Consider the following 137,077-nt stretch of genomic DNA (forward strand, 5'->3'; position numbering starts at 1 on the left):
GACGCCAGTACAAGAGGCCTGCAGACAGGTCCTCACCTCCCGAGCCAAGAAAGGCCTGGTCTTGAGAGCTCTCTCCTGCAGAGCAAAGGTGACGGAAGAGCTGTGTGGAGGGAGCCTTGCTGTTCCTGGGCAGTGTGGGAAACCCAGCTGTAAACGTGAAGCCAGCGGCTGTGGCCCCTGAAAACTGACTTCCCAGGTAGCATTTCCCAGCCCAATGTGACTTTCAGGTTGAAGTTGGCCGAGCAGGCTGTCTTCCTTGGAGGGAGGAAAGGCAGCCCCAGAGGTTGGGTTTTTAGGCCTCCGTTGCCCAGCAAGTGTGGGGCTCTGCAGACGCCAGTACAAGAGTCCTGCAAACAGGTCCTAACTTCCCGAGACAAGAAAGGCCTAGTTTCGCGATCTCTCGCCTGCAGAGCTAACGTGACGGAACAGCTGTGTGGAGGGAATCTTGATGTTCTAGGCAGTGTGGGAGCCCTAGGCATACACGTGCACCCAGCCGCCATTGCCCCTGAAAACGTACTCCCAACTAGCACTTCCCAGCCCGATGTGACTTTCAGCCAGAAGGGGGCCGGGCAGGCTCTCTTCCTTGGAGGGAGGAAAGGCAGCCCCAGAGAATGGGTTTTCATGCCTCCCGCGTGCAGGCAACGTGTGGCTGTTGAGACGCCCGACGCATAGTGCTGCGAGCAAGGCCTCATTTCCCGAGACAACAAAGGCCTAGTCTGGCGAGCTCTCTGCTGCCGAGCAAACGTGACGGAAGGGCTGGGTGGAGGGAGCCTTGCCGTTCCCGGGCAGTGTGGGAGGCCTAGCTGTCAACGTGCAGCCAGCGGCCAGGGCCCCTGAAAACTGACTTCCCAGGTAGCGCTTCTCAGCCCAATGAGACTTTCAGCTTGAAGGCAGCCGAGCAGGCTGTCTTCCATGCAGGGAGGAAAGGCAGCCCCAGAGATTGCGTTTTTCGGCCTCCCTCGCACAGCAAGTGTGGGGCTATGCAGACGCCAGTACAAGAGGCCTGCAAAAAGGTCCTCACTTCCCGAGCCAAGAAGGGCCTTGTTTCAAGAGCTCTCGCCTGAAAAGCTAACGTGACGGAACAGCTGTGTGGAGGGAACCTTGATGTTCTAGGCAGTGTGGGAGCCCTAGGCATACACGTGCACCCAGCCGCCATTGCCCCTGAAAACGTACTTCCCAACTAGCACTTCCCAGCCCGATGTGACTTTCAGCCAGAAGGGGGCCGGGCAGGCTGTCTTCCTTGGAGGGAGGAAAGGCAGCCCCAGAGAATGGGTTTTCAGGCCTCCCGTGCGCAGGCAACGTGAGGCTCTTGAGACGCCCGACCATAGTGCTTCGAGCAGGGCCTCACTTCCCGAGTCAAGAAAGGCCTATTCTCGTGAGCTCGCTCCTGCAGAGCAAACCTGATGGAAGAGCTGCGTGGAGGGAGCCTTAATGTTCCCAGGCAAAGTCAGCCCCAGAGATTGGGTTTTTCAGCCTCCCTCTCACAGCAAGTGTGGGGCTAGGCAGACGCCAGTACAAGAGGCCTGCAAACAGGTCCTCACTTCCCGAGCCAAGAAGGGCCTAGTTTCAAGAGCTCACGCCTGCAGAGCTAACGTGACGGAAGGGCTGTGTGGAGGGAGCCTTGATGTTCCCGGGCAGTGTGGGAGGCCTAGCTGTCAACGTGCAGCCAGCTGCCATGGACGCTGGAAACTGACTTCCCAGGCAGCACTTCCCAGCCCAATGTGACTTTGAGGTTGAAGGCGGCCGAGCAGGCTGTCTTCCTTGGAGGGAAGAAAGGCAGCCCCAGAGATTGGGTTTTTCGGCCTCCCTCGCACAGCAAGTGTGGGGCTATGCAGACGCCAGTACAAGAGGCCTGCAAACAGGTCCCCACTTCCCGAGCCAAGAAGGGCCTAGTTTCAAGAGCTCTCGCCTGAAAAGCTAACGTGACGGAACAGCTGTGTGGAGGGAACCTTGATGTTCTAGGCAGTGTGGGAGCCCTAGGCATACACGTGCACCCAGCCGCCATTGCCCCTGAAAACTTACTTCCCAACTAGCACTTCCCAGCCCGATGTGACTTTCAGCCAGAAGGGGGCCGGGCAGGCTGTCTTCCTTGGAGGGAGGAAAGGCAGCCCCAGAGAATGGGTTTTCAGGCCTCCCGTGCGCAGGCAACGTGAGGCTCTTGAGACGCCCGACCATAGTGCTGCGAGCAGGGCCTCACTTCCCGAGTCAAGAAAGGCCTATTCTCGTGAGCTCGCTCCTGCAGAGCAAACCTGATGGAAGAGCTGCGTGGAGGGAGCCTTAATGTTCCCAGGCAAAGTCAGCCCCAGAGATTGGGTTTTTCAGCCTCCCTCTCACAGCAAGTGTGGGGCTAGGCAGACGCCAGTACAAGAGGCCTGCAAACAGGTCCTCACTTCCCGAGCCAAGAAGGGCCTAGTTTCAAGAGCTCACGCCTGCAGAGCTAACGTGACGGAAGTGCTGTGTGGAGGGAGCCTTGATGTTCCCGGGCAGTGTGGGAGGCCTAGCTGTCAAAGTGCAGCCAGCTGCCATGGACCCTGGAAACTGACTTCCCAGGCAGCACCTCCCAGCCCAATGTGACTTTGAGGTTGAAGTTGGCCGAGCAGGCTGTCTTCCTTGGAGGGAAGAAAGGCAGCCCCAGAGATTGGGTTTTTCGGCCTCCCTCGCACAGCAAGTGTGGGGCTATGCAGACGCCAGTACAAGAGGCCTGCAAAAAGGTCCTCACTTCCCGAGCCATGAAGGGCCTAGTTTCAAGAGCTCTCGCCTGCAGAGCTAACGTAATGGAAGAGCTGTGCGGAGGGAACCTTGATGTTCTAGGCAGTGTGTGAGCCCTAGGCATACACGTACACCCAGCGGCCATTGCCCCTGAAAACGGACTTCCCAACTAGCACTTCCCAGCCCGATGAGACTTTCACCCAGAAGGCGGCCGAGCAGGCTGTCTTTCTTGGAGGGAGGAAAGGCAGCCCCAGAGAATGGGTTTTCAGGCCTCCCGTGCGCAGGCAACGTGGGGCTCTTGAGACGCCCGACCATAGTGCTGCGAGCAGGGCCTCACTTCCCGAGTCAAGAAAGGCCTATTCTCGTGAGCTCTCTCCTGCAGAGCAAACCTGACGGAAGAGCTGTGTGGAGGCAGCCTTAATGTTCCCAGGCAAAGTCAGCCCCAGAGATTGGGTTTTTCGGCCTCCCTCGCACAGCAAGTGTGGGGCTAGGCAGACGCCAGTACAAGAGGCCTGCAAACAGGTCCTCACTTCCCGAGCCAAGAGAGGCCTAGCTTTGCGAGCTCTCTGCTGCAGAGCTAACATGACGTAAGAGCTGTGCAGAGGGAACCTTGAGGTTCTGGGCAGTGTGGGAGCCCTAGGCATACACGGGCACCCAACGTCCATTGCCGATGAAAACTGACGTCGCAACTAGCACTTCCCAGCCCGATGTGACTTTGAGGTTGAAGGCGGTCGAGCAGGCTGTCTTCCTTGGAGGGAGGAAAGGCAGACCCAGAGATTGCGTTTTTAGGCCTCCCTCGCACAGCAAGTGTGGGGCTCTGCAGACGCCAGTACAAGAGGCCTGCAGACAGGTCCTCACCTCCCGAGCCAGGAAAGGCCTAGTCATGAGAGCTCTCTCCTGCAGAGTAAACGTGACGGAAGGGCTGTGTGGAGGGAGCCTTGATGTTCCCGGGCAGTGTGGGAGGCCTAGCTGTCAACGTGCAGCCAGCTGCCATGGACCCTGGAAACTGACTTCCCAGGCAGCACTTCCCAGCCCAATGTGACTTTGAGGTTGAAGGCGGCCGAGCAGGCTGTCTTCCTTGGAGGGAAGAAAGGCAGCCCCAGAGATTGGGTTTTTCGGCCTCCCTCGCACAGCAAGTGCGGGGCTATGCAGACGCCAGTACAAGAGGCCTGCAAACAGGTCCTCACTTCCCGAGCCAAGAAGGGCCTAGTTTCAAGAGCTCTCGCCTGCAGAGGTAACGTGACGGAACAGCTGTGTTGAGGGAACCTTGATGTTCTAGGCAGTGTGGGCGCCCTAGGCATACACGTGCACCCAGCGGCCATTGCCCCTGAAAACGGACTTCCCAACTAGCACTTCCCAGCCCGATGAGACTTTCAGCCAGAAGGCAGCCGAGCAGGCTGTCTTCCTTGGAGGGAGGAAAGGCAGCCCCAGAGATTGCGTTTTTAGGCCTCCCTCGCACAGCAAGTGTGGGGCTCTGCAGACGCCAGTACAAGAGGCCTGCAGACAGGTCCTCACCTCCCGAGCCAAGAAAGGCCTGGTCTTGAGAGCTCTCTCCTGCAGAGCAAAGGTGACGGAAGAGCTGTGTGGAGGGAGCCTTGCTGTTCCTGGGCAGTGTGGGAAGCCCAGCTGTAAACGTGAAGCCAGCGGCTGTGGCCCCTGAAAACTGACTTCCCAGGTAGCATTTCCCAGCCCAATGTGACTTTCAGGTTGAAGTTGGCCGAGCAGGCTGTCTTCCTTGGAGGGAGGAAAGGCAGCCCCAGAGGTTGGGTTTTTAGGCCTCCGTTGCCCAGCAAGTGTGGGGCTCTGCAGACGCCAGTACAAGAGTCCTGCAAACAGGTCCTAACTTCCCGAGACAAGAAAGGCCTAGTTTCGCGAGCTCTCGCCTGCAGAGCTAACGTGACGGAACAGCTGGGTGGAGGGAACCTTGATGTTCTAGGCAGTGTGGGAGCCCTAGGCATACACGTGCACCCAGCCGCCATTGCCCCTGAAAACGTACTCCCAACTAGCACTTCCCAGCCCGATGTGACTTTCAGCCAGAAGGGGGCCGGGCAGGCTCTCTTCCTTGGAGGGAGGAAAGGCAGCCCCAGAGAATGGGTTTTCATGCCTCCCGCGTGCAGGCAACGTGTGGCTGTTGAGACGCCCGACGCATAGTGCTGCGAGCAAGGCCTCATTTCCCGAGACAACAAAGGCCTAGTCTGGCGAGCTCTCTGCTGCCGAGCAAACGTGACGGAAGGGCTGGGTGGAGGGAGCCTTGCCGTTCCCGGGCAGTGTGGGAGGCCTAGCTGTCAACGTGCAGCCAGCGGCCAGGGCCCCTGAAAACTGACTTCCCAGGTAGCGCTTCTCAGCCCAATGAGACTTTCAGCTTGAAGGCAGCCGAGCAGGCTGTCTTCCTTGCAGGGAGGAAAGGCAGCCCCAGAGATTGCGTTTTTAGGCCTCCCTCGCACAGCAAGTGTGGGGCTCTGCAGACGCCAGTACCAGAGGCCTGCAGACAGGTCCTCACCTCCCGAGCCTGGAAAGGCCTAGTCATGAGAGCTCTCTCCTGCAGAGTAAACGTGACGGAAGAGCTGTGTAGAGGGAGCCTTAATGTTCCCGGGCAAAGGCAGCCCCAGAGATTGGGTTTTTCGGTCTCCCTCGCACAGCAAGTGTGGGGCTATGCAGACGCCAGTACAAGAGGCCTGCAAACAGGTCCTCACTTCCCGAGCCAAGAAGGGCCTAGTTTCAAGAGCTCACGCCTGCAGAGCTAACGTGACGGAAGGGCTGTGTGGAGGGAGCCTTGATGTTCCCGGGCAGTGTGGGAGGCCTAGCTGTCAACGTGCAGCCAGCTGCCATGGACGCTGGAAACTGACTTCCCAGGCAGCACTTCCCAGCCCAATGTGACTTTGAGGTTGAAGGCGGCCGAGCAGGCTGTCTTCCTTGGAGGGAAGAAAGGCAGCCCCAGAGATTGGGTTTTTCGGCCTCCCTCGCACAGCAAGTGTGGGGCTATGCAGACGCCAGTACAAGAGGCCTGCAAACAGGTCCTCACTTCCCGAGCCAAGAAGGGCCTAGTTTCAAGAGCTCTCGCCTGAAAAGCTAACGTGACGGAACAGCTGTGTGGAGGGAACCTTGATGTTCTAGGCAGTGTGGGAGCCCTAGGCATACACGTGCACCCAGCCGCCATTGCCCCTGAAAACGTACTTCCCAACTAGCACTTCCCAGCCCGATGTGACTTTCAGCCAGAAGGGGGCCGGGCAGGCTGTCTTCCTTGGAGGGAGGAAAGGCAGCCCCAGAGAATGGGTTTTCAGGCCTCCCGTGCGCAGGCAACGTGAGGCTCTTGAGACGCCCGACCATAGTGCTTCGAGCAGGGCCTCACTTCCCGAGTCAAGAAAGGCCTATTCTCGTGAGCTCGCTCCTGCAGAGCAAACCTGATGCAAGAGCTGCGTGGAGGGAGCCTTAATGTTCCCAGGCAAAGTCAGCCCCAGAGATTGGGTTTTTCAGCCTCCCTCTCACAGCAAGTGTGGGGCTAGGCAGACGCCAGTACAAGAGGCCTGCAAACAGGTCCTCACTTCCCGAGCCAAGAAGGGCCTAGTTTCAAGAGCTCACGCCTGCAGAGCTAACGTGACGGAAGTGCTGTGTGGAGGGAGCCTTGATGTTCCCGGGCAGTGTGGGAGGCCTAGCTGTCAAAGTGCAGCCAGCTGCCATGGACCCTGGAAACTGACTTCCCAGGCAGCACCTCCCAGCCCAATGTGACTTTGAGGTTGAAGTTGGCCGAGCAGGCTGTCTTCCTTGGAGGGAAGAAAGGCAGCCCCAGAGATTGGGTTTTTCGGCCTCCCTCGCACAGCAAGTGTGGGGCTATGCAGACGCCAGTACAAGAGGCCTGCAAAAAGGTCCTCACTTCCCGAGCCATGAAGGGCCTAGTTTCAAGAGCTCTCGCCTGCAGAGCTAACGTAATGGAAGAGCTGTGCGGAGGGAACCTTGATGTTCTAGGCAGTGTGTGAGCCCTAGGCATACACGTACACCCAGCGGCCATTGCCCCTGAAAACGGACTTCCCAACTAGCACTTCCCAGCCCGATGAGACTTTCACCCAGAAGGCGGCCGAGCAGGCTGTCTTTCTTGGAGGGAGGAAAGGCAGCCCCAGAGAATGGGTTTTCAGGCCTCCCGTGCGCAGGCAACGTGGGGCTCTTGAGACGCCCGACCATAGTGCTGCGAGCAGGGCCTCACTTCCCGAGTCAAGAAAGGCCTATTCTCGTGAGCTCTCTCCTGCAGAGCAAACCTGACGGAAGAGCTGTGTGGAGGCAGCCTTAATGTTCCCAGGCAAAGTCAGCCCCAGAGATTGGGTTTTTCGGCCTCCCTCGCACAGCAAGTGTGGGGCTAGGCAGACGCCAGTACAAGAGGCCTGCAAACAGGTCCTCACTTCCCGAGCCAAGAGAGGCCTAGCTTTGCGAGCTCTCTGCTGCAGAGCTAACATGACGTAAGAGCTGTGCAGAGGGAACCTTGAGGTTCTGGGCAGTGTGGGAGCCCTAGGCATACACGGGCACCCAACGTCCATTGCCGATGAAAACTGACGTCGCAACTAGCACTTCCCAGCCCGATGTGACTTTGAGGTTGAAGGCGGTCGAGCAGGCTGTCTTCCTTGGAGGGAGGAAAGGCAGACCCAGAGATTGCGTTTTTAGGCCTCCCTCGCACAGCAAGTGTGGGGCTCTGCAGACGCCAGTACAAGAGGCCTGCAGACAGGTCCTCACCTCCCGAGCCAGGAAAGGCCTAGTCATGAGAGCTCTCTCCTGCAGAGTAAACGTGACGGAAGGGCTGTGTGGAGGGAGCCTTGATGTTCCCGGGCAGTGTGGGAGGCCTAGCTGTCAACGTGCAGCCAGCTGCCATGGACCCTGGAAACTGACTTCCCAGGCAGCACTTCCCAGCCCAATGTGACTTTGAGGTTGAAGGCGGCCGAGCAGGCTGTCTTCCTTGGAGGGAAGAAAGGCAGCCCCAGAGATTGGGTTTTTCGGCCTCCCTCGCACAGCAAGTGCGGGGCTATGCAGACGCCAGTACAAGAGGCCTGCAAACAGGTCCTCACTTCCCGAGCCAAGAAGGGCCTAGTTTCAAGAGCTCTCGCCTGCAGAGGTAACGTGACGGAACAGCTGTGTTGAGGGAACCTTGATGTTCTAGGCAGTGTGGGCGCCCTAGGCATACACGTGCACCCAGCGGCCATTGCCCCTGAAAACGGACTTCCCAACTAGCACTTCCCAGCCCGATGAGACTTTCAGCCAGAAGGCAGCCGAGCAGGCTGTCTTCCTTGGAGGGAGGAAAGGCAGCCCCAGAGATTGCGTTTTTAGGCCTCCCTCGCACAGCAAGTGTGGGGCTCTGCAGACGCCAGTACAAGAGGCCTGCAGACAGGTCCTCACCTCCCGAGCCAAGAAAGGCCTGGTCTTGAGAGCTCTCTCCTGCAGAGCAAAGGTGACGCAAGAGCTGTGTGGAGGGAGCCTTGCTGTTCCTGGGCAGTGTGGGAAACCCAGCTGTAAACGTGAAGCCAGCGGCTGTGGCCCCTGAAAACTGACTTCCCAGGTAGCATTTCCCAGCCCAATGTGACTTTCAGGTTGAAGTTGGCCGAGCAGGCTGTCTTCCTTGGAGGGAGGAAAGGCAGCCCCAGAGGTTGGGTTTTTAGGCCTCCGTTGCCCAGCAAGTGTGGGGCTCTGCAGACGCCAGTACAAGAGTCCTGCAAACAGGTCCTAACTTCCCGAGACAAGAAAGGCCTAGTTTCGCGAGCTCTCGCCTGCAGAGCTAACGTGACGGAACAGCTGTGTGGAGGGAATCTTGATGTTCTAGGCAGTGTGGGAGCCCTAGGCATACACGTGCACCCAGCCGCCATTGCCCCTGAAAACGTACTCCCAACTAGCACTTCCCAGCCCGATGTGACTTTCAGCCAGAAGGGGGCCGGGCAGGCTCTCTTCCTTGGAGGGAGGAAAGGCAGCCCCAGAGAATGGGTTTTCATGCCTCCCGCGTGCAGGCAACGTGTGGCTGTTGAGACGCCCGACGCATAGTGCTGCGAGCAAGGCCTCATTTCCCGAGACAACAAAGGCCTAGTCTGGCGAGCTCTCTGCTGCCGAGCAAACGTGACGGAAGGGCTGGGTGGAGGGAGCCTTGCCGTTCCCGGGCAGTGTGGGAGGCCTAGCTGTCAACGTGCAGCCAGCGGCCAGGGCCCGTGAAAACTGACTTCCCAGGTAGCGCTTCTCAGCCCAATGAGACTTTCAGCTTGAAGGCAGCCGAGCAGGCTGTCTTCCATGCAGGGAGGAAAGGCAGCCCCAGAGATTGCGTTTTTCGGCCTCCCTCGCACAGCAAGTGTGGGGCTATGCAGACGCCAGTACAAGAGGCCTGCAAAAAGGTCCTCACTTCCCGAGCCAAGAAGGGCCTTGTTTCAAGAGCTCTCGCCTGAAAAGCTAACGTGACGGAACAGCTGTGTGGAGGGAACCTTGATGTTCTAGGCAGTGTGGGAGCCCTAGGCATACACGTGCACCCAGCCGCCATTGCCCCTGAAAACGTACTTCCCAACTAGCACTTCCCAGCCCGATGTGACTTTCAGCCAGAAGGGGGCCGGGCAGGCTGTCTTCCTTGGAGGGAGGAAAGGCAGCCCCAGAGAATGGGTTTTCAGGCCTCCCGTGCGCAGGCAACGTGAGGCTCTTGAGACGCCCGACCATAGTGCTTCGAGCAGGGCCTCACTTCCCGAGTCAAGAAAGGCCTATTCTCGTGAGCTCGCTCCTGCAGAGCAAACCTGATGGAAGAGCTGCGTGGAGGGAGCCTTAATGTTCCCAGGCAAAGTCAGCCCCAGAGATTGGGTTTTTCAGCCTCCCTCTCACAGCAAGTGTGGGGCTAGGCAGACGCCAGTACAAGAGGCCTGCAAACAGGTCCTCACTTCCCGAGCCAAGAAGGGCCTAGTTTCAAGAGCTCACGCCTGCAGAGCTAACGTGACGGAAGGGCTGTGTGGAGGGAGCCTTGATGTTCCCGGGCAGTGTGGGAGGCCTAGCTGTCAACGTGCAGCCAGCTGCCATGGACGCTGGAAACTGACTTCCCAGGCAGCACTTCCCAGCCCAATGTGACTTTGAGGTTGAAGGCGGCCGAGCAGGCTGTCTTCCTTGGAGGGAAGAAAGGCAGCCCCAGAGATTGGGTTTTTCGGCCTCCCTCGCACAGCAAGTGTGGGGCTATGCAGACGCCAGTACAAGAGGCCTGCAAACAGGTCCTCACTTCCCGAGCCAAGAAGGGCCTAGTTTCAAGAGCTCTCGCCTGAAAAGCTAACGTGACGGAACAGCTGTGTGGAGGGAACCTTGATGTTCTAGGCAGTGTGGGAGCCCTAGGCATACACGTGCACCCAGCCGCCATTGCCCCTGAAAACGTACTTCCCAACTAGCACTTCCCAGCCCGATGTGACTTTCAGCCAGAAGGGGGCCGGGCAGGCTGTCTTCCTTGGAGGGAGGAAAGGCAGCCCCAGAGAATGGGTTTTCAGGCCTCCCGTGCGCAGGCAACGTGAGGCTCTTGAGACGCCCGACCATAGTGCTTCGAGCAGGGCCTCACTTCCCGAGTCAAGAAAGGCCTATTCTCGTGAGCTCGCTCCTGCAGAGCAAACCTGATGGAAGAGCTGCGTGGAGGGAGCCTTAATGTTCCCAGGCAAAGTCAGCCCCAGAGATTGGGTTTTTCAGCCTCCCTCTCACAGCAAGTGTGGGGCTAGGCAGACGCCAGTACAAGAGGCCTGCAAACAGGTCCTCACTTCCCGAGCCAAGAAGGGCCTAGTTTCAAGAGCTCACGCCTGCAGAGCTAACGTGACGGAAGTGCTGTGTGGAGGGAGCCTTGATGTTCCCGGGCAGTGTGGGAGGCCTAGCTGTCAAAGTGCAGCCAGCTGCCATGGACCCTGGAAACTGACTTCCCAGGCAGCACCTCCCAGCCCAATGTGACTTTGAGGTTGAAGTTGGCCGAGCAGGCTGTCTTCCTTGGAGGGAAGAAAGGCAGCCCCAGAGATTGGGTTTTTCGGCCTCCCTCGCACAGCAAGTGTGGGGCTATGCAGACGCCAGTACAAGAGGCCTGCAAAAAGGTCCTCACTTCCCGAGCCATGAAGGGCCTAGTTTCAAGAGCTCTCGCCTGCAGAGCTAACGTAATGGAAGAGCTGTGCGGAGGGAACCTTGATGTTCTAGGCAGTGTGTGAGCCCTAGGCATACACGTACACCCAGCGGCCATTGCCCCTGAAAACGGACTTCCCAACTAGCACTTCCCAGCCCGATGAGACTTTCACCCAGAAGGCGGCCGAGCAGGCTGTCTTTCTTGGAGGGAGGAAAGGCAGCCCCAGAGAATGGGTTTTCAGGCCTCCCGTGCGCAGGCAACGTGGGGCTCTTGAGACGCCCGACCATAGTGCTGCGAGCAGGGCCTCACTTCCCGAGTCAAGAAAGGCCTATTCTCGTGAGCTCTCTCCTGCAGAGCAAACCTGACGGAAGAGCTGTGTGGAGGCAGCCTTAATGTTCCCAGGCAAAGTCAGCCCCAGAGATTGGGTTTTTCGGCCTCCCTCGCACAGCAAGTGTGGGGCTAGGCAGACGCCAGTACAAGAGGCCTGCAAACAGGTCCTCACTTCCCGAGCCAAGAGAGGCCTAGCTTTGCGAGCTCTCTGCTGCAGAGCTAACATGACGTAAGAGCTGTGCAGAGGGAACCTTGAGGTTCTGGGCAGTGTGGGAGCCCTAGGCATACACGGGCACCCAACGTCCATTGCCGATGAAAACTGAGGTCGCAACTAGCACTTCCCAGCCCGATGTGACTTTGAGGTTGAAGGCGGTCGAGCAGGCTGTCTTCCTTGGAGGGAGGAAAGGCAGACCCAGAGATTGCGTTTTTAGGCCTCCCTCGCACAGCAAGTGTGGGGCTCTGCAGACGCCAGTACAAGAGGCCTGCAGACAGGTCCTCACCTCCCGAGCCAGGAAAGGCCTAGTCATGAGAGCTCTCTCCTGCAGAGTAAACGTGACGGAAGGGCTGTGTGGAGGGAGCCTTGATGTTCCCGGGCAGTGTGGGAGGCCTAGCTGTCAACGTGCAGCCAGCTGCCATGGACCCTGGAAACTGACTTCCCAGGCAGCACTTCCCAGCCCAATGTGACTTTGAGGTTGAAGGCGGCCGAGCAGGCTGTCTTCCTTGGAGGGAAGAAAGGCAGCCCCAGAGATTGGGTTTTTCGGCCTCCCTCGCACAGCAAGTGCGGGGCTATGCAGACGCCAGTACAAGAGGCCTGCAAACAGGTCCTCACTTCCCGAGCCAAGAAGGGCCTAGTTTCAAGAGCTCTCGCCTGCAGAGGTAACGTGACGGAACAGCTGTGTTGAGGGAACCTTGATGTTCTAGGCAGTGTGGGCGCCCTAGGCATACACGTGCACCCAGCGGCCATTGCCCCTGAAAACGGACTTCCCAACTAGCACTTCCCAGCCCGATGAGACTTTCAGCCAGAAGGCAGCCGAGCAGGCTGTCTTCCTTGGAGGGAGGAAAGGCAGCCCCAGAGATTGCGTTTTTAGGCCTCCCTCGCACAGCAAGTGTGGGGCTCTGCAGACGCCAGTACAAGAGGCCTGCAGACAGGTCCTCACCTCCCGAGCCAAGAAAGGCCTGGTCTTGAGAGCTCTCTCCTGCAGAGCAAAGGTGACGGAAGAGCTGTGTGGAGGGAGCCTTGCTGTTCCTGGGCAGTGTGGGAAGCCCAGCTGTAAACGTGAAGCCAGCGGCTGTGGCCCCTGAAAACTGACTTCCCAGGTAGCATTTCCCAGCCCAATGTGACTTTCAGGTTGAAGTTGGCCGAGCAGGCTGTCTTCCTTGGAGGGAGGAAAGGCAGCCCCAGAGGTTGGGTTTTTAGGCCTCCGTTGCCCAGCAAGTGTGGGGCTCTGCAGACGCCAGTACAAGAGTCCTGCAAACAGGTCCTAACTTCCCGAGACAAGAAAGGCCTAGTTTCGCGAGCTCTCGCCTGCAGAGCTAACGTGACGGAACAGCTGTGTGGAGGGAACCTTGATGTTCTAGGCAGTGTGGGAGCCCTAGGCATACACGTGCACCCAGCCGCCATTGCCCCTGAAAACGTACTCCCAACTAGCACTTCCCAGCCCGATGTGACTTTCAGCCAGAAGGGGGCCGGGCAGGCTCTCTTCCTTGGAGGGAGGAAAGGCAGCCCCAGAGAATGGGTTTTCATGCCTCCCGCGTGCAGGCAACGTGTGGCTGTTGAGACGCCCGACGCATAGTGCTGCGAGCAAGGCCTCATTTCCCGAGACAACAAAGGCCTAGTCTGGCGAGCTCTCTGCTGCCGAGCAAACGTGACGGAAGGGCTGGGTGGAGGGAGCCTTGCCGTTCCCGGGCAGTGTGGGAGGCCTAGCTGTCAACGTGCAGCCAGCGGCCAGGGCCCCTGAAAACTGACTTCCCAGGTAGCGCTTCTCAGCCCAATGAGACTTTCAGCTTGAAGGCAGCCGAGCAGGCTGTCTTCCTTGCAGGGAGGAAAGGCAGCCCCAGAGATTGCGTTTTTAGGCCTCCCTCGCACAGCAAGTGTGGGGCTCTGCAGACGCCAGTACCAGAGGCCTGCAGACAGGTCCTCACCTCCCGAGCCTGGAAAGGCCTAGTCATGAGAGCTCTCTCCTGCAGAGTAAACGTGACGGAAGAGCTGTGTAGAGGGAGCCTTAATGTTCCCGGGCAAAGGCAGCCCCAGAGATTGGGTTTTTCGGTCTCCCTCGCACAGCAAGTGTGGGGCTATGCAGACGCCAGTACAAGAGGCCTGCAAACAGGTCCTCACTTCCCGAGCCAAGAAGGGCCTAGTTTCAAGAGCTCACGCCTGCAGAGCTAACGTGACGGAAGGGCTGTGTGGAGGGAGCCTTGATGTTCCCGGGCAGTGTGGGAGGCCTAGCTGTCAACGTGCAGCCAGCTGCCATGGACGCTGGAAACTGACTTCCCAGGCAGCACTTCCCAGCCCAATGTGACTTTGAGGTTGAAGGCGGCCGAGCAGGCTGTCTTCCTTGGAGGGAAGAAAGGCAGCCCCAGAGATTGGGTTTTTCGGCCTCCCTCGCACAGCAAGTGTGGGGCTATGCAGACGCCAGTACAAGAGGCCTGCAAACAGGTCCTCACTTCCCGAGCCAAGAAGGGCCTAGTTTCAAGAGCTCTCGCCTGAAAAGCTAACGTGACGGAACAGCTGTGTGGAGGGAACCTTGATGTTCTAGGCAGTGTGGGAGCCCTAGGCATACACGTGCACCCAGCCGCCATTGCCCCTGAAAACGTACTTCCCAACTAGCACTTCCCAGCCCGATGTGACTTTCAGCCAGAAGGGGGCCGGGCAGGCTGTCTTCCTTGGAGGGAGGAAAGGCAGCCCCAGAGAATGGGTTTTCAGGCCTCCCGTGCGCAGGCAACGTGAGGCTCTTGAGACGCCCGACCATAGTGCTTCGAGCAGGGCCTCACTTCCCGAGTCAAGAAAGGCCTATTCTCGTGAGCTCGCTCCTGCAGAGCAAACCTGATGCAAGAGCTGCGTGGAGGGAGCCTTAATGTTCCCAGGCAAAGTCAGCCCCAGAGATTGGGTTTTTCAGCCTCCCTCTCACAGCAAGTGTGGGGCTAGGCAGACGCCAGTACAAGAGGCCTGCAAACAGGTCCTCACTTCCCGAGCCAAGAAGGGCCTAGTTTCAAGAGCTCACGCCTGCAGAGCTAACGTGACGGAAGTGCTGTGTGGAGGGAGCCTTGATGTTCCCGGGCAGTGTGGGAGGCCTAGCTGTCAAAGTGCAGCCAGCTGCCATGGACCCTGGAAACTGACTTCCCAGGCAGCACCTCCCAGCCCAATGTGACTTTGAGGTTGAAGTTGGCCGAGCAGGCTGTCTTCCTTGGAGGGAAGAAAGGCAGCCCCAGAGATTGGGTTTTTCGGCCTCCCTCGCACAGCAAGTGTGGGGCTATGCAGACGCCAGTACAAGAGGCCTGCAAAAAGGTCCTCACTTCCCGAGCCATGAAGGGCCTAGTTTCAAGAGCTCTCGCCTGCAGAGCTAACGTAATGGAAGAGCTGTGCGGAGGGAACCTTGATGTTCTAGGCAGTGTGTGAGCCCTAGGCATACACGTACACCCAGCGGCCATTGCCCCTGAAAACGGACTTCCCAACTAGCACTTCCCAGCCCGATGAGACTTTCACCCAGAAGGCGGCCGAGCAGGCTGTCTTTCTTGGAGGGAGGAAAGGCAGCCCCAGAGAATGGGTTTTCAGGCCTCCCGTGCGCAGGCAACGTGGGGCTCTTGAGACGCCCGACCATAGTGCTGCGAGCAGGGCCTCACTTCCCGAGTCAAGAAAGGCCTATTCTCGTGAGCTCTCTCCTGCAGAGCAAACCTGACGGAAGAGCTGTGTGGAGGCAGCCTTAATGTTCCCAGGCAAAGTCAGCCCCAGAGATTGGGTTTTTCGGCCTCCCTCGCACAGCAAGTGTGGGGCTAGGCAGACGCCAGTACAAGAGGCCTGCAAACAGGTCCTCACTTCCCGAGCCAAGAGAGGCCTAGCTTTGCGAGCTCTCTGCTGCAGAGCTAACATGACGTAAGAGCTGTGCAGAGGGAACCTTGAGGTTCTGGGCAGTGTGGGAGCCCTAGGCATACACGGGCACCCAACGTCCATTGCCGATGAAAACTGACGTCGCAACTAGCACTTCCCAGCCCGATGTGACTTTGAGGTTGAAGGCGGTCGAGCAGGCTGTCTTCCTTGGAGGGAGGAAAGGCAGACCCAGAGATTGCGTTTTTAGGCCTCCCTCGCACAGCAAGTGTGGGGCTCTGCAGACGCCAGTACAAGAGGCCTGCAGACAGGTCCTCACCTCCCGAGCCAGGAAAGGCCTAGTCATGAGAGCTCTCTCCTGCAGAGTAAACGTGACGGAAGGGCTGTGTGGAGGGAGCCTTGATGTTCCCGGGCAGTGTGGGAGGCCTAGCTGTCAACGTGCAGCCAGCTGCCATGGACCCTGGAAACTGACTTCCCAGGCAGCACTTCCCAGCCCAATGTGACTTTGAGGTTGAAGGCGGCCGAGCAGGCTGTCTTCCTTGGAGGGAAGAAAGGCAGCCCCAGAGATTGGGTTTTTCGGCCTCCCTCGCACAGCAAGTGCGGGGCTATGCAGACGCCAGTACAAGAGGCCTGCAAACAGGTCCTCACTTCCCGAGCCAAGAAGGGCCTAGTTTCAAGAGCTCTCGCCTGCAGAGGTAACGTGACGGAACAGCTGTGTTGAGGGAACCTTGATGTTCTAGGCAGTGTGGGCGCCCTAGGCATACACGTGCACCCAGCGGCCATTGCCCCTGAAAACGGACTTCCCAACTAGCACTTCCCAGCCCGATGAGACTTTCAGCCAGAAGGCAGCCGAGCAGGCTGTCTTCCTTGGAGGGAGGAAAGGCAGCCCCAGAGATTGCGTTTTTAGGCCTCCCTCGCACAGCAAGTGTGGGGCTCTGCAGACGCCAGTACAAGAGGCCTGCAGACAGGTCCTCACCTCCCGAGCCAAGAAAGGCCTGGTCTTGAGAGCTCTCTCCTGCAGAGCAAAGGTGACGCAAGAGCTGTGTGGAGGGAGCCTTGCTGTTCCTGGGCAGTGTGGGAAACCCAGCTGTAAACGTGAAGCCAGCGGCTGTGGCCCCTGAAAACTGACTTCCCAGGTAGCATTTCCCAGCCCAATGTGACTTTCAGGTTGAAGTTGGCCGAGCAGGCTGTCTTCCTTGGAGGGAGGAAAGGCAGCCCCAGAGGTTGGGTTTTTAGGCCTCCGTTGCCCAGCAAGTGTGGGGCTCTGCAGACGCCAGTACAAGAGTCCTGCAAACAGGTCCTAACTTCCCGAGACAAGAAAGGCCTAGTTTCGCGAGCTCTCGCCTGCAGAGCTAACGTGACGGAACAGCTGTGTGGAGGGAATCTTGATGTTCTAGGCAGTGTGGGAGCCCTAGGCATACACGTGCACCCAGCCGCCATTGCCCCTGAAAACGTACTCCCAACTAGCACTTCCCAGCCCGATGTGACTTTCAGCCAGAAGGGGGCCGGGCAGGCTCTCTTCCTTGGAGGGAGGAAAGGCAGCCCCAGAGAATGGGTTTTCATGCCTCCCGCGTGCAGGCAACGTGTGGCTGTTGAGACGCCCGACGCATAGTGCTGCGAGCAAGGCCTCATTTCCCGAGACAACAAAGGCCTAGTCTGGCGAGCTCTCTGCTGCCGAGCAAACGTGACGGAAGGGCTGGGTGGAGGGAGCCTTGCCGTTCCCGGGCAGTGTGGGAGGCCTAGCTGTCAACGTGCAGCCAGCGGCCAGGGCCCGTGAAAACTGACTTCCCAGGTAGCGCTTCTCAGCCCAATGAGACTTTCAGCTTGAAGGCAGCCGAGCAGGCTGTCTTCCATGCAGGGAGGAAAGGCAGCCCCAGAGATTGCGTTTTTCGGCCTCCCTCGCACAGCAAGTGTGGGGCTATGCAGACGCCAGTACAAGAGGCCTGCAAAAAGGTCCTCACTTCCCGAGCCAAGAAGGGCCTTGTTTCAAGAGCTCTCGCCTGAAAAGCTAACGTGACGGAACAGCTGTGTGGAGGGAACCTTGATGTTCTAGGCAGTGTGGGAGCCCTAGGCATACACGTGCACCCAGCCGCCATTGCCCCTGAAAACGTACTTCCCAACTAGCACTTCCCAGCCCGATGTGACTTTCAGCCAGAAGGGGGCCGGGCAGGCTGTCTTCCTTGGAGGGAGGAAAGGCAGCCCCAGAGAATGGGTTTTCAGGCCTCCCGTGCGCAGGCAACGTGAGGCTCTTGAGACGCCCGACCATAGTGCTTCGAGCAGGGCCTCACTTCCCGAGTCAAGAAAGGCCTATTCTCGTGAGCTCGCTCCTGCAGAGCAAACCTGATGGAAGAGCTGCGTGGAGGGAGCCTTAATGTTCCCAGGCAAAGTCAGCCCCAGAGATTGGGTTTTTCAGCCTCCCTCTCACAGCAAGTGTGGGGCTAGGCAGACGCCAGTACAAGAGGCCTGCAAACAGGTCCTCACTTCCCGAGCCAAGAAGGGCCTAGTTTCAAGAGCTCACGCCTGCAGAGCTAACGTGACGGAAGGGCTGTGTGGAGGGAGCCTTGATGTTCCCGGGCAGTGTGGGAGGCCTAGCTGTCAACGTGCAGCCAGCTGCCATGGACGCTGGAAACTGACTTCCCAGGCAGCACTTCCCAGCCCAATGTGACTTTGAGGTTGAAGGCGGCCGAGCAGGCTGTCTTCCTTGGAGGGAAGAAAGGCAGCCCCAGAGATTGGGTTTTTCGGCCTCCCTCGCACAGCAAGTGTGGGGCTATGCAGACGCCAGTACAAGAGGCCTGCAAACAGGTCCTCACTTCCCGAGCCAAGAAGGGCCTAGTTTCAAGAGCTCTCGCCTGAAAAGCTAACGTGACGGAACAGCTGTGTGGAGGGAACCTTGATGTTCTAGGCAGTGTGGGAGCCCTAGGCATACACGTGCACCCAGCCGCCATTGCCCCTGAAAACGTACTTCCCAACTAGCACTTCCCAGCCCGATGTGACTTTCAGCCAGAAGGGGGCCGGGCAGGCTGTCTTCCTTGGAGGGAGGAAAGGCAGCCCCAGAGAATGGGTTTTCAGGCCTCCCGTGCGCAGGCAACGTGAGGCTCTTGAGACGCCCGACCATAGTGCTTCGAGCAGGGCCTCACTTCCCGAGTCAAGAAAGGCCTATTCTCGTGAGCTCGCTCCTGCAGAGCAAACCTGATGGAAGAGCTGCGTGGAGGGAGCCTTAATGTTCCCAGGCAAAGTCAGCCCCAGAGATTGGGTTTTTCAGCCTCCCTCTCACAGCAAGTGTGGGGCTAGGCAGACGCCAGTACAAGAGGCCTGCAAACAGGTCCTCACTTCCCGAGCCAAGAAGGGCCTAGTTTCAAGAGCTCACGCCTGCAGAGCTAACGTGACGGAAGTGCTGTGTGGAGGGAGCCTTGATGTTCCCGGGCAGTGTGGGAGGCCTAGCTGTCAAAGTGCAGCCAGCTGCCATGGACCCTGGAAACTGACTTCCCAGGCAGCACCTCCCAGCCCAATGTGACTTTGAGGTTGAAGTTGGCCGAGCAGGCTGTCTTCCTTGGAGGGAAGAAAGGCAGCCCCAGAGATTGGGTTTTTCGGCCTCCCTCGCACAGCAAGTGTGGGGCTATGCAGACGCCAGTACAAGAGGCCTGCAAAAAGGTCCTCACTTCCCGAGCCATGAAGGGCCTAGTTTCAAGAGCTCTCGCCTGCAGAGCTAACGTAATGGAAGAGCTGTGCGGAGGGAACCTTGATGTTCTAGGCAGTGTGTGAGCCCTAGGCATACACGTACACCCAGCGGCCATTGCCCCTGAAAACGGACTTCCCAACTAGCACTTCCCAGCCCGATGAGACTTTCACCCAGAAGGCGGCCGAGCAGGCTGTCTTTCTTGGAGGGAGGAAAGGCAGCCCCAGAGAATGGGTTTTCAGGCCTCCCGTGCGCAGGCAACGTGGGGCTCTTGAGACGCCCGACCATAGTGCTGCGAGCAGGGCCTCACTTCCCGAGTCAAGAAAGGCCTATTCTCGTGAGCTCTCTCCTGCAGAGCAAACCTGACGGAAGAGCTGTGTGGAGGCAGCCTTAATGTTCCCAGGCAAAGTCAGCCCCAGAGATTGGGTTTTTCGGCCTCCCTCGCACAGCAAGTGTGGGGCTAGGCAGACGCCAGTACAAGAGGCCTGCAAACAGGTCCTCACTTCCCGAGCCAAGAGAGGCCTAGCTTTGCGAGCTCTCTGCTGCAGAGCTAACATGACGTAAGAGCTGTGCAGAGGGAACCTTGAGGTTCTGGGCAGTGTGGGAGCCCTAGGCATACACGGGCACCCAACGTCCATTGCCGATGAAAACTGACGTCGCAACTAGCACTTCCCAGCCCGATGTGACTTTGAGGTTGAAGGCGGTCGAGCAGGCTGTCTTCCTTGGAGGGAGGAAAGGCAGACCCAGAGATTGCGTTTTTAGGCCTCCCTCGCACAGCAAGTGTGGGGCTCTGCAGACGCCAGTACAAGAGGCCTGCAGACAGGTCCTCACCTCCCGAGCCAGGAAAGGCCTAGTCATGAGAGCTCTCTCCTGCAGAGTAAACGTGACGGAAGGGCTGTGTGGAGGGAGCCTTGATGTTCCCGGGCAGTGTGGGAGGCCTAGCTGTCAACGTGCAGCCAGCTGCCATGGACCCTGGAAACTGACTTCCCAGGCAGCACTTCCCAGCCCAATGTGACTTTGAGGTTGAAGGCGGCCGAGCAGGCTGTCTTCCTTGGAGGGAAGAAAGGCAGCCCCAGAGATTGGGTTTTTCGGCCTCCCTCGCACAGCAAGTGCGGGGCTATGCAGACGCCAGTACAAGAGGCCTGCAAACAGGTCCTCACTTCCCGAGCCAAGAAGGGCCTAGTTTCAAGAGCTCTCGCCTGCAGAGGTAACGTGACGGAACAGCTGTGTTGAGGGAACCTTGATGTTCTAGGCAGTGTGGGCGCCCTAGGCATACACGTGCACCCAGCGGCCATTGCCCCTGAAAACGGACTTCCCAACTAGCACTTCCCAGCCCGATGAGACTTTCAGCCAGAAGGCAGCCGAGCAGGCTGTCTTCCTTGGAGGGAGGAAAGGCAGCCCCAGAGATTGCGTTTTTAGGCCTCCCTCGCACAGCAAGTGTGGGGCTCTGCAGACGCCAGTACAAGAGGCCTGCAGACAGGTCCTCACCTCCCGAGCCAAGAAAGGCCTGGTCTTGAGAGCTCTCTCCTGCAGAGCAAAGGTGACGGAAGAGCTGTGTGGAGGGAGCCTTGCTGTTCCTGGGCAGTGTGGGAAGCCCAGCTGTAAACGTGAAGCCAGCGGCTGTGGCCCCTGAAAACTGACTTCCCAGGTAGCATTTCCCAGCCCAATGTGACTTTCAGGTTGAAGTTGGCCGAGCAGGCTGTCTTCCTTGGAGGGAGGAAAGGCAGCCCCAGAGGTTGGGTTTTTAGGCCTCCGTTGCCCAGCAAGTGTGGGGCTCTGCAGACGCCAGTACAAGAGTCCTGCAAACAGGTCCTAACTTCCCGAGACAAGAAAGGCCTAGTTTCGCGAGCTCTCGCCTGCAGAGCTAACGTGACGGAACAGCTGTGTGGAGGGAACCTTGATGTTCTAGGCAGTGTGGGAGCCCTAGGCATACACGTGCACCCAGCCGCCATTGCCCCTGAAAACGTACTCCCAACTAGCACTTCCCAGCCCGATGTGACTTTCAGCCAGAAGGGGGCCGGGCAGGCTCTCTTCCTTGGAGGGAGGAACGGCAGCCCCAGAGAATGGGTTTTCATGCCTCCCGCGTGCAGGCAACGTGTGGCTGTTGAGACGCCCGACGCATAGTGCTGCGAGCAAGGCCTCATTTCCCGAGACAACAAAGGCCTAGTCTGGCGAGCTCTCTGCTGCCGAGCAAACGTGACGGAAGGGCTGGGTGGAGGGAGCCTTGCTGTTCCCGGGCAGTGTGGGAGGCCTAGCTGTCAACGTGCAGCCAGCGGCCAGGGCCCCTGAAAACTGACTTCCCAGGTAGCGCTTCTCAGCCCAATGAGACTTTCAGCTTGAAGGCAGCCGAGCAGGCTGTCTTCCTTGCAGGGAGGAAAGGCAGCCCCAGAGATTGCGTTTTTAGGCCTCCCTCGCACAGCAAGTGTGGGGCTCTGCAGACGCCAGTACCAGAGGCCTGCAGACAGGTCCTCACCTCCCGAGCCAGGAAAGGCCTAGTCATGAGAGCTCTCTCCTGCAGAGTAAACGTGACGGAAGAGCTGTGTAGAGGGAGCCTTAATGTTCCCGGGCAAAGGCAGCCCCAGAGATTGGGTTTTTCGGTCTCCCTCGCACAGCAAGTGTGGGGCTATGCAGACGCCAGTACAAGAGGCCTGCAAACAGGTCCTCACTTCCCGAGCCAAGAAGGGCCTAGTTTCAAGAGCTCTCGCCTGAAAAGCTAACGTGACGGAACAGCTGTGTGGAGGGAACCTTGATGTTCTAGGCAGTGTGGGAGCCCTAGGCATACACGTGCACCCAGCCGCCATTGCCCCTGAAAACGTACTTCCCAACTAGCACTTCCCAGCCCGATGTGACTTTCAGCCAGAAGGGGGCCGGGCAGGCTGTCTTCCTTGGAGGGAGGAAAGGCAGCCCCAGAGAATGGGTTTTCAGGCCTCCCGTGCGCAGGCAACGTGAGGCTCTTGAGACGCCCGACCATAGTGCTTCGAGCAGGGCCTCACTTCCCGAGTCAAGAAAGGCCTATTCTCGTGAGCTCGCTCCTGCAGAGCAAACCTGATGGAAGAGCTGCGTGGAGGGAGCCTTAATGTTCCCAGGCAAAGTCAGCCCCAGAGATTGGGTTTTTCAGCCTCCCTCTCACAGCAAGTGTGGGGCTAGGCAGACGCCAGTACAAGAGGCCTGCAAACAGGTCCTCACTTCCCGAGCCAAGAAGGGCCTAGTTTCAAGAGCTCACGCCTGCAGAGCTAACGTGACGGAAGGGCTGTGTGGAGGGAGCCTTGATGTTCCCGGGCAGTGTGGGAGGCCTAGCTGTCAACGTGCAGCCAGCTGCCATGGACGCTGGAAACTGACTTCCCAGGCAGCACTTCCCAGCCCAATGTGACTTTGAGGTTGAAGGCGGCCGAGCAGGCTGTCTTCCTTGGAGGGAAGAAAGGCAGCCCCAGAGATTGGGTTTTTCGGCCTCCCTCGCACAGCAAGTGTGGGGCTATGCAGACGCCAGTACAAGAGGCCTGCAAACAGGTCCTCACTTCCCGAGCCAAGAAGGGCCTAGTTTCAAGAGCTCTCGCCTGAAAAGCTAACGTGACGGAACAGCTGTGTGGAGGGAACCTTGATGTTCTAGGCAGTGTGGGAGCCCTAGGCATACACGTGCACCCAGCCGCCATTGCCCCTGAAAACGTACTTCCCAACTAGCACTTCCCAGCCCGATGTGACTTTCAGCCAGAAGGGGGCCGGGCAGGCTGTCTTCCTTGGAGGGAGGAAAGGCAGCCCCAGAGAATGGGTTTTCAGGCCTCCCGTGCGCAGGCAACGTGAGGCTCTTGAGACGCCCGACCATAGTGCTTCGAGCAGGGCCTCACTTCCCGAGTCAAGAAAGGCCTATTCTCGTGAGCTCGCTCCTGCACAGCAAACCTGATGGAAGAGCTGCGTGGAGGGAGCCTTAATGTTCCCAGGCAAAGTCAGCCCCAGAGATTGGGTTTTTCAGCCTCCCTCTCACAGCAAGTGTGGGGCTAGGCAGACGCCAGTACAAGAGGCCTGCAAACAGGTCCTCACTTCCCGAGCCAAGAAGGGCCTAGTTTCAAGAGCTCACGCCTGCAGAGCTAACGTGACGGAAGTGCTGTGTGGAGGGAGCCTTGATGTTCCCGGGCAGTGTGGGAGGCCTAGCTGTCAAAGTGCAGCCAGCTGCCATGGACCCTGGAAACTGACTTCCCAGGCAGCACCTCCCAGCCCAATGTGACTTTGAGGTTGAAGTTGGCCGAGCAGGCTGTCTTCCTTGGAGGGAAGAAAGGCAGCCCCAGAGATTGGGTTTTTCGGCCTCCCTCGCACAGCAAGTGTGGGGCTATGCAGACGCCAGTACAAGAGGCCTGCAAAAAGGTCCTCACTTCCCGAGCCATGAAGGGCCTAGTTTCAAGAGCTCTCGCCTGCAGAGCTAACGTAATGGAAGAGCTGTGCGGAGGGAACCTTGATGTTCTAGGCAGTGTGTGAGCCCTAGGCATACACGTACACCCAGCGGCCATTGCCCCTGAAAACGGACTTCCCAACTAGCACTTCCCAGCCCGATGAGACTTTCACCCAGAAGGCGGCCGAGCAGGCTGTCTTTCTTGGAGGGAGGAAAGGCAGCCCCAGAGAATGGGTTTTCAGGCCTCCCGTGCGCAGGCAACGTGGGGCTCTTGAGACGCCCGACCATAGTGCTGCGAGCAGGGCCTCACTTCCCGAGTCAAGAAAGGCCTATTCTCGTGAGCTCTCTCCTGCAGAGCAAACCTGACGGAAGAGCTGTGTGGAGGCAGCCTTAATGTTCCCAGGCAAAGTCAGCCCCAGAGATTGGGTTTTTCGGCCTCCCTCGCACAGCAAGTGTGGGGCTAGGCAGACGCCAGTACAAGAGGCCTGCAAACAGGTCCTCACTTCCCGAGCCAAGAAGGGCCTAGTTTCAAGAGCTCACGCCTGCAGAGCTAACGTGACGGAAGTGCTGTGTGGAGGGAGCCTTGATGTTCCCGGGCAGTGTGGGAGGCCTAGCTGTCAAAGTGCAGCCAGCTGCCATGGACCCTGGAAACTGACTTCCCAGGCAGCACCTCCCAGCCCAATGTGACTTTGAGGTTGAAGTTGGCCGAGCAGGCTGTCTTCCTTGGAGGGAAGAAAGGCAGCCCCAGAGATTGGGTTTTTCGGCCTCCCTCGCACAGCAAGTGTGGGGCTATGCAGACGCCAGTACAAGAGGCCTGCAAAAAGGTCCTCACTTCCCGAGCCATGAAGGGCCTAGTTTCAAGAGCTCTCGCCTGCAGAGCTAACGTAATGGAAGAGCTGTGCGGAGGGAACCTTGATGTTCTAGGCAGTGTGTGAGCCCTAGGCATACACGTACACCCAGCGGCCATTGCCCCTGAAAACGGACTTCCCAACTAGCACTTCCCAGCCCGATGAGACTTTCACCCAGAAGGCGGCCGAGCAGGCTGTCTTTCTTGGAGGGAGGAAAGGCAGCCCCAGAGAATGGGTTTTCAGGCCTCCCGTGCGCAGGCAACGTGGGGCTCTTGAGACGCCCGACCATAGTGCTGCGAGCAGGGCCTCACTTCCCGAGTCAAGAAAGGCCTATTCTCGTGAGCTCTCTCCTGCAGAGCAAACCTGACGGAAGAGCTGTGTGGAGGCAGCCTTAATGTTCCCAGGCAAAGTCAGCCCCAGAGATTGGGTTTTTCGGCCTCCCTCGCACAGCAAGTGTGGGGCTAGGCAGACGCCAGTACAAGAGGCCTGCAAACAGGTCCTCACTTCCCGAGCCAAGAGAGGCCTAGCTTTGCGAGCTCTCTGCTGCAGAGCTAACATGACGTAAGAGCTGTGCAGAGGGAACCTTGAGGTTCTGGGCAGTGTGGGAGCCCTAGGCATACACGGGCACCCAACGTCCATTGCCGATGAAAACTGACGTCGCAACTAGCACTTCCCAGCCCGATGTGACTTTGAGGTTGAAGGCGGTCGAGCAGGCTGTCTTCCTTGGAGGGAGGAAAGGCAGACCCAGAGATTGCGTTTTTAGGCCTCCCTCGCACAGCAAGTGTGGGGCTCTGCAGACGCCAGTACAAGAGGCCTGCAGACAGGTCCTCACCTCCCGAGCCAGGAAAGGCCTAGTCATGAGAGCTCTCTCCTGCAGAGTAAACGTGACGGAAGGGCTGTGTGGAGGGAGCCTTGATGTTCCCGGGCAGTGTGGGAGGCCTAGCTGTCAACGTGCAGCCAGCTGCCATGGACCCTGGAAACTGACTTCCCAGGCAGCACTTCCCAGCCCAATGTGACTTTGAGGTTGAAGGCGGCCGAGCAGGCTGTCTTCCTTGGAGGGAAGAAAGGCAGCCCCAGAGATTGGGTTTTTCGGCCTCCCTCGCACAGCAAGTGCGGGGCTATGCAGACGCCAGTACAAGAGGCCTGCAAACAGGTCCTCACTTCCCGAGCCAAGAAGGGCCTAGTTTCAAGAGCTCTCGCCTGCAGAGGTAACGTGACGGAACAGCTGTGTTGAGGGAACCTTGATGTTCTAGGCAGTGTGGGCGCCCTAGGCATACACGTGCACCCAGCGGCCATTGCCCCTGAAAACGGACTTCCCAACTAGCACTTCCCAGCCCGATGAGACTTTCAGCCAGAAGGCAGCCGAGCAGGCTGTCTTCCTTGGAGGGAGGAAAGGCAGCCCCAGAGATTGCGTTTTTAGGCCTCCCTCGCACAGCAAGTGTGGGGCTCTGCAGACGCCAGTACAAGAGGCCTGCAGACAGGTCCTCACCTCCCGAGCCAAGAAAGGCCTGGTCTTGAGAGCTCTCTCCTGCAGAGCAAAGGTGACGGAAGAGCTGTGTGGAGGGAGCCTTGCTGTTCCTGGGCAGTGTGGGAAGCCCAGCTGTAAACGTGAAGCCAGCGGCTGTGGCCCCTGAAAACTGACTTCCCAGGTAGCATTTCCCAGCCCAATGTGACTTTCAGGTTGAAGTTGGCCGAGCAGGCTGTCTTCCTTGGAGGGAGGAAAGGCAGCCCCAGAGGTTGGGTTTTTAGGCCTCCGTTGCCCAGCAAGTGTGGGGCTCTGCAGACGCCAGTACAAGAGTCCTGCAAACAGGTCCTAACTTCCCGAGACAAGAAAGGCCTAGTTTCGCGAGCTCTCGCCTGCAGAGCTAACGTGACGGAACAGCTGTGTGGAGGGAACCTTGATGTTCTAGGCAGTGTGGGAGCCCTAGGCATACACGTGCACCCAGCCGCCATTGCCCCTGAAAACGTACTCCCAACTAGCACTTCCCAGCCCGATGTGACTTTCAGCCAGAAGGGGGCCGGGCAGGCTCTCTTCCTTGGAGGGAGGAAAGGCAGCCCCAGAGAATGGGTTTTCATGCCTCCCGCGTGCAGGCAACGTGTGGCTGTTGAGACGCCCGACGCATAGTGCTGCGAGCAAGGCCTCATTTCCCGAGACAACAAAGGCCTAGTCTGGCGAGCTCTCTGCTGCCGAGCAAACGTGACGGAAGGGCTGGGTGGAGGGAGCCTTGCTGTTCCCGGGCAGTGTGGGAGGCCTAGCTGTCAACGTGCAGCCAGCGGCCAGGGCCCCTGAAAACTGACTTCCCAGGTAGCGCTTCTCAGCCCAATGAGACTTTCAGCTTGAAGGCAGCCGAGCAGGCTGTCTTCCTTGCAGGGAGGAAAGGCAGCCCCAGAGATTGCGTTTTTAGGCCTCCCTCGCACAGCAAGTGTGGGGCTCTGCAGACGCCAGTACCAGAGGCCTGCAGACAGGTCCTCACCTCCCGAGCCAGGAAAGGCCTAGTCATGAGAGCTCTCTCCTGCAGAGTAAACGTGACGGAAGAGCTGTGTAGAGGGAGCCTTAATGTTCCCGGGCAAAGGCAGCCCCAGAGATTGGGTTTTTCGGTCTCCCTCGCACAGCAAGTGTGGGGCTATGCAGACGCCAGTACAAGAGGCCTGCAAACAGGTCCTCACTTCCCGAGCCAAGAAGGGCCTAGTTTCAAGAGCTCACGCCTGCAGAGCTAACGTGACGGAAGGGCTGTGTGGAGGGAGCCTTGATGTTCCCGGGCAGTGTGGGAGGCCTAGCTGTCAACGTGCAGCCAGCTGCCATGGACGCTGGAAACTGACTTCCCAGGCAGCACTTCCCAGCCCAATGTGACTTTGAAGTTGAAGGCGGCCGAGCAGGCTGTCTTCCTTGGAGGGAAGAAAGGCAGCCCCAGAGATTGGGTTTTTCGGCCTCCCTCGCACAGCAAGTGTGGGGCTATGCAGACGCCAGTACAAGAGGCCTGCAAACAGGTCCTCACTTCCCGAGCCAAGAAGGGCCTAGTTTCAAGAGCTCTCGCCTGAAAAGCTAACGTGACGGAACAGCTGTGTGGAGGGAACCTTGATGTTCTAGGCAGTGTGGGAGCCCTAGGCATACACCTGCACCCAGCCGCCATTGCCCCTGAAAACGTACTTCCCAACTAGCACTTCCCAGCCCGATGTGACTTTCAGCCAGAAGGGGGCCGGGCAGGCTGTCTTCCTTGGAGGGAGGAAAGGCAGCCCCAGAGAATGGGTTTTCAGGCCTCCCGTGCGCAGGCAACGTGAGGCTCTTGAGACGCCCGACCATAGTGCTTCGAGCAGGGCCTCACTTCCCGAGTCAAGAAAGGCCTATTCTCGTGAGCTCTCTCCTGCAGAGCAAACCTGATGGAAGAGCTGCGTGGAGGGAGCCTTAATGTTCCCAGGCAAAGTCAGCCCCAGAGATTGGGTTTTTCAGCCTCCCTCTCACAGCAAGTGTGGGGCTAGGCAGACGCCAGTACAAGAGGCCTGCAAACAGGTCCTCACTTCCCGAGCCAAGAAGGGCCTAGTTTCAAGAGCTCACGCCTGCAGAGCTAACGTGACGGAAGTGCTGTGTGGAGGGAGCCTTGATGTTCCCGGGCAGTGTGGGAGGCCTAGCTGTCAAAGTGCAGCCAGCTGCCATGGACCCTGGAAACTGACTTCCCAGGCAGCACCTCCCAGCCCAATGTGACTTTGAGGTTGAAGTTGGCCGAGCAGGCTGTCTTCCTTGGAGGGAAGAAAGGCAGCCCCAGAGATTGGGTTTTTCGGCCTCCCTCGCACAGCAAGTGTGGGGCTATGCAGACGCCAGTACAAGAGGCCTGCAAAAAGGTCCTCACTTCCCGAGCCATGAAGGGCCTAGTTTCAAGAGCTCTCGCCTGCAGAGCTAACGTAATGGAAGAGCTGTGCGGAGGGAACCTTGATGTTCTAGGCAGTGTGTGAGCCCTAGGCATACACGTACACCCAGCGGCCATTGCCCCTGAAAACGGACTTCCCAACTAGCACTTCCCAGCCCGATGAGACTTTCACCCAGAAGGCGGCCGAGCAGGCTGTCTTTCTTGGAGGGAGGAAAGGCAGCCCCAGAGAATGGGTTTTCAGGCCTCCCGTGCGCAGGCAACGTGGGGCTCTTGAGACGCCCGACCATAGTGCTGCGAGCAGGGCCTCACTTCCCGAGTCAAGAAAGGCCTATTCTCGTGAGCTCTCTCCTGCAGAGCAAACCTGACGGAAGAGCTGTGTGGAGGCAGCCTTAATGTTCCCAGGCAAAGTCAGCCCCAGAGATTGGGTTTTTCGGCCTCCCTCGCACAGCAAGTGTGGGGCTAGGCAGACGCCAGTACAAGAGGCCTGCAAACAGGTCCTCACTTCCCGAGCCAAGAGAGGCCTAGCTTTGCGAGCTCTCTGCTGCAGAGCTAACATGACGTAAGAGCTGTGCAGAGGGAACCTTGAGGTTCTGGGCAGTGTGGGAGCCCTAGGCATACACGGGCACCCAACGTCCATTGCCGATGAAAACTGACGTCGCAACTAGCACTTCCCAGCCCGATGTGACTTTGAGGTTGAAGGCGGTCGAGCAGGCTGTCTTCCTTGGAGGGAGGAAAGGCAGACCCAGAGATTGCGTTTTTAGGCCTCCCTCGCACAGCAAGTGTGGGGCTCTGCAGACGCCAGTACAAGAGGCCTGCAGACAGGTCCTCACCTCCCGAGCCAGGAAAGGCCTAGTCATGAGAGCTCTCTCCTGCAGAGTAAACGTGACGGAACGGCTGTGTGGAGGGAGCCTTGATGTTCCCGGGCAGTGTGGGAGGCCTAGCTGTCAACGTGCAGCCAGCTGCCATGGACCCTGGAAACTGACTTCCCAGGCAGCACTTCCCAGCCCAATGTGACTTTGAGGTTGAAGGCGGCCGAGCAGGCTGTCTTCCTTGGAGGGAAGAAAGGCAGCCCCAGAGATTGGGTTTTTCGGCCTCCCTCGCACAGCAAGTGCGGGGCTATGCAGACGCCAGTACAAGAGGCCTGCAAACAGGTCCTCACTTCCCGAGCCAAGAAGGGCCTAGTTTCAAGAGCTCTCGCCTGCAGAGGTAACGTGACGGAACAGCTGTGTTGAGGGAACCTTGATGTTCTAGGCAGTGTGGGCGCCCTAGGCATACACGTGCACCCAGCGGCCATTGCCCCTGAAAACGGACTTCCCAACTAGCACTTCCCAGCCCGATGAGACTTTCAGCCAGAAGGCAGCCGAGCAGGCTGTCTTCCTTGGAGGGAGGAAAGGCAGCCCCAGAGATTGCGTTTTTAGGCCTCCCTCGCACAGCAAGTGTGGGGCTCTGCAGACGCCAGTACAAGAGGCCTGCAGACAGGTCCTCACCTCCCGAGCCAAGAAAGGCCTGGTCTTGAGAGCTCTCTCCTGCAGAGCAAAGGTGACGCAAGAGCTGTGTGGAGGGAGCCTTGCTGTTCCTGGGCAGTGTGGGAAGCCCAGCTGTAAACGTGAAGCCAGCGGCTGTGGCCCCTGAAAACTGACTTCCCAGGTAGCATTTCCCAGCCCAATGTGACTTTCAGGTTGAAGTTGGCCGAGCAGGCTGTCTTCCTTGGAGGGAGGAAAGGCAGCCCCAGAGGTTGGGTTTTTAGGCCTCCGTTGCCCAGCAAGTGTGGGGCTCTGCAGACGCCAGTACAAGAGTCCTGCAAACAGGTCCTAACTTCCCGAGACAAGAAAGGCCTAGTTTCGCGAGCTCTCGCCTGCAGAGCTAACGTGACGGAACAGCTGTGTGGAGGGAACCTTGATGTTCTAGGCAGTGTGGGAGCCCTAGGCATACACGTGCACCCAGCCGCCATTGCCCCTGAAAACGTACTCCCAACTAGCACTTCCCAGCCCGATGTGACTTTCAGCCAGAAGGGGGCCGGGCAGGCTCTCTTCCTTGGAGGGAGGAAAGGCAGCCCCAGAGAATGGGTTTTCATGCCTCCCGCGTGCAGGCAACGTGTGGCTGTTGAGACGCCCGACGCATAGTGCTGCGAGCAAGGCCTCATTTCCCGAGACAACAAAGGCCTAGTCTGGCGAGCTCTCTGCTGCCGAGCAAACGTGACGGAAGGGCTGGGTGGAGGGAGCCTTGCCGTTCCCGGGCAGTGTGGGAGGCCTAGCTGTCAACGTGCAGCCAGCGGCCAGGGCCCCTGAAAACTGACTTCCCAGGTAGCGCTTCTCAGCCCAATGAGACTTTCAGCTTGAAGGCAGCCGAGCAGGCTGTCTTCCTTGCAGGGAGGAAAGGCAGCCCCAGAGATTGCGTTTTTAGGCCTCCCTCGCACAGCAAGTGTGGGGCTCTGCAGACGCCAGTACCAGAGGCCTGCAGACAGGTCCTCACCTCCCGAGCCAGGAAAGGCCTAGTCATGAGAGCTCTCTCCTGCAGAGTAAACGTGACGGAAGAGCTGTGTAGAGGGAGCCTTAATGTTCCCGGGCAAAGGCAGCCCCAGAGATTGGGTTTTTCGGTCTCCCTCGCACAGCAAGTGTGGGGCTATGCAGACGCCAGTACAAGAGGCCTGCAAACAGGTCCTCACTTCCCGAGCCAAGAAGGGCCTAGTTTCAAGAGCTCACGCCTGCAGAGCTAACGTGACGGAAGGGCTGTGTGGAGGGAGCCTTGATGTTCCCGGGCAGTGTGGGAGGCCTAGCTGTCAACGTGCAGCCAGCTGCCATGGACGCTGGAAACTGACTTCCCAGGCAGCACTTCCCAGCCCAATGTGACTTTGAGGTTGAAGGCGGCCGAGCAGGCTGTCTTCCTTGGAGGGAAGAAAGGCAGCCCCAGAGATTGGGTTTTTCGGCCTCCCTCGCACAGCAAGTGTGGGGCTATGCAGACACCAGTACAAGAGGCCTGCAAACAGGTCCTCACTTCCCGAGCCAAGAAGGGCCTAGTTTCAAGAGCTCTCGCCTGAAAAGCTAACGTGACGGAACAGCTGTGTGGAGGGAACCTTGATGTTCTAGGCAGTGTGGGAGCCCTAGGCATACACGTGCACCCAGCCGCCATTGCCCCTGAAAACGTACTTCCCAACTAGCACTTCCCAGCCCGATGTGACTTTCAGCCAGAAGGGGGCCGGGCAGGCTGTCTTCCTTGGAGGGAGGAAAGGCAGCCCCAGAGAATGGGTTTTCAGGCCTCCCGTGCGCAGGCAACGTGAGGCTCTTGAGACGCCCGACCATAGTGCTTCGAGCAGGGCCTCACTTCCCGAGTCAAGAAAGGCCTATTCTCGTGAGCTCGCTCCTGCAGAGCAAACCTGATGCAAGAGCTGCGTGGAGGGAGCCTTAATGTTCCCAGGCAAAGTCAGCCCCAGAGATTGGGTTTTTCAGCCTCCCTCTCACAGCAAGTGTGGGGCTAGGCAGACGCCAGTACAAGAGGCCTGCAAACAGGTCCTCACTTCCCGAGCCAAGAAGGGCCTAGTTTCAAGAGCTCACGCCTGCAGAGCTAACGTGACGGAAGTGCTGTGTGGAGGGAGCCTTGATGTTCCCGGGCAGTGTGGGAGGCCTAGCTGTCAAAGTGCAGCCAGCTGCCATGGACCCTGGAAACTGACTTCCCAGGCAGCACCTCCCAGCCCAATGTGACTTTGAGGTTGAAGTTGGCCGAGCAGGCTGTCTTCCTTGGAGGGAAGAAAGGCAGCCCCAGAGATTGGGTTTTTCGGCCTCCCTCGCACAGCAAGTGTGGGGCTATGCAGACGCCAGTACAAGAGGCCTGCAAAAAGGTCCTCACTTCCCGAGCCATGAAGGGCCTAGTTTCAAGAGCTCTCGCCTGCAGAGCTAACGTAATGGAAGAGCTGTGCGGAGGGAACCTTGATGTTCTAGGCAGTGTGTGAGCCCTAGGCATACACGTACACCCAGCGGCCATTGCCCCTGAAAACGGACTTCCCAACTAGCACTTCCCAGCCCGATGAGACTTTCACCCAGAAGGCGGCCGAGCAGGCTGTCTTTCTTGGAGGGAGGAAAGGCAGCCCCAGAGAATGGGTTTTCAGGCCTCCCGTGCGCAGGCAACGTGGGGCTCTTGAGACGCCCGACCATAGTGCTGCGAGCAGGGCCTCACTTCCCGAGTCAAGAAAGGCCTATTCTCGTGAGCTCTCTCCTGCAGAGCAAACCTGACGGAAGAGCTGTGTGGAGGCAGCCTTAATGTTCCCAGGCAAAGTCAGCCCCAGAGATTGGGTTTTTCGGCCTCCCTCGCACAGCAAGTGTGGGGCTAGGCAGACGCCAGTACAAGAGGCCTGCAAACAGGTCCTCACTTCCCGAGCCAAGAGAGGCCTAGCTTTGCGAGCTCTCTGCTGCAGAGCTAACATGACGTAAGAGCTGTGCAGAGGGAACCTTGAGGTTCTGGGCAGTGTGGGAGCCCTAGGCATACACGGGCACCCAACGTCCATTGCCGATGAAAACTGACGTCGCAACTAGCACTTCCCAGCCCGATGTGACTTTGAGGTTGAAGGCGGTCGAGCAGGCTGTCTTCCTTGGAGGGAGGAAAGGCAGACCCAGAGATTGCGTTTTTAGGCCTCCCTCGCACAGCAAGTGTGGGGCTCTGCAGACGCCAGTACAAGAGGCCTGCAGACAGGTCCTCACCTCCCGAGCCAGGAAAGGCCTAGTCATGAGAGCTCTCTCCTGCAGAGTAAACGTGACGGAAGGGCTGTGTGGAGGGAGCCTTGATGTTCCCGGGCAGTGTGGGAGGCCTAGCTGTCAACGTGCAGCCAGCTGCCATGGACCCTGGAAACTGACTTCCCAGGCAGCACTTCCCAGCCCAATGTGACTTTGAGGTTGAAGGCGGCCGAGCAGGCTGTCTTCCTTGGAGGGAAGAAAGGCAGCCCCAGAGATTGGGTTTTTCGGCCTCCCTCGCACAGCAAGTGCGGGGCTATGCAGACGCCAGTACAAGAGGCCTGCAAACAGGTCCTCACTTCCCGAGCCAAGAAGGGCCTAGTTTCAAGAGCTCTCGCCTGCAGAGGTAACGTGACGGAACAGCTGTGTTGAGGGAACCTTGATGTTCTAGGCAGTGTGGGCGCCCTAGGCATACACGTGCACCCAGCGGCCATTGCCCCTGAAAACGGACTTCCCAACTAGCACTTCCCAGCCCGATGAGACTTTCAGCCAGAAGGCAGCCGAGCAGGCTGTCTTCCTTGGAGGGAGGAAAGGCAGCCCCAGAGATTGCGTTTTTAGGCCTCCCTCGCACAGCAAGTGTGGGGCTCTGCAGACGCCAGTACAAGAGGCCTGCAGACAGGTCCTCACCTCCCGAGCCAAGAAAGGCCTGGTCTTGAGAGCTCTCTTCTGCAGAGCAAAGGTGACGGAAGAGCTGTGTGGAGGGAGCCTTGCTGTTCCTGGGCAGTGTGGGAAGCCCAGCTGTAAACGTGAAGCCAGCGGCTGTGGCCCCTGAAAACTGACTTCCCAGGTAGCATTTCCCAGCCCAATGTGACTTTCAGGTTGAAGTTGGCCGAGCAGGCTGTCTTCCTTGGAGGGAGGAAAGGCAGCCCCAGAGGTTGGGTTTTTAGGCCTCCGTTGCCCAGCAAGTGTGGGGCTCTGCAGACGCCAGTACAAGAGTCCTGCAAACAGGTCCTAACTTCCCGAGACAAGAAAGGCCTAGTTTCGCGAGCTCTCGCCTGCAGAGCTAACGTGACGGAACAGCTGGGTGGAGGGAACCTTGATGTTCTAGGCAGTGTGGGAGCCCTAGGCATACACGTGCACCCAGCCGCCATTGCCCCTGAAAACGTACTCCCAACTAGCACTTCCCAGCCCGATGTGACTTTCAGCCAGAAGGGGGCCGGGCAGGCTCTCTTCCTTGGAGGGAGGAAAGGCAGCCCCAGAGAATGGGTTTTCATGCCTCCCGCGTGCAGGCAACGTGTGGCTGTTGAGACGCCCGACGCATAGTGCTGCGAGCAAGGCCTCATTTCCCGAGACAACAAAGGCCTAGTCTGGCGAGCTCTCTGCTGCCGAGCAAACGTGACGGAAGGGCTGGGTGGAGGGAGCCTTGCTGTTCCCGGGCAGTGTGGGAGGCCTAGCTGTCAACGTGCAGCCAGCGGCCAGGGCCCCTGAAAACTGACTTCCCAGGTAGCGCTTCTCAGCCCAATGAGACTTTCAGCTTGAAGGCAGCCGAGCAGGCTGTCTTCCTTGCAGGGAGGAAAGGCAGCCCCAGAGATTGCGTTTTTAGGCCTCCCTCGCACAGCAAGTGTGGGGCTCTGCAGACGCCAGTACCAGAGGCCTGCAGACAGGTCCTCACCTCCCGAGCCAGGAAAGGCCTAGTCATGAGAGCTTTCTCCTGCAGAGTAAACGTGACGGAAGAGCTGTGTAGAGGGAGCCTTAATGTTCCCGGGCAAAGGCAGCCCCAGAGATTGGGTTTTTCGGTCTCCCTCGCACAGCAAGTGTGGGGCTATGCAGACGCCAGTACAAGAGGCCTGCAAACAGGTCCTCACTTCCCGAGCCAAGAAGGGCCTAGTTTCAAGAGCTCACGCCTGCAGAGCTAACGTGACGGAAGGGCTGTGTGGAGGGAGCCTTGATGTTCCCGGGCAGTGTGGGAGGCCTAGCTGTCAACGTGCAGCCAGCTGCCATGGACGCTGGAAACTGACTTCCCAGGCAGCACTTCCCAGCCCAATGTGACTTTGAGGTTGAAGGCGGCCGAGCAGGCTGTCTTCCTTGGAGGGAAGAAAGGTAGCCCCAGAGATTGGGTTTTTCGGCCTCCCTCGCACAGCAAGTGTGGGGCTATGCAGACGCCAGTACAAGAGGCCTGCAAACAGGTCCTCACTTCCCGAGCCAAGAAGGGCCTAGTTTCAAGAGCTCTCGCCTGAAAAGCTAACGTGACGGAACAGCTGTGTGGAGGGAACCTTGATGTTCTAGGCAGTGTGGGAGCCCTAGGCATACACGTGCACCCAGCCGCCATTGCCCCTGAAAACGTACTTCCCAACTAGCACTTCCCAGCCCGATGTGACTTTCAGCCAGAAGGGGGCCGGGCAGGCTGTCTTCCTTGGAGGGAGGAAAGGCAGCCCCAGAGAATGGGTTTTCAGGCCTCCCGTGCGCAGGCAACGTGAGGCTCTTGAGACGCCCGACCATAGTGCTTCGAGCAGGGCCTCACTTCCCGAGTCAAGAAAGGCCTATTCTCGTGAGCTCGCTCCTGCAGAGCAAACCTGATGGAAGAGCTGCGTGGAGGGAGCCTTAATGTTCCCAGGCAAAGTCAGCCCCAGAGATTGGGTTTTTCAGCCTCCCTCTCACAGCAAGTGTGGGGCTAGGCAGACGCCAGTACAAGAGGCCTGCAAACAGGTCCTCACTTCCCGAGCCAAGAAGGGCCTAGTTTCAAGAGCTCACGCCTGCAGAGCTAACGTGACGGAAGTGCTGTGTGGAGGGAGCCTTGATGTTCCCGGGCAGTGTGGGAGGCCTAGCTGTCAAAGTGCAGCCAGCTGCCATGGACCCTGGAAACTGACTTCCCAGGCAGCACCTCCCAGCCCAATGTGACTTTGAGGTTGAAGTTGGCCGAGCAGGCTGTCTTCCTTGGAGGGAAGAAAGGCAGCCCCAGAGATTGGGTTTTTCGGCCTCCCTCGCACAGCAAGTGTGGGGCTATGCAGACGCCAGTACAAGAGGCCTGCAAAAAGGTCCTCACTTCCCGAGCCATGAAGGGCCTAGTTTCAAGAGCTCTCGCCTGCAGAGCTAACGTAATGGAAGAGCTGTGCGGAGGGAACCTTGATGTTCTAGGCAGTGTGTGAGCCCTAGGCATACACGTACACCCAGCGGCCATTGCCCCTGAAAACGGACTTCCCAACTAGCACTTCCCAGCCCGATGAGACTTTCACCCAGAAGGCGGCCGAGCAGGCTGTCTTTCTTGGAGGGAGGAAAGGCAGCCCCAGAGAATGGGTTTTCAGGCCTCCCGTGCGCAGGCAACGTGGGGCTCTTGAGACGCCCGACCATAGTGCTGCGAGCAGGGCCTCACTTCCCGAGTCAAGAAAGGCCTATTCTCGTGAGCTCTCTCCTGCAGAGCAAACCTGACGGAAGAGCTGTGTGGAGGCAGCCTTAATGTTCCCAGGCAAAGTCAGCCCCAGAGATTGGGTTTTTCGGCCTCCCTCGCACAGCAAGTGTGGGGCTAGGCAGACGCCAGTACAAGAGGCCTGCAAACAGGTCCTCACTTCCCGAGCCAAGAGAGGCCTAGCTTTGCGAGCTCTCTGCTGCAGAGCTAACATGACGTAAGAGCTGTGCAGAGGGAACCTTGAGGTTCTGGGCAGTGTGGGAGCCCTAGGCATACACGGGCACCCAACGTCCATTGCCGATGAAAACTGAGGTCGCAACTAGCACTTCCCAGCCCGATGTGACTTTGAGGTTGAAGGCGGTCGAGCAGGCTGTCTTCCTTGGAGGGAGGAAAGGCAGACCCAGAGATTGCGTTTTTAGGCCTCCCTCGCACAGCAAGTGTGGGGCTCTGCAGACGCCAGTACAAGAGGCCTGCAGACAGGTCCTCACCTCCCGAGCCAGGAAAGGCCTAGTCATGAGAGCTCTCTCCTGCAGAGTAAACGTGACGGAAGGGCTGTGTGGAGGGAGCCTTGATGTTCCCGGGCAGTGTGGGAGGCCTAGCTGTCAACGTGCAGCCAGCTGCCATGGACCCTGGAAACTGACTTCCCAGGCAGCACTTCCCAGCCCAATGTGACTTTGAGGTTGAAGGCGGCCGAGCAGGCTGTCTTCCTTGGAGGGAAGAAAGGCAGCCCCAGAGATTGGGTTTTTCGGCCTCCCTCGCACAGCAAGTGCGGGGCTATGCAGACGCCAGTACAAGAGGCCTGCAAACAGGTCCTCACTTCCCGAGCCAAGAAGGGCCTAGTTTCAAGAGCTCTCGCCTGCAGAGGTAACGTGACGGAACAGCTGTGTTGAGGGAACCTTGATGTTCTAGGCAGTGTGGGCGCCCTAGGCATACACGTGCACCCAGCGGCCATTGCCCCTGAAAACGGACTTCCCAACTAGCACTTCCCAGCCCGATGAGACTTTCAGCCAGAAGGCAGCCGAGCAGGCTGTCTTCCTTGGAGGGAGGAAAGGCAGCCCCAGAGATTGCGTTTTTAGGCCTCCCTCGCACAGCAAGTGTGGGGCTCTGCAGACGCCAGTACAAGAGGCCTGCAGACAGGTCCTCACCTCCCGAGCCAAGAAAGGCCTGGTCTTGAGAGCTCTCTCCTGCAGAGCAAAGGTGACGCAAGAGCTGTGTGGAGGGAGCCTTGCTGTTCCTGGGCAGTGTGGGAAGCCCAGCTGTAAACGTGAAGCCAGCGGCTGTGGCCCCTGAAAACTGACTTCCCAGGTAGCATTTCCCAGCCCAATGTGACTTTCAGGTTGAAGTTGGCCGAGCAGGCTGTCTTCCTTGGAGGGAGGAAAGGCAGCCCCAGAGGTTGGGTTTTTAGGCCTCCGTTGCCCAGCAAGTGTGGGGCTCTGCAGACGCCAGTACAAGAGTCCTGCAAACAGGTCCTAACTTCCCGAGACAAGAAAGGCCTAGTTTCGCGAGCTCTCGCCTGCAGAGCTAACGTGACGGAACAGCTGTGTGGAGGGAACCTTGATGTTCTAGGCAGTGTGGGAGCCCTAGGCATACACGTGCACCCAGCCGCCATTGCCCCTGAAAACGTACTCCCAACTAGCACTTCCCAGCCCGATGTGACTTTCAGCCAGAAGGGGGCCGGGCAGGCTCTCTTCCTTGGAGGGAGGAAAGGCAGCCCCAGAGAATGGGTTTTCAGGCCTCCCGCGTGCAGGCAACGTGTGGCTGTTGAGACGCCCGACGCATAGTGCTGCGAGCAAGGCCTCATTTCCCGAGACAACAAAGGCCTAGTCTGGCGAGCTCTCTGCTGCCGAGCAAACGTGACGGAAGGGCTGGGTGGAGGGAGCCTTGCTGTTCCCGGGCAGTGTGGGAGGCCTAGCTGTCAACGTGCAGCCAGCGGCCAGGGCCCCTGAAAACTGACTTCCCAGGTAGCGCTTCTCAGCCCAATGAGACTTTCAGCTTGAAGGCAGCCGAGCAGGCTGTCTTCCTTGCAGGGAGGAAAGGCAGCCCCAGAGATTGCGTTTTTAGGCCTCCCTCGCACAGCAAGTGTGGGGCTCTGCAGACGCCAGTACCAGAGGCCTGCAGACAGGTCCTCACCTCCCGAGCCTGGAAAGGCCTAGTCATGAGAGCTCTCTCCTGCAGAGTAAACGTGACGGAAGAGCTGGGTAGAGGGAGCCTTAATGTTCCCGGGCAAAGGCAGCCCCAGAGATTGGGTTTTTCGGTCTCCCTCGCACAGCAAGTGTGGGGCTAGGCAGACGCCAGTACAAGAGGCCTGCAAACAGGTCCTCACTTCCCGAGCCAAGAAGGGCCTAGTTTCAAGAGCTCACGCCTGCAGAGCTAACGTGACGGAAGGGCTGTGTGGAGGGAGCCTTGATGTTCCCGGGCAGTGTGGGAGGCCTAGCTGTCAACGTGCAGCCAGCTGCCATGGACCCTGGAAACTGACTTCCCAGGCAGCACCTCCCAGCCCAATGTGACTTTGAGGTTGAAGTTGGCCGAGCAGGCTGTCTTCCTTGGAGGGAAGAAAGGCAGCCCCAGAGATTGGGTTTTTCGGCCTCCCTCGCACAGCAAGTGTGGGGCTATGCAGACGCCAGTACAAGAGGCCTGCAAAAAGGTCCTCACTTCCCGAGCCATGAAGGGCCTAGTTTCAAGAGCTCTCGCCTGCAGAGCTAACGTAATGGAAGAGCTGTGCGGAGGGAACCTTGATGTTCTAGGCAGTGTGTGAGCCCTAGGCATACACGTACACCCAGCGGCCATTGCCCCTGAAAACGGACTTCCCAACTAGCACTTCCCAGCCCGATGAGACTTTCACCCAGAAGGCGGCCGAGCAGGCTGTCTTTCTTGGAGGGAGGAAAGGCAGCCCCAGAGAATGGGTTTTCAGGCCTCCCGTGCGCAGGCAACGTGGGGCTCTTGAGACGCCCGACCATAGTGCTGCGAGCAGGGCCTCACTTCCCGAGTCAAGAAAGGCCTATTCTCGTGAGCTCTCTCCTGCAGAGCAAACCTGACGGAAGAGCTGTGTGGAGGCAGCCTTAATGTTCCCAGGCAAAGTCAGCCCCAGAGATTGGGTTTTTCGGCCTCCCTCGCACAGCAAGTGTGGGGCTAGGCAGACGCCAGTACAAGAGGCCTGCAAACAGGTCCTCACTTCCCGAGCCAAGAGAGGCCTAGCTTTGCGAGCTCTCTGCTGCAGAGCTAACATGACGTAAGAGCTGTGCAGAGGGAACCTTGAGGTTCTGGGCAGTGTGGGAGCCCTAGGCATACACGGGCACCCAACGTCCATTGCCGATGAAAACTGAGGTCGCAACTAGCACTTCCCAGCCCGATGTGACTTTGAGGTTGAAGGCGGTCGAGCAGGCTGTCTTCCTTGGAGGGAGGAAAGGCAGACCCAGAGATTGCGTTTTTAGGCCTCCCTCGCACAGCAAGTGTGGGGCTCTGCAGACGCCAGTACAAGAGGCCTGCAGACAGGTCCTCACCTCCCGAGCCAGGAAAGGCCTAGTCATGAGAGCTCTCTCCTGCAGAGTAAACGTGACGGAACGGCTGTGTGGAGGGAGCCTTGATGTTCCCGGGCAGTGTGGGAGGCCTAGCTGTCAACGTGCAGCCAGCTGCCATGGACCCTGGAAACTGACTTCCCAGGCAGCACTTCCCAGCCCAATGTGACTTTGAGGTTGAAGGCGGCCGAGCAGGCTGTCTTCCTTGGAGGGAAGAAAGGCAGCCCCAGAGATTGGGTTTTTCGGCCTCCCTCGCACAGCAAGTGCGGGGCTATGCAGACGCCAGTACAAGAGGCCTGCAAACAGGTCCTCACTTCCCGAGCCAAGAAGGGCCTAGTTTCAAGAGCTCTCGCCTGCAGAGGTAACGTGACGGAACAGCTGTGTTGAGGGAACCTTGATGTTCTAGGCAGTGTGGGCGCCCTAGGCATACACGTGCACCCAGCGGCCATTGCCCCTGAAAACGGACTTCCCAACTAGCACTTCCCAGCCCGATGAGACTTTCAGCCAGAAGGCAGCCGAGCAGGCTGTCTTCCTTGGAGGGAGGAAAGGCAGCCCCAGAGATTGCGTTTTTAGGCCTCCCTCGCACAGCAAGTGTGGGGCTCTGCAGACGCCAGTACAAGAGGCCTGCAGACAGGTCCTCACCTCCCGAGCCAAGAAAGGCCTGGTCTTGAGAGCTCTCTCCTGCAGAGCAAAGGTGACGCAAGAGCTGTGTGGAGGGAGCCTTGCTGTTCCTGGGCAGTGTGGGAAGCCCAGCTGTAAACGTGAAGCCAGCGGCTGTGGCCCCTGAAAACTGACTTCCCAGGTAGCATTTCCCAGCCCAATGTGACTTTCAGGTTGAAGTTGGCCGAGCAGGCTGTCTTCCTTGGAGGGAGGAAAGGCAGCCCCAGAGGTTGGGTTTTTAGGCCTCCGTTGCCCAGCAAGTGTGGGGCTCTGCAGACGCCAGTACAAGAGTCCTGCAAACAGGTCCTAACTTCCCGAGACAAGAAAGGCCTAGTTTCGCGAGCTCTCGCCTGCAGAGCTAACGTGACGGAACAGCTGTGTGGAGGGAACCTTGATGTTCTAGGCAGTGTGGGAGCCCTAGGCATACACGTGCACCCAGCCGCCATTGCCCCTGAAAACGTACTCCCAACTAGCACTTCCCAGCCCGATGTGACTTTCAGCCAGAAGGGGGCCGGGCAGGCTCTCTTCCTTGGAGGGAGGAAAGGCAGCCCCAGAGAATGGGTTTTCAGGCCTCCCGCGTGCAGGCAACGTGTGGCTGTTGAGACGCCCGACGCATAGTGCTGCGAGCAAGGCCTCATTTCCCGAGACAACAAAGGCCTAGTCTGGCGAGCTCTCTGCTGCCGAGCAAACGTGACGGAAGGGCTGGGTGGAGGGAGCCTTGCTGTTCCCGGGCAGTGTGGGAGGCCTAGCTGTCAACGTGCAGCCAGCGGCCAGGGCCCCTGAAAACTGACTTCCCAGGTAGCGCTTCTCAGCCCAATGAGACTTTCAGCTTGAAGGCAGCCGAGCAGGCTGTCTTCCTTGCAGGGAGGAAAGGCAGCCCCAGAGATTGCGTTTTTAGGCCTCCCTCGCACAGCAAGTGTGGGGCTCTGCAGACGCCAGTACCAGAGGCCTGCAGACAGGTCCTCACCTCCCGAGCCAGGAAAGGCCTAGTCATGAGAGCTCTCTCCTGCAGAGTAAACGTGACGGAAGAGCTGTGTAGAGGGAGCCTTAATGTTCCCGGGCAAAGGCAGCCCCAGAGATTGGGTTTTTCGGTCTCCCTCGCACAGCAAGTGTGGGGCTATGCAGACGCCAGTACAAGAGGCCTGCAAACAGGTCCTCACTTCCCGAGCCAAGAAGGGCCTAGTTTCAAGAGCTCACGCCTGCAGAGCTAACGTGACGGAAGGGCTGTGTGGAGGGAGCCTTGATGTTCCCGGGCAGTGTGGGAGGCCTAGCTGTCAACGTGCAGCCAGCTGCCATGGACGCTGGAAACTGACTTCCCAGGCAGCACTTCCCAGCCCAATGTGACTTTGAGGTTGAAGGCGGCCGAGCAGGCTGTCTTCCTTGGAGGGAAGAAAGGCAGCCCCAGAGATTGGGTTTTTCGGCCTCCCTCGCACAGCAAGTGTGGGGCTATGCAGACGCCAGTACAAGAGGCCTGCAAACAGGTCCTCACTTCCCGAGCCAAGAAGGGCCTAGTTTCAAGAGCTCTCGCCTGAAAAGCTAACGTGACGGAACAGCTGTGTGGAGGGAACCTTGATGTTCTAGGCAGTGTGGGAGCCCTAGGCATACACCTGCACCCAGCCGCCATTGCCCCTGAAAACGTACTTCCCAACTAGCACTTCCCAGCCCGATGTGACTTTCAGCCAGAAGGGGGCCGGGCGGGCTGTCTTCCTTGGAGGGAGGAAAGGCAGCCCCAGAGAATGGGTTTTCAGGCCTCCCGTGCGCAGGCAACGTGAGGCTCTTGAGACGCCCGACCATAGTGCTTCGAGCAGGGCCTCACTTCCCGAGTCAAGAAAGGCCTATTCTCGTGAGCTCTCTCCTGCAGAGCAAACCTGATGGAAGAGCTGCGTGGAGGGAGCCTTAATGTTCCCAGGCAAAGTCAGCCCCAGAGATTGGGTTTTTCAGCCTCCCTCTCACAGCAAGTGTGGGGCTAGGCAGACGCCAGTACAAGAGGCCTGCAAACAGGTCCTCACTTCCCGAGCCAAGAAGGGCCTAGTTTCAAGAGCTCACGCCTGCAGAGCTAACGTGACGGAAGTGCTGTGTGGAGGGAGCCTTGATGTTCCCGGGCAGTGTGGGAGGCCTAGCTGTCAAAGTGCAGCCAGCTGCCATGGACCCTGGAAACTGACTTCCCAGGCAGCACCTCCCAGCCCAATGTGACTTTGAGGTTGAAGTTGGCCGAGCAGGCTGTCTTCCTTGGAGGGAAGAAAGGCAGCCCCAGAGATTGGGTTTTTCGGCCTCCCTCGCACAGCAAGTGTGGGGCTATGCAGACGCCAGTACAAGAGGCCTGCAAAAAGGTCCTCACTTCCCGAGCCATGAAGGGCCTAGTTTCAAGAGCTCTCGCCTGCAGAGCTAACGTAATGGAAGAGCTGTGCGGAGGGAACCTTGATGTTCTAGGCAGTGTGTGAGCCCTAGGCATACACGTACACCCAGCGGCCATTGCCCCTGAAAACGGACTTCCCAACTAGCACTTCCCAGCCCGATGAGACTTTCACCCAGAAGGCGGCCGAGCAGGCTGTCTTTCTTGGAGGGAGGAAAGGCAGCCCCAGAGAATGGGTTTTCAGGCCTCCCGTGCGCAGGCAACGTGGGGCTCTTGAGACGCCCGACCATAGTGCTGCGAGCAGGGCCTCACTTCCCGAGTCAAGAAAGGCCTATTCTCGTGAGCTCTCTCCTGCAGAGCAAACCTGACGGAAGAGCTGTGTGGAGGCAGCCTTAATGTTCCCAGGCAAAGTCAGCCCCAGAGATTGGGTTTTTCGGCCTCCCTCGCACAGCAAGTGTGGGGCTAGGCAGACGCCAGTACAAGAGGCCTGCAAACAGGTCCTCACTTCCCGAGCCAAGAGAGGCCTAGCTTTGCGAGCTCTCTGCTGCAGAGCTAACATGACGTAAGAGCTGTGCAGAGGGAACCTTGAGGTTCTGGGCAGTGTGGGAGCCCTAGGCATACACGGGCACCCAACGTCCATTGCCGATGAAAACTGACGTCGCAACTAGCACTTCCCAGCCCGATGTGACTTTGAGGTTGAAGGCGGTCGAGCAGGCTGTCTTCCTTGGAGGGAGGAAAGGCAGACCCAGAGATTGCGTTTTTAGGCCTCCCTCGCACAGCAAGTGTGGGGCTCTGCAGACGCCAGTACAAGAGGCCTGCAGACAGGTCCTCACCTCCCGAGCCAGGAAAGGCCTAGTCATGAGAGCTCTCTCCTGCAGAGTAAACGTGACGGAAGGGCTGTGTGGAGGGAGCCTTGATGTTCCCGGGCAGTGTGGGAGGCCTAGCTGTCAACGTGCAGCCAGCTGCCATGGACCCTGGAAACTGACTTCCCAGGCAGCACTTCCCAGCCCAATGTGACTTTGAGGTTGAAGGCGGCCGAGCAGGCTGTCTTCCTTGGAGGGAAGAAAGGCAGCCCCAGAGATTGGGTTTTTCGGCCTCCCTCGCACAGCAAGTGCGGGGCTATGCAGACGCCAGTACAAGAGGCCTGCAAACAGGTCCTCACTTCCCGAGCCAAGAAGGGCCTAGTTTCAAGAGCTCTCGCCTGCAGAGGTAACGTGACGGAACAGCTGTGTTGAGGGAACCTTGATGTTCTAGGCAGTGTGGGCGCCCTAGGCATACACGTGCACCCAGCGGCCATTGCCCCTGAAAACGGACTTCCCAACTAGCACTTCCCAGCCCGATGAGACTTTCAGCCAGAAGGCAGCCGAGCAGGCTGTCTTCCTTGGAGGGAGGAAAGGCAGCCCCAGAGATTGCGTTTTTAGGCCTCCCTCGCACAGCAAGTGTGGGGCTCTGCAGACGCCAGTACAAGAGGCCTGCAGACAGGTCCTCACCTCCCGAGCCAAGAAAGGCCTGGTCTTGAGAGCTCTCTCCTGCAGAGCAAAGGTGACGCAAGAGCTGTGTGGAGGGAGCCTTGCTGTTCCTGGGCAGTGTGGGAAGCCCAGCTGTAAACGTGAAGCCAGTGGCTGTGGCCCCTGAAAACTGACTTCCCAGGTAGCATTTCCCAGCCCAATGTGACTTTCAGGTTGAAGTTGGCCGAGCAGGCTGTCTTCCTTGGAGGGAGGAAAGGCAGCCCCAGAGGTTGGGTTTTTAGGCCTCCGTTGCCCAGCAAGTGTGGGGCTCTGCAGACGCCAGTACAAGAGTCCTGCAAACAGGTCCTAACTTCCCGAGACAAGAAAGGCCTAGTTTCGCGAGCTCTCACCTGCAGAGCTAACGTGACGGAACAGCTGTGTGGAGGGAACCTTGATGTTCTAGGCAGTGTGGGAGCCCTAGGCATACACGTGCACCCAGCCGCCATTGCCCCTGAAAACGTACTCCCAACTAGCACTTCCCAGCCCGATGTGACTTTCAGCCAGAAGGGGGCCGGGCAGGCTCTCTTCCTTGGAGGGAGGAAAGGCAGCCCCAGAGAATGGGTTTTCAGGCCTCCCGCGTGCAGGCAACGTGTGGCTGTTGAGACGCCCGACGCATAGTGCTGCGAGCAAGGCCTCATTTCCCGAGACAACAAAGGCCTAGTCTGGCGAGCTCTCTGCTGCCGAGCAAACGTGACGGAAGGGCTGGGTGGAGGGAGCCTTGCTGTTCCCGGGCAGTGTGGGAGGCCTAGCTGTCAACGTGCAGCCAGCGGCCAGGGCCCCTGAAAACTGACTTCCCAGGTAGCGCTTCTCAGCCCAATGAGACTTTCAGCTTGAAGGCAGCCGAGCAGGCTGTCTTCCTTGCAGGGAGGAAAGGCAGCCCCAGAGATTGCGTTTTTAGGCCTCCCTCGCACAGCAAGTGTGGGGCTCTGCAGACGCCAGTACCAGAGGCCTGCAGACAGGTCCTCACCTCCCGAGCCTGGAAAGGCCTAGTCATGAGAGCTCTCTCCTGCAGAGTAAACGTGACGGAAGAGCTGGGTAGAGGGAGCCTTAATGTTCCCGGGCAAAGGCAGCCCCAGAGATTGGGTTTTTCGGTCTCCCTCGCACAGCAAGTGTGGGGCTAGGCAGACGCCAGTACAAGAGGCCTGCAAACAGGTCCTCACTTCCCGAGCCAAGAAGGGCCTAGTTTCAAGAGCTCACGCCTGCAGAGCTAACGTGACGGAAGTGCTGTGTGGAGGGAGCCTTGATGTTCCCGGGCAGTGTGGGAGGCCTAGCTGTCAAAGTGCAGCCAGCTTCCATGGACCCTGGAAACTGACTTCCCAGGCAGCACCTCCCAGCCCAATGTGACTTTGAGGTTGAAGGCGGCCGAGCAGGCTGTCTTCCTTGGAGGGAAGAAAGGCAGCCCCAGAGATTGGGTTTTTCGGCCTCCCTCGCACAGCAAGTGTGGGGCTATGCAGACGCCAGTACAAGAGGCCTGCAAAAAGGTCCTCACTTCCCGAGCCATGAAGGGCCTAGTTTCAAGAGCTCTCGCCTGCAGAGCTAACGTAATGGAAGAGCTGTGCGGAGGGAACCTTGATGTTCTAGGCAGTGTGTGAGCCCTAGGCATACACGTACACCCAGCGGCCATTGCCCCTGAAAACGGACTTCCCAACTAGCACTTCCCAGCCCGATGAGACTTTCACCCAGAAGGCGGCCGAGCAGGCTGTCTTTCTTGGAGGGAGGAAAGGCAGCCCCAGAGAATGGGTTTTCAGGCCTCCCGTGCGCAGGCAACGTGGGGCTCTTGAGACGCCCGACCATAGTGCTGCGAGCAGGGCCTCACTTCCCGAGTCAAGAAAGGCCTATTCTCGTGAGCTCTCTCCTGCAGAGCAAACCTGACGGAAGAGCTGTGTGGAGGCAGCCTTAATGTTCCCAGGCAAAGTCAGCCCCAGAGATTGGGTTTTTCGGCCTCCCTCGCACAGCAAGTGTGGGGCTAGGCAGACGCCAGTACAAGAGGCCTGCAAACAGGTCCTCACTTCCCGAGCCAAGAGAGGCCTAGCTTTGCGAGCTCTCTGCTGCAGAGCTAACATGACGTAAGAGCTGTGCAGAGGGAACCTTGAGGTTCTGGGCAGTGTGGGAGCCCTAGGCATACACGGGCACCCAACGTCCATTGCCGATGAAAACTGACGTCGCAACTAGCACTTCCCAGCCCGATGTGACTTTGAGGTTGAAGGCGGTCGAGCAGGCTGTCTTCCTTGGAGGGAGGAAAGGCAGACCCAGAGATTGCGTTTTTAGGCCTCCCTCGCACAGCAAGTGTGGGGCTCTGCAGACGCCAGTACAAGAGGCCTGCAGACAGGTCCTCACCTCCCGAGCCAGGAAAGGCCTAGTCATGAGAGCTCTCTCCTGCAGAGTAAACGTGACGGAAGGGCTGTGTGGAGGGAGCCTTGATGTTCCCGGGCAGTGTGGGAGGCCTAGCTGTCAACGTGCAGCCAGCTGCCATGGACCCTGGAAACTGACTTCCCAGGCAGCACTTCCCAGCCCAATGTGACTTTGAGGTTGAAGGCGGCCGAGCAGGCTGTCTTCCTTGGAGGGAAGAAAGGCAGCCCCAGAGATTGGGTTTTTCGGCCTCCCTCGCACAGCAAGTGCGGGGCTATGCAGACGCCAGTACAAGAGGCCTGCAAACAGGTCCTCACTTCCCGAGCCAAGAAGGGCCTAGTTTCAAGAGCTCTCGCCTGCAGAGGTAACGTGACGGAACAGCTGTGTTGAGGGAACCTTGATGTTCTAGGCAGTGTGGGCGCCCTAGGCATACACGTGCACCCAGCGGCCATTGCCCCTGAAAACGGACTTCCCAACTAGCACTTCCCAGCCCGATGAGACTTTCAGCCAGAAGGCAGCCGAGCAGGCTGTCTTCCTTGGAGGGAGGAAAGGCAGCCCCAGAGATTGCGTTTTTAGGCCTCCCTCGCACAGCAAGTGTGGGGCTCTGCAGACGCCAGTACAAGAGGCCTGCAGACAGGTCCTCACCTCCCGAGCCAAGAAAGGCCTGGTCTTGAGAGCTCTCTCCTGCAGAGCAAAGGTGACGCAAGAGCTGTGTGGAGGGAGCCTTGCTGTTCCTGGGCAGTGTGGGAAGCCCAGCTGTAAACGTGAAGCCAGCGGCTGTGGCCCCTGAAAACTGACTTCCCAGGTAGCATTTCCCAGCCCAATGTGACTTTCAGGTTGAAGTTGGCCGAGCAGGCTGTCTTCCTTGGAGGGAGGAAAGGCAGCCCCAGAGGTTGGGTTTTTAGGCCTCCGTTGCCCAGCAAGTGTGGGGCTCTGCAGACGCCAGTACAAGAGTCCTGCAAACAGGTCCTAACTTCCCGAGACAAGAAAGGCCTAGTTTCGCGAGCTCTCGCCTGCAGAGCTAACGTGACGGAACAGCTGTGTGGAGGGAACCTTGATGTTCTAGGCAGTGTGGGAGCCCTAGGCATACACGTGCACCCAGCCGCCATTGCCCCTGAAAACGTACTCCCAACTAGCACTTCCCAGCCCGATGTGACTTTCAGCCAGAAGGGGGCCGGGCAGGCTCTCTTCCGTGGAGGGAGGAAAGGCAGCCCCAGAGAATGGGTTTTCATGCCTCCCGCGTGCAGGCAACGTGTGGCTGTTGAGACGCCCGACGCATAGTGCTGCGAGCAAGGCCTCATTTCCCGAGACAACAAAGGCCTAGTCTGGCGAGCTCTCTGCTGCCGAGCAAACGTGACGGAAGGGCTGGGTGGAGGGAGCCTTGCTGTTCCCGGGCAGTGTGGGAGGCCTAGCTGTCAACGTGCAGCCAGCGGCCAGGGCCCCTGAAAACTGACTTCCCAGGTAGCGCTTCTCAGCCCAATGAGACTTTCAGCTTGAAGGCAGCCGAGCAGGCTGTCTTCCTTGCAGGGAGGAAAGGCAGCCCCAGAGATTGCGTTTTTAGGCCTCCCTCGCACAGCAAGTGTGGGGCTCTGCAGACGCCAGTACCAGAGGCCTGCAGACAGGTCCTCACCTCCCGAGCCAGGAAAGGCCTAGTCATGAGAGCTCTCTCCTGCAGAGTAAACGTGACGGAAGAGCTGTGTAGAGGGAGCCTTAATGTTCCCGGGCAAAGGCAGCCCCAGAGATTGGGTTTTTCGGTCTCCCTCGCACAGCAAGTGTGGGGCTATGCAGACGCCAGTACAAGAGGCCTGCAAACAGGTCCTCACTTCCCGAGCCAAGAAGGGCCTAGTTTCAAGAGCTCACGCCTGCAGAGCTAACGTGACGGAAGGGCTGTGTGGAGGGAGCCTTGATGTTCCCGGGCAGTGTGGGAGGCCTAGCTGTCAACGTGCAGCCAGCTGCCATGGACGCTGGAAACTGACTTCCCAGGCAGCACTTCCCAGCCCAATGTGACTTTGAGGTTGAAGGCGGCCGAGCAGGCTGTCTTCCTTGGAGGGAAGAAAGGCAGCCCCAGAGATTGGGTTTTTCGGCCTCCCTCGCACAGCAAGTGTGGGGCTATGCAGACGCCAGTACAAGAGGCCTGCAAACAGGTCCTCACTTCCCGAGCCAAGAAGGGCCTAGTTTCAAGAGCTCTCGCCTGAAAAGCTAACGTGACGGAACAGCTGTGTGGAGGGAACCTTGATGTTCTAGGCAGTGTGGGAGCCCTAGGCATACACCTGCACCCAGCCGCCATTGCCCCTGAAAACGTACTTCCCAACTAGCACTTCCCAGCCCGATGTGACTTTCAGCCAGAAGGGGGCCGGGCAGGCTGTCTTCCTTGGAGGGAGGAAAGGCAGCCCCAGAGAATGGGTTTTCAGGCCTCCCGTGCGCAGGCAACGTGAGGCTCTTGAGACGCCCGACCATAGTGCTTCGAGCAGGGCCTCACTTCCCGAGTCAAGAAAGGCCTATTCTCGTGAGCTCTCTCCTGCAGAGCAAACCTGATGGAAGAGCTGCGTGGAGGGAGCCTTAATGTTCCCAGGCAAAGTCAGCCCCAGAGATTGGGTTTTTCAGCCTCCCTCTCACAGCAAGTGTGGGGCTAGGCAGACGCCAGTACAAGAGGCCTGCAAACAGGTCCTCACTTCCCGAGCCAAGAAGGGCCTAGTTTCAAGAGCTCACGCCTGCAGAGCTAACGTGACGGAAGTGCTGTGTGGAGGGAGCCTTGATGTTCCCGGGCAGTGTGGGAGGCCTAGCTGTCAAAGTGCAGCCAGCTGCCATGGACCCTGGAAACTGACTTCCCAGGCAGCACCTCCCAGCCCAATGTGACTTTGAGGTTGAAGTTGGCCGAGCAGGCTGTCTTCCTTGGAGGGAAGAAAGGCAGCCCCAGAGATTGGGTTTTTCGGCCTCCCTCGCACAGCAAGTGTGGGGCTATGCAGACGCCAGTACAAGAGGCCTGCAAAAAGGTCCTCACTTCCCGAGCCATGAAGGGCCTAGTTTCAAGAGCTCTCGCCTGCAGAGCTAACGTAATGGAAGAGCTGTGCGGAGGGAACCTTGATGTTCTAGGCAGTGTGTGAGCCCTAGGCATACACGTACACCCAGCGGCCATTGCCCCTGAAAACGGACTTCCCAACTAGCACTTCCCAGCCCGATGAGACTTTCACCCAGAAGGCGGCCGAGCAGGCTGTCTTTCTTGGAGGGAGGAAAGGCAGCCCCAGAGAATGGGTTTTCAGGCCTCCCGTGCGCAGGCAACGTGGGGCTCTTGAGACGCCCGACCATAGTGCTGCGAGCAGGGCCTCACTTCCCGAGTCAAGAAAGGCCTATTCTCGTGAGCTCTCTCCTGCAGAGCAAACCTGACGGAAGAGCTGTGTGGAGGCAGCCTTAATGTTCCCAGGCAAAGTCAGCCCCAGAGATTGGGTTTTTCGGCCTCCCTCGCACAGCAAGTGTGGGGCTAGGCAGACGCCAGTACAAGAGGCCTGCAAACAGGTCCTCACTTCCCGAGCCAAGAGAGGCCTAGCTTTGCGAGCTCTCTGCTGCAGAGCTAACATGACGTAAGAGCTGTGCAGAGGGAACCTTGAGGTTCTGGGCAGTGTGGGAGCCCTAGGCATACACGGGCACCCAACGTCCATTGCCGATGAAAACTGACGTCGCAACTAGCACTTCCCAGCCCGATGTGACTTTGAGGTTGAAGGCGGTCGAGCAGGCTGTCTTCCTTGGAGGGAGGAAAGGCAGACCCAGAGATTGCGTTTTTAGGCCTCCCTCGCACAGCAAGTGTGGGGCTCTGCAGACGCCAGTACAAGAGGCCTGCAGACAGGTCCTCACCTCCCGAGCCAGGAAAGGCCTAGTCATGAGAGCTCTCTCCTGCAGAGTAAACGTGACGGAACGGCTGTGTGGAGGGAGCCTTGATGTTCCCGGGCAGTGTGGGAGGCCTAGCTGTCAACGTGCAGCCAGCTGCCATGGACCCTGGAAACTGACTTCCCAGGCAGCACTTCCCAGCCCAATGTGACTTTGAGGTTGAAGGCGGCCGAGCAGGCTGTCTTCCTTGGAGGGAAGAAAGGCAGCCCCAGAGATTGGGTTTTTCGGCCTCCCTCGCACAGCAAGTGCGGGGCTATGCAGACGCCAGTACAAGAGGCCTGCAAACAGGTCCTCACTTCCCGAGCCAAGAAGGGCCTAGTTTCAAGAGCTCTCGCCTGCAGAGGTAACGTGACGGAACAGCTGTGTTGAGGGAACCTTGATGTTCTAGGCAGTGTGGGCGCCCTAGGCATACACGTGCACCCAGCGGCCATTGCCCCTGAAAACGGACTTCCCAACTAGCACTTCCCAGCCCGATGAGACTTTCAGCCAGAAGGCAGCCGAGCAGGCTGTCTTCCTTGGAGGGAGGAAAGGCAGCCCCAGAGATTGCGTTTTTAGGCCTCCCTCGCACAGCAAGTGTGGGGCTCTGCAGACGCCAGTACAAGAGGCCTGCAGACAGGTCCTCACCTCCCGAGCCAAGAAAGGCCTGGTCTTGAGAGCTCTCTCCTGCAGAGCAAAGGTGACGCAAGAGCTGTGTGGAGGGAGCCTTGCTGTTCCTGGGCAGTGTGGGAAGCCCAGCTGTAAACGTGAAGCCAGCGGCTGTGGCCCCTGAAAACTGACTTCCCAGGTAGCATTTCCCAGCCCAATGTGACTTTCAGGTTGAAGTTGGCCGAGCAGGCTGTCTTCCTTGGAGGGAGGAAAGGCAGCCCCAGAGGTTGGGTTTTTAGGCCTCCGTTGCCCAGCAAGTGTGGGGCTCTGCAGACGCCAGTACAAGAGTCCTGCAAACAGGTCCTAACTTCCCGAGACAAGAAAGGCCTAGTTTCGCGAGCTCTCGCCTGCAGAGCTAACGTGACGGAACAGCTGTGTGGAGGGAACCTTGATGTTCTAGGCAGTGTGGGAGCCCTAGGCATACACGTGCACCCAGCCGCCATTGCCCCTGAAAACGTACTCCCAACTAGCACTTCCCAGCCCGATGTGACTTTCAGCCAGAAGGGGGCCGGGCAGGCTCTCTTCCGTGGAGGGAGGAAAGGCAGCCCCAGAGAATGGGTTTTCATGCCTCCCGCGTGCAGGCAACGTGTGGCTGTTGAGACGCCCGACGCATAGTGCTGCGAGCAAGGCCTCATTTCCCGAGACAACAAAGGCCTAGTCTGGCGAGCTCTCTGCTGCCGAGCAAACGTGACGGAAGGGCTGGGTGGAGGGAGCCTTGCTGTTCCCGGGCAGTGTGGGAGGCCTAGCTGTCAACGTGCAGCCAGCGGCCAGGGCCCCTGAAAACTGACTTCCCAGGTAGCGCTTCTCAGCCCAATGAGACTTTCAGCTTGAAGGCAGCCGAGCAGGCTGTCTTCCTTGCAGGGAGGAAAGGCAGCCCCAGAGATTGCGTTTTTAGGCCTCCCTCGCACAGCAAGTGTGGGGCTCTGCAGACGCCAGTACCAGAGGCCTGCAGACAGGTCCTCACCTCCCGAGCCAGGAAAGGCCTAGTCATGAGAGCTCTCTCCTGCAGAGTAAACGTGACGGAAGAGCTGTGTAGAGGGAGCCTTAATGTTCCCGGGCAAAGGCAGCCCCAGAGATTGGGTTTTTCGGTCTCCCTCGCACAGCAAGTGTGGGGCTATGCAGACGCCAGTACAAGAGGCCTGCAAACAGGTCCTCACTTCCCGAGCCAAGAAGGGCCTAGTTTCAAGAGCTCACGCCTGCAGAGCTAACGTGACGGAAGGGCTGTGTGGAGGGAGCCTTGATGTTCCCGGGCAGTGTGGGAGGCCTAGCTGTCAACGTGCAGCCAGCTGCCATGGACGCTGGAAACTGACTTCCCAGGCAGCACTTCCCAGCCCAATGTGACTTTGAGGTTGAAGGCGGCCGAGCAGGCTGTCTTCCTTGGAGGGAAGAAAGGCAGCCCCAGAGATTGGGTTTTTCGGCCTCCCTCGCACAGCAAGTGTGGGGCTATGCAGACGCCAGTACAAGAGGCCTGCAAACAGGTCCTCACTTCCCGAGCCAAGAAGGGCCTAGTTTCAAGAGCTCTCGCCTGAAAAGCTAACGTGACGGAACAGCTGTGTGGAGGGAACCTTGATGTTCTAGGCAGTGTGGGAGCCCTAGGCATACACCTGCACCCAGCCGCCATTGCCCCTGAAAACGTACTTCCCAACTAGCACTTCCCAGCCCGATGTGACTTTCAGCCAGAAGGGGGCCGGGCAGGCTGTCTTCCTTGGAGGGAGGAAAGGCAGCCCCAGAGAATGGGTTTTCAGGCCTCCCGTGCGCAGGCAACGTGAGGCTCTTGAGACGCCCGACCATAGTGCTTCGAGCAGGGCCTCACTTCCCGAGTCAAGAAAGGCCTATTCTCGTGAGCTCTCTCCTGCAGAGCAAACCTGATGGAAGAGCTGCGTGGAGGGAGCCTTAATGTTCCCAGGCAAAGTCAGCCCCAGAGATTGGGTTTTTCAGCCTCCCTCTCACAGCAAGTGTGGGGCTAGGCAGACGCCAGTACAAGAGGCCTGCAAACAGGTCCTCACTTCCCGAGCCAAGAAGGGCCTAGTTTCAAGAGCTCACGCCTGCAGAGCTAACGTGACGGAAGTGCTGTGTGGAGGGAGCCTTGATGTTCCCGGGCAGTGTGGGAGGCCTAGCTGTCAAAGTGCAGCCAGCTGCCATGGACCCTGGAAACTGACTTCCCAGGCAGCACCTCCCAGCCCAATGTGACTTTGAGGTTGAAGTTGGCCGAGCAGGCTGTCTTCCTTGGAGGGAAGAAAGGCAGCCCCAGAGATTGGGTTTTTCGGCCTCCCTCGCACAGCAAGTGTGGGGCTATGCAGACGCCAGTACAAGAGGCCTGCAAAAAGGTCCTCACTTCCCGAGCCATGAAGGGCCTAGTTTCAAGAGCTCTCGCCTGCAGAGCTAACGTAATGGAAGAGCTGTGCGGAGGGAACCTTGATGTTCTAGGCAGTGTGTGAGCCCTAGGCATACACGTACACCCAGCGGCCATTGCCCCTGAAAACGGACTTCCCAACTAGCACTTCCCAGCCCGATGAGACTTTCACCCAGAAGGCGGCCGAGCAGGCTGTCTTTCTTGGAGGGAGGAAAGGCAGCCCCAGAGAATGGGTTTTCAGGCCTCCCGTGCGCAGGCAACGTGGGGCTCTTGAGACGCCCGACCATAGTGCTGCGAGCAGGGCCTCACTTCCCGAGTCAAGAAAGGCCTATTCTCGTGAGCTCTCTCCTGCAGAGCAAACCTGACGGAAGAGCTGTGTGGAGGCAGCCTTAATGTTCCCAGGCAAAGTCAGCCCCAGAGATTGGGTTTTTCGGCCTCCCTCGCACAGCAAGTGTGGGGCTAGGCAGACGCCAGTACAAGAGGCCTGCAAACAGGTCCTCACTTCCCGAGCCAAGAGAGGCCTAGCTTTGCGAGCTCTCTGCTGCAGAGCTAACATGACGTAAGAGCTGTGCAGAGGGAACCTTGAGGTTCTGGGCAGTGTGGGAGCCCTAGGCATACACGGGCACCCAACGTCCATTGCCGATGAAAACTGACGTCGCAACTAGCACTTCCCAGCCCGATGTGACTTTGAGGTTGAAGGCGGTCGAGCAGGCTGTCTTCCTTGGAGGGAGGAAAGGCAGACCCAGAGATTGCGTTTTTAGGCCTCCCTCGCACAGCAAGTGTGGGGCTCTGCAGACGCCAGTACAAGAGGCCTGCAGACAGGTCCTCACCTCCCGAGCCAGGAAAGGCCTAGTCATGAGAGCTCTCTCCTGCAGAGTAAACGTGACGGAACGGCTGTGTGGAGGGAGCCTTGATGTTCCCGGGCAGTGTGGGAGGCCTAGCTGTCAACGTGCAGCCAGCTGCCATGGACCCTGGAAACTGACTTCCCAGGCAGCACTTCCCAGCCCAATGTGACTTTGAGGTTGAAGGCGGCCGAGCAGGCTGTCTTCCTTGGAGGGAAGAAAGGCAGCCCCAGAGATTGGGTTTTTCGGCCTCCCTCGCACAGCAAGTGCGGGGCTATGCAGACGCCAGTACAAGAGGCCTGCAAACAGGTCCTCACTTCCCGAGCCAAGAAGGGCCTAGTTTCAAGAGCTCTCGCCTGCAGAGGTAACGTGACGGAACAGCTGTGTTGAGGGAACCTTGATGTTCTAGGCAGTGTGGGCGCCCTAGGCATACACGTGCACCCAGCGGCCATTGCCCCTGAAAACGGACTTCCCAACTAGCACTTCCCAGCCCGATGAGACTTTCAGCCAGAAGGCAGCCGAGCAGGCTGTCTTCCTTGGAGGGAGGAAAGGCAGCCCCAGAGATTGCGTTTTTAGGCCTCCCTCGCACAGCAAGTGTGGGGCTCTGCAGACGCCAGTACAAGAGGCCTGCAGACAGGTCCTCACCTCCCGAGCCAAGAAAGGCCTGGTCTTGAGAGCTCTCTCCTGCAGAGCAAAGGTGACGCAAGAGCTGTGTGGAGGGAGCCTTGCTGTTCCTGGGCAGTGTGGGAAGCCCAGCTGTAAACGTGAAGCCAGCGGCTGTGGCCCCTGAAAACTGACTTCCCAGGTAGCATTTCCCAGCCCAATGTGACTTTCAGGTTGAAGTTGGCCGAGCAGGCTGTCTTCCTTGGAGGGAGGAAAGGCAGCCCCAGAGGTTGGGTTTTTAGGCCTCCGTTGCCCAGCAAGTGTGGGGCTCTGCAGACGCCAGTACAAGAGTCCTGCAAACAGGTCCTAACTTCCCGAGACAAGAAAGGCCTAGTTTCGCGAGCTCTCGCCTGCAGAGCTAACGTGACGGAACAGCTGTGTGGAGGGAACCTTGATGTTCTAGGCAGTGTGGGAGCCCTAGGCATACACGTGCACCCAGCCGCCATTGCCCCTGAAAACGTACTCCCAACTAGCACTTCCCAGCCCGATGTGACTTTCAGCCAGAAGGGGGCCGGGCAGGCTCTCTTCCTTGGAGGGAGGAAAGGCAGCCCCAGAGAATGGGTTTTCATGCCTCCCGCGTGCAGGCAACGTGTGGCTGTTGAGACGCCCGACGCATAGTGCTGCGAGCAAGGCCTCATTTCCCGAGACAACAAAGGCCTAGTCTGGCGAGCTCTCTGCTGCCGAGCAAACGTGACGGAAGGGCTGGGTGGAGGGAGCCTTGCTGTTCCCGGGCAGTGTGGGAGGCCTAGCTGTCAACGTGCAGCCAGCGGCCAGGGCCCCTGAAAACTGACTTCCCAGGTAGCGCTTCTCAGCCCAATGAGACTTTCAGCTTGAAGGCAGCCGAGCAGGCTGTCTTCCTTGCAGGGAGGAAAGGCAGCCCCAGAGATTGCGTTTTTAGGCCTCCCTCGCACAGCAAGTGTGGGGCTCTGCAGACGCCAGTACCAGAGGCCTGCAGACAGGTCCTCACCTCCCGAGCCAGGAAAGGCCTAGTCATGAGAGCTCTCTCCTGCAGAGTAAACGTGACGGAAGAGCTGTGTAGAGGGAGCCTTAATGTTCCCGGGCAAAGGCAGCCCCAGAGATTGGGTTTTTCGGTCTCCCTCGCACAGCAAGTGTGGGGCTATGCAGACGCCAGTACAAGAGGCCTGCAAACAGGTCCTCACTTCCCGAGCCAAGAAGGGCCTAGTTTCAAGAGCTCACGCCTGCAGAGCTAACGTGACGGAAGGGCTGTGTGGAGGGAGCCTTGATGTTCCCGGGCAGTGTGGGAGGCCTAGCTGTCAACGTGCAGCCAGCTGCCATGGACGCTGGAAACTGACTTCCCAGGCAGCACTTCCCAGCCCAATGTGACTTTGAGGTTGAAGGCGGCCGAGCAGGCTGTCTTCCTTGGAGGGAAGAAAGGCAGCCCCAGAGATTGGGTTTTTCGGCCTCCCTCGCACAGCAAGTGTGGGGCTATGCAGACGCCAGTACAAGAGGCCTGCAAACAGGTCCTCACTTCCCGAGCCAAGAAGGGCCTAGTTTCAAGAGCTCTCGCCTGAAAAGCTAACGTGACGGAACAGCTGTGTGGAGGGAACCTTGATGTTCTAGGCAGTGTGGGAGCCCTAGGCATACACGTGCACCCAGCCGCCATTGCCCCTGAAAACGTACTTCCCAACTAGCACTTCCCAGCCCGATGTGACTTTCAGCTAGAAGGGGGCCGGGCAGGCTGTCTTCCTTGGAGGGAGGAAAGGCAGCCCCAGAGAATGGTTTTTCAGGCCTCCCGTGCGCAGGCAACGTGAGGCTCTTGAGACGCCCGACCATAGTGCTTCGAGCAGGGCCTCACTTCCCGAGTCAAGAAAGGCCTATTCTCGTGAGCTCTCTCCTGCAGAGCAAACCTGATGGAAGAGCTGCGTGGAGGGAGCCTTAATGTTCCCAGGCAAAGTCAGCCCCAGAGATTGGGTTTTTCAGCCTCCCTCTCACAGCAAGTGTGGGGCTAGGCAGACGCCAGTACAAGAGGCCTGCAAACAGGTCCTCACTTCCCGAGCCAAGAAGGGCCTAGTTTCAAGAGCTCACGCCTGCAGAGCTAACGTGACGGAAGTGCTGTGTGGAGGGAGCCTTGATGTTCCCGGGCAGTGTGGGAGGCCTAGCTGTCAAAGTGCAGCCAGCTGCCATGGACCCTGGAAACTGACTTCCCAGGCAGCACCTCCCAGCCCAATGTGACTTTGAGGTTGAAGTTGGCCGAGCAGGCTGTCTTCCTTGGAGGGAAGAAAGGCAGCCCCAGAGATTGGGTTTTTCGGCCTCCCTCGCACAGCAAGTGTGGGGCTATGCAGACGCCAGTACAAGAGGCCTGCAAAAAGGTCCTCACTTCCCGAGCCATGAAGGGCCTAGTTTCAAGAGCTCTCGCCTGCAGAGCTAACGTAATGGAAGAGCTGTGCGGAGGGAACCTTGATGTTCTAGGCAGTGTGTGAGCCCTAGGCATACACGTACACCCAGCGGCCATTGCCCCTGAAAACGGACTTCCCAACTAGCACTTCCCAGCCCGATGAGACTTTCACCCAGAAGGCGGCCGAGCAGGCTGTCTTTCTTGGAGGGAGGAAAGGCAGCCCCAGAGAATGGGTTTTCAGGCCTCCCGTGCGCAGGCAACGTGGGGCTCTTGAGACGCCCGACCATAGTGCTGCGAGCAGGGCCTCACTTCCCGAGTCAAGAAAGGCCTATTCTCGTGAGCTCTCTCCTGCAGAGCAAACCTGACGGAAGAGCTGTGTGGAGGCAGCCTTAATGTTCCCAGGCAAAGTCAGCCCCAGAGATTGGGTTTTTCGGCCTCCCTCGCACAGCAAGTGTGGGGCTAGGCAGACGCCAGTACAAGAGGCCTGCAAACAGGTCCTCACTTCCCGAGCCAAGAGAGGCCTAGCTTTGCGAGCTCTCTGCTGCAGAGCTAACATGACGTAAGAGCTGTGCAGAGGGAACCTTGAGGTTCTGGGCAGTGTGGGAGCCCTAGGCATACACGGGCACCCAACGTCCATTGCCGATGAAAACTGACGTCGCAACTAGCACTTCCCAGCCCGATGTGACTTTGAGGTTGAAGGCGGTCGAGCAGGCTGTCTTCCTTGGAGGGAGGAAAGGCAGACCCAGAGATTGCGTTTTTAGGCCTCCCTCGCACAGCAAGTGTGGGGCTCTGCAGACGCCAGTACAAGAGGCCTGCAGACAGGTCCTCACCTCCCGAGCCAGGAAAGGCCTAGTCATGAGAGCTCTCTCCTGCAGAGTAAACGTGACGGAAGGGCTGTGTGGAGGGAGCCTTGATGTTCCCGGGCAGTGTGGGAGGCCTAGCTGTCAACGTGCAGCCAGCTGCCATGGACCCTGGAAACTGACTTCCCAGGCAGCACTTCCCAGCCCAATGTGACTTTGAGGTTGAAGGCGGCCGAGCAGGCTGTCTTCCTTGGAGGGAAGAAAGGCAGCCCCAGAGATTGGGTTTTTCGGCCTCCCTCGCACAGCAAGTGCGGGGCTATGCAGACGCCAGTACAAGAGGCCTGCAAACAGGTCCTCACTTCCCGAGCCAAGAAGGGCCTAGTTTCAAGAGCTCTCGCCTGCAGAGGTAACGTGACGGAACAGCTGTGTTGAGGGAACCTTGATGTTCTAGGCAGTGTGGGCGCCCTAGGCATACACGTGCACCCAGCGGCCATTGCCCCTGAAAACGGACTTCCCAACTAGCACTTCCCAGCCCGATGAGACTTTCAGCCAGAAGGCAGCCGAGCAGGCTGTCTTCCTTGGAGGGAGGAAAGGCAGCCCCAGAGATTGCGTTTTTAGGCCTCCCTCGCACAGCAAGTGTGGGGCTCTGCAGACGCCAGTACAAGAGGCCTGCAGACAGGTCCTCACCTCCCGAGCCAAGAAAGGCCTGGTCTTGAGAGCTCTCTCCTGCAGAGCAAAGGTGACGCAAGAGCTGTGTGGAGGGAGCCTTGCTGTTCCTGGGCAGTGTGGGAAGCCCAGCTGTAAACGTGAAGCCAGCGGCTGTGGCCCCTGAAAACTGACTTCCCAGGTAGCATTTCCCAGCCCAATGTGACTTTCAGGTTGAAGTTGGCCGAGCAGGCTGTCTTCCTTGGAGGGAGGAAAGGCAGCCCCAGAGGTTGGGTTTTTAGGCCTCCGTTGCCCAGCAAGTGTGGGGCTCTGCAGACGCCAGTACAAGAGTCCTGCAAACAGGTCCTAACTTCCCGAGACAAGAAAGGCCTAGTTTCGCGAGCTCTCGCCTGCAGAGCTAACGTGACGGAACAGCTGTGTGGAGGGAACCTTGATGTTCTAGGCAGTGTGGGAGCCCTAGGCATACACGTGCACCCAGCCGCCATTGCCCCTGAAAACGTACTCCCAACTAGCACTTCCCAGCCCGATGTGACTTTCAGCCAGAAGGGGGCCGGGCAGGCTCTCTTCCTTGGAGGGAGGAAAGGCAGCCCCAGAGAATGGGTTTTCATGCCTCCCGCGTGCAGGCAACGTGTGGCTGTTGAGACGCCCGACGCATAGTGCTGCGAGCAAGGCCTCATTTCCCGAGACAACAAAGGCCTAGTCTGGCGAGCTCTCTGCTGCCGAGCAAACGTGACGGAAGGGCTGGGTGGAGGGAGCCTTGCTGTTCCCGGGCAGTGTGGGAGGCCTAGCTGTCAACGTGCAGCCAGCGGCCAGGGCCCCTGAAAACTGACTTCCCAGGTAGCGCTTCTCAGCCCAATGAGACTTTCAGCTTGAAGGCAGCCGAGCAGGCTGTCTTCCTTGCAGGGAGGAAAGGCAGCCCCAGAGATTGCGTTTTTAGGCCTCCCTCGCACAGCAAGTGTGGGGCTCTGCAGACGCCAGTACCAGAGGCCTGCAGACAGGTCCTCACCTCCCGAGCCAGGAAAGGCCTAGTCATGAGAGCTCTCTCCTGCAGAGTAAACGTGACGGAAGAGCTGTGTAGAGGGAGCCTTAATGTTCCCGGGCAAAGGCAGCCCCAGAGATTGGGTTTTTCGGTCTCCCTCGCACAGCAAGTGTGGGGCTATGCAGACGCCAGTACAAGAGGCCTGCAAACAGGTCCTCACTTCCCGAGCCAAGAAGGGCCTAGTTTCAAGAGCTCACGCCTGCAGAGCTAACGTGACGGAAGGGCTGTGTGGAGGGAGCCTTGATGTTCCCGGGCAGTGTGGGAGGCCTAGCTGTCAACGTGCAGCCAGCTGCCATGGACGCTGGAAACTGACTTCCCAGGCAGCACTTCCCAGCCCAATGTGACTTTGAGGTTGAAGGCGGCCGAGCAGGCTGTCTTCCTTGGAGGGAAGAAAGGCAGCCCCAGAGATTGGGTTTTTCGGCCTCCCTCGCACAGCAAGTGTGGGGCTATGCAGACGCCAGTACAAGAGGCCTGCAAACAGGTCCTCACTTCCCGAGCCAAGAAGGGCCTAGTTTCAAGAGCTCTCGCCTGAAAAGCTAACGTGACGGAACAGCTGTGTGGAGGGAACCTTGATGTTCTAGGCAGTGTGGGAGCCCTAGGCATACACCTGCACCCAGCCGCCATTGCCCCTGAAAACGTACTTCCCAACTAGCACTTCCCAGCCCGATGTGACTTTCAGCCAGAAGGGGGCCGGGCAGGCTGTCTTCCTTGGAGGGAGGAAAGGCAGCCCCAGAGAATGGGTTTTCAGGCCTCCCGTGCGCAGGCAACGTGAGGCTCTTGAGACGCCCGACCATAGTGCTTCGAGCAGGGCCTCACTTCCCGAGTCAAGAAAGGCCTATTCTCGTGAGCTCTCTCCTGCAGAGCAAACCTGATGGAAGAGCTGCGTGGAGGGAGCCTTAATGTTCCCAGGCAAAGTCAGCCCCAGAGATTGGGTTTTTCAGCCTCCCTCTCACAGCAAGTGTGGGGCTAGGCAGACGCCAGTACAAGAGGCCTGCAAACAGGTCCTCACTTCCCGAGCCAAGAAGGGCCTAGTTTCAAGAGCTCACGCCTGCAGAGCTAACGTGACGGAAGTGCTGTGTGGAGGGAGCCTTGATGTTCCCGGGCAGTGTGGGAGGCCTAGCTGTCAAAGTGCAGCCAGCTGCCATGGACCCTGGAAACTGACTTCCCAGGCAGCACCTCCCAGCCCAATGTGACTTTGAGGTTGAAGTTGGCCGAGCAGGCTGTCTTCCTTGGAGGGAAGAAAGGCAGCCCCAGAGATTGGGTTTTTCGGCCTCCCTCGCACAGCAAGTGTGGGGCTATGCAGACGCCAGTACAAGAGGCCTGCAAAAAGGTCCTCACTTCCCGAGCCATGAAGGGCCTAGTTTCAAGAGCTCTCGCCTGCAGAGCTAACGTAATGGAAGAGCTGTGCGGAGGGAACCTTGATGTTCTAGGCAGTGTGTGAGCCCTAGGCATACACGTACACCCAGCGGCCATTGCCCCTGAAAACGGACTTCCCAACTAGCACTTCCCAGCCCGATGAGACTTTCACCCAGAAGGCGGCCGAGCAGGCTGTCTTTCTTGGAGGGAGGAAAGGCAGCCCCAGAGAATGGGTTTTCAGGCCTCCCGTGCGCAGGCAACGTGGGGCTCTTGAGACGCCCGACCATAGTGCTGCGAGCAGGGCCTCACTTCCCGAGTCAAGAAAGGCCTATTCTCGTGAGCTCTCTCCTGCAGAGCAAACCTGACGGAAGAGCTGTGTGGAGGCAGCCTTAATGTTCCCAGGCAAAGTCAGCCCCAGAGATTGGGTTTTTCGGCCTCCCTCGCACAGCAAGTGTGGGGCTAGGCAGACGCCAGTACAAGAGGCCTGCAAACAGGTCCTCACTTCCCGAGCCAAGAGAGGCCTAGCTTTGCGAGCTCTCTGCTGCAGAGCTAACATGACGTAAGAGCTGTGCAGAGGGAACCTTGAGGTTCTGGGCAGTGTGGGAGCCCTAGGCATACACGGGCACCCAACGTCCATTGCCGATGAAAACTGACGTCGCAACTAGCACTTCCCAGCCCGATGTGACTTTGAGGTTGAAGGCGGTCGAGCAGGCTGTCTTCCTTGGAGGGAGGAAAGGCAGACCCAGAGATTGCGTTTTTAGGCCTCCCTCGCACAGCAAGTGTGGGGCTCTGCAGACGCCAGTACAAGAGGCCTGCAGACAGGTCCTCACCTCCCGAGCCAGGAAAGGCCTAGTCATGAGAGCTCTCTCCTGCAGAGTAAACGTGACGGAAGGGCTGTGTGGAGGGAGCCTTGATGTTCCCGGGCAGTGTGGGAGGCCTAGCTGTCAACGTGCAGCCAGCTGCCATGGACCCTGGAAACTGACTTCCCAGGCAGCACTTCCCAGCCCAATGTGACTTTGAGGTTGAAGGCGGCCGAGCAGGCTGTCTTCCTTGGAGGGAAGAAAGGCAGCCCCAGAGATTGGGTTTTTCGGCCTCCCTCGCACAGCAAGTGCGGGGCTATGCAGACGCCAGTACAAGAGGCCTGCAAACAGGTCCTCACTTCCCGAGCCAAGAAGGGCCTAGTTTCAAGAGCTCTCGCCTGCAGAGGTAACGTGACGGAACAGCTGTGTTGAGGGAACCTTGATGTTCTAGGCAGTGTGGGCGCCCTAGGCATACACGTGCACCCAGCGGCCATTGCCCCTGAAAACGGACTTCCCAACTAGCACTTCCCAGCCCGATGAGACTTTCAGCCAGAAGGCAGCCGAGCAGGCTGTCTTCCTTGGAGGGAGGAAAGGCAGCCCCAGAGATTGCGTTTTTAGGCCTCCCTCGCACAGCAAGTGTGGGGCTCTGCAGACGCCAGTACAAGAGGCCTGCAGACAGGTCCTCACCTCCCGAGCCAAGAAAGGCCTGGTCTTGAGAGCTCTCTCCTGCAGAGCAAAGGTGACGCAAGAGCTGTGTGGAGGGAGCCTTGCTGTTCCTGGGCAGTGTGGGAAGCCCAGCTGTAAACGTGAAGCCAGCGGCTGTGGCCCCTGAAAACTGACTTCCCAGGTAGCATTTCCCAGCCCAATGTGACTTTCAGGTTGAAGTTGGCCGAGCAGGCTGTCTTCCTTGGAGGGAGGAAAGGCAGCCCCAGAGGTTGGGTTTTTAGGCCTCCGTTGCCCAGCAAGTGTGGGGCTCTGCAGACGCCAGTACAAGAGTCCTGCAAACAGGTCCTAACTTCCCGAGACAAGAAAGGCCTAGTTTCGCGAGCTCTCGCCTGCAGAGCTAACGTGACGGAACAGCTGTGTGGAGGGAACCTTGATGTTCTAGGCAGTGTGGGAGCCCTAGGCATACACGTGCACCCAGCCGCCATTGCCCCTGAAAACGTACTCCCAACTAGCACTTCCCAGCCCGATGTGACTTTCAGCCAGAAGGGGGCCGGGCAGGCTCTCTTCCTTGGAGGGAGGAAAGGCAGCCCCAGAGAATGGGTTTTCATGCCTCCCGCGTGCAGGCAACGTGTGGCTGTTGAGACGCCCGACGCATAGTGCTGCGAGCAAGGCCTCATTTCCCGAGACAACAAAGGCCTAGTCTGGCGAGCTCTCTGCTGCCGAGCAAACGTGACGGAAGGGCTGGGTGGAGGGAGCCTTGCTGTTCCCGGGCAGTGTGGGAGGCCTAGCTGTCAACGTGCAGCCAGCGGCCAGGGCCCCTGAAAACTGACTTCCCAGGTAGCGCTTCTCAGCCCAATGAGACTTTCAGCTTGAAGGCAGCCGAGCAGGCTGTCTTCCTTGCAGGGAGGAAAGGCAGCCCCAGAGATTGCGTTTTTAGGCCTCCCTCGCACAGCAAGTGTGGGGCTCTGCAGACGCCAGTACCAGAGGCCTGCAGACAGGTCCTCACCTCCCGAGCCAGGAAAGGCCTAGTCATGAGAGCTCTCTCCTGCAGAGTAAACGTGACGGAAGAGCTGTGTAGAGGGAGCCTTAATGTTCCCGGGCAAAGGCAGCCCCAGAGATTGGGTTTTTCGGTCTCCCTCGCACAGCAAGTGTGGGGCTATGCAGACGCCAGTACAAGAGGCCTGCAAACAGGTCCTCACTTCCCGAGCCAAGAAGGGCCTAGTTTCAAGAGCTCACGCCTGCAGAGCTAACGTGACGGAAGGGCTGTGTGGAGGGAGCCTTGATGTTCCCGGGCAGTGTGGGAGGCCTAGCTGTCAACGTGCAGCCAGCTGCCATGGACGCTGGAAACTGACTTCCCAGGCAGCACTTCCCAGCCCAATGTGACTTTGAGGTTGAAGGCGGCCGAGCAGGCTGTCTTCCTTGGAGGGAAGAAAGGCAGCCCCAGAGATTGGGTTTTTCGGCCTCCCTCGCACAGCAAGTGTGGGGCTATGCAGACGCCAGTACAAGAGGCCTGCAAACAGGTCCTCACTTCCCGAGCCAAGAAGGGCCTAGTTTCAAGAGCTCTCGCCTGAAAAGCTAACGTGACGGAACAGCTGTGTGGAGGGAACCTTGATGTTCTAGGCAGTGTGGGAGCCCTAGGCATACACCTGCACCCAGCCGCCATTGCCCCTGAAAACGTACTTCCCAACTAGCACTTCCCAGCCCGATGTGACTTTCAGCCAGAAGGGGGCCGGGCAGGCTGTCTTCCTTGGAGGGAGGAAAGGCAGCCCCAGAGAATGGGTTTTCAGGCCTCCCGTGCGCAGGCAACGTGAGGCTCTTGAGACGCCCGACCATAGTGCTTCGAGCAGGGCCTCACTTCCCGAGTCAAGAAAGGCCTATTCTCGTGAGCTCTCTCCTGCAGAGCAAACCTGATGGAAGAGCTGCGTGGAGGGAGCCTTAATGTTCCCAGGCAAAGTCAGCCCCAGAGATTGGGTTTTTCAGCCTCCCTCTCACAGCAAGTGTGGGGCTAGGCAGACGCCAGTACAAGAGGCCTGCAAACAGGTCCTCACTTCCCGAGCCAAGAAGGGCCTAGTTTCAAGAGCTCACGCCTGCAGAGCTAACGTGACGGAAGTGCTGTGTGGAGGGAGCCTTGATGTTCCCGGGCAGTGTGGGAGGCCTAGCTGTCAAAGTGCAGCCAGCTGCCATGGACCCTGGAAACTGACTTCCCAGGCAGCACCTCCCAGCCCAATGTGACTTTGAGGTTGAAGTTGGCCGAGCAGGCTGTCTTCCTTGGAGGGAAGAAAGGCAGCCCCAGAGATTGGGTTTTTCGGCCTCCCTCGCACAGCAAGTGTGGGGCTATGCAGACGCCAGTACAAGAGGCCTGCAAAAAGGTCCTCACTTCCCGAGCCATGAAGGGCCTAGTTTCAAGAGCTCTCGCCTGCAGAGCTAACGTAATGGAAGAGCTGTGCGGAGGGAACCTTGATGTTCTAGGCAGTGTGTGAGCCCTAGGCATACACGTACACCCAGCGGCCATTGCCCCTGAAAACGGACTTCCCAACTAGCACTTCCCAGCCCGATGAGACTTTCACCCAGAAGGCGGCCGAGCAGGCTGTCTTTCTTGGAGGGAGGAAAGGCAGCCCCAGAGAATGGGTTTTCAGGCCTCCCGTGCGCAGGCAACGTGGGGCTCTTGAGACGCCCGACCATAGTGCTGCGAGCAGGGCCTCACTTCCCGAGTCAAGAAAGGCCTATTCTCGTGAGCTCTCTCCTGCAGAGCAAACCTGACGGAAGAGCTGTGTGGAGGCAGCCTTAATGTTCCCAGGCAAAGTCAGCCCCAGAGATTGGGTTTTTCGGCCTCCCTCGCACAGCAAGTGTGGGGCTAGGCAGACGCCAGTACAAGAGGCCTGCAAACAGGTCCTCACTTCCCGAGCCAAGAGAGGCCTAGCTTTGCGAGCTCTCTGCTGCAGAGCTAACATGACGTAAGAGCTGTGCAGAGGGAACCTTGAGGTTCTGGGCAGTGTGGGAGCCCTAGGCATACACGGGCACCCAACGTCCATTGCCGATGAAAACTGACGTCGCAACTAGCACTTCCCAGCCCGATGTGACTTTGAGGTTGAAGGCGGTCGAGCAGGCTGTCTTCCTTGGAGGGAGGAAAGGCAGACCCAGAGATTGCGTTTTTAGGCCTCCCTCGCACAGCAAGTGTGGGGCTCTGCAGACGCCAGTACAAGAGGCCTGCAGACAGGTCCTCACCTCCCGAGCCAGGAAAGGCCTAGTCATGAGAGCTCTCTCCTGCAGAGTAAACGTGACGGAAGGGCTGTGTGGAGGGAGCCTTGATGTTCCCGGGCAGTGTGGGAGGCCTAGCTGTCAACGTGCAGCCAGCTGCCATGGACCCTGGAAACTGACTTCCCAGGCAGCACTTCCCAGCCCAATGTGACTTTGAGGTTGAAGGCGGCCGAGCAGGCTGTCTTCCTTGGAGGGAAGAAAGGCAGCCCCAGAGATTGGGTTTTTCGGCCTCCCTCGCACAGCAAGTGCGGGGCTATGCAGACGCCAGTACAAGAGGCCTGCAAACAGGTCCTCACTTCCCGAGCCAAGAAGGGCCTAGTTTCAAGAGCTCTCGCCTGCAGAGGTAACGTGACGGAACAGCTGTGTTGAGGGAACCTTGATGTTCTAGGCAGTGTGGGCGCCCTAGGCATACACGTGCACCCAGCGGCCATTGCCCCTGAAAACGGACTTCCCAACTAGCACTTCCCAGCCCGATGAGACTTTCAGCCAGAAGGCAGCCGAGCAGGCTGTCTTCCTTGGAGGGAGGAAAGGCAGCCCCAGAGATTGCGTTTTTAGGCCTCCCTCGCACAGCAAGTGTGGGGCTCTGCAGACGCCAGTACAAGAGGCCTGCAGACAGGTCCTCACCTCCCGAGCCAAGAAAGGCCTGGTCTTGAGAGCTCTCTCCTGCAGAGCAAAGGTGACGCAAGAGCTGTGTGGAGGGAGCCTTGCTGTTCCTGGGCAGTGTGGGAAGCCCAGCTGTAAACGTGAAGCCAGCGGCTGTGGCCCCTGAAAACTGACTTCCCAGGTAGCATTTCCCAGCCCAATGTGACTTTCAGGTTGAAGTTGGCCGAGCAGGCTGTCTTCCTTGGAGGGAGGAAAGGCAGCCCCAGAGGTTGGGTTTTTAGGCCTCCGTTGCCCAGCAAGTGTGGGGCTCTGCAGACGCCAGTACAAGAGTCCTGCAAACAGGTCCTAACTTCCCGAGACAAGAAAGGCCTAGTTTCGCGAGCTCTCGCCTGCAGAGCTAACGTGACGGAACAGCTGTGTGGAGGGAACCTTGATGTTCTAGGCAGTGTGGGAGCCCTAGGCATACACGTGCACCCAGCCGCCATTGCCCCTGAAAACGTACTCCCAACTAGCACTTCCCAGCCCGATGTGACTTTCAGCCAGAAGGGGGCCGGGCAGGCTCTCTTCCTTGGAGGGAGGAAAGGCAGCCCCAGAGAATGGGTTTTCATGCCTCCCGCGTGCAGGCAACGTGTGGCTGTTGAGACGCCCGACGCATAGTGCTGCGAGCAAGGCCTCATTTCCCGAGACAACAAAGGCCTAGTCTGGCGAGCTCTCTGCTGCCGAGCAAACGTGACGGAAGGGCTGGGTGGAGGGAGCCTTGCTGTTCCCGGGCAGTGTGGGAGGCCTAGCTGTCAACGTGCAGCCAGCGGCCAGGGCCCCTGAAAACTGACTTCCCAGGTAGCGCTTCTCAGCCCAATGAGACTTTCAGCTTGAAGGCAGCCGAGCAGGCTGTCTTCCTTGCAGGGAGGAAAGGCAGCCCCAGAGATTGCGTTTTTAGGCCTCCCTCGCACAGCAAGTGTGGGGCTCTGCAGACGCCAGTACCAGAGGCCTGCAGACAGGTCCTCACCTCCCGAGCCAGGAAAGGCCTAGTCATGAGAGCTCTCTCCTGCAGAGTAAACGTGACGGAAGAGCTGTGTAGAGGGAGCCTTAATGTTCCCGGGCAAAGGCAGCCCCAGAGATTGGGTTTTTCGGTCTCCCTCGCACAGCAAGTGTGGGGCTATGCAGACGCCAGTACAAGAGGCCTGCAAACAGGTCCTCACTTCCCGAGCCAAGAAGGGCCTAGTTTCAAGAGCTCACGCCTGCAGAGCTAACGTGACGGAAGGGCTGTGTGGAGGGAGCCTTGATGTTCCCGGGCAGTGTGGGAGGCCTAGCTGTCAACGTGCAGCCAGCTGCCATGGACGCTGGAAACTGACTTCCCAGGCAGCACTTCCCAGCCCAATGTGACTTTGAGGTTGAAGGCGGCCGAGCAGGCTGTCTTCCTTGGAGGGAAGAAAGGCAGCCCCAGAGATTGGGTTTTTCGGCCTCCCTCGCACAGCAAGTGTGGGGCTATGCAGACGCCAGTACAAGAGGCCTGCAAACAGGTCCTCACTTCCCGAGCCAAGAAGGGCCTAGTTTCAAGAGCTCTCGCCTGAAAAGCTAACGTGACGGAACAGCTGTGTGGAGGGAACCTTGATGTTCTAGGCAGTGTGGGAGCCCTAGGCATACACCTGCACCCAGCCGCCATTGCCCCTGAAAACGTACTTCCCAACTAGCACTTCCCAGCCCGATGTGACTTTCAGCCAGAAGGGGGCCGGGCAGGCTGTCTTCCTTGGAGGGAGGAAAGGCAGCCCCAGAGAATGGGTTTTCAGGCCTCCCGTGCGCAGGCAACGTGAGGCTCTTGAGACGCCCGACCATAGTGCTTCGAGCAGGGCCTCACTTCCCGAGTCAAGAAAGGCCTATTCTCGTGAGCTCTCTCCTGCAGAGCAAACCTGATGGAAGAGCTGCGTGGAGGGAGCCTTAATGTTCCCAGGCAAAGTCAGCCCCAGAGATTGGGTTTTTCAGCCTCCCTCTCACAGCAAGTGTGGGGCTAGGCAGACGGCAGTACAAGAGGCCTGCAAACAGGTCCTCACTTCCCGAGCCAAGAAGGGCCTAGTTTCAAGAGCTCACGCCTGCAGAGCTAACGTGACGGAAGTGCTGTGTGGAGGGAGCCTTGATGTTCCCGGGCAGTGTGGGAGGCCTAGCTGTCAAAGTGCAGCCAGCTGCCATGGACCCTGGAAACTGACTTCCCAGGCAGCACCTCCCAGCCCAATGTGACTTTGAGGTTGAAGTTGGCCGAGCAGGCTGTCTTCCTTGGAGGGAAGAAAGGCAGCCCCAGAGATTGGGTTTTTCGGCCTCCCTCGCACAGCAAGTGTGGGGCTATGCAGACGCCAGTACAAGAGGCCTGCAAAAAGGTCCTCACTTCCCGAGCCATGAAGGGCCTAGTTTCAAGAGCTCTCGCCTGCAGAGCTAACGTAATGGAAGAGCTGTGCGGAGGGAACCTTGATGTTCTAGGCAGTGTGTGAGCCCTAGGCATACACGTACACCCAGCGGCCATTGCCCCTGAAAACGGACTTCCCAACTAGCACTTCCCAGCCCGATGAGACTTTCACCCAGAAGGCGGCCGAGCAGGCTGTCTTTCTTGGAGGGAGGAAAGGCAGCCCCAGAGAATGGGTTTTCAGGCCTCCCGTGCGCAGGCAACGTGGGGCTCTTGAGACGCCCGACCATAGTGCTGCGAGCAGGGCCTCACTTCCCGAGTCAAGAAAGGCCTATTCTCGTGAGCTCTCTCCTGCAGAGCAAACCTGACGGAAGAGCTGTGTGGAGGCAGCCTTAATGTTCCCAGGCAAAGTCAGCCCCAGAGATTGGGTTTTTCGGCCTCCCTCGCACAGCAAGTGTGGGGCTAGGCAGACGCCAGTACAAGAGGCCTGCAAACAGGTCCTCACTTCCCGAGCCAAGAGAGGCCTAGCTTTGCGAGCTCTCTGCTGCAGAGCTAACATGACGTAAGAGCTGTGCAGAGGGAACCTTGAGGTTCTGGGCAGTGTGGGAGCCCTAGGCATACACGGGCACCCAACGTCCATTGCCGATGAAAACTGACGTCGCAACTAGCACTTCCCAGCCCGATGTGACTTTGAGGTTGAAGGCGGTCGAGCAGGCTGTCTTCCTTGGAGGGAGGAAAGGCAGACCCAGAGATTGCGTTTTTAGGCCTCCCTCGCACAGCAAGTGTGGGGCTCTGCAGACGCCAGTACAAGAGGCCTGCAGACAGGTCCTCACCTCCCGAGCCAGGAAAGGCCTAGTCATGAGAGCTCTCTCCTGCAGAGTAAACGTGACGGAAGGGCTGTGTGGAGGGAGCCTTGATGTTCCCGGGCAGTGTGGGAGGCCTAGCTGTCAACGTGCAGCCAGCTGCCATGGACCCTGGAAACTGACTTCCCAGGCAGCACTTCCCAGCCCAATGTGACTTTGAGGTTGAAGGCGGCCGAGCAGGCTGTCTTCCTTGGAGGGAAGAAAGGCAGCCCCAGAGATTGGGTTTTTCGGCCTCCCTCGCACAGCAAGTGCGGGGCTATGCAGACGCCAGTACAAGAGGCCTGCAAACAGGTCCTCACTTCCCGAGCCAAGAAGGGCCTAGTTTCAAGAGCTCTCGCCTGCAGAGGTAACGTGACGGAACAGCTGTGTTGAGGGAACCTTGATGTTCTAGGCAGTGTGGGCGCCCTAGGCATACACGTGCACCCAGCGGCCATTGCCCCTGAAAACGGACTTCCCAACTAGCACTTCCCAGCCCGATGAGACTTTCAGCCAGAAGGCAGCCGAGCAGGCTGTCTTCCTTGGAGGGAGGAAAGGCAGCCCCAGAGATTGCGTTTTTAGGCCTCCCTCGCACAGCAAGTGTGGGGCTCTGCAGACGCCAGTACAAGAGGCCTGCAGACAGGTCCTCACCTCCCGAGCCAAGAAAGGCCTGGTCTTGAGAGCTCTCTCCTGCAGAGCAAAGGTGACGCAAGAGCTGTGTGGAGGGAGCCTTGCTGTTCCTGGGCAGTGTGGGAAGCCCAGCTGTAAACGTGAAGCCAGCGGCTGTGGCCCCTGAAAACTGACTTCCCAGGTAGCATTTCCCAGCCCAATGTGACTTTCAGGTTGAAGTTGGCCGAGCAGGCTGTCTTCCTTGGAGGGAGGAAAGGCAGCCCCAGAGGTTGGGTTTTTAGGCCTCCGTTGCCCAGCAAGTGTGGGGCTCTGCAGACGCCAGTACAAGAGTCCTGCAAACAGGTCCTAACTTCCCGAGACAAGAAAGGCCTAGTTTCGCGAGCTCTCGCCTGCAGAGCTAACGTGACGGAACAGCTGTGTGGAGGGAACCTTGATGTTCTAGGCAGTGTGGGAGCCCTAGGCATACACGTGCACCCAGCCGCCATTGCCCCTGAAAACGTACTCCCAACTAGCACTTCCCAGCCCGATGTGACTTTCAGCCAGAAGGGGGCCGGGCAGGCTCTCTTCCTTGGAGGGAGGAAAGGCAGCCCCAGAGAATGGGTTTTCATGCCTCCCGCGTGCAGGCAACGTGTGGCTGTTGAGACGCCCGACGCATAGTGCTGCGAGCAAGGCCTCATTTCCCGAGACAACAAAGGCCTAGTCTGGCGAGCTCTCTGCTGCCGAGCAAACGTGACGGAAGGGCTGGGTGGAGGGAGCCTTGCTGTTCCCGGGCAGTGTGGGAGGCCTAGCTGTCAACGTGCAGCCAGCGGCCAGGGCCCCTGAAAACTGACTTCCCAGGTAGCGCTTCTCAGCCCAATGAGACTTTCAGCTTGAAGGCAGCCGAGCAGGCTGTCTTCCTTGCAGGGAGGAAAGGCAGCCCCAGAGATTGCGTTTTTAGGCCTCCCTCGCACAGCAAGTGTGGGGCTCTGCAGACGCCAGTACCAGAGGCCTGCAGACAGGTCCTCACCTCCCGAGCCAGGAAAGGCCTAGTCATGAGAGCTCTCTCCTGCAGAGTAAACGTGACGGAAGAGCTGTGTAGAGGGAGCCTTAATGTTCCCGGGCAAAGGCAGCCCCAGAGATTGGGTTTTTCGGTCTCCCTCGCACAGCAAGTGTGGGGCTATGCAGACGCCAGTACAAGAGGCCTGCAAACAGGTCCTCACTTCCCGAGCCAAGAAGGGCCTAGTTTCAAGAGCTCACGCCTGCAGAGCTAACGTGACGGAAGGGCTGTGTGGAGGGAGCCTTGATGTTCCCGGGCAGTGTGGGAGGCCTAGCTGTCAACGTGCAGCCAGCTGCCATGGACGCTGGAAACTGACTTCCCAGGCAGCACTTCCCAGCCCAATGTGACTTTGAGGTTGAAGGCGGCCGAGCAGGCTGTCTTCCTTGGAGGGAAGAAAGGCAGCCCCAGAGATTGGGTTTTTCGGCCTCCCTCGCACAGCAAGTGTGGGGCTATGCAGACGCCAGTACAAGAGGCCTGCAAACAGGTCCTCACTTCCCGAGCCAAGAAGGGCCTAGTTTCAAGAGCTCTCGCCTGAAAAGCTAACGTGACGGAACAGCTGTGTGGAGGGAACCTTGATGTTCTAGGCAGTGTGGGAGCCCTAGGCATACACGTGCACCCAGCCGCCATTGCCCCTGAAAACGTACTTCCCAACTAGCACTTCCCAGCCCGATGTGACTTTCAGCTAGAAGGGGGCCGGGCAGGCTGTCTTCCTTGGAGGGAGGAAAGGCAGCCCCAGAGAATGGGTTTTCAGGCCTCCCGTGCGCAGGCAACGTGAGGCTCTTGAGACGCCCGACCATAGTGCTTCGAGCAGGGCCTCACTTCCCGAGTCAAGAAAGGCCTATTCTCGTGAGCTCTCTCCTGCAGAGCAAACCTGATGGAAGAGCTGCGTGGAGGGAGCCTTAATGTTCCCAGGCAAAGTCAGCCCCAGAGATTGGGTTTTTCAGCCTCCCTCTCACAGCAAGTGTGGGGCTAGGCAGACGCCAGTACAAGAGGCCTGCAAACAGGTCCTCACTTCCCGAGCCAAGAAGGGCCTAGTTTCAAGAGCTCACGCCTGCAGAGCTAACGTGACGGAAGTGCTGTGTGGAGGGAGCCTTGATGTTCCCGGGCAGTGTGGGAGGCCTAGCTGTCAAAGTGCAGCCAGCTGCCATGGACCCTGGAAACTGACTTCCCAGGCAGCACCTCCCAGCCCAATGTGACTTTGAGGTTGAAGTTGGCCGAGCAGGCTGTCTTCCTTGGAGGGAAGAAAGGCAGCCCCAGAGATTGGGTTTTTCGGCCTCCCTCGCACAGCAAGTGTGGGGCTATGCAGACGCCAGTACAAGAGGCCTGCAAAAAGGTCCTCACTTCCCGAGCCATGAAGGGCCTAGTTTCAAGAGCTCTCGCCTGCAGAGCTAACGTAATGGAAGAGCTGTGCGGAGGGAACCTTGATGTTCTAGGCAGTGTGTGAGCCCTAGGCATACACGTACACCCAGCGGCCATTGCCCCTGAAAACGGACTTCCCAACTAGCACTTCCCAGCCCGATGAGACTTTCACCCAGAAGGCGGCCGAGCAGGCTGTCTTTCTTGGAGGGAGGAAAGGCAGCCCCAGAGAATGGGTTTTCAGGCCTCCCGTGCGCAGGCAACGTGGGGCTCTTGAGACGCCCGACCATAGTGCTGCGAGCAGGGCCTCACTTCCCGAGTCAAGAAAGGCCTATTCTCGTGAGCTCTCTCCTGCAGAGCAAACCTGACGGAAGAGCTGTGTGGAGGCAGCCTTAATGTTCCCAGGCAAAGTCAGCCCCAGAGATTGGGTTTTTCGGCCTCCCTCGCACAGCAAGTGTGGGGCTAGGCAGACGCCAGTACAAGAGGCCTGCAAACAGGTCCTCACTTCCCGAGCCAAGAGAGGCCTAGCTTTGCGAGCTCTCTGCTGCAGAGCTAACATGACGTAAGAGCTGTGCAGAGGGAACCTTGAGGTTCTGGGCAGTGTGGGAGCCCTAGGCATACACGGGCACCCAACGTCCATTGCCGATGAAAACTGACGTCGCAACTAGCACTTCCCAGCCCGATGTGACTTTGAGGTTGAAGGCGGTCGAGCAGGCTGTCTTCCTTGGAGGGAGGAAAGGCAGACCCAGAGATTGCGTTTTTAGGCCTCCCTCGCACAGCAAGTGTGGGGCTCTGCAGACGCCAGTACAAGAGGCCTGCAGACAGGTCCTCACCTCCCGAGCCAGGAAAGGCCTAGTCATGAGAGCTCTCTCCTGCAGAGTAAACGTGACGGAAGGGCTGTGTGGAGGGAGCCTTGATGTTCCCGGGCAGTGTGGGAGGCCTAGCTGTCAACGTGCAGCCAGCTGCCATGGACCCTGGAAACTGACTTCCCAGGCAGCACTTCCCAGCCCAATGTGACTTTGAGGTTGAAGGCGGCCGAGCAGGCTGTCTTCCTTGGAGGGAAGAAAGGCAGCCCCAGAGATTGGGTTTTTCGGCCTCCCTCGCACAGCAAGTGCGGGGCTATGCAGACGCCAGTACAAGAGGCCTGCAAACAGGTCCTCACTTCCCGAGCCAAGAAGGGCCTAGTTTCAAGAGCTCTCGCCTGCAGAGGTAACGTGACGGAACAGCTGTGTTGAGGGAACCTTGATGTTCTAGGCAGTGTGGGCGCCCTAGGCATACACGTGCACCCAGCGGCCATTGCCCCTGAAAACGGACTTCCCAACTAGCACTTCCCAGCCCGATGAGACTTTCAGCCAGAAGGCAGCCGAGCAGGCTGTCTTCCTTGGAGGGAGGAAAGGCAGCCCCAGAGATTGCGTTTTTAGGCCTCCCTCGCACAGCAAGTGTGGGGCTCTGCAGACGCCAGTACAAGAGGCCTGCAGACAGGTCCTCACCTCCCGAGCCAAGAAAGGCCTGGTCTTGAGAGCTCTCTCCTGCAGAGCAAAGGTGACGCAAGAGCTGTGTGGAGGGAGCCTTGCTGTTCCTGGGCAGTGTGGGAAGCCCAGCTGTAAACGTGAAGCCAGCGGCTGTGGCCCCTGAAAACTGACTTCCCAGGTAGCATTTCCCAGCCCAATGTGACTTTCAGGTTGAAGTTGGCCGAGCAGGCTGTCTTCCTTGGAGGGAGGAAAGGCAGCCCCAGAGGTTGGGTTTTTAGGCCTCCGTTGCCCAGCAAGTGTGGGGCTCTGCAGACGCCAGTACAAGAGTCCTGCAAACAGGTCCTAACTTCCCGAGACAAGAAAGGCCTAGTTTCGCGAGCTCTCGCCTGCAGAGCTAACGTGACGGAACAGCTGTGTGGAGGGAACCTTGATGTTCTAGGCAGTGTGGGAGCCCTAGGCATACACGTGCACCCAGCCGCCATTGCCCCTGAAAACGTACTCCCAACTAGCACTTCCCAGCCCGATGTGACTTTCAGCCAGAAGGGGGCCGGGCAGGCTCTCTTCCTTGGAGGGAGGAAAGGCAGCCCCAGAGAATGGGTTTTCATGCCTCCCGCGTGCAGGCAACGTGTGGCTGTTGAGACGCCCGACGCATAGTGCTGCGAGCAAGGCCTCATTTCCCGAGACAACAAAGGCCTAGTCTGGCGAGCTCTCTGCTGCCGAGCAAACGTGACGGAAGGGCTGGGTGGAGGGAGCCTTGCTGTTCCCGGGCAGTGTGGGAGGCCTAGCTGTCAACGTGCAGCCAGCGGCCAGGGCCCCTGAAAACTGACTTCCCAGGTAGCGCTTCTCAGCCCAATGAGACTTTCAGCTTGAAGGCAGCCGAGCAGGCTGTCTTCCTTGCAGGGAGGAAAGGCAGCCCCAGAGATTGCGTTTTTAGGCCTCCCTCGCACAGCAAGTGTGGGGCTCTGCAGACGCCAGTACCAGAGGCCTGCAGACAGGTCCTCACCTCCCGAGCCAGGAAAGGCCTAGTCATGAGAGCTCTCTCCTGCAGAGTAAACGTGACGGAAGAGCTGTGTAGAGGGAGCCTTAATGTTCCCGGGCAAAGGCAGCCCCAGAGATTGGGTTTTTCGGTCTCCCTCGCACAGCAAGTGTGGGGCTATGCAGACGCCAGTACAAGAGGCCTGCAAACAGGTCCTCACTTCCCGAGCCAAGAAGGGCCTAGTTTCAAGAGCTCACGCCTGCAGAGCTAACGTGACGGAAGGGCTGTGTGGAGGGAGCCTTGATGTTCCCGGGCAGTGTGGGAGGCCTAGCTGTCAACGTGCAGCCAGCTGCCATGGACGCTGGAAACTGACTTCCCAGGCAGCACTTCCCAGCCCAATGTGACTTTGAGGTTGAAGGCGGCCGAGCAGGCTGTCTTCCTTGGAGGGAAGAAAGGCAGCCCCAGAGATTGGGTTTTTCGGCCTCCCTCGCACAGCAAGTGTGGGGCTATGCAGACGCCAGTACAAGAGGCCTGCAAACAGGTCCTCACTTCCCGAGCCAAGAAGGGCCTAGTTTCAAGAGCTCTCGCCTGAAAAGCTAACGTGACGGAACAGCTGTGTGGAGGGAACCTTGATGTTCTAGGCAGTGTGGGAGCCCTAGGCATACACCTGCACCCAGCCGCCATTGCCCCTGAAAACGTACTTCCCAACTAGCACTTCCCAGCCCGATGTGACTTTCAGCCAGAAGGGGGCCGGGCAGGCTGTCTTCCTTGGAGGGAGGAAAGGCAGCCCCAGAGAATGGGTTTTCAGGCCTCCCGTGCGCAGGCAACGTGAGGCTCTTGCGACGCCCGACCATAGTGCTTCGAGCAGGGCCTCACTTCCCGAGTCAAGAAAGGCCTATTCTCGTGAGCTCGCTCCTGCAGAGCAAACCTGATGGAAGAGCTGCGTGGAGGGAGCCTTAATGTTCCCAGGCAAAGTCAGCCCCAGAGATTGGGTTTTTCAGCCTCCCTCTCACAGCAAGTGTGGGGCTAGGCAGACGCCAGTACAAGAGGCCTGCAAACAGGTCCTCACTTCCCGAGCCAAGAAGGGCCTAGTTTCAAGAGCTCACGCCTGCAGAGCTAACGTGACGGAAGTGCTGTGTGGAGGGAGCCTTGATGTTCCCGGGCAGTGTGGGAGGCCTAGCTGTCAAAGTGCAGCCAGCTGCCATGGACCCTGGAAACTGACTTCCCAGGCAGCACCTCCCAGCCCAATGTGACTTTGAGGTTGAAGTTGGCCGAGCAGGCTGTCTTCCTTGGAGGGAAGAAAGGCAGCCCCAGAGATTGGGTTTTTCGGCCTCCCTCGCACAGCAAGTGTGGGGCTATGCAGACGCCAGTACAAGAGGCCTGCAAAAAGGTCCTCACTTCCCGAGCCATGAAGGGCCTAGTTTCAAGAGCTCTCGCCTGCAGAGCTAACGTAATGGAAGAGCTGTGCGGAGGGAACCTTGATGTTCTAGGCAGTGTGTGAGCCCTAGGCATACACGTACACCCAGCGGCCATTGCCCCTGAAAACGGACTTCCCAACTAGCACTTCCCAGCCCGATGAGACTTTCACCCAGAAGGCGGCCGAGCAGGCTGTCTTTCTTGGAGGGAGGAAAGGCAGCCCCAGAGAATGGGTTTTCAGGCCTCCCGTGCGCAGGCAACGTGGGGCTCTTGAGACGCCCGACCATAGTGCTGCGAGCAGGGCCTCACTTCCCGAGTCAAGAAAGGCCTATTCTCGTGAGCTCTCTCCTGCAGAGCAAACCTGACGGAAGAGCTGTGTGGAGGCAGCCTTAATGTTCCCAGGCAAAGTCAGCCCCAGAGATTGGGTTTTTCGGCCTCCCTCGCACAGCAAGTGTGGGGCTAGGCAGACGCCAGTACAAGAGGCCTGCAAACAGGTCCTCACTTCCCGAGCCAAGAGAGGCCTAGCTTTGCGAGCTCTCTGCTGCAGAGCTAACATGACGTAAGAGCTGTGCAGAGGGAACCTTGAGGTTCTGGGCAGTGTGGGAGCCCTAGGCATACACGGGCACCCAACGTCCATTGCCGATGAAAACTGACGTCGCAACTAGCACTTCCCAGCCCGATGTGACTTTGAGGTTGAAGGCGGTCGAGCAGGCTGTCTTCCTTGGAGGGAGGAAAGGCAGACCCAGAGATTGCGTTTTTAGGCCTCCCTCGCACAGCAAGTGTGGGGCTCTGCAGACGCCAGTACAAGAGGCCTGCAGACAGGTCCTCACCTCCCGAGCCAGGAAAGGCCTAGTCATGAGAGCTCTCTCCTGCAGAGTAAACGTGACGGAAGGGCTGTGTGGAGGGAGCCTTGATGTTCCCGGGCAGTGTGGGAGGCCTAGCTGTCAACGTGCAGCCAGCTGCCATGGACCCTGGAAACTGACTTCCCAGGCAGCACTTCCCAGCCCAATGTGACTTTGAGGTTGAAGGCGGCCGAGCAGGCTGTCTTCCTTGGAGGGAAGAAAGGCAGCCCCAGAGATTGGGTTTTTCGGCCTCCCTCGCACAGCAAGTGCGGGGCTATGCAGACGCCAGTACAAGAGGCCTGCAAACAGGTCCTCACTTCCCGAGCCAAGAAGGGCCTAGTTTCAAGAGCTCTCGCCTGCAGAGGTAACGTGACGGAACAGCTGTGTTGAGGGAACCTTGATGTTCTAGGCAGTGTGGGCGCCCTAGGCATACACGTGCACCCAGCGGCCATTGCCCCTGAAAACGGACTTCCCAACTAGCACTTCCCAGCCCGATGAGACTTTCAGCCAGAAGGCAGCCGAGCAGGCTGTCTTCCTTGGAGGGAGGAAAGGCAGCCCCAGAGATTGCGTTTTTAGGCCTCCCTCGCACAGCAAGTGTGGGGCTCTGCAGACGCCAGTACAAGAGGCCTGCAGACAGGTCCTCACCTCCCGAGCCAAGAAAGGCCTGGTCTTGAGAGCTCTCTCCTGCAGAGCAAAGGTGACGCAAGAGCTGTGTGGAGGGAGCCTTGCTGTTCCTGGGCAGTGTGGGAAGCCCAGCTGTAAACGTGAAGCCAGCGGCTGTGGCCCCTGAAAACTGACTTCCCAGGTAGCATTTCCCAGCCCAATGTGACTTTCAGGTTGAAGTTGGCCGAGCAGGCTGTCTTCCTTGGAGGGAGGAAAGGCAGCCCCAGAGGTTGGGTTTTTAGGCCTCCGTTGCCCAGCAAGTGTGGGGCTCTGCAGACGCCAGTACAAGAGTCCTGCAAACAGGTCCTAACTTCCCGAGACAAGAAAGGCCTAGTTTCGCGAGCTCTCGCCTGCAGAGCTAACGTGACGGAACAGCTGTGTGGAGGGAACCTTGATGTTCTAGGCAGTGTGGGAGCCCTAGGCATACACGTGCACCCAGCCGCCATTGCCCCTGAAAACGTACTCCCAACTAGCACTTCCCAGCCCGATGTGACTTTCAGCCAGAAGGGGGCCGGGCAGGCTCTCTTCCTTGGAGGGAGGAAAGGCAGCCCCAGAGAATGGGTTTTCATGCCTCCCGCGTGCAGGCAACGTGTGGCTGTTGAGACGCCCGACGCATAGTGCTGCGAGCAAGGCCTCATTTCCCGAGACAACAAAGGCCTAGTCTGGCGAGCTCTCTGCTGCCGAGCAAACGTGACGGAAGGGCTGGGTGGAGGGAGCCTTGCTGTTCCCGGGCAGTGTGGGAGGCCTAGCTGTCAACGTGCAGCCAGCGGCCAGGGCCCCTGAAAACTGACTTCCCAGGTAGCGCTTCTCAGCCCAATGAGACTTTCAGCTTGAAGGCAGCCGAGCAGGCTGTCTTCCTTGCAGGGAGGAAAGGCAGCCCCAGAGATTGCGTTTTTAGGCCTCCCTCGCACAGCAAGTGTGGGGCTCTGCAGACGCCAGTACCAGAGGCCTGCAGACAGGTCCTCACCTCCCGAGCCAGGAAAGGCCTAGTCATGAGAGCTCTCTCCTGCAGAGTAAACGTGACGGAAGAGCTGTGTAGAGGGAGCCTTAATGTTCCCGGGCAAAGGCAGCCCCAGAGATTGGGTTTTTCGGTCTCCCTCGCACAGCAAGTGTGGGGCTATGCAGACGCCAGTACAAGAGGCCTGCAAACAGGTCCTCACTTCCCGAGCCAAGAAGGGCCTAGTTTCAAGAGCTCACGCCTGCAGAGCTAACGTGACGGAAGGGCTGTGTGGAGGGAGCCTTGATGTTCCCGGGCAGTGTGGGAGGCCTAGCTGTCAACGTGCAGCCAGCTGCCATGGACGCTGGAAACTGACTTCCCAGGCAGCACTTCCCAGCCCAATGTGACTTTGAGGTTGAAGGCGGCCGAGCAGGCTGTCTTCCTTGGAGGGAAGAAAGGCAGCCCCAGAGATTGGGTTTTTCGGCCTCCCTCGCACAGCAAGTGTGGGGCTATGCAGACGCCAGTACAAGAGGCCTGCAAACAGGTCCTCACTTCCCGAGCCAAGAAGGGCCTAGTTTCAAGAGCTCTCGCCTGAAAAGCTAACGTGACGGAACAGCTGTGTGGAGGGAACCTTGATGTTCTAGGCAGTGTGGGAGCCCTAGGCATACACGTGCACCCAGCCGCCATTGCCCCTGAAAACGTACTCCCAACTAGCACTTCCCAGCCCGATGTGACTTTCAGCCAGAAGGGGGCCGGGCAGGCTCTCTTCCTTGGAGGGAGGAAAGGCAGCCCCAGAGAATGGGTTTTCATGCCTCCCGCGTGCAGGCAACGTGTGGCTGTTGAGACGCCCGACGCATAGTGCTGCGAGCAAGGCCTCATTTCCCGAGACAACAAAGGCCTAGTCTGGCGAGCTCTCTGCTGCCGAGCAAACGTGACGGAAGGGCTGGGTGGAGGGAGCCTTGCTGTTCCCGGGCAGTGTGGGAGGCCTAGCTGTCAACGTGCAGCCAGCGGCCAGGGCCCCTGAAAACTGACTTCCCAGGTAGCGCTTCTCAGCCCAATGAGACTTTCAGCTTGAAGGCAGCCGAGCAGGCTGTCTTCCTTGCAGGGAGGAAAGGCAGCCCCAGAGATTGCGTTTTTAGGCCTCCCTCGCACAGCAAGTGTGGGGCTCTGCAGACGCCAGTACCAGAGGCCTGCAGACAGGTCCTCACCTCCCGAGCCAGGAAAGGCCTAGTCATGAGAGCTCTCTCCTGCAGAGTAAACGTGACGGAAGAGCTGTGTAGAGGGAGCCTTAATGTTCCCGGGCAAAGGCAGCCCCAGAGATTGGGTTTTTCGGTCTCCCTCGCACAGCAAGTGTGGGGCTATGCAGACGCCAGTACAAGAGGCCTGCAAACAGGTCCTCACTTCCCGAGCCAAGAAGGGCCTAGTTTCAAGAGCTCACGCCTGCAGAGCTAACGTGACGGAAGGGCTGTGTGGAGGGAGCCTTGATGTTCCCGGGCAGTGTGGGAGGCCTAGCTGTCAACGTGCAGCCAGCTGCCATGGACGCTGGAAACTGACTTCCCAGGCAGCACTTCCCAGCCCAATGTGACTTTGAGGTTGAAGGCGGCCGAGCAGGCTGTCTTCCTTGGAGGGAAGAAAGGCAGCCCCAGAGATTGGGTTTTTCGGCCTCCCTCGCACAGCAAGTGTGGGGCTATGCAGACGCCAGTACAAGAGGCCTGCAAACAGGTCCTCACTTCCCGAGCCAAGAAGGGCCTAGTTTCAAGAGCTCTCGCCTGAAAAGCTAACGTGACGGAACAGCTGTGTGGAGGGAACCTTGATGTTCTAGGCAGTGTGGGAGCCCTAGGCATACACCTGCACCCAGCCGCCATTGCCCCTGAAAACGTACTTCCCAACTAGCACTTCCCAGCCCGATGTGACTTTCAGCCAGAAGGGGGCCGGGCAGGCTGTCTTCCTTGGAGGGAGGAAAGGCAGCCCCAGAGAATGGGTTTTCAGGCCTCCCGTGCGCAGGCAACGTGAGGCTCTTGCGACGCCCGACCATAGTGCTTCGAGCAGGGCCTCACTTCCCGAGTCAAGAAAGGCCTATTCTCGTGAGCTCGCTCCTGCAGAGCAAACCTGATGGAAGAGCTGCGTGGAGGGAGCCTTAATGTTCCCAGGCAAAGTCAGCCCCAGAGATTGGGTTTTTCAGCCTCCCTCTCACAGCAAGTGTGGGGCTAGGCAGACGCCAGTACAAGAGGCCTGCAAACAGGTCCTCACTTCCCGAGCCAAGAAGGGCCTAGTTTCAAGAGCTCACGCCTGCAGAGCTAACGTGACGGAAGTGCTGTGTGGAGGGAGCCTTGATGTTCCCGGGCAGTGTGGGAGGCCTAGCTGTCAAAGTGCAGCCAGCTGCCATGGACCCTGGAAACTGACTTCCCAGGCAGCACCTCCCAGCCCAATGTGACTTTGAGGTTGAAGTTGGCCGAGCAGGCTGTCTTCCTTGGAGGGAAGAAAGGCAGCCCCAGAGATTGGGTTTTTCGGCCTCCCTCGCACAGCAAGTGTGGGGCTATGCAGACGCCAGTACAAGAGGCCTGCAAAAAGGTCCTCACTTCCCGAGCCATGAAGGGCCTAGTTTCAAGAGCTCTCGCCTGCAGAGCTAACGTAATGGAAGAGCTGTGCGGAGGGAACCTTGATGTTCTAGGCAGTGTGTGAGCCCTAGGCATACACGTACACCCAGCGGCCATTGCCCCTGAAAACGGACTTCCCAACTAGCACTTCCCAGCCCGATGAGACTTTCACCCAGAAGGCGGCCGAGCAGGCTGTCTTTCTTGGAGGGAGGAAAGGCAGCCCCAGAGAATGGGTTTTCAGGCCTCCCGTGCGCAGGCAACGTGGGGCTCTTGAGACGCCCGACCATAGTGCTGCGAGCAGGGCCTCACTTCCCGAGTCAAGAAAGGCCTATTCTCGTGAGCTCTCTCCTGCAGAGCAAACCTGACGGAAGAGCTGTGTGGAGGCAGCCTTAATGTTCCCAGGCAAAGTCAGCCCCAGAGATTGGGTTTTTCGGCCTCCCTCGCACAGCAAGTGTGGGGCTAGGCAGACGCCAGTACAAGAGGCCTGCAAACAGGTCCTCACTTCCCGAGCCAAGAGAGGCCTAGCTTTGCGAGCTCTCTGCTGCAGAGCTAACATGACGTAAGAGCTGTGCAGAGGGAACCTTGAGGTTCTGGGCAGTGTGGGAGCCCTAGGCATACACGGGCACCCAACGTCCATTGCCGATGAAAACTGACGTCGCAACTAGCACTTCCCAGCCCGATGTGACTTTGAGGTTGAAGGCGGTCGAGCAGGCTGTCTTCCTTGGAGGGAGGAAAGGCAGACCCAGAGATTGCGTTTTTAGGCCTCCCTCGCACAGCAAGTGTGGGGCTCTGCAGACGCCAGTACAAGAGGCCTGCAGACAGGTCCTCACCTCCCGAGCCAGGAAAGGCCTAGTCATGAGAGCTCTCTCCTGCAGAGTAAACGTGACGGAAGGGCTGTGTGGAGGGAGCCTTGATGTTCCCGGGCAGTGTGGGAGGCCTAGCTGTCAACGTGCAGCCAGCTGCCATGGACCCTGGAAACTGACTTCCCAGGCAGCACTTCCCAGCCCAATGTGACTTTGAGGTTGAAGGCGGCCGAGCAGGCTGTCTTCCTTGGAGGGAAGAAAGGCAGCCCCAGAGATTGGGTTTTTCGGCCTCCCTCGCACAGCAAGTGCGGGGCTATGCAGACGCCAGTACAAGAGGCCTGCAAACAGGTCCTCACTTCCCGAGCCAAGAAGGGCCTAGTTTCAAGAGCTCTCGCCTGCAGAGGTAACGTGACGGAACAGCTGTGTTGAGGGAACCTTGATGTTCTAGGCAGTGTGGGCGCCCTAGGCATACACGTGCACCCAGCGGCCATTGCCCCTGAAAACGGACTTCCCAACTAGCACTTCCCAGCCCGATGAGACTTTCAGCCAGAAGGCAGCCGAGCAGGCTGTCTTCCTTGGAGGGAGGAAAGGCAGCCCCAGAGATTGCGTTTTTAGGCCTCCCTCGCACAGCAAGTGTGGGGCTCTGCAGACGCCAGTACAAGAGGCCTGCAGACAGGTCCTCACCTCCCGAGCCAAGAAAGGCCTGGTCTTGAGAGCTCTCTCCTGCAGAGCAAAGGTGACGCAAGAGCTGTGTGGAGGGAGCCTTGCTGTTCCTGGGCAGTGTGGGAAGCCCAGCTGTAAACGTGAAGCCAGCGGCTGTGGCCCCTGAAAACTGACTTCCCAGGTAGCATTTCCCAGCCCAATGTGACTTTCAGGTTGAAGTTGGCCGAGCAGGCTGTCTTCCTTGGAGGGAGGAAAGGCAGCCCCAGAGGTTGGGTTTTTAGGCCTCCGTTGCCCAGCAAGTGTGGGGCTCTGCAGACGCCAGTACAAGAGTCCTGCAAACAGGTCCTAACTTCCCGAGACAAGAAAGGCCTAGTTTCGCGAGCTCTCGCCTGCAGAGCTAACGTGACGGAACAGCTGTGTGGAGGGAACCTTGATGTTCTAGGCAGTGTGGGAGCCCTAGGCATACACGTGCACCCAGCCGCCATTGCCCCTGAAAACGTACTCCCAACTAGCACTTCCCAGCCCGATGTGACTTTCAGCCAGAAGGGGGCCGGGCAGGCTCTCTTCCTTGGAGGGAGGAAAGGCAGCCCCAGAGAATGGGTTTTCATGCCTCCCGCGTGCAGGCAACGTGTGGCTGTTGAGACGCCCGACGCATAGTGCTGCGAGCAAGGCCTCATTTCCCGAGACAACAAAGGCCTAGTCTGGCGAGCTCTCTGCTGCCGAGCAAACGTGACGGAAGGGCTGGGTGGAGGGAGCCTTGCTGTTCCCGGGCAGTGTGGGAGGCCTAGCTGTCAACGTGCAGCCAGCGGCCAGGGCCCCTGAAAACTGACTTCCCAGGTAGCGCTTCTCAGCCCAATGAGACTTTCAGCTTGAAGGCAGCCGAGCAGGCTGTCTTCCTTGCAGGGAGGAAAGGCAGCCCCAGAGATTGCGTTTTTAGGCCTCCCTCGCACAGCAAGTGTGGGGCTCTGCAGACGCCAGTACCAGAGGCCTGCAGACAGGTCCTCACCTCCCGAGCCAGGAAAGGCCTAGTCATGAGAGCTCTCTCCTGCAGAGTAAACGTGACGGAAGAGCTGTGTAGAGGGAGCCTTAATGTTCCCGGGCAAAGGCAGCCCCAGAGATTGGGTTTTTCGGTCTCCCTCGCACAGCAAGTGTGGGGCTATGCAGACGCCAGTACAAGAGGCCTGCAAACAGGTCCTCACTTCCCGAGCCAAGAAGGGCCTAGTTTCAAGAGCTCACGCCTGCAGAGCTAACGTGACGGAAGGGCTGTGTGGAGGGAGCCTTGATGTTCCCGGGCAGTGTGGGAGGCCTAGCTGTCAACGTGCAGCCAGCTGCCATGGACGCTGGAAACTGACTTCCCAGGCAGCACTTCCCAGCCCAATGTGACTTTGAGGTTGAAGGCGGCCGAGCAGGCTGTCTTCCTTGGAGGGAAGAAAGGCAGCCCCAGAGATTGGGTTTTTCGGCCTCCCTCGCACAGCAAGTGTGGGGCTATGCAGACGCCAGTACAAGAGGCCTGCAAACAGGTCCTCACTTCCCGAGCCAAGAAGGGCCTAGTTTCAAGAGCTCTCGCCTGAAAAGCTAACGTGACGGAACAGCTGTGTGGAGGGAACCTTGATGTTCTAGGCAGTGTGGGAGCCCTAGGCATACACCTGCACCCAGCCGCCATTGCCCCTGAAAACGTACTTCCCAACTAGCACTTCCCAGCCCGATGTGACTTTCAGCCAGAAGGGGGCCGGGCAGGCTGTCTTCCTTGGAGGGAGGAAAGGCAGCCCCAGAGAATGGGTTTTCAGGCCTCCCGTGCGCAGGCAACGTGAGGCTCTTGCGACGCCCGACCATAGTGCTTCGAGCAGGGCCTCACTTCCCGAGTCAAGAAAGGCCTATTCTCGTGAGCTCGCTCCTGCAGAGCAAACCTGATGGAAGAGCTGCGTGGAGGGAGCCTTAATGTTCCCAGGCAAAGTCAGCCCCAGAGATTGGGTTTTTCAGCCTCCCTCTCACAGCAAGTGTGGGGCTAGGCAGACGCCAGTACAAGAGGCCTGCAAACAGGTCCTCACTTCCCGAGCCAAGAAGGGCCTAGTTTCAAGAGCTCACGCCTGCAGAGCTAACGTGACGGAAGTGCTGTGTGGAGGGAGCCTTGATGTTCCCGGGCAGTGTGGGAGGCCTAGCTGTCAAAGTGCAGCCAGCTGCCATGGACCCTGGAAACTGACTTCCCAGGCAGCACCTCCCAGCCCAATGTGACTTTGAGGTTGAAGTTGGCCGAGCAGGCTGTCTTCCTTGGAGGGAAGAAAGGCAGCCCCAGAGATTGGGTTTTTCGGCCTCCCTCGCACAGCAAGTGTGGGGCTATGCAGACGCCAGTACAAGAGGCCTGCAAAAAGGTCCTCACTTCCCGAGCCATGAAGGGCCTAGTTTCAAGAGCTCTCGCCTGCAGAGCTAACGTAATGGAAGAGCTGTGCGGAGGGAACCTTGATGTTCTAGGCAGTGTGTGAGCCCTAGGCATACACGTACACCCAGCGGCCATTGCCCCTGAAAACGGACTTCCCAACTAGCACTTCCCAGCCCGATGAGACTTTCACCCAGAAGGCGGCCGAGCAGGCTGTCTTTCTTGGAGGGAGGAAAGGCAGCCCCAGAGAATGGGTTTTCAGGCCTCCCGTGCGCAGGCAACGTGGGGCTCTTGAGACGCCCGACCATAGTGCTGCGAGCAGGGCCTCACTTCCCGAGTCAAGAAAGGCCTATTCTCGTGAGCTCTCTCCTGCAGAGCAAACCTGACGGAAGAGCTGTGTGGAGGCAGCCTTAATGTTCCCAGGCAAAGTCAGCCCCAGAGATTGGGTTTTTCGGCCTCCCTCGCACAGCAAGTGTGGGGCTAGGCAGACGCCAGTACAAGAGGCCTGCAAACAGGTCCTCACTTCCCGAGCCAAGAGAGGCCTAGCTTTGCGAGCTCTCTGCTGCAGAGCTAACATGACGTAAGAGCTGTGCAGAGGGAACCTTGAGGTTCTGGGCAGTGTGGGAGCCCTAGGCATACACGGGCACCCAACGTCCATTGCCGATGAAAACTGACGTCGCAACTAGCACTTCCCAGCCCGATGTGACTTTGAGGTTGAAGGCGGTCGAGCAGGCTGTCTTCCTTGGAGGGAGGAAAGGCAGACCCAGAGATTGCGTTTTTAGGCCTCCCTCGCACAGCAAGTGTGGGGCTCTGCAGACGCCAGTACAAGAGGCCTGCAGACAGGTCCTCACCTCCCGAGCCAGGAAAGGCCTAGTCATGAGAGCTCTCTCCTGCAGAGTAAACGTGACGGAAGGGCTGTGTGGAGGGAGCCTTGATGTTCCCGGGCAGTGTGGGAGGCCTAGCTGTCAACGTGCAGCCAGCTGCCATGGACCCTGGAAACTGACTTCCCAGGCAGCACTTCCCAGCCCAATGTGACTTTGAGGTTGAAGGCGGCCGAGCAGGCTGTCTTCCTTGGAGGGAAGAAAGGCAGCCCCAGAGATTGGGTTTTTCGGCCTCCCTCGCACAGCAAGTGCGGGGCTATGCAGACGCCAGTACAAGAGGCCTGCAAACAGGTCCTCACTTCCCGAGCCAAGAAGGGCCTAGTTTCAAGAGCTCTCGCCTGCAGAGGTAACGTGACGGAACAGCTGTGTTGAGGGAACCTTGATGTTCTAGGCAGTGTGGGCGCCCTAGGCATACACGTGCACCCAGCGGCCATTGCCCCTGAAAACGGACTTCCCAACTAGCACTTCCCAGCCCGATGAGACTTTCAGCCAGAAGGCAGCCGAGCAGGCTGTCTTCCTTGGAGGGAGGAAAGGCAGCCCCAGAGATTGCGTTTTTAGGCCTCCCTCGCACAGCAAGTGTGGGGCTCTGCAGACGCCAGTACAAGAGGCCTGCAGACAGGTCCTCACCTCCCGAGCCAAGAAAGGCCTGGTCTTGAGAGCTCTCTCCTGCAGAGCAAAGGTGACGCAAGAGCTGTGTGGAGGGAGCCTTGCTGTTCCTGGGCAGTGTGGGAAGCCCAGCTGTAAACGTGAAGCCAGCGGCTGTGGCCCCTGAAAACTGACTTCCCAGGTAGCATTTCCCAGCCCAATGTGACTTTCAGGTTGAAGTTGGCCGAGCAGGCTGTCTTCCTTGGAGGGAGGAAAGGCAGCCCCAGAGGTTGGGTTTTTAGGCCTCCGTTGCCCAGCAAGTGTGGGGCTCTGCAGACGCCAGTACAAGAGTCCTGCAAACAGGTCCTAACTTCCCGAGACAAGAAAGGCCTAGTTTCGCGAGCTCTCGCCTGCAGAGCTAACGTGACGGAACAGCTGTGTGGAGGGAACCTTGATGTTCTAGGCAGTGTGGGAGCCCTAGGCATACACGTGCACCCAGCCGCCATTGCCCCTGAAAACGTACTCCCAACTAGCACTTCCCAGCCCGATGTGACTTTCAGCCAGAAGGGGGCCGGGCAGGCTCTCTTCCTTGGAGGGAGGAAAGGCAGCCCCAGAGAATGGGTTTTCATGCCTCCCGCGTGCAGGCAACGTGTGGCTGTTGAGACGCCCGACGCATAGTGCTGCGAGCAAGGCCTCATTTCCCGAGACAACAAAGGCCTAGTCTGGCGAGCTCTCTGCTGCCGAGCAAACGTGACGGAAGGGCTGGGTGGAGGGAGCCTTGCTGTTCCCGGGCAGTGTGGGAGGCCTAGCTGTCAACGTGCAGCCAGCGGCCAGGGCCCCTGAAAACTGACTTCCCAGGTAGCGCTTCTCAGCCCAATGAGACTTTCAGCTTGAAGGCAGCCGAGCAGGCTGTCTTCCTTGCAGGGAGGAAAGGCAGCCCCAGAGATTGCGTTTTTAGGCCTCCCTCGCACAGCAAGTGTGGGGCTCTGCAGACGCCAGTACCAGAGGCCTGCAGACAGGTCCTCACCTCCCGAGCCAGGAAAGGCCTAGTCATGAGAGCTCTCTCCTGCAGAGTAAACGTGACGGAAGAGCTGTGTAGAGGGAGCCTTAATGTTCCCGGGCAAAGGCAGCCCCAGAGATTGGGTTTTTCGGTCTCCCTCGCACAGCAAGTGTGGGGCTATGCAGACGCCAGTACAAGAGGCCTGCAAACAGGTCCTCACTTCCCGAGCCAAGAAGGGCCTAGTTTCAAGAGCTCACGCCTGCAGAGCTAACGTGACGGAAGGGCTGTGTGGAGGGAGCCTTGATGTTCCCGGGCAGTGTGGGAGGCCTAGCTGTCAACGTGCAGCCAGCTGCCATGGACGCTGGAAACTGACTTCCCAGGCAGCACTTCCCAGCCCAATGTGACTTTGAGGTTGAAGGCGGCCGAGCAGGCTGTCTTCCTTGGAGGGAAGAAAGGCAGCCCCAGAGATTGGGTTTTTCGGCCTCCCTCGCACAGCAAGTGTGGGGCTATGCAGACGCCAGTACAAGAGGCCTGCAAACAGGTCCTCACTTCCCGAGCCAAGAAGGGCCTAGTTTCAAGAGCTCTCGCCTGAAAAGCTAACGTGACGGAACAGCTGTGTGGAGGGAACCTTGATGTTCTAGGCAGTGTGGGAGCCCTAGGCATACACGTGCACCCAGCCGCCATTGCCCCTGAAAACGTACTCCCAACTAGCACTTCCCAGCCCGATGTGACTTTCAGCCAGAAGGGGGCCGGGCAGGCTCTCTTCCTTGGAGGGAGGAAAGGCAGCCCCAGAGAATGGGTTTTCATGCCTCCCGCGTGCAGGCAACGTGTGGCTGTTGAGACGCCCGACGCATAGTGCTGCGAGCAAGGCCTCATTTCCCGAGACAACAAAGGCCTAGTCTGGCGAGCTCTCTGCTGCCGAGCAAACGTGACGGAAGGGCTGGGTGGAGGGAGCCTTGCTGTTCCCGGGCAGTGTGGGAGGCCTAGCTGTCAACGTGCAGCCAGCGGCCAGGGCCCCTGAAAACTGACTTCCCAGGTAGCGCTTCTCAGCCCAATGAGACTTTCAGCTTGAAGGCAGCCGAGCAGGCTGTCTTCCTTGCAGGGAGGAAAGGCAGCCCCAGAGATTGCGTTTTTAGGCCTCCCTCGCACAGCAAGTGTGGGGCTCTGCAGACGCCAGTACCAGAGGCCTGCAGACAGGTCCTCACCTCCCGAGCCAGGAAAGGCCTAGTCATGAGAGCTCTCTCCTGCAGAGTAAACGTGACGGAAGAGCTGTGTAGAGGGAGCCTTAATGTTCCCGGGCAAAGGCAGCCCCAGAGATTGGGTTTTTCGGTCTCCCTCGCACAGCAAGTGTGGGGCTATGCAGACGCCAGTACAAGAGGCCTGCAAACAGGTCCTCACTTCCCGAGCCAAGAAGGGCCTAGTTTCAAGAGCTCACGCCTGCAGAGCTAACGTGACGGAAGGGCTGTGTGGAGGGAGCCTTGATGTTCCCGGGCAGTGTGGGAGGCCTAGCTGTCAACGTGCAGCCAGCTGCCATGGACGCTGGAAACTGACTTCCCAGGCAGCACTTCCCAGCCCAATGTGACTTTGAGGTTGAAGGCGGCCGAGCAGGCTGTCTTCCTTGGAGGGAAGAAAGGCAGCCCCAGAGATTGGGTTTTTCGGCCTCCCTCGCACAGCAAGTGTGGGGCTATGCAGACGCCAGTACAAGAGGCCTGCAAACAGGTCCTCACTTCCCGAGCCAAGAAGGGCCTAGTTTCAAGAGCTCTCGCCTGAAAAGCTAACGTGACGGAACAGCTGTGTGGAGGGAACCTTGATGTTCTAGGCAGTGTGGGAGCCCTAGGCATACACCTGCACCCAGCCGCCATTGCCCCTGAAAACGTACTTCCCAACTAGCACTTCCCAGCCCGATGTGACTTTCAGCCAGAAGGGGGCCGGGCAGGCTGTCTTCCTTGGAGGGAGGAAAGGCAGCCCCAGAGAATGGGTTTTCAGGCCTCCCGTGCGCAGGCAACGTGAGGCTCTTGCGACGCCCGACCATAGTGCTTCGAGCAGGGCCTCACTTCCCGAGTCAAGAAAGGCCTATTCTCGTGAGCTCGCTCCTGCAGAGCAAACCTGATGGAAGAGCTGCGTGGAGGGAGCCTTAATGTTCCCAGGCAAAGTCAGCCCCAGAGATTGGGTTTTTCAGCCTCCCTCTCACAGCAAGTGTGGGGCTAGGCAGACGCCAGTACAAGAGGCCTGCAAACAGGTCCTCACTTCCCGAGCCAAGAAGGGCCTAGTTTCAAGAGCTCACGCCTGCAGAGCTAACGTGACGGAAGTGCTGTGTGGAGGGAGCCTTGATGTTCCCGGGCAGTGTGGGAGGCCTAGCTGTCAAAGTGCAGCCAGCTGCCATGGACCCTGGAAACTGACTTCCCAGGCAGCACCTCCCAGCCCAATGTGACTTTGAGGTTGAAGTTGGCCGAGCAGGCTGTCTTCCTTGGAGGGAAGAAAGGCAGCCCCAGAGATTGGGTTTTTCGGCCTCCCTCGCACAGCAAGTGTGGGGCTATGCAGACGCCAGTACAAGAGGCCTGCAAAAAGGTCCTCACTTCCCGAGCCATGAAGGGCCTAGTTTCAAGAGCTCTCGCCTGCAGAGCTAACGTAATGGAAGAGCTGTGCGGAGGGAACCTTGATGTTCTAGGCAGTGTGTGAGCCCTAGGCATACACGTACACCCAGCGGCCATTGCCCCTGAAAACGGACTTCCCAACTAGCACTTCCCAGCCCGATGAGACTTTCACCCAGAAGGCGGCCGAGCAGGCTGTCTTTCTTGGAGGGAGGAAAGGCAGCCCCAGAGAATGGGTTTTCAGGCCTCCCGTGCGCAGGCAACGTGGGGCTCTTGAGACGCCCGACCATAGTGCTGCGAGCAGGGCCTCACTTCCCGAGTCAAGAAAGGCCTATTCTCGTGAGCTCTCTCCTGCAGAGCAAACCTGACGGAAGAGCTGTGTGGAGGCAGCCTTAATGTTCCCAGGCAAAGTCAGCCCCAGAGATTGGGTTTTTCGGCCTCCCTCGCACAGCAAGTGTGGGGCTAGGCAGACGCCAGTACAAGAGGCCTGCAAACAGGTCCTCACTTCCCGAGCCAAGAGAGGCCTAGCTTTGCGAGCTCTCTGCTGCAGAGCTAACATGACGTAAGAGCTGTGCAGAGGGAACCTTGAGGTTCTGGGCAGTGTGGGAGCCCTAGGCATACACGGGCACCCAACGTCCATTGCCGATGAAAACTGACGTCGCAACTAGCACTTCCCAGCCCGATGTGACTTTGAGGTTGAAGGCGGTCGAGCAGGCTGTCTTCCTTGGAGGGAGGAAAGGCAGACCCAGAGATTGCGTTTTTAGGCCTCCCTCGCACAGCAAGTGTGGGGCTCTGCAGACGCCAGTACAAGAGGCCTGCAGACAGGTCCTCACCTCCCGAGCCAGGAAAGGCCTAGTCATGAGAGCTCTCTCCTGCAGAGTAAACGTGACGGAAGGGCTGTGTGGAGGGAGCCTTGATGTTCCCGGGCAGTGTGGGAGGCCTAGCTGTCAACGTGCAGCCAGCTGCCATGGACCCTGGAAACTGACTTCCCAGGCAGCACTTCCCAGCCCAATGTGACTTTGAGGTTGAAGGCGGCCGAGCAGGCTGTCTTCCTTGGAGGGAAGAAAGGCAGCCCCAGAGATTGGGTTTTTCGGCCTCCCTCGCACAGCAAGTGCGGGGCTATGCAGACGCCAGTACAAGAGGCCTGCAAACAGGTCCTCACTTCCCGAGCCAAGAAGGGCCTAGTTTCAAGAGCTCTCGCCTGCAGAGGTAACGTGACGGAACAGCTGTGTTGAGGGAACCTTGATGTTCTAGGCAGTGTGGGCGCCCTAGGCATACACGTGCACCCAGCGGCCATTGCCCCTGAAAACGGACTTCCCAACTAGCACTTCCCAGCCCGATGAGACTTTCAGCCAGAAGGCAGCCGAGCAGGCTGTCTTCCTTGGAGGGAGGAAAGGCAGCCCCAGAGATTGCGTTTTTAGGCCTCCCTCGCACAGCAAGTGTGGGGCTCTGCAGACGCCAGTACAAGAGGCCTGCAGACAGGTCCTCACCTCCCGAGCCAAGAAAGGCCTGGTCTTGAGAGCTCTCTCCTGCAGAGCAAAGGTGACGCAAGAGCTGTGTGGAGGGAGCCTTGCTGTTCCTGGGCAGTGTGGGAAGCCCAGCTGTAAACGTGAAGCCAGCGGCTGTGGCCCCTGAAAACTGACTTCCCAGGTAGCATTTCCCAGCCCAATGTGACTTTCAGGTTGAAGTTGGCCGAGCAGGCTGTCTTCCTTGGAGGGAGGAAAGGCAGCCCCAGAGGTTGGGTTTTTAGGCCTCCGTTGCCCAGCAAGTGTGGGGCTCTGCAGACGCCAGTACAAGAGTCCTGCAAACAGGTCCTAACTTCCCGAGACAAGAAAGGCCTAGTTTCGCGAGCTCTCGCCTGCAGAGCTAACGTGACGGAACAGCTGTGTGGAGGGAACCTTGATGTTCTAGGCAGTGTGGGAGCCCTAGGCATACACGTGCACCCAGCCGCCATTGCCCCTGAAAACGTACTCCCAACTAGCACTTCCCAGCCCGATGTGACTTTCAGCCAGAAGGGGGCCGGGCAGGCTCTCTTCCTTGGAGGGAGGAAAGGCAGCCCCAGAGAATGGGTTTTCATGCCTCCCGCGTGCAGGCAACGTGTGGCTGTTGAGACGCCCGACGCATAGTGCTGCGAGCAAGGCCTCATTTCCCGAGACAACAAAGGCCTAGTCTGGCGAGCTCTCTGCTGCCGAGCAAACGTGACGGAAGGGCTGGGTGGAGGGAGCCTTGCTGTTCCCGGGCAGTGTGGGAGGCCTAGCTGTCAACGTGCAGCCAGCGGCCAGGGCCCCTGAAAACTGACTTCCCAGGTAGCGCTTCTCAGCCCAATGAGACTTTCAGCTTGAAGGCAGCCGAGCAGGCTGTCTTCCTTGCAGGGAGGAAAGGCAGCCCCAGAGATTGCGTTTTTAGGCCTCCCTCGCACAGCAAGTGTGGGGCTCTGCAGACGCCAGTACCAGAGGCCTGCAGACAGGTCCTCACCTCCCGAGCCAGGAAAGGCCTAGTCATGAGAGCTCTCTCCTGCAGAGTAAACGTGACGGAAGAGCTGTGTAGAGGGAGCCTTAATGTTCCCGGGCAAAGGCAGCCCCAGAGATTGGGTTTTTCGGTCTCCCTCGCACAGCAAGTGTGGGGCTATGCAGACGCCAGTACAAGAGGCCTGCAAACAGGTCCTCACTTCCCGAGCCAAGAAGGGCCTAGTTTCAAGAGCTCACGCCTGCAGAGCTAACGTGACGGAAGGGCTGTGTGGAGGGAGCCTTGATGTTCCCGGGCAGTGTGGGAGGCCTAGCTGTCAACGTGCAGCCAGCTGCCATGGACGCTGGAAACTGACTTCCCAGGCAGCACTTCCCAGCCCAATGTGACTTTGAGGTTGAAGGCGGCCGAGCAGGCTGTCTTCCTTGGAGGGAAGAAAGGCAGCCCCAGAGATTGGGTTTTTCGGCCTCCCTCGCACAGCAAGTGTGGGGCTATGCAGACGCCAGTACAAGAGGCCTGCAAACAGGTCCTCACTTCCCGAGCCAAGAAGGGCCTAGTTTCAAGAGCTCTCGCCTGAAAAGCTAACGTGACGGAACAGCTGTGTGGAGGGAACCTTGATGTTCTAGGCAGTGTGGGAGCCCTAGGCATACACCTGCACCCAGCCGCCATTGCCCCTGAAAACGTACTTCCCAACTAGCACTTCCCAGCCCGATGTGACTTTCAGCCAGAAGGGGGCCGGGCAGGCTGTCTTCCTTGGAGGGAGGAAAGGCAGCCCCAGAGAATGGGTTTTCAGGCCTCCCGTGCGCAGGCAACGTGAGGCTCTTGCGACGCCCGACCATAGTGCTTCGAGCAGGGCCTCACTTCCCGAGTCAAGAAAGGCCTATTCTCGTGAGCTCGCTCCTGCAGAGCAAACCTGATGGAAGAGCTGCGTGGAGGGAGCCTTAATGTTCCCAGGCAAAGTCAGCCCCAGAGATTGGGTTTTTCAGCCTCCCTCTCACAGCAAGTGTGGGGCTAGGCAGACGCCAGTACAAGAGGCCTGCAAACAGGTCCTCACTTCCCGAGCCAAGAAGGGCCTAGTTTCAAGAGCTCACGCCTGCAGAGCTAACGTGACGGAAGTGCTGTGTGGAGGGAGCCTTGATGTTCCCGGGCAGTGTGGGAGGCCTAGCTGTCAAAGTGCAGCCAGCTGCCATGGACCCTGGAAACTGACTTCCCAGGCAGCACCTCCCAGCCCAATGTGACTTTGAGGTTGAAGTTGGCCGAGCAGGCTGTCTTCCTTGGAGGGAAGAAAGGCAGCCCCAGAGATTGGGTTTTTCGGCCTCCCTCGCACAGCAAGTGTGGGGCTATGCAGACGCCAGTACAAGAGGCCTGCAAAAAGGTCCTCACTTCCCGAGCCATGAAGGGCCTAGTTTCAAGAGCTCTCGCCTGCAGAGCTAACGTAATGGAAGAGCTGTGCGGAGGGAACCTTGATGTTCTAGGCAGTGTGTGAGCCCTAGGCATACACGTACACCCAGCGGCCATTGCCCCTGAAAACGGACTTCCCAACTAGCACTTCCCAGCCCGATGAGACTTTCACCCAGAAGGCGGCCGAGCAGGCTGTCTTTCTTGGAGGGAGGAAAGGCAGCCCCAGAGAATGGGTTTTCAGGCCTCCCGTGCGCAGGCAACGTGGGGCTCTTGAGACGCCCGACCATAGTGCTGCGAGCAGGGCCTCACTTCCCGAGTCAAGAAAGGCCTATTCTCGTGAGCTCTCTCCTGCAGAGCAAACCTGACGGAAGAGCTGTGTGGAGGCAGCCTTAATGTTCCCAGGCAAAGTCAGCCCCAGAGATTGGGTTTTTCGGCCTCCCTCGCACAGCAAGTGTGGGGCTAGGCAGACGCCAGTACAAGAGGCCTGCAAACAGGTCCTCACTTCCCGAGCCAAGAGAGGCCTAGCTTTGCGAGCTCTCTGCTGCAGAGCTAACATGACGTAAGAGCTGTGCAGAGGGAACCTTGAGGTTCTGGGCAGTGTGGGAGCCCTAGGCATACACGGGCACCCAACGTCCATTGCCGATGAAAACTGACGTCGCAACTAGCACTTCCCAGCCCGATGTGACTTTGAGGTTGAAGGCGGTCGAGCAGGCTGTCTTCCTTGGAGGGAGGAAAGGCAGACCCAGAGATTGCGTTTTTAGGCCTCCCTCGCACAGCAAGTGTGGGGCTCTGCAGACGCCAGTACAAGAGGCCTGCAGACAGGTCCTCACCTCCCGAGCCAGGAAAGGCCTAGTCATGAGAGCTCTCTCCTGCAGAGTAAACGTGACGGAACGGCTGTGTGGAGGGAGCCTTGATGTTCCCGGGCAGTGTGGGAGGCCTAGCTGTCAACGTGCAGCCAGCTGCCATGGACCCTGGAAACTGACTTCCCAGGCAGCACTTCCCAGCCCAATGTGACTTTGAGGTTGAAGGCGGCCGAGCAGGCTGTCTTCCTTGGAGGGAAGAAAGGCAGCCCCAGAGATTGGGTTTTTCGGCCTCCCTCGCACAGCAAGTGCGGGGCTATGCAGACGCCAGTACAAGAGGCCTGCAAACAGGTCCTCACTTCCCGAGCCAAGAAGGGCCTAGTTTCAAGAGCTCTCGCCTGCAGAGGTAACGTGACGGAACAGCTGTGTTGAGGGAACCTTGATGTTCTAGGCAGTGTGGGCGCCCTAGGCATACACGTGCACCCAGCGGCCATTGCCCCTGAAAACGGACTTCCCAACTAGCACTTCCCAGCCCGATGAGACTTTCAGCCAGAAGGCAGCCGAGCAGGCTGTCTTCCTTGGAGGGAGGAAAGGCAGCCCCAGAGATTGCGTTTTTAGGCCTCCCTCGCACAGCAAGTGTGGGGCTCTGCAGACGCCAGTACAAGAGGCCTGCAGACAGGTCCTCACCTCCCGAGCCAAGAAAGGCCTGGTCTTGAGAGCTCTCTCCTGCAGAGCAAAGGTGACGCAAGAGCTGTGTGGAGGGAGCCTTGCTGTTCCTGGGCAGTGTGGGAAGCCCAGCTGTAAACGTGAAGCCAGCGGCTGTGGCCCCTGAAAACTGACTTCCCAGGTAGCATTTCCCAGCCCAATGTGACTTTCAGGTTGAAGTTGGCCGAGCAGGCTGTCTTCCTTGGAGGGAGGAAAGGCAGCCCCAGAGGTTGGGTTTTTAGGCCTCCGTTGCCCAGCAAGTGTGGGGCTCTGCAGACGCCAGTACAAGAGTCCTGCAAACAGGTCCTAACTTCCCGAGACAAGAAAGGCCTAGTTTCGCGAGCTCTCGCCTGCAGAGCTAACGTGACGGAACAGCTGTGTGGAGGGAACCTTGATGTTCTAGGCAGTGTGGGAGCCCTAGGCATACACGTGCACCCAGCCGCCATTGCCCCTGAAAACGTACTCCCAACTAGCACTTCCCAGCCCGATGTGACTTTCAGCCAGAAGGGGGCCGGGCAGGCTCTCTTCCTTGGAGGGAGGAAAGGCAGCCCCAGAGAATGGGTTTTCAGGCCTCCCGCGTGCAGGCAACGTGTGGCTGTTGAGACGCCCGACGCATAGTGCTGCGAGCAAGGCCTCATTTCCCGAGACAACAAAGGCCTAGTCTGGCGAGCTCTCTGCTGCCGAGCAAACGTGACGGAAGGGCTGGGTGGAGGGAGCCTTGCTGTTCCCGGGCAGTGTGGGAGGCCTAGCTGTCAACGTGCAGCCAGCGGCCAGGGCCCCTGAAAACTGACTTCCCAGGTAGCGCTTCTCAGCCCAATGAGACTTTCAGCTTGAAGGCAGCCGAGCAGGCTGTCTTCCTTGCAGGGAGGAAAGGCAGCCCCAGAGATTGCGTTTTTAGGCCTCCCTCGCACAGCAAGTGTGGGGCTCTGCAGACGCCAGTACCAGAGGCCTGCAGACAGGTCCTCACCTCCCGAGCCAGGAAAGGCCTAGTCATGAGAGCTCTCTCCTGCAGAGTAAACGTGACGGAAGAGCTGTGTAGAGGGAGCCTTAATGTTCCCGGGCAAAGGCAGCCCCAGAGATTGGGTTTTTCGGTCTCCCTCGCACAGCAAGTGTGGGGCTATGCAGACGCCAGTACAAGAGGCCTGCAAACAGGTCCTCACTTCCCGAGCCAAGAAGGGCCTAGTTTCAAGAGCTCACGCCTGCAGAGCTAACGTGACGGAAGGGCTGTGTGGAGGGAGCCTTGATGTTCCCGGGCAGTGTGGGAGGCCTAGCTGTCAACGTGCAGCCAGCTGCCATGGACGCTGGAAACTGACTTCCCAGGCAGCACTTCCCAGCCCAATGTGACTTTGAGGTTGAAGGCGGCCGAGCAGGCTGTCTTCCTTGGAGGGAAGAAAGGCAGCCCCAGAGATTGGGTTTTTCGGCCTCCCTCGCACAGCAAGTGTGGGGCTATGCAGACGCCAGTACAAGAGGCCTGCAAACAGGTCCTCACTTCCCGAGCCAAGAAGGGCCTAGTTTCAAGAGCTCTCGCCTGAAAAGCTAACGTGACGGAACAGCTGTGTGGAGGGAACCTTGATGTTCTAGGCAGTGTGGGAGCCCTAGGCATACACCTGCACCCAGCCGCCATTGCCCCTGAAAACGGACTTCCCAACTAGCACTTCCCAGCCCGATGAGACTTTCACCCAGAAGGCGGCCGAGCAGGCTGTCTTTCTTGGAGGGAGGAAAGGCAGCCCCAGAGAATGGGTTTTCAGGCCTCCCGTGCGCAGGCAACGTGGGGCTCTTGAGACGCCCGACCATAGTGCTGCGAGCAGGGCCTCACTTCCCGAGTCAAGAAAGGCCTATTCTCGTGAGCTCTCTCCTGCAGAGCAAACCTGACGGAAGAGCTGTGTGGAGGCAGCCTTAATGTTCCCAGGCAAAGTCAGCCCCAGAGATTGGGTTTTTCGGCCTCCCTCGCACAGCAAGTGTGGGGCTAGGCAGACGCCAGTACAAGAGGCCTGCAAACAGGTCCTCACTTCCCGAGCCAAGAGAGGCCTAGCTTTGCGAGCTCTCTGCTGCAGAGCTAACATGACGTAAGAGCTGTGCAGAGGGAACCTTGAGGTTCTGGGCAGTGTGGGAGCCCTAGGCATACACGGGCACCCAACGTCCATTGCCGATGAAAACTGACGTCGCAACTAGCACTTCCCAGCCCGATGTGACTTTGAGGTTGAAGGCGGTCGAGCAGGCTGTCTTCCTTGGAGGGAGGAAAGGCAGACCCAGAGATTGCGTTTTTAGGCCTCCCTCGCACAGCAAGTGTGGGGCTCTGCAGACGCCAGTACAAGAGGCCTGCAGACAGGTCCTCACCTCCCGAGCCAGGAAAGGCCTAGTCATGAGAGCTCTCTCCTGCAGAGTAAACGTGACGGAAGGGCTGTGTGGAGGGAGCCTTGATGTTCCCGGGCAGTGTGGGAGGCCTAGCTGTCAACGTGCAGCCAGCTGCCATGGACCCTGGAAACTGACTTCCCAGGCAGCACTTCCCAGCCCAATGTGACTTTGAGGTTGAAGGCGGCCGAGCAGGCTGTCTTCCTTGGAGGGAAGAAAGGCAGCCCCAGAGATTGGGTTTTTCGGCCTCCCTCGCACAGCAAGTGCGGGGCTATGCAGACGCCAGTACAAGAGGCCTGCAAACAGGTCCTCACTTCCCGAGCCAAGAAGGGCCTAGTTTCAAGAGCTCTCGCCTGCAGAGGTAACGTGACGGAACAGCTGTGTTGAGGGAACCTTGATGTTCTAGGCAGTGTGGGCGCCCTAGGCATACACGTGCACCCAGCGGCCATTGCCCCTGAAAACGGACTTCCCAACTAGCACTTCCCAGCCCGATGAGACTTTCAGCCAGAAGGCAGCCGAGCAGGCTGTCTTCCTTGGAGGGAGGAAAGGCAGCCCCAGAGATTGCGTTTTTAGGCCTCCCTCGCACAGCAAGTGTGGGGCTCTGCAGACGCCAGTACAAGAGGCCTGCAGACAGGTCCTCACCTCCCGAGCCAAGAAAGGCCTGGTCTTGAGAGCTCTCTCCTGCAGAGCAAAGGTGACGCAAGAGCTGTGTGGAGGGAGCCTTGCTGTTCCTGGGCAGTGTGGGAAGCCCAGCTGTAAACGTGAAGCCAGCGGCTGTGGCCCCTGAAAACTGACTTCCCAGGTAGCATTTCCCAGCCCAATGTGACTTTCAGGTTGAAGTTGGCCGAGCAGGCTGTCTTCCTTGGAGGGAGGAAAGGCAGCCCCAGAGGTTGGGTTTTTAGGCCTCCGTTGCCCAGCAAGTGTGGGGCTCTGCAGACGCCAGTACAAGAGTCCTGCAAACAGGTCCTAACTTCCCGAGACAAGAAAGGCCTAGTTTCGCGAGCTCTCGCCTGCAGAGCTAACGTGACGGAACAGCTGTGTGGAGGGAACCTTGATGTTCTAGGCAGTGTGGGAGCCCTAGGCATACACGTGCACCCAGCCGCCATTGCCCCTGAAAACGTACTCCCAACTAGCACTTCCCAGCCCGATGTGACTTTCAGCCAGAAGGGGGCCGGGCAGGCTCTCTTCCTTGGAGGGAGGAAAGGCAGCCCCAGAGAATGGGTTTTCATGCCTCCCGCGTGCAGGCAACGTGTGGCTGTTGAGACGCCCGACGCATAGTGCTGCGAGCAAGGCCTCATTTCCCGAGACAACAAAGGCCTAGTCTGGCGAGCTCTCTGCTGCCGAGCAAACGTGACGGAAGGGCTGGGTGGAGGGAGCCTTGCTGTTCCCGGGCAGTGTGGGAGGCCTAGCTGTCAACGTGCAGCCAGCGGCCAGGGCCCCTGAAAACTGACTTCCCAGGTAGCGCTTCTCAGCCCAATGAGACTTTCAGCTTGAAGGCAGCCGAGCAGGCTGTCTTCCTTGCAGGGAGGAAAGGCAGCCCCAGAGATTGCGTTTTTAGGCCTCCCTCGCACAGCAAGTGTGGGGCTCTGCAGACGCCAGTACCAGAGGCCTGCAGACAGGTCCTCACCTCCCGAGCCAGGAAAGGCCTAGTCATGAGAGCTCTCTCCTGCAGAGTAAACGTGACGGAAGAGCTGTGTAGAGGGAGCCTTAATGTTCCCGGGCAAAGGCAGCCCCAGAGATTGGGTTTTTCGGTCTCCCTCGCACAGCAAGTGTGGGGCTATGCAGACGCCAGTACAAGAGGCCTGCAAACAGGTCCTCACTTCCCGAGCCAAGAAGGGCCTAGTTTCAAGAGCTCACGCCTGCAGAGCTAACGTGACGGAAGGGCTGTGTGGAGGGAGCCTTGATGTTCCCGGGCAGTGTGGGAGGCCTAGCTGTCAACGTGCAGCCAGCTGCCATGGACGCTGGAAACTGACTTCCCAGGCAGCACTTCCCAGCCCAATGTGACTTTGAGGTTGAAGGCGGCCGAGCAGGCTGTCTTCCTTGGAGGGAAGAAAGGCAGCCCCAGAGATTGGGTTTTTCGGCCTCCCTCGCACAGCAAGTGTGGGGCTATGCAGACGCCAGTACAAGAGGCCTGCAAACAGGTCCTCACTTCCCGAGCCAAGAAGGGCCTAGTTTCAAGAGCTCTCGCCTGAAAAGCTAACGTGACGGAACAGCTGTGTGGAGGGAACCTTGATGTTCTAGGCAGTGTGGGAGCCCTAGGCATACACCTGCACCCAGCCGCCATTGCCCCTGAAAACGTACTTCCCAACTAGCACTTCCCAGCCCGATGTGACTTTCAGCCAGAAGGGGGCCGGGCAGGCTGTCTTCCTTGGAGGGAGGAAAGGCAGCCCCAGAGAATGGGTTTTCAGGCCTCCCGTGCGCAGGCAACGTGAGGCTCTTGAGACGCCCGACCATAGTGCTTCGAGCAGGGCCTCACTTCCCGAGTCAAGAAAGGCCTATTCTCGTGAGCTCTCTCCTGCAGAGCAAACCTGATGGAAGAGCTGCGTGGAGGGAGCCTTAATGTTCCCAGGCAAAGTCAGCCCCAGAGATTGGGTTTTTCAGCCTCCCTCTCACAGCAAGTGTGGGGCTAGGCAGACGCCAGTACAAGAGGCCTGCAAACAGGTCCTCACTTCCCGAGCCAAGAAGGGCCTAGTTTCAAGAGCTCACGCCTGCAGAGCTAACGTGACGGAAGTGCTGTGTGGAGGGAGCCTTGATGTTCCCGGGCAGTGTGGGAGGCCTAGCTGTCAAAGTGCAGCCAGCTGCCATGGACCCTGGAAACTGACTTCCCAGGCAGCACCTCCCAGCCCAATGTGACTTTGAGGTTGAAGTTGGCCGAGCAGGCTGTCTTCCTTGGAGGGAAGAAAGGCAGCCCCAGAGATTGGGTTTTTCGGCCTCCCTCGCACAGCAAGTGTGGGGCTATGCAGACGCCAGTACAAGAGGCCTGCAAAAAGGTCCTCACTTCCCGAGCCATGAAGGGCCTAGTTTCAAGAGCTCTCGCCTGCAGAGCTAACGTAATGGAAGAGCTGTGCGGAGGGAACCTTGATGTTCTAGGCAGTGTGTGAGCCCTAGGCATACACGTACACCCAGCGGCCATTGCCCCTGAAAACGGACTTCCCAACTAGCACTTCCCAGCCCGATGAGACTTTCACCCAGAAGGCGGCCGAGCAGGCTGTCTTTCTTGGAGGGAGGAAAGGCAGCCCCAGAGAATGGGTTTTCAGGCCTCCCGTGCGCAGGCAACGTGGGGCTCTTGAGACGCCCGACCATAGTGCTGCGAGCAGGGCCTCACTTCCCGAGTCAAGAAAGGCCTATTCTCGTGAGCTCTCTCCTGCAGAGCAAACCTGACGGAAGAGCTGTGTGGAGGCAGCCTTAATGTTCCCAGGCAAAGTCAGCCCCAGAGATTGGGTTTTTCGGCCTCCCTCGCACAGCAAGTGTGGGGCTAGGCAGACGCCAGTACAAGAGGCCTGCAAACAGGTCCTCACTTCCCGAGCCAAGAGAGGCCTAGCTTTGCGAGCTCTCTGCTGCAGAGCTAACATGACGTAAGAGCTGTGCAGAGGGAACCTTGAGGTTCTGGGCAGTGTGGGAGCCCTAGGCATACACGGGCACCCAACGTCCATTGCCGATGAAAACTGACGTCGCAACTAGCACTTCCCAGCCCGATGTGACTTTGAGGTTGAAGGCGGTCGAGCAGGCTGTCTTCCTTGGAGGGAGGAAAGGCAGACCCAGAGATTGCGTTTTTAGGCCTCCCTCGCACAGCAAGTGTGGGGCTCTGCAGACGCCAGTACAAGAGGCCTGCAGACAGGTCCTCACCTCCCGAGCCAGGAAAGGCCTAGTCATGAGAGCTCTCTCCTGCAGAGTAAACGTGACGGAACGGCTGTGTGGAGGGAGCCTTGATGTTCCCGGGCAGTGTGGGAGGCCTAGCTGTCAACGTGCAGCCAGCTGCCATGGACCCTGGAAACTGACTTCCCAGGCAGCACTTCCCAGCCCAATGTGACTTTGAGGTTGAAGGCGGCCGAGCAGGCTGTCTTCCTTGGAGGGAAGAAAGGCAGCCCCAGAGATTGGGTTTTTCGGCCTCCCTCGCACAGCAAGTGCGGGGCTATGCAGACGCCAGTACAAGAGGCCTGCAAACAGGTCCTCACTTCCCGAGCCAAGAAGGGCCTAGTTTCAAGAGCTCTCGCCTGCAGAGGTAACGTGACGGAACAGCTGTGTTGAGGGAACCTTGATGTTCTAGGCAGTGTGGGCGCCCTAGGCATACACGTGCACCCAGCGGCCATTGCCCCTGAAAACGGACTTCCCAACTAGCACTTCCCAGCCCGATGAGACTTTCAGCCAGAAGGCAGCCGAGCAGGCTGTCTTCCTTGGAGGGAGGAAAGGCAGCCCCAGAGATTGCGTTTTTAGGCCTCCCTCGCACAGCAAGTGTGGGGCTCTGCAGACGCCAGTACAAGAGGCCTGCAGACAGGTCCTCACCTCCCGAGCCAAGAAAGGCCTGGTCTTGAGAGCTCTCTCCTGCAGAGCAAAGGTGACGCAAGAGCTGTGTGGAGGGAGCCTTGCTGTTCCTGGGCAGTGTGGGAAGCCCAGCTGTAAACGTGAAGCCAGCGGCTGTGGCCCCTGAAAACTGACTTCCCAGGTAGCATTTCCCAGCCCAATGTGACTTTCAGGTTGAAGTTGGCCGAGCAGGCTGTCTTCCTTGGAGGGAGGAAAGGCAGCCCCAGAGGTTGGGTTTTTAGGCCTCCGTTGCCCAGCAAGTGTGGGGCTCTGCAGACGCCAGTACAAGAGTCCTGCAAACAGGTCCTAACTTCCCGAGACAAGAAAGGCCTAGTTTCGCGAGCTCTCGCCTGCAGAGCTAACGTGACGGAACAGCTGTGTGGAGGGAACCTTGATGTTCTAGGCAGTGTGGGAGCCCTAGGCATACACGTGCACCCAGCCGCCATTGCCCCTGAAAACGTACTCCCAACTAGCACTTCCCAGCCCGATGTGACTTTCAGCCAGAAGGGGGCCGGGCAGGCTCTCTTCCTTGGAGGGAGGAAAGGCAGCCCCAGAGAATGGGTTTTCATGCCTCCCGCGTGCAGGCAACGTGTGGCTGTTGAGACGCCCGACGCATAGTGCTGCGAGCAAGGCCTCATTTCCCGAGACAACAAAGGCCTAGTCTGGCGAGCTCTCTGCTGCCGAGCAAACGTGACGGAAGGGCTGGGTGGAGGGAGCCTTGCTGTTCCCGGGCAGTGTGGGAGGCCTAGCTGTCAACGTGCAGCCAGCGGCCAGGGCCCCTGAAAACTGACTTCCCAGGTAGCGCTTCTCAGCCCAATGAGACTTTCAGCTTGAAGGCAGCCGAGCAGGCTGTCTTCCTTGCAGGGAGGAAAGGCAGCCCCAGAGATTGCGTTTTTAGGCCTCCCTCGCACAGCAAGTGTGGGGCTCTGCAGACGCCAGTACCAGAGGCCTGCAGACAGGTCCTCACCTCCCGAGCCAGGAAAGGCCTAGTCATGAGAGCTCTCTCCTGCAGAGTAAACGTGACGGAAGAGCTGTGTAGAGGGAGCCTTAATGTTCCCGGGCAAAGGCAGCCCCAGAGATTGGGTTTTTCGGTCTCCCTCGCACAGCAAGTGTGGGGCTATGCAGACGCCAGTACAAGAGGCCTGCAAACAGGTCCTCACTTCCCGAGCCAAGAAGGGCCTAGTTTCAAGAGCTCACGCCTGCAGAGCTAACGTGACGGAAGGGCTGTGTGGAGGGAGCCTTGATGTTCCCGGGCAGTGTGGGAGGCCTAGCTGTCAACGTGCAGCCAGCTGCCATGGACGCTGGAAACTGACTTCCCAGGCAGCACTTCCCAGCCCAATGTGACTTTGAGGTTGAAGGCGGCCGAGCAGGCTGTCTTCCTTGGAGGGAAGAAAGGCAGCCCCAGAGATTGGGTTTTTCGGCCTCCCTCGCACAGCAAGTGTGGGGCTATGCAGACGCCAGTACAAGAGGCCTGCAAACAGGTCCTCACTTCCCGAGCCAAGAAGGGCCTAGTTTCAAGAGCTCTCGCCTGAAAAGCTAACGTGACGGAACAGCTGTGTGGAGGGAACCTTGATGTTCTAGGCAGTGTGGGAGCCCTAGGCATACACCTGCACCCAGCCGCCATTGCCCCTGAAAACGTACTTCCCAACTAGCACTTCCCAGCCCGATGTGACTTTCAGCCAGAAGGGGGCCGGGCAGGCTGTCTTCCTTGGAGGGAGGAAAGGCAGCCCCAGAGAATGGGTTTTCAGGCCTCCCGTGCGCAGGCAACGTGAGGCTCTTGAGACGCCCGACCATAGTGCTTCGAGCAGGGCCTCACTTCCCGAGTCAAGAAAGGCCTATTCTCGTGAGCTCTCTCCTGCAGAGCAAACCTGATGGAAGAGCTGCGTGGAGGGAGCCTTAATGTTCCCAGGCAAAGTCAGCCCCAGAGATTGGGTTTTTCAGCCTCCCTCTCACAGCAAGTGTGGGGCTAGGCAGACGGCAGTACAAGAGGCCTGCAAACAGGTCCTCACTTCCCGAGCCAAGAAGGGCCTAGTTTCAAGAGCTCACGCCTGCAGAGCTAACGTGACGGAAGTGCTGTGTGGAGGGAGCCTTGATGTTCCCGGGCAGTGTGGGAGGCCTAGCTGTCAAAGTGCAGCCAGCTGCCATGGACCCTGGAAACTGACTTCCCAGGCAGCACCTCCCAGCCCAATGTGACTTTGAGGTTGAAGTTGGCCGAGCAGGCTGTCTTCCTTGGAGGGAAGAAAGGCAGCCCCAGAGATTGGGTTTTTCGGCCTCCCTCGCACAGCAAGTGTGGGGCTATGCAGACGCCAGTACAAGAGGCCTGCAAAAAGGTCCTCACTTCCCGAGCCATGAAGGGCCTAGTTTCAAGAGCTCTCGCCTGCAGAGCTAACGTAATGGAAGAGCTGTGCGGAGGGAACCTTGATGTTCTAGGCAGTGTGTGAGCCCTAGGCATACACGTACACCCAGCGGCCATTGCCCCTGAAAACGGACTTCCCAACTAGCACTTCCCAGCCCGATGAGACTTTCACCCAGAAGGCGGCCGAGCAGGCTGTCTTTCTTGGAGGGAGGAAAGGCAGCCCCAGAGAATGGGTTTTCAGGCCTCCCGTGCGCAGGCAACGTGGGGCTCTTGAGACGCCCGACCATAGTGCTGCGAGCAGGGCCTCACTTCCCGAGTCAAGAAAGGCCTATTCTCGTGAGCTCTCTCCTGCAGAGCAAACCTGACGGAAGAGCTGTGTGGAGGCAGCCTTAATGTTCCCAGGCAAAGTCAGCCCCAGAGATTGGGTTTTTCGGCCTCCCTCGCACAGCAAGTGTGGGGCTAGGCAGACGCCAGTACAAGAGGCCTGCAAACAGGTCCTCACTTCCCGAGCCAAGAGAGGCCTAGCTTTGCGAGCTCTCTGCTGCAGAGCTAACATGACGTAAGAGCTGTGCAGAGGGAACCTTGAGGTTCTGGGCAGTGTGGGAGCCCTAGGCATACACGGGCACCCAACGTCCATTGCCGATGAAAACTGACGTCGCAACTAGCACTTCCCAGCCCGATGTGACTTTGAGGTTGAAGGCGGTCGAGCAGGCTGTCTTCCTTGGAGGGAGGAAAGGCAGACCCAGAGATTGCGTTTTTAGGCCTCCCTCGCACAGCAAGTGTGGGGCTCTGCAGACGCCAGTACAAGAGGCCTGCAGACAGGTCCTCACCTCCCGAGCCAGGAAAGGCCTAGTCATGAGAGCTCTCTCCTGCAGAGTAAACGTGACGGAACGGCTGTGTGGAGGGAGCCTTGATGTTCCCGGGCAGTGTGGGAGGCCTAGCTGTCAACGTGCAGCCAGCTGCCATGGACCCTGGAAACTGACTTCCCAGGCAGCACTTCCCAGCCCAATGTGACTTTGAGGTTGAAGGCGGCCGAGCAGGCTGTCTTCCTTGGAGGGAAGAAAGGCAGCCCCAGAGATTGGGTTTTTCGGCCTCCCTCGCACAGCAAGTGCGGGGCTATGCAGACGCCAGTACAAGAGGCCTGCAAACAGGTCCTCACTTCCCGAGCCAAGAAGGGCCTAGTTTCAAGAGCTCTCGCCTGCAGAGGTAACGTGACGGAACAGCTGTGTTGAGGGAACCTTGATGTTCTAGGCAGTGTGGGCGCCCTAGGCATACACGTGCACCCAGCGGCCATTGCCCCTGAAAACGGACTTCCCAACTAGCACTTCCCAGCCCGATGAGACTTTCAGCCAGAAGGCAGCCGAGCAGGCTGTCTTCCTTGGAGGGAGGAAAGGCAGCCCCAGAGATTGCGTTTTTAGGCCTCCCTCGCACAGCAAGTGTGGGGCTCTGCAGACGCCAGTACAAGAGGCCTGCAGACAGGTCCTCACCTCCCGAGCCAAGAAAGGCCTGGTCTTGAGAGCTCTCTCCTGCAGAGCAAAGGTGACGCAAGAGCTGTGTGGAGGGAGCCTTGCTGTTCCTGGGCAGTGTGGGAAGCCCAGCTGTAAACGTGAAGCCAGCGGCTGTGGCCCCTGAAAACTGACTTCCCAGGTAGCATTTCCCAGCCCAATGTGACTTTCAGGTTGAAGTTGGCCGAGCAGGCTGTCTTCCTTGGAGGGAGGAAAGGCAGCCCCAGAGGTTGGGTTTTTAGGCCTCCGTTGCCCAGCAAGTGTGGGGCTCTGCAGACGCCAGTACAAGAGTCCTGCAAACAGGTCCTAACTTCCCGAGACAAGAAAGGCCTAGTTTCGCGAGCTCTCGCCTGCAGAGCTAACGTGACGGAACAGCTGTGTGGAGGGAACCTTGATGTTCTAGGCAGTGTGGGAGCCCTAGGCATACACGTGCACCCAGCCGCCATTGCCCCTGAAAACGTACTCCCAACTAGCACTTCCCAGCCCGATGTGACTTTCAGCCAGAAGGGGGCCGGGCAGGCTCTCTTCCTTGGAGGGAGGAAAGGCAGCCCCAGAGAATGGGTTTTCATGCCTCCCGCGTGCAGGCAACGTGTGGCTGTTGAGACGCCCGACGCATAGTGCTGCGAGCAAGGCCTCATTTCCCGAGACAACAAAGGCCTAGTCTGGCGAGCTCTCTGCTGCCGAGCAAACGTGACGGAAGGGCTGGGTGGAGGGAGCCTTGCTGTTCCCGGGCAGTGTGGGAGGCCTAGCTGTCAACGTGCAGCCAGCGGCCAGGGCCCCTGAAAACTGACTTCCCAGGTAGCGCTTCTCAGCCCAATGAGACTTTCAGCTTGAAGGCAGCCGAGCAGGCTGTCTTCCTTGCAGGGAGGAAAGGCAGCCCCAGAGATTGCGTTTTTAGGCCTCCCTCGCACAGCAAGTGTGGGGCTCTGCAGACGCCAGTACCAGAGGCCTGCAGACAGGTCCTCACCTCCCGAGCCAGGAAAGGCCTAGTCATGAGAGCTCTCTCCTGCAGAGTAAACGTGACGGAAGAGCTGTGTAGAGGGAGCCTTAATGTTCCCGGGCAAAGGCAGCCCCAGAGATTGGGTTTTTCGGTCTCCCTCGCACAGCAAGTGTGGGGCTATGCAGACGCCAGTACAAGAGGCCTGCAAACAGGTCCTCACTTCCCGAGCCAAGAAGGGCCTAGTTTCAAGAGCTCACGCCTGCAGAGCTAACGTGACGGAAGGGCTGTGTGGAGGGAGCCTTGATGTTCCCGGGCAGTGTGGGAGGCCTAGCTGTCAACGTGCAGCCAGCTGCCATGGACGCTGGAAACTGACTTCCCAGGCAGCACTTCCCAGCCCAATGTGACTTTGAGGTTGAAGGCGGCCGAGCAGGCTGTCTTCCTTGGAGGGAAGAAAGGCAGCCCCAGAGATTGGGTTTTTCGGCCTCCCTCGCACAGCAAGTGTGGGGCTATGCAGACGCCAGTACAAGAGGCCTGCAAACAGGTCCTCACTTCCCGAGCCAAGAAGGGCCTAGTTTCAAGAGCTCTCGCCTGAAAAGCTAACGTGACGGAACAGCTGTGTGGAGGGAACCTTGATGTTCTAGGCAGTGTGGGAGCCCTAGGCATACACGTGCACCCAGCCGCCATTGCCCCTGAAAACGTACTTCCCAACTAGCACTTCCCAGCCCGATGTGACTTTCAGCTAGAAGGGGGCCGGGCAGGCTGTCTTCCTTGGAGGGAGGAAAGGCAGCCCCAGAGAATGGGTTTTCAGGCCTCCCGTGCGCAGGCAACGTGAGGCTCTTGAGACGCCCGACCATAGTGCTTCGAGCAGGGCCTCACTTCCCGAGTCAAGAAAGGCCTATTCTCGTGAGCTCTCTCCTGCAGAGCAAACCTGATGGAAGAGCTGCGTGGAGGGAGCCTTAATGTTCCCAGGCAAAGTCAGCCCCAGAGATTGGGTTTTTCAGCCTCCCTCTCACAGCAAGTGTGGGGCTAGGCAGACGCCAGTACAAGAGGCCTGCAAACAGGTCCTCACTTCCCGAGCCAAGAAGGGCCTAGTTTCAAGAGCTCACGCCTGCAGAGCTAACGTGACGGAAGTGCTGTGTGGAGGGAGCCTTGATGTTCCCGGGCAGTGTGGGAGGCCTAGCTGTCAAAGTGCAGCCAGCTGCCATGGACCCTGGAAACTGACTTCCCAGGCAGCACCTCCCAGCCCAATGTGACTTTGAGGTTGAAGTTGGCCGAGCAGGCTGTCTTCCTTGGAGGGAAGAAAGGCAGCCCCAGAGATTGGGTTTTTCGGCCTCCCTCGCACAGCAAGTGTGGGGCTATGCAGACGCCAGTACAAGAGGCCTGCAAAAAGGTCCTCACTTCCCGAGCCATGAAGGGCCTAGTTTCAAGAGCTCTCGCCTGCAGAGCTAACGTAATGGAAGAGCTGTGCGGAGGGAACCTTGATGTTCTAGGCAGTGTGTGAGCCCTAGGCATACACGTACACCCAGCGGCCATTGCCCCTGAAAACGGACTTCCCAACTAGCACTTCCCAGCCCGATGAGACTTTCACCCAGAAGGCGGCCGAGCAGGCTGTCTTTCTTGGAGGGAGGAAAGGCAGCCCCAGAGAATGGGTTTTCAGGCCTCCCGTGCGCAGGCAACGTGGGGCTCTTGAGACGCCCGACCATAGTGCTGCGAGCAGGGCCTCACTTCCCGAGTCAAGAAAGGCCTATTCTCGTGAGCTCTCTCCTGCAGAGCAAACCTGACGGAAGAGCTGTGTGGAGGCAGCCTTAATGTTCCCAGGCAAAGTCAGCCCCAGAGATTGGGTTTTTCGGCCTCCCTCGCACAGCAAGTGTGGGGCTAGGCAGACGCCAGTACAAGAGGCCTGCAAACAGGTCCTCACTTCCCGAGCCAAGAGAGGCCTAGCTTTGCGAGCTCTCTGCTGCAGAGCTAACATGACGTAAGAGCTGTGCAGAGGGAACCTTGAGGTTCTGGGCAGTGTGGGAGCCCTAGGCATACACGGGCACCCAACGTCCATTGCCGATGAAAACTGACGTCGCAACTAGCACTTCCCAGCCCGATGTGACTTTGAGGTTGAAGGCGGTCGAGCAGGCTGTCTTCCTTGGAGGGAGGAAAGGCAGACCCAGAGATTGCGTTTTTAGGCCTCCCTCGCACAGCAAGTGTGGGGCTCTGCAGACGCCAGTACAAGAGGCCTGCAGACAGGTCCTCACCTCCCGAGCCAGGAAAGGCCTAGTCATGAGAGCTCTCTCCTGCAGAGTAAACGTGACGGAAGGGCTGTGTGGAGGGAGCCTTGATGTTCCCGGGCAGTGTGGGAGGCCTAGCTGTCAACGTGCAGCCAGCTGCCATGGACCCTGGAAACTGACTTCCCAGGCAGCACTTCCCAGCCCAATGTGACTTTGAGGTTGAAGGCGGCCGAGCAGGCTGTCTTCCTTGGAGGGAAGAAAGGCAGCCCCAGAGATTGGGTTTTTCGGCCTCCCTCGCACAGCAAGTGCGGGGCTATGCAGACGCCAGTACAAGAGGCCTGCAAACAGGTCCTCACTTCCCGAGCCAAGAAGGGCCTAGTTTCAAGAGCTCTCGCCTGCAGAGGTAACGTGACGGAACAGCTGTGTTGAGGGAACCTTGATGTTCTAGGCAGTGTGGGCGCCCTAGGCATACACGTGCACCCAGCGGCCATTGCCCCTGAAAACGGACTTCCCAACTAGCACTTCCCAGCCCGATGAGACTTTCAGCCAGAAGGCAGCCGAGCAGGCTGTCTTCCTTGGAGGGAGGAAAGGCAGCCCCAGAGATTGCGTTTTTAGGCCTCCCTCGCACAGCAAGTGTGGGGCTCTGCAGACGCCAGTACAAGAGGCCTGCAGACAGGTCCTCACCTCCCGAGCCAAGAAAGGCCTGGTCTTGAGAGCTCTCTCCTGCAGAGCAAAGGTGACGCAAGAGCTGTGTGGAGGGAGCCTTGCTGTTCCTGGGCAGTGTGGGAAGCCCAGCTGTAAACGTGAAGCCAGCGGCTGTGGCCCCTGAAAACTGACTTCCCAGGTAGCATTTCCCAGCCCAATGTGACTTTCAGGTTGAAGTTGGCCGAGCAGGCTGTCTTCCTTGGAGGGAGGAAAGGCAGCCCCAGAGGTTGGGTTTTTAGGCCTCCGTTGCCCAGCAAGTGTGGGGCTCTGCAGACGCCAGTACAAGAGTCCTGCAAACAGGTCCTAACTTCCCGAGACAAGAAAGGCCTAGTTTCGCGAGCTCTCGCCTGCAGAGCTAACGTGACGGAACAGCTGGGTGGAGGGAACCTTGATGTTCTAGGCAGTGTGGGAGCCCTAGGCATACACGTGCACCCAGCCGCCATTGCCCCTGAAAACGTACTCCCAACTAGCACTTCCCAGCCCGATGTGACTTTCAGCCAGAAGGGGGCCGGGCAGGCTCTCTTCCTTGGAGGGAGGAAAGGCAGCCCCAGAGAATGGGTTTTCATGCCTCCCGCGTGCAGGCAACGTGTGGCTGTTGAGACGCCCGACGCATAGTGCTGCGAGCAAGGCCTCATTTCCCGAGACAACAAAGGCCTAGTCTGGCGAGCTCTCTGCTGCCGAGCAAACGTGACGGAAGGGCTGGGTGGAGGGAGCCTTGCTGTTCCCGGGCAGTGTGGGAGGCCTAGCTGTCAACGTGCAGCCAGCGGCCAGGGCCCCTGAAAACTGACTTCCCAGGTAGCGCTTCTCAGCCCAATGAGACTTTCAGCTTGAAGGCAGCCGAGCAGGCTGTCTTCCTTGCAGGGAGGAAAGGCAGCCCCAGAGATTGCGTTTTTAGGCCTCCCTCGCACAGCAAGTGTGGGGCTCTGCAGACGCCAGTACCAGAGGCCTGCAGACAGGTCCTCACCTCCCGAGCCAGGAAAGGCCTAGTCATGAGAGCTCTCTCCTGCAGAGTAAACGTGACGGAAGAGCTGTGTAGAGGGAGCCTTAATGTTCCCGGGCAAAGGCAGCCCCAGAGATTGGGTTTTTCGGTCTCCCTCGCACAGCAAGTGTGGGGCTATGCAGACGCCAGTACAAGAGGCCTGCAAACAGGTCCTCACTTCCCGAGCCAAGAAGGGCCTAGTTTCAAGAGCTCACGCCTGCAGAGCTAACGTGACGGAAGGGCTGTGTGGAGGGAGCCTTGATGTTCCCGGGCAGTGTGGGAGGCCTAGCTGTCAACGTGCAGCCAGCTGCCATGGACGCTGGAAACTGACTTCCCAGGCAGCACTTCCCAGCCCAATGTGACTTTGAGGTTGAAGGCGGCCGAGCAGGCTGTCTTCCTTGGAGGGAAGAAAGGCAGCCCCAGAGATTGGGTTTTTCGGCCTCCCTCGCACAGCAAGTGTGGGGCTATGCAGACGCCAGTACAAGAGGCCTGCAAACAGGTCCTCACTTCCCGAGCCAAGAAGGGCCTAGTTTCAAGAGCTCTCGCCTGAAAAGCTAACGTGACGGAACAGCTGTGTGGAGGGAACCTTGATGTTCTAGGCAGTGTGGGAGCCCTAGGCATACACCTGCACCCAGCCGCCATTGCCCCTGAAAACGTACTTCCCAACTAGCACTTCCCAGCCCGATGTGACTTTCAGCCAGAAGGGGGCCGGGCAGGCTGTCTTCCTTGGAGGGAGGAAAGGCAGCCCCAGAGAATGGGTTTTCAGGCCTCCCGTGCGCAGGCAACGTGAGGCTCTTGCGACGCCCGACCATAGTGCTTCGAGCAGGGCCTCACTTCCCGAGTCAAGAAAGGCCTATTCTCGTGAGCTCGCTCCTGCAGAGCAAACCTGATGGAAGAGCTGCGTGGAGGGAGCCTTAATGTTCCCAGGCAAAGTCAGCCCCAGAGATTGGGTTTTTCAGCCTCCCTCTCACAGCAAGTGTGGGGCTAGGCAGACGCCAGTACAAGAGGCCTGCAAACAGGTCCTCACTTCCCGAGCCAAGAAGGGCCTAGTTTCAAGAGCTCACGCCTGCAGAGCTAACGTGACGGAAGTGCTGTGTGGAGGGAGCCTTGATGTTCCCGGGCAGTGTGGGAGGCCTAGCTGTCAAAGTGCAGCCAGCTGCCATGGACCCTGGAAACTGACTTCCCAGGCAGCACCTCCCAGCCCAATGTGACTTTGAGGTTGAAGTTGGCCGAGCAGGCTGTCTTCCTTGGAGGGAAGAAAGGCAGCCCCAGAGATTGGGTTTTTCGGCCTCCCTCGCACAGCAAGTGTGGGGCTATGCAGACGCCAGTACAAGAGGCCTGCAAAAAGGTCCTCACTTCCCGAGCCATGAAGGGCCTAGTTTCAAGAGCTCTCGCCTGCAGAGCTAACGTAATGGAAGAGCTGTGCGGAGGGAACCTTGATGTTCTAGGCAGTGTGTGAGCCCTAGGCATACACGTACACCCAGCGGCCATTGCCCCTGAAAACGGACTTCCCAACTAGCACTTCCCAGCCCGATGAGACTTTCACCCAGAAGGCGGCCGAGCAGGCTGTCTTTCTTGGAGGGAGGAAAGGCAGCCCCAGAGAATGGGTTTTCAGGCCTCCCGTGCGCAGGCAACGTGGGGCTCTTGAGACGCCCGACCATAGTGCTGCGAGCAGGGCCTCACTTCCCGAGTCAAGAAAGGCCTATTCTCGTGAGCTCTCTCCTGCAGAGCAAACCTGACGGAAGAGCTGTGTGGAGGCAGCCTTAATGTTCCCAGGCAAAGTCAGCCCCAGAGATTGGGTTTTTCGGCCTCCCTCGCACAGCAAGTGTGGGGCTAGGCAGACGCCAGTACAAGAGGCCTGCAAACAGGTCCTCACTTCCCGAGCCAAGAGAGGCCTAGCTTTGCGAGCTCTCTGCTGCAGAGCTAACATGACGTAAGAGCTGTGCAGAGGGAACCTTGAGGTTCTGGGCAGTGTGGGAGCCCTAGGCATACACGGGCACCCAACGTCCATTGCCGATGAAAACTGACGTCGCAACTAGCACTTCCCAGCCCGATGTGACTTTGAGGTTGAAGGCGGTCGAGCAGGCTGTCTTCCTTGGAGGGAGGAAAGGCAGACCCAGAGATTGCGTTTTTAGGCCTCCCTCGCACAGCAAGTGTGGGGCTCTGCAGACGCCAGTACAAGAGGCCTGCAGACAGGTCCTCACCTCCCGAGCCAGGAAAGGCCTAGTCATGAGAGCTCTCTCCTGCAGAGTAAACGTGACGGAAGGGCTGTGTGGAGGGAGCCTTGATGTTCCCGGGCAGTGTGGGAGGCCTAGCTGTCAACGTGCAGCCAGCTGCCATGGACCCTGGAAACTGACTTCCCAGGCAGCACTTCCCAGCCCAATGTGACTTTGAGGTTGAAGGCGGCCGAGCAGGCTGTCTTCCTTGGAGGGAAGAAAGGCAGCCCCAGAGATTGGGTTTTTCGGCCTCCCTCGCACAGCAAGTGCGGGGCTATGCAGACGCCAGTACAAGAGGCCTGCAAACAGGTCCTCACTTCCCGAGCCAAGAAGGGCCTAGTTTCAAGAGCTCTCGCCTGCAGAGGTAACGTGACGGAACAGCTGTGTTGAGGGAACCTTGATGTTCTAGGCAGTGTGGGCGCCCTAGGCATACACGTGCACCCAGCGGCCATTGCCCCTGAAAACGGACTTCCCAACTAGCACTTCCCAGCCCGATGAGACTTTCAGCCAGAAGGCAGCCGAGCAGGCTGTCTTCCTTGGAGGGAGGAAAGGCAGCCCCAGAGATTGCGTTTTTAGGCCTCCCTCGCACAGCAAGTGTGGGGCTCTGCAGACGCCAGTACAAGAGGCCTGCAGACAGGTCCTCACCTCCCGAGCCAAGAAAGGCCTGGTCTTGAGAGCTCTCTCCTGCAGAGCAAAGGTGACGCAAGAGCTGTGTGGAGGGAGCCTTGCTGTTCCTGGGCAGTGTGGGAAGCCCAGCTGTAAACGTGAAGCCAGCGGCTGTGGCCCCTGAAAACTGACTTCCCAGGTAGCATTTCCCAGCCCAATGTGACTTTCAGGTTGAAGTTGGCCGAGCAGGCTGTCTTCCTTGGAGGGAGGAAAGGCAGCCCCAGAGGTTGGGTTTTTAGGCCTCCGTTGCCCAGCAAGTGTGGGGCTCTGCAGACGCCAGTACAAGAGTCCTGCAAACAGGTCCTAACTTCCCGAGACAAGAAAGGCCTAGTTTCGCGAGCTCTCGCCTGCAGAGCTAACGTGACGGAACAGCTGTGTGGAGGGAACCTTGATGTTCTAGGCAGTGTGGGAGCCCTAGGCATACACGTGCACCCAGCCGCCATTGCCCCTGAAAACGTACTCCCAACTAGCACTTCCCAGCCCGATGTGACTTTCAGCCAGAAGGGGGCCGGGCAGGCTCTCTTCCTTGGAGGGAGGAAAGGCAGCCCCAGAGAATGGGTTTTCATGCCTCCCGCGTGCAGGCAACGTGTGGCTGTTGAGACGCCCGACGCATAGTGCTGCGAGCAAGGCCTCATTTCCCGAGACAACAAAGGCCTAGTCTGGCGAGCTCTCTGCTGCCGAGCAAACGTGACGGAAGGGCTGGGTGGAGGGAGCCTTGCTGTTCCCGGGCAGTGTGGGAGGCCTAGCTGTCAACGTGCAGCCAGCGGCCAGGGCCCCTGAAAACTGACTTCCCAGGTAGCGCTTCTCAGCCCAATGAGACTTTCAGCTTGAAGGCAGCCGAGCAGGCTGTCTTCCTTGCAGGGAGGAAAGGCAGCCCCAGAGATTGCGTTTTTAGGCCTCCCTCGCACAGCAAGTGTGGGGCTCTGCAGACGCCAGTACCAGAGGCCTGCAGACAGGTCCTCACCTCCCGAGCCAGGAAAGGCCTAGTCATGAGAGCTCTCTCCTGCAGAGTAAACGTGACGGAAGAGCTGTGTAGAGGGAGCCTTAATGTTCCCGGGCAAAGGCAGCCCCAGAGATTGGGTTTTTCGGTCTCCCTCGCACAGCAAGTGTGGGGCTATGCAGACGCCAGTACAAGAGGCCTGCAAACAGGTCCTCACTTCCCGAGCCAAGAAGGGCCTAGTTTCAAGAGCTCACGCCTGCAGAGCTAACGTGACGGAAGGGCTGTGTGGAGGGAGCCTTGATGTTCCCGGGCAGTGTGGGAGGCCTAGCTGTCAACGTGCAGCCAGCTGCCATGGACGCTGGAAACTGACTTCCCAGGCAGCACTTCCCAGCCCAATGTGACTTTGAGGTTGAAGGCGGCCGAGCAGGCTGTCTTCCTTGGAGGGAAGAAAGGCAGCCCCAGAGATTGGGTTTTTCGGCCTCCCTCGCACAGCAAGTGTGGGGCTATGCAGACGCCAGTACAAGAGGCCTGCAAACAGGTCCTCACTTCCCGAGCCAAGAAGGGCCTAGTTTCAAGAGCTCTCGCCTGAAAAGCTAACGTGACGGAACAGCTGTGTGGAGGGAACCTTGATGTTCTAGGCAGTGTGGGAGCCCTAGGCATACACGTGCACCCAGCCGCCATTGCCCCTGAAAACGTACTCCCAACTAGCACTTCCCAGCCCGATGTGACTTTCAGCCAGAAGGGGGCCGGGCAGGCTCTCTTCCTTGGAGGGAGGAAAGGCAGCCCCAGAGAATGGGTTTTCATGCCTCCCGCGTGCAGGCAACGTGTGGCTGTTGAGACGCCCGACGCATAGTGCTGCGAGCAAGGCCTCATTTCCCGAGACAACAAAGGCCTAGTCTGGCGAGCTCTCTGCTGCCGAGCAAACGTGACGGAAGGGCTGGGTGGAGGGAGCCTTGCTGTTCCCGGGCAGTGTGGGAGGCCTAGCTGTCAACGTGCAGCCAGCGGCCAGGGCCCCTGAAAACTGACTTCCCAGGTAGCGCTTCTCAGCCCAATGAGACTTTCAGCTTGAAGGCAGCCGAGCAGGCTGTCTTCCTTGCAGGGAGGAAAGGCAGCCCCAGAGATTGCGTTTTTAGGCCTCCCTCGCACAGCAAGTGTGGGGCTCTGCAGACGCCAGTACCAGAGGCCTGCAGACAGGTCCTCACCTCCCGAGCCAGGAAAGGCCTAGTCATGAGAGCTCTCTCCTGCAGAGTAAACGTGACGGAAGAGCTGTGTAGAGGGAGCCTTAATGTTCCCGGGCAAAGGCAGCCCCAGAGATTGGGTTTTTCGGTCTCCCTCGCACAGCAAGTGTGGGGCTATGCAGACGCCAGTACAAGAGGCCTGCAAACAGGTCCTCACTTCCCGAGCCAAGAAGGGCCTAGTTTCAAGAGCTCACGCCTGCAGAGCTAACGTGACGGAAGGGCTGTGTGGAGGGAGCCTTGATGTTCCCGGGCAGTGTGGGAGGCCTAGCTGTCAACGTGCAGCCAGCTGCCATGGACGCTGGAAACTGACTTCCCAGGCAGCACTTCCCAGCCCAATGTGACTTTGAGGTTGAAGGCGGCCGAGCAGGCTGTCTTCCTTGGAGGGAAGAAAGGCAGCCCCAGAGATTGGGTTTTTCGGCCTCCCTCGCACAGCAAGTGTGGGGCTATGCAGACGCCAGTACAAGAGGCCTGCAAACAGGTCCTCACTTCCCGAGCCAAGAAGGGCCTAGTTTCAAGAGCTCTCGCCTGAAAAGCTAACGTGACGGAACAGCTGTGTGGAGGGAACCTTGATGTTCTAGGCAGTGTGGGAGCCCTAGGCATACACCTGCACCCAGCCGCCATTGCCCCTGAAAACGTACTTCCCAACTAGCACTTCCCAGCCCGATGTGACTTTCAGCCAGAAGGGGGCCGGGCAGGCTGTCTTCCTTGGAGGGAGGAAAGGCAGCCCCAGAGAATGGGTTTTCAGGCCTCCCGTGCGCAGGCAACGTGAGGCTCTTGCGACGCCCGACCATAGTGCTTCGAGCAGGGCCTCACTTCCCGAGTCAAGAAAGGCCTATTCTCGTGAGCTCGCTCCTGCAGAGCAAACCTGATGGAAGAGCTGCGTGGAGGGAGCCTTAATGTTCCCAGGCAAAGTCAGCCCCAGAGATTGGGTTTTTCAGCCTCCCTCTCACAGCAAGTGTGGGGCTAGGCAGACGCCAGTACAAGAGGCCTGCAAACAGGTCCTCACTTCCCGAGCCAAGAAGGGCCTAGTTTCAAGAGCTCACGCCTGCAGAGCTAACGTGACGGAAGTGCTGTGTGGAGGGAGCCTTGATGTTCCCGGGCAGTGTGGGAGGCCTAGCTGTCAAAGTGCAGCCAGCTGCCATGGACCCTGGAAACTGACTTCCCAGGCAGCACCTCCCAGCCCAATGTGACTTTGAGGTTGAAGTTGGCCGAGCAGGCTGTCTTCCTTGGAGGGAAGAAAGGCAGCCCCAGAGATTGGGTTTTTCGGCCTCCCTCGCACAGCAAGTGTGGGGCTATGCAGACGCCAGTACAAGAGGCCTGCAAAAAGGTCCTCACTTCCCGAGCCATGAAGGGCCTAGTTTCAAGAGCTCTCGCCTGCAGAGCTAACGTAATGGAAGAGCTGTGCGGAGGGAACCTTGATGTTCTAGGCAGTGTGTGAGCCCTAGGCATACACGTACACCCAGCGGCCATTGCCCCTGAAAACGGACTTCCCAACTAGCACTTCCCAGCCCGATGAGACTTTCACCCAGAAGGCGGCCGAGCAGGCTGTCTTTCTTGGAGGGAGGAAAGGCAGCCCCAGAGAATGGGTTTTCAGGCCTCCCGTGCGCAGGCAACGTGGGGCTCTTGAGACGCCCGACCATAGTGCTGCGAGCAGGGCCTCACTTCCCGAGTCAAGAAAGGCCTATTCTCGTGAGCTCTCTCCTGCAGAGCAAACCTGACGGAAGAGCTGTGTGGAGGCAGCCTTAATGTTCCCAGGCAAAGTCAGCCCCAGAGATTGGGTTTTTCGGCCTCCCTCGCACAGCAAGTGTGGGGCTAGGCAGACGCCAGTACAAGAGGCCTGCAAACAGGTCCTCACTTCCCGAGCCAAGAGAGGCCTAGCTTTGCGAGCTCTCTGCTGCAGAGCTAACATGACGTAAGAGCTGTGCAGAGGGAACCTTGAGGTTCTGGGCAGTGTGGGAGCCCTAGGCATACACGGGCACCCAACGTCCATTGCCGATGAAAACTGACGTCGCAACTAGCACTTCCCAGCCCGATGTGACTTTGAGGTTGAAGGCGGTCGAGCAGGCTGTCTTCCTTGGAGGGAGGAAAGGCAGACCCAGAGATTGCGTTTTTAGGCCTCCCTCGCACAGCAAGTGTGGGGCTCTGCAGACGCCAGTACAAGAGGCCTGCAGACAGGTCCTCACCTCCCGAGCCAGGAAAGGCCTAGTCATGAGAGCTCTCTCCTGCAGAGTAAACGTGACGGAAGGGCTGTGTGGAGGGAGCCTTGATGTTCCCGGGCAGTGTGGGAGGCCTAGCTGTCAACGTGCAGCCAGCTGCCATGGACCCTGGAAACTGACTTCCCAGGCAGCACTTCCCAGCCCAATGTGACTTTGAGGTTGAAGGCGGCCGAGCAGGCTGTCTTCCTTGGAGGGAAGAAAGGCAGCCCCAGAGATTGGGTTTTTCGGCCTCCCTCGCACAGCAAGTGCGGGGCTATGCAGACGCCAGTACAAGAGGCCTGCAAACAGGTCCTCACTTCCCGAGCCAAGAAGGGCCTAGTTTCAAGAGCTCTCGCCTGCAGAGGTAACGTGACGGAACAGCTGTGTTGAGGGAACCTTGATGTTCTAGGCAGTGTGGGCGCCCTAGGCATACACGTGCACCCAGCGGCCATTGCCCCTGAAAACGGACTTCCCAACTAGCACTTCCCAGCCCGATGAGACTTTCAGCCAGAAGGCAGCCGAGCAGGCTGTCTTCCTTGGAGGGAGGAAAGGCAGCCCCAGAGATTGCGTTTTTAGGCCTCCCTCGCACAGCAAGTGTGGGGCTCTGCAGACGCCAGTACAAGAGGCCTGCAGACAGGTCCTCACCTCCCGAGCCAAGAAAGGCCTGGTCTTGAGAGCTCTCTCCTGCAGAGCAAAGGTGACGCAAGAGCTGTGTGGAGGGAGCCTTGCTGTTCCTGGGCAGTGTGGGAAGCCCAGCTGTAAACGTGAAGCCAGCGGCTGTGGCCCCTGAAAACTGACTTCCCAGGTAGCATTTCCCAGCCCAATGTGACTTTCAGGTTGAAGTTGGCCGAGCAGGCTGTCTTCCTTGGAGGGAGGAAAGGCAGCCCCAGAGGTTGGGTTTTTAGGCCTCCGTTGCCCAGCAAGTGTGGGGCTCTGCAGACGCCAGTACAAGAGTCCTGCAAACAGGTCCTAACTTCCCGAGACAAGAAAGGCCTAGTTTCGCGAGCTCTCGCCTGCAGAGCTAACGTGACGGAACAGCTGTGTGGAGGGAACCTTGATGTTCTAGGCAGTGTGGGAGCCCTAGGCATACACGTGCACCCAGCCGCCATTGCCCCTGAAAACGTACTCCCAACTAGCACTTCCCAGCCCGATGTGACTTTCAGCCAGAAGGGGGCCGGGCAGGCTCTCTTCCTTGGAGGGAGGAAAGGCAGCCCCAGAGAATGGGTTTTCATGCCTCCCGCGTGCAGGCAACGTGTGGCTGTTGAGACGCCCGACGCATAGTGCTGCGAGCAAGGCCTCATTTCCCGAGACAACAAAGGCCTAGTCTGGCGAGCTCTCTGCTGCCGAGCAAACGTGACGGAAGGGCTGGGTGGAGGGAGCCTTGCTGTTCCCGGGCAGTGTGGGAGGCCTAGCTGTCAACGTGCAGCCAGCGGCCAGGGCCCCTGAAAACTGACTTCCCAGGTAGCGCTTCTCAGCCCAATGAGACTTTCAGCTTGAAGGCAGCCGAGCAGGCTGTCTTCCTTGCAGGGAGGAAAGGCAGCCCCAGAGATTGCGTTTTTAGGCCTCCCTCGCACAGCAAGTGTGGGGCTCTGCAGACGCCAGTACCAGAGGCCTGCAGACAGGTCCTCACCTCCCGAGCCAGGAAAGGCCTAGTCATGAGAGCTCTCTCCTGCAGAGTAAACGTGACGGAAGAGCTGTGTAGAGGGAGCCTTAATGTTCCCGGGCAAAGGCAGCCCCAGAGATTGGGTTTTTCGGTCTCCCTCGCACAGCAAGTGTGGGGCTATGCAGACGCCAGTACAAGAGGCCTGCAAACAGGTCCTCACTTCCCGAGCCAAGAAGGGCCTAGTTTCAAGAGCTCACGCCTGCAGAGCTAACGTGACGGAAGGGCTGTGTGGAGGGAGCCTTGATGTTCCCGGGCAGTGTGGGAGGCCTAGCTGTCAACGTGCAGCCAGCTGCCATGGACGCTGGAAACTGACTTCCCAGGCAGCACTTCCCAGCCCAATGTGACTTTGAGGTTGAAGGCGGCCGAGCAGGCTGTCTTCCTTGGAGGGAAGAAAGGCAGCCCCAGAGATTGGGTTTTTCGGCCTCCCTCGCACAGCAAGTGTGGGGCTATGCAGACGCCAGTACAAGAGGCCTGCAAACAGGTCCTCACTTCCCGAGCCAAGAAGGGCCTAGTTTCAAGAGCTCTCGCCTGAAAAGCTAACGTGACGGAACAGCTGTGTGGAGGGAACCTTGATGTTCTAGGCAGTGTGGGAGCCCTAGGCATACACGTGCACCCAGCCGCCATTGCCCCTGAAAACGTACTCCCAACTAGCACTTCCCAGCCCGATGTGACTTTCAGCCAGAAGGGGGCCGGGCAGGCTCTCTTCCTTGGAGGGAGGAAAGGCAGCCCCAGAGAATGGGTTTTCATGCCTCCCGCGTGCAGGCAACGTGTGGCTGTTGAGACGCCCGACGCATAGTGCTGCGAGCAAGGCCTCATTTCCCGAGACAACAAAGGCCTAGTCTGGCGAGCTCTCTGCTGCCGAGCAAACGTGACGGAAGGGCTGGGTGGAGGGAGCCTTGCTGTTCCCGGGCAGTGTGGGAGGCCTAGCTGTCAACGTGCAGCCAGCGGCCAGGGCCCCTGAAAACTGACTTCCCAGGTAGCGCTTCTCAGCCCAATGAGACTTTCAGCTTGAAGGCAGCCGAGCAGGCTGTCTTCCTTGCAGGGAGGAAAGGCAGCCCCAGAGATTGCGTTTTTAGGCCTCCCTCGCACAGCAAGTGTGGGGCTCTGCAGACGCCAGTACCAGAGGCCTGCAGACAGGTCCTCACCTCCCGAGCCAGGAAAGGCCTAGTCATGAGAGCTCTCTCCTGCAGAGTAAACGTGACGGAAGAGCTGTGTAGAGGGAGCCTTAATGTTCCCGGGCAAAGGCAGCCCCAGAGATTGGGTTTTTCGGTCTCCCTCGCACAGCAAGTGTGGGGCTATGCAGACGCCAGTACAAGAGGCCTGCAAACAGGTCCTCACTTCCCGAGCCAAGAAGGGCCTAGTTTCAAGAGCTCACGCCTGCAGAGCTAACGTGACGGAAGGGCTGTGTGGAGGGAGCCTTGATGTTCCCGGGCAGTGTGGGAGGCCTAGCTGTCAACGTGCAGCCAGCTGCCATGGACGCTGGAAACTGACTTCCCAGGCAGCACTTCCCAGCCCAATGTGACTTTGAGGTTGAAGGCGGCCGAGCAGGCTGTCTTCCTTGGAGGGAAGAAAGGCAGCCCCAGAGATTGGGTTTTTCGGCCTCCCTCGCACAGCAAGTGTGGGGCTATGCAGACGCCAGTACAAGAGGCCTGCAAACAGGTCCTCACTTCCCGAGCCAAGAAGGGCCTAGTTTCAAGAGCTCTCGCCTGAAAAGCTAACGTGACGGAACAGCTGTGTGGAGGGAACCTTGATGTTCTAGGCAGTGTGGGAGCCCTAGGCATACACCTGCACCCAGCCGCCATTGCCCCTGAAAACGTACTTCCCAACTAGCACTTCCCAGCCCGATGTGACTTTCAGCCAGAAGGGGGCCGGGCAGGCTGTCTTCCTTGGAGGGAGGAAAGGCAGCCCCAGAGAATGGGTTTTCAGGCCTCCCGTGCGCAGGCAACGTGAGGCTCTTGCGACGCCCGACCATAGTGCTTCGAGCAGGGCCTCACTTCCCGAGTCAAGAAAGGCCTATTCTCGTGAGCTCGCTCCTGCAGAGCAAACCTGATGGAAGAGCTGCGTGGAGGGAGCCTTAATGTTCCCAGGCAAAGTCAGCCCCAGAGATTGGGTTTTTCAGCCTCCCTCTCACAGCAAGTGTGGGGCTAGGCAGACGCCAGTACAAGAGGCCTGCAAACAGGTCCTCACTTCCCGAGCCAAGAAGGGCCTAGTTTCAAGAGCTCACGCCTGCAGAGCTAACGTGACGGAAGTGCTGTGTGGAGGGAGCCTTGATGTTCCCGGGCAGTGTGGGAGGCCTAGCTGTCAAAGTGCAGCCAGCTGCCATGGACCCTGGAAACTGACTTCCCAGGCAGCACCTCCCAGCCCAATGTGACTTTGAGGTTGAAGTTGGCCGAGCAGGCTGTCTTCCTTGGAGGGAAGAAAGGCAGCCCCAGAGATTGGGTTTTTCGGCCTCCCTCGCACAGCAAGTGTGGGGCTATGCAGACGCCAGTACAAGAGGCCTGCAAAAAGGTCCTCACTTCCCGAGCCATGAAGGGCCTAGTTTCAAGAGCTCTCGCCTGCAGAGCTAACGTAATGGAAGAGCTGTGCGGAGGGAACCTTGATGTTCTAGGCAGTGTGTGAGCCCTAGGCATACACGTACACCCAGCGGCCATTGCCCCTGAAAACGGACTTCCCAACTAGCACTTCCCAGCCCGATGAGACTTTCACCCAGAAGGCGGCCGAGCAGGCTGTCTTTCTTGGAGGGAGGAAAGGCAGCCCCAGAGAATGGGTTTTCAGGCCTCCCGTGCGCAGGCAACGTGGGGCTCTTGAGACGCCCGACCATAGTGCTGCGAGCAGGGCCTCACTTCCCGAGTCAAGAAAGGCCTATTCTCGTGAGCTCTCTCCTGCAGAGCAAACCTGACGGAAGAGCTGTGTGGAGGCAGCCTTAATGTTCCCAGGCAAAGTCAGCCCCAGAGATTGGGTTTTTCGGCCTCCCTCGCACAGCAAGTGTGGGGCTAGGCAGACGCCAGTACAAGAGGCCTGCAAACAGGTCCTCACTTCCCGAGCCAAGAGAGGCCTAGCTTTGCGAGCTCTCTGCTGCAGAGCTAACATGACGTAAGAGCTGTGCAGAGGGAACCTTGAGGTTCTGGGCAGTGTGGGAGCCCTAGGCATACACGGGCACCCAACGTCCATTGCCGATGAAAACTGACGTCGCAACTAGCACTTCCCAGCCGGATGTGACTTTGAGGTTGAAGGCGGTCGAGCAGGCTGTCTTCCTTGGAGGGAGGAAAGGCAGACCCAGAGATTGCGTTTTTAGGCCTCCCTCGCACAGCAAGTGTGGGGCTCTGCAGACGCCAGTACAAGAGGCCTGCAGACAGGTCCTCACCTCCCGAGCCAGGAAAGGCCTAGTCATGAGAGCTCTCTCCTGCAGAGTAAACGTGACGGAAGGGCTGTGTGGAGGGAGCCTTGATGTTCCCGGGCAGTGTGGGAGGCCTAGCTGTCAACGTGCAGCCAGCTGCCATGGACCCTGGAAACTGACTTCCCAGGCAGCACTTCCCAGCCCAATGTGACTTTGAGGTTGAAGGCGGCCGAGCAGGCTGTCTTCCTTGGAGGGAAGAAAGGCAGCCCCAGAGATTGGGTTTTTCGGCCTCCCTCGCACAGCAAGTGCGGGGCTATGCAGACGCCAGTACAAGAGGCCTGCAAACAGGTCCTCACTTCCCGAGCCAAGAAGGGCCTAGTTTCAAGAGCTCTCGCCTGCAGAGGTAACGTGACGGAACAGCTGTGTTGAGGGAACCTTGATGTTCTAGGCAGTGTGGGCGCCCTAGGCATACACGTGCACCCAGCGGCCATTGCCCCTGAAAACGGACTTCCCAACTAGCACTTCCCAGCCCGATGAGACTTTCAGCCAGAAGGCAGCCGAGCAGGCTGTCTTCCTTGGAGGGAGGAAAGGCAGCCCCAGAGATTGCGTTTTTAGGCCTCCCTCGCACAGCAAGTGTGGGGCTCTGCAGACGCCAGTACAAGAGGCCTGCAGACAGGTCCTCACCTCCCGAGCCAAGAAAGGCCTGGTCTTGAGAGCTCTCTCCTGCAGAGCAAAGGTGACGCAAGAGCTGTGTGGAGGGAGCCTTGCTGTTCCTGGGCAGTGTGGGAAGCCCAGCTGTAAACGTGAAGCCAGCGGCTGTGGCCCCTGAAAACTGACTTCCCAGGTAGCATTTCCCAGCCCAATGTGACTTTCAGGTTGAAGGCGGCCGAGCAGGCTGTCTTCCTTGGAGGGAAGAAAGGCAGCCCCAGAGATTGGGTTTTTCGGCCTCCCTCGCACAGCAAGTGTGGGGCTATGCAGACGCCAGTACAAGAGGCCTGCAAACAGGTCCTAACTTCCCGAGACAAGAAAGGCCTAGTTTCGCGAGCTCTCGCCTGCAGAGCTAACGTGACGGAACAGCTGTGTGGAGGGAACCTTGATGTTCTAGGCAGTGTGGGAGCCCTAGGCATACACGTGCACCCAGCCGCCATTGCCCCTGAAAACGTACTCCCAACTAGCACTTCCCAGCCCGATGTGACTTTCAGCCAGAAGGGGGCCGGGCAGGCTCTCTTCCTTGGAGGGAGGAAAGGCAGCCCCAGAGAATGGGTTTTCATGCCTCCCGCGTGCAGGCAACGTGTGGCTGTTGAGACGCCCGACGCATAGTGCTGCGAGCAAGGCCTCATTTCCCGAGACAACAAAGGCCTAGTCTGGCGAGCTCTCTGCTGCCGAGCAAACGTGACGGAAGGGCTGGGTGGAGGGAGCCTTGCTGTTCCCGGGCAGTGTGGGAGGCCTAGCTGTCAACGTGCAGCCAGCGGCCAGGGCCCCTGAAAACTGACTTCCCAGGTAGCGCTTCTCAGCCCAATGAGACTTTCAGCTTGAAGGCAGCCGAGCAGGCTGTCTTCCTTGCAGGGAGGAAAGGCAGCCCCAGAGATTGCGTTTTTAGGCCTCCCTCGCACAGCAAGTGTGGGGCTCTGCAGACGCCAGTACCAGAGGCCTGCAGACAGGTCCTCACCTCCCGAGCCAGGAAAGGCCTAGTCATGAGAGCTCTCTCCTGCAGAGTAAACGTGACGGAAGAGCTGTGTAGAGGGAGCCTTAATGTTCCCGGGCAAAGGCAGCCCCAGAGATTGGGTTTTTCGGTCTCCCTCGCACAGCAAGTGTGGGGCTATGCAGACGCCAGTACAAGAGGCCTGCAAACAGGTCCTCACTTCCCGAGCCAAGAAGGGCCTAGTTTCAAGAGCTCACGCCTGCAGAGCTAACGTGACGGAAGGGCTGTGTGGAGGGAGCCTTGATGTTCCCGGGCAGTGTGGGAGGCCTAGCTGTCAACGTGCAGCCAGCTGCCATGGACGCTGGAAACTGACTTCCCAGGCAGCACTTCCCAGCCCAATGTGACTTTGAGGTTGAAGGCGGCCGAGCAGGCTGTCTTCCTTGGAGGGAAGAAAGGCAGCCCCAGAGATTGGGTTTTTCGGCCTCCCTCGCACAGCAAGTGTGGGGCTATGCAGACGCCAGTACAAGAGGCCTGCAAACAGGTCCTCACTTCCCGAGCCAAGAAGGGCCTAGTTTCAAGAGCTCTCGCCTGAAAAGCTAACGTGACGGAACAGCTGTGTGGAGGGAACCTTGATGTTCTAGGCAGTGTGGGAGCCCTAGGCATACACGTGCACCCAGCCGCCATTGCCCCTGAAAACGTACTTCCCAACTAGCACTTCCCAGCCCGATGTGACTTTCAGCCAGAAGGGGGCCGGGCAGGCTGTCTTCCTTGGAGGGAGGAAAGGCAGCCCCAGAGAATGGGTTTTCAGGCCTCCCGTGCGCAGGCAACGTGAGGCTCTTGCGACGCCCGACCATAGTGCTTCGAGCAGGGCCTCACTTCCCGAGTCAAGAAAGGCCTATTCTCGTGAGCTCGCTCCTGCAGAGCAAACCTGATGGAAGAGCTGCGTGGAGGGAGCCTTAATGTTCCCAGGCAAAGTCAGCCCCAGAGATTGGGTTTTTCAGCCTCCCTCTCACAGCAAGTGTGGGGCTAGGCAGACGCCAGTACAAGAGGCCTGCAAACAGGTCCTCACTTCCCGAGCCAAGAAGGGCCTAGTTTCAAGAGCTCACGCCTGCAGAGCTAACGTGACGGAAGTGCTGTGTGGAGGGAGCCTTGATGTTCCCGGGCAGTGTGGGAGGCCTAGCTGTCAAAGTGCAGCCAGCTGCCATGGACCCTGGAAACTGACTTCCCAGGCAGCACCTCCCAGCCCAATGTGACTTTGAGGTTGAAGTTGGCCGAGCAGGCTGTCTTCCTTGGAGGGAAGAAAGGCAGCCCCAGAGATTGGGTTTTTCGGCCTCCCTCGCACAGCAAGTGTGGGGCTATGCAGACGCCAGTACAAGAGGCCTGCAAAAAGGTCCTCACTTCCCGAGCCATGAAGGGCCTAGTTTCAAGAGCTCTCGCCTGCAGAGCTAACGTAATGGAAGAGCTGTGCGGAGGGAACCTTGATGTTCTAGGCAGTGTGTGAGCCCTAGGCATACACGTACACCCAGCGGCCATTGCCCCTGAAAACGGACTTCCCAACTAGCACTTCCCAGCCCGATGAGACTTTCACCCAGAAGGCGGCCGAGCAGGCTGTCTTTCTTGGAGGGAGGAAAGGCAGCCCCAGAGAATGGGTTTTCAGGCCTCCCGTGCGCAGGCAACGTGGGGCTCTTGAGACGCCCGACCATAGTGCTGCGAGCAGGGCCTCACTTCCCGAGTCAAGAAAGGCCTATTCTCGTGAGCTCTCTCCTGCAGAGCAAACCTGACGGAAGAGCTGTGTGGAGGCAGCCTTAATGTTCCCAGGCAAAGTCAGCCCCAGAGATTGGGTTTTTCGGCCTCCCTCGCACAGCAAGTGTGGGGCTAGGCAGACGCCAGTACAAGAGGCCTGCAAACAGGTCCTCACTTCCCGAGCCAAGAGAGGCCTAGCTTTGCGAGCTCTCTGCTGCAGAGCTAACATGACGTAAGAGCTGTGCAGAGGGAACCTTGAGGTTCTGGGCAGTGTGGGAGCCCTAGGCATACACGGGCACCCAACGTCCATTGCCGATGAAAACTGACGTCGCAACTAGCACTTCCCAGCCCGATGTGACTTTGAGGTTGAAGGCGGTCGAGCAGGCTGTCTTCCTTGGAGGGAGGAAAGGCAGACCCAGAGATTGCGTTTTTAGGCCTCCCTCGCACAGCAAGTGTGGGGCTCTGCAGACGCCAGTACAAGAGGCCTGCAGACAGGTCCTCACCTCCCGAGCCAGGAAAGGCCTAGTCATGAGAGCTCTCTCCTGCAGAGTAAACGTGACGGAACGGCTGTGTGGAGGGAGCCTTGATGTTCCCGGGCAGTGTGGGAGGCCTAGCTGTCAACGTGCAGCCAGCTGCCATGGACCCTGGAAACTGACTTCCCAGGCAGCACTTCCCAGCCCAATGTGACTTTGAGGTTGAAGGCGGCCGAGCAGGCTGTCTTCCTTGGAGGGAAGAAAGGCAGCCCCAGAGATTGGGTTTTTCGGCCTCCCTCGCACAGCAAGTGCGGGGCTATGCAGACGCCAGTACAAGAGGCCTGCAAACAGGTCCTCACTTCCCGAGCCAAGAAGGGCCTAGTTTCAAGAGCTCTCGCCTGCAGAGGTAACGTGACGGAACAGCTGTGTTGAGGGAACCTTGATGTTCTAGGCAGTGTGGGCGCCCTAGGCATACACGTGCACCCAGCGGCCATTGCCCCTGAAAACGGACTTCCCAACTAGCACTTCCCAGCCCGATGAGACTTTCAGCCAGAAGGCAGCCGAGCAGGCTGTCTTCCTTGGAGGGAGGAAAGGCAGCCCCAGAGATTGCGTTTTTAGGCCTCCCTCGCACAGCAAGTGTGGGGCTCTGCAGACGCCAGTACAAGAGGCCTGCAGACAGGTCCTCACCTCCCGAGCCAAGAAAGGCCTGGTCTTGAGAGCTCTCTCCTGCAGAGCAAAGGTGACGCAAGAGCTGTGTGGAGGGAGCCTTGCTGTTCCTGGGCAGTGTGGGAAGCCCAGCTGTAAACGTGAAGCCAGCGGCTGTGGCCCCTGAAAACTGACTTCCCAGGTAGCATTTCCCAGCCCAATGTGACTTTCAGGTTGAAGTTGGCCGAGCAGGCTGTCTTCCTTGGAGGGAGGAAAGGCAGCCCCAGAGGTTGGGTTTTTAGGCCTCCGTTGCCCAGCAAGTGTGGGGCTCTGCAGACGCCAGTACAAGAGTCCTGCAAACAGGTCCTAACTTCCCGAGACAAGAAAGGCCTAGTTTCGCGAGCTCTCGCCTGCAGAGCTAACGTGACGGAACAGCTGTGTGGAGGGAACCTTGATGTTCTAGGCAGTGTGGGAGCCCTAGGCATACACGTGCACCCAGCCGCCATTGCCCCTGAAAACGTACTCCCAACTAGCACTTCCCAGCCCGATGTGACTTTCAGCCAGAAGGGGGCCGGGCAGGCTCTCTTCCTTGGAGGGAGGAAAGGCAGCCCCAGAGAATGGGTTTTCAGGCCTCCCGCGTGCAGGCAACGTGTGGCTGTTGAGACGCCCGACGCATAGTGCTGCGAGCAAGGCCTCATTTCCCGAGACAACAAAGGCCTAGTCTGGCGAGCTCTCTGCTGCCGAGCAAACGTGACGGAAGGGCTGGGTGGAGGGAGCCTTGCTGTTCCCGGGCAGTGTGGGAGGCCTAGCTGTCAACGTGCAGCCAGCGGCCAGGGCCCCTGAAAACTGACTTCCCAGGTAGCGCTTCTCAGCCCAATGAGACTTTCAGCTTGAAGGCAGCCGAGCAGGCTGTCTTCCTTGCAGGGAGGAAAGGCAGCCCCAGAGATTGCGTTTTTAGGCCTCCCTCGCACAGCAAGTGTGGGGCTCTGCAGACGCCAGTACCAGAGGCCTGCAGACAGGTCCTCACCTCCCGAGCCAGGAAAGGCCTAGTCATGAGAGCTCTCTCCTGCAGAGTAAACGTGACGGAAGAGCTGTGTAGAGGGAGCCTTAATGTTCCCGGGCAAAGGCAGCCCCAGAGATTGGGTTTTTCGGTCTCCCTCGCACAGCAAGTGTGGGGCTATGCAGACGCCAGTACAAGAGGCCTGCAAACAGGTCCTCACTTCCCGAGCCAAGAAGGGCCTAGTTTCAAGAGCTCACGCCTGCAGAGCTAACGTGACGGAAGGGCTGTGTGGAGGGAGCCTTGATGTTCCCGGGCAGTGTGGGAGGCCTAGCTGTCAACGTGCAGCCAGCTGCCATGGACGCTGGAAACTGACTTCCCAGGCAGCACTTCCCAGCCCAATGTGACTTTGAGGTTGAAGGCGGCCGAGCAGGCTGTCTTCCTTGGAGGGAAGAAAGGCAGCCCCAGAGATTGGGTTTTTCGGCCTCCCTCGCACAGCAAGTGTGGGGCTATGCAGACGCCAGTACAAGAGGCCTGCAAACAGGTCCTCACTTCCCGAGCCAAGAAGGGCCTAGTTTCAAGAGCTCTCGCCTGAAAAGCTAACGTGACGGAACAGCTGTGTGGAGGGAACCTTGATGTTCTAGGCAGTGTGGGAGCCCTAGGCATACACCTGCACCCAGCCGCCATTGCCCCTGAAAACGGACTTCCCAACTAGCACTTCCCAGCCCGATGAGACTTTCACCCAGAAGGCGGCCGAGCAGGCTGTCTTTCTTGGAGGGAGGAAAGGCAGCCCCAGAGAATGGGTTTTCAGGCCTCCCGTGCGCAGGCAACGTGGGGCTCTTGAGACGCCCGACCATAGTGCTGCGAGCAGGGCCTCACTTCCCGAGTCAAGAAAGGCCTATTCTCGTGAGCTCTCTCCTGCAGAGCAAACCTGACGGAAGAGCTGTGTGGAGGCAGCCTTAATGTTCCCAGGCAAAGTCAGCCCCAGAGATTGGGTTTTTCGGCCTCCCTCGCACAGCAAGTGTGGGGCTAGGCAGACGCCAGTACAAGAGGCCTGCAAACAGGTCCTCACTTCCCGAGCCAAGAGAGGCCTAGCTTTGCGAGCTCTCTGCTGCAGAGCTAACATGACGTAAGAGCTGTGCAGAGGGAACCTTGAGGTTCTGGGCAGTGTGGGAGCCCTAGGCATACACGGGCACCCAACGTCCATTGCCGATGAAAACTGACGTCGCAACTAGCACTTCCCAGCCCGATGTGACTTTGAGGTTGAAGGCGGTCGAGCAGGCTGTCTTCCTTGGAGGGAGGAAAGGCAGACCCAGAGATTGCGTTTTTAGGCCTCCCTCGCACAGCAAGTGTGGGGCTCTGCAGACGCCAGTACAAGAGGCCTGCAGACAGGTCCTCACCTCCCGAGCCAGGAAAGGCCTAGTCATGAGAGCTCTCTCCTGCAGAGTAAACGTGACGGAAGGGCTGTGTGGAGGGAGCCTTGATGTTCCCGGGCAGTGTGGGAGGCCTAGCTGTCAACGTGCAGCCAGCTGCCATGGACCCTGGAAACTGACTTCCCAGGCAGCACTTCCCAGCCCAATGTGACTTTGAGGTTGAAGGCGGCCGAGCAGGCTGTCTTCCTTGGAGGGAAGAAAGGCAGCCCCAGAGATTGGGTTTTTCGGCCTCCCTCGCACAGCAAGTGCGGGGCTATGCAGACGCCAGTACAAGAGGCCTGCAAACAGGTCCTCACTTCCCGAGCCAAGAAGGGCCTAGTTTCAAGAGCTCTCGCCTGCAGAGGTAACGTGACGGAACAGCTGTGTTGAGGGAACCTTGATGTTCTAGGCAGTGTGGGCGCCCTAGGCATACACGTGCACCCAGCGGCCATTGCCCCTGAAAACGGACTTCCCAACTAGCACTTCCCAGCCCGATGAGACTTTCAGCCAGAAGGCAGCCGAGCAGGCTGTCTTCCTTGGAGGGAGGAAAGGCAGCCCCAGAGATTGCGTTTTTAGGCCTCCCTCGCACAGCAAGTGTGGGGCTCTGCAGACGCCAGTACAAGAGGCCTGCAGACAGGTCCTCACCTCCCGAGCCAAGAAAGGCCTGGTCTTGAGAGCTCTCTCCTGCAGAGCAAAGGTGACGCAAGAGCTGTGTGGAGGGAGCCTTGCTGTTCCTGGGCAGTGTGGGAAGCCCAGCTGTAAACGTGAAGCCAGCGGCTGTGGCCCCTGAAAACTGACTTCCCAGGTAGCATTTCCCAGCCCAATGTGACTTTCAGGTTGAAGTTGGCCGAGCAGGCTGTCTTCCTTGGAGGGAGGAAAGGCAGCCCCAGAGGTTGGGTTTTTAGGCCTCCGTTGCCCAGCAAGTGTGGGGCTCTGCAGACGCCAGTACAAGAGTCCTGCAAACAGGTCCTAACTTCCCGAGACAAGAAAGGCCTAGTTTCGCGAGCTCTCGCCTGCAGAGCTAACGTGACGGAACAGCTGTGTGGAGGGAACCTTGATGTTCTAGGCAGTGTGGGAGCCCTAGGCATACACGTGCACCCAGCCGCCATTGCCCCTGAAAACGTACTCCCAACTAGCACTTCCCAGCCCGATGTGACTTTCAGCCAGAAGGGGGCCGGGCAGGCTCTCTTCCTTGGAGGGAGGAAAGGCAGCCCCAGAGAATGGGTTTTCATGCCTCCCGCGTGCAGGCAACGTGTGGCTGTTGAGACGCCCGACGCATAGTGCTGCGAGCAAGGCCTCATTTCCCGAGACAACAAAGGCCTAGTCTGGCGAGCTCTCTGCTGCCGAGCAAACGTGACGGAAGGGCTGGGTGGAGGGAGCCTTGCTGTTCCCGGGCAGTGTGGGAGGCCTAGCTGTCAACGTGCAGCCAGCGGCCAGGGCCCCTGAAAACTGACTTCCCAGGTAGCGCTTCTCAGCCCAATGAGACTTTCAGCTTGAAGGCAGCCGAGCAGGCTGTCTTCCTTGCAGGGAGGAAAGGCAGCCCCAGAGATTGCGTTTTTAGGCCTCCCTCGCACAGCAAGTGTGGGGCTCTGCAGACGCCAGTACCAGAGGCCTGCAGACAGGTCCTCACCTCCCGAGCCAGGAAAGGCCTAGTCATGAGAGCTCTCTCCTGCAGAGTAAACGTGACGGAAGAGCTGTGTAGAGGGAGCCTTAATGTTCCCGGGCAAAGGCAGCCCCAGAGATTGGGTTTTTCGGTCTCCCTCGCACAGCAAGTGTGGGGCTATGCAGACGCCAGTACAAGAGGCCTGCAAACAGGTCCTCACTTCCCGAGCCAAGAAGGGCCTAGTTTCAAGAGCTCACGCCTGCAGAGCTAACGTGACGGAAGGGCTGTGTGGAGGGAGCCTTGATGTTCCCGGGCAGTGTGGGAGGCCTAGCTGTCAACGTGCAGCCAGCTGCCATGGACGCTGGAAACTGACTTCCCAGGCAGCACTTCCCAGCCCAATGTGACTTTGAGGTTGAAGGCGGCCGAGCAGGCTGTCTTCCTTGGAGGGAAGAAAGGCAGCCCCAGAGATTGGGTTTTTCGGCCTCCCTCGCACAGCAAGTGTGGGGCTATGCAGACGCCAGTACAAGAGGCCTGCAAACAGGTCCTCACTTCCCGAGCCAAGAAGGGCCTAGTTTCAAGAGCTCTCGCCTGAAAAGCTAACGTGACGGAACAGCTGTGTGGAGGGAACCTTGATGTTCTAGGCAGTGTGGGAGCCCTAGGCATACACCTGCACCCAGCCGCCATTGCCCCTGAAAACGTACTTCCCAACTAGCACTTCCCAGCCCGATGTGACTTTCAGCCAGAAGGGGGCCGGGCAGGCTGTCTTCCTTGGAGGGAGGAAAGGCAGCCCCAGAGAATGGGTTTTCAGGCCTCCCGTGCGCAGGCAACGTGAGGCTCTTGAGACGCCCGACCATAGTGCTTCGAGCAGGGCCTCACTTCCCGAGTCAAGAAAGGCCTATTCTCGTGAGCTCTCTCCTGCAGAGCAAACCTGATGGAAGAGCTGCGTGGAGGGAGCCTTAATGTTCCCAGGCAAAGTCAGCCCCAGAGATTGGGTTTTTCAGCCTCCCTCTCACAGCAAGTGTGGGGCTAGGCAGACGCCAGTACAAGAGGCCTGCAAACAGGTCCTCACTTCCCGAGCCAAGAAGGGCCTAGTTTCAAGAGCTCACGCCTGCAGAGCTAACGTGACGGAAGTGCTGTGTGGAGGGAGCCTTGATGTTCCCGGGCAGTGTGGGAGGCCTAGCTGTCAAAGTGCAGCCAGCTGCCATGGACCCTGGAAACTGACTTCCCAGGCAGCACCTCCCAGCCCAATGTGACTTTGAGGTTGAAGTTGGCCGAGCAGGCTGTCTTCCTTGGAGGGAAGAAAGGCAGCCCCAGAGATTGGGTTTTTCGGCCTCCCTCGCACAGCAAGTGTGGGGCTATGCAGACGCCAGTACAAGAGGCCTGCAAAAAGGTCCTCACTTCCCGAGCCATGAAGGGCCTAGTTTCAAGAGCTCTCGCCTGCAGAGCTAACGTAATGGAAGAGCTGTGCGGAGGGAACCTTGATGTTCTAGGCAGTGTGTGAGCCCTAGGCATACACGTACACCCAGCGGCCATTGCCCCTGAAAACGGACTTCCCAACTAGCACTTCCCAGCCCGATGAGACTTTCACCCAGAAGGCGGCCGAGCAGGCTGTCTTTCTTGGAGGGAGGAAAGGCAGCCCCAGAGAATGGGTTTTCAGGCCTCCCGTGCGCAGGCAACGTGGGGCTCTTGAGACGCCCGACCATAGTGCTGCGAGCAGGGCCTCACTTCCCGAGTCAAGAAAGGCCTATTCTCGTGAGCTCTCTCCTGCAGAGCAAACCTGACGGAAGAGCTGTGTGGAGGCAGCCTTAATGTTCCCAGGCAAAGTCAGCCCCAGAGATTGGGTTTTTCGGCCTCCCTCGCACAGCAAGTGTGGGGCTAGGCAGACGCCAGTACAAGAGGCCTGCAAACAGGTCCTCACTTCCCGAGCCAAGAGAGGCCTAGCTTTGCGAGCTCTCTGCTGCAGAGCTAACATGACGTAAGAGCTGTGCAGAGGGAACCTTGAGGTTCTGGGCAGTGTGGGAGCCCTAGGCATACACGGGCACCCAACGTCCATTGCCGATGAAAACTGACGTCGCAACTAGCACTTCCCAGCCCGATGTGACTTTGAGGTTGAAGGCGGTCGAGCAGGCTGTCTTCCTTGGAGGGAGGAAAGGCAGACCCAGAGATTGCGTTTTTAGGCCTCCCTCGCACAGCAAGTGTGGGGCTCTGCAGACGCCAGTACAAGAGGCCTGCAGACAGGTCCTCACCTCCCGAGCCAGGAAAGGCCTAGTCATGAGAGCTCTCTCCTGCAGAGTAAACGTGACGGAACGGCTGTGTGGAGGGAGCCTTGATGTTCCCGGGCAGTGTGGGAGGCCTAGCTGTCAACGTGCAGCCAGCTGCCATGGACCCTGGAAACTGACTTCCCAGGCAGCACTTCCCAGCCCAATGTGACTTTGAGGTTGAAGGCGGCCGAGCAGGCTGTCTTCCTTGGAGGGAAGAAAGGCAGCCCCAGAGATTGGGTTTTTCGGCCTCCCTCGCACAGCAAGTGCGGGGCTATGCAGACGCCAGTACAAGAGGCCTGCAAACAGGTCCTCACTTCCCGAGCCAAGAAGGGCCTAGTTTCAAGAGCTCTCGCCTGCAGAGGTAACGTGACGGAACAGCTGTGTTGAGGGAACCTTGATGTTCTAGGCAGTGTGGGCGCCCTAGGCATACACGTGCACCCAGCGGCCATTGCCCCTGAAAACGGACTTCCCAACTAGCACTTCCCAGCCCGATGAGACTTTCAGCCAGAAGGCAGCCGAGCAGGCTGTCTTCCTTGGAGGGAGGAAAGGCAGCCCCAGAGATTGCGTTTTTAGGCCTCCCTCGCACAGCAAGTGTGGGGCTCTGCAGACGCCAGTACAAGAGGCCTGCAGACAGGTCCTCACCTCCCGAGCCAAGAAAGGCCTGGTCTTGAGAGCTCTCTCCTGCAGAGCAAAGGTGACGCAAGAGCTGTGTGGAGGGAGCCTTGCTGTTCCTGGGCAGTGTGGGAAGCCCAGCTGTAAACGTGAAGCCAGCGGCTGTGGCCCCTGAAAACTGACTTCCCAGGTAGCATTTCCCAGCCCAATGTGACTTTCAGGTTGAAGTTGGCCGAGCAGGCTGTCTTCCTTGGAGGGAGGAAAGGCAGCCCCAGAGGTTGGGTTTTTAGGCCTCCGTTGCCCAGCAAGTGTGGGGCTCTGCAGACGCCAGTACAAGAGTCCTGCAAACAGGTCCTAACTTCCCGAGACAAGAAAGGCCTAGTTTCGCGAGCTCTCGCCTGCAGAGCTAACGTGACGGAACAGCTGTGTGGAGGGAACCTTGATGTTCTAGGCAGTGTGGGAGCCCTAGGCATACACGTGCACCCAGCCGCCATTGCCCCTGAAAACGTACTCCCAACTAGCACTTCCCAGCCCGATGTGACTTTCAGCCAGAAGGGGGCCGGGCAGGCTCTCTTCCTTGGAGGGAGGAAAGGCAGCCCCAGAGAATGGGTTTTCATGCCTCCCGCGTGCAGGCAACGTGTGGCTGTTGAGACGCCCGACGCATAGTGCTGCGAGCAAGGCCTCATTTCCCGAGACAACAAAGGCCTAGTCTGGCGAGCTCTCTGCTGCCGAGCAAACGTGACGGAAGGGCTGGGTGGAGGGAGCCTTGCTGTTCCCGGGCAGTGTGGGAGGCCTAGCTGTCAACGTGCAGCCAGCGGCCAGGGCCCCTGAAAACTGACTTCCCAGGTAGCGCTTCTCAGCCCAATGAGACTTTCAGCTTGAAGGCAGCCGAGCAGGCTGTCTTCCTTGCAGGGAGGAAAGGCAGCCCCAGAGATTGCGTTTTTAGGCCTCCCTCGCACAGCAAGTGTGGGGCTCTGCAGACGCCAGTACCAGAGGCCTGCAGACAGGTCCTCACCTCCCGAGTCAGGAAAGGCCTAGTCATGAGAGCTCTCTCCTGCAGAGTAAACGTGACGGAAGAGCTGTGTAGAGGGAGCCTTAATGTTCCCGGGCAAAGGCAGCCCCAGAGATTGGGTTTTTCGGTCTCCCTCGCACAGCAAGTGTGGGGCTATGCAGACGCCAGTACAAGAGGCCTGCAAACAGGTCCTCACTTCCCGAGCCAAGAAGGGCCTAGTTTCAAGAGCTCACGCCTGCAGAGCTAACGTGACGGAAGGGCTGTGTGGAGGGAGCCTTGATGTTCCCGGGCAGTGTGGGAGGCCTAGCTGTCAACGTGCAGCCAGCTGCCATGGACGCTGGAAACTGACTTCCCAGGCAGCACTTCCCAGCCCAATGTGACTTTGAGGTTGAAGGCGGCCGAGCAGGCTGTCTTCCTTGGAGGGAAGAAAGGCAGCCCCAGAGATTGGGTTTTTCGGCCTCCCTCGCACAGCAAGTGTGGGGCTATGCAGACGCCAGTACAAGAGGCCTGCAAACAGGTCCTCACTTCCCGAGCCAAGAAGGGCCTAGTTTCAAGAGCTCTCGCCTGAAAAGCTAACGTGACGGAACAGCTGTGTGGAGGGAACCTTGATGTTCTAGGCAGTGTGGGAGCCCTAGGCATACACGTGCACCCAGCCGCCATTGCCCCTGAAAACGTACTTCCCAACTAGCACTTCCCAGCCCGATGTGACTTTCAGCTAGAAGGGGGCCGGGCAGGCTGTCTTCCTTGGAGGGAGGAAAGGCAGCCCCAGAGAATGGGTTTTCAGGCCTCCCGTGCGCAGGCAACGTGAGGCTCTTGAGACGCCCGACCATAGTGCTTCGAGCAGGGCCTCACTTCCCGAGTCAAGAAAGGCCTATTCTCGTGAGCTCTCTCCTGCAGAGCAAACCTGATGGAAGAGCTGCGTGGAGGGAGCCTTAATGTTCCCAGGCAAAGTCAGCCCCAGAGATTGGGTTTTTCAGCCTCCCTCTCACAGCAAGTGTGGGGCTAGGCAGACGCCAGTACAAGAGGCCTGCAAACAGGTCCTCACTTCCCGAGCCAAGAAGGGCCTAGTTTCAAGAGCTCACGCCTGCAGAGCTAACGTGACGGAAGTGCTGTGTGGAG

Source organism: Giraffa tippelskirchi, chromosome 13 (genome assembly GCF_054371585.1).
Source record: "Giraffa tippelskirchi isolate mGirTip1 chromosome 13, T2T-mGirTip1v1.2.pri, whole genome shotgun sequence".
NCBI lineage: Eukaryota > Metazoa > Chordata > Mammalia > Artiodactyla > Giraffidae > Giraffa > Giraffa tippelskirchi.